Source organism: Delphinapterus leucas, chromosome 5 (assembly GCF_059928025.1).
Source record: "Delphinapterus leucas isolate spDelLeu-1000000601 "Yukka" chromosome 5, BTC_Dleu_Yukka2, whole genome shotgun sequence".
Classification (NCBI taxonomy): domain Eukaryota; kingdom Metazoa; phylum Chordata; class Mammalia; order Artiodactyla; family Monodontidae; genus Delphinapterus; species Delphinapterus leucas.
This window is the reverse complement of record NC_143133.1, coordinates 63,378,920-63,516,447: the sequence shown is the minus strand read 5'-3', so window position 1 is coordinate 63,516,447 and position 137,528 is coordinate 63,378,920. Positions and strand designations below refer to the sequence as shown.

General features: G+C 40.7%; 3 protein-coding genes across 14 annotated transcripts; 2 read left to right on the top strand and 1 right to left on the bottom strand.

Annotated features, from left to right (window-relative positions):
- Positions 1-21,873: 21,873 nt before the first annotated feature.
- Positions 21,874-89,703, bottom strand: FAM114A1 (family with sequence similarity 114 member A1). Of its 4 annotated transcripts, none has more exons than XM_022565978.3 (14): positions 89,657-89,703; positions 80,827-81,182; positions 70,756-70,843; positions 57,851-57,964; positions 57,626-57,732; positions 54,448-54,582; positions 49,530-49,682; positions 43,053-43,176; positions 37,498-37,589; positions 35,094-35,255; positions 34,121-34,260; positions 31,476-31,548; positions 27,235-27,288; positions 21,874-26,018 (listed from the first exon to the last, which is right to left on the bottom strand). In XM_022565978.3, exons 2-14 carry the CDS (start codon positions 81,172-81,174, stop codon positions 25,917-25,919), a joined length of 1,692 nt encoding a protein of 563 aa, XP_022421686.1. In that variant the 5' UTR covers positions 81,175-81,182; positions 89,657-89,703; the 3' UTR covers positions 21,874-25,916. The 4 variants fall into 4 exon arrangements, with proteins under 4 accessions (XP_022421686.1, XP_022421676.1, XP_022421651.1 ...); XM_022565968.2 differs by lacking the exon at positions 89,657-89,703 and adding an exon at positions 88,936-89,484; XM_022565943.2 differs by lacking the exon at positions 89,657-89,703 and adding an exon at positions 88,936-89,483 and having other exon boundaries at positions 57,626-57,729.
- Positions 89,704-89,955: 252 nt separating this feature from the next.
- TLR6 (toll like receptor 6) lies at positions 89,956-116,593 on the top strand. Of its 8 annotated transcripts, XM_022565993.3 has the most exons (4): positions 101,683-103,050; positions 107,944-108,017; positions 108,216-108,469; positions 113,636-116,593. In XM_022565993.3, exon 4 carries the CDS (start codon positions 113,705-113,707, stop codon positions 116,096-116,098), a length of 2,394 nt encoding a protein of 797 aa, XP_022421701.2. In that variant the 5' UTR covers positions 101,683-103,050; positions 107,944-108,017; positions 108,216-108,469; positions 113,636-113,704; the 3' UTR covers positions 116,099-116,593. The 8 variants fall into 8 exon arrangements, with proteins under 8 accessions (XP_022421760.2, XP_022421716.2, XP_022421727.2 ...); XM_022566019.2 differs by lacking the exons at positions 101,683-103,050; positions 107,944-108,017; positions 108,216-108,469 and adding exons at positions 99,716-99,733; positions 101,595-101,630; XM_089911778.1 differs by having other exon boundaries at positions 107,944-108,469.
- On the top strand, positions 99,659-133,557 carry TLR1 (toll like receptor 1). Of its 2 annotated transcripts, none has more exons than XM_089911780.1 (2): positions 99,659-99,733; positions 130,709-133,557. In XM_089911780.1, the coding sequence occupies exon 2, from the start codon at positions 130,776-130,778 to the stop codon at positions 133,164-133,166; it is 2,391 nt and encodes a 796-aa protein (XP_089767906.1). In that variant the 5' UTR covers positions 99,659-99,733; positions 130,709-130,775; the 3' UTR covers positions 133,167-133,557. The 2 variants fall into 2 exon arrangements, with proteins under 2 accessions (XP_089767906.1, XP_089767907.1); XM_089911781.1 differs by lacking the exon at positions 99,659-99,733 and adding an exon at positions 100,523-101,630.
- Positions 133,558-137,528: the final 3,971 nt, after the last annotated feature.

The window sequence follows — 137,528 nt, the reverse complement described above, 5'->3', positions numbered from 1 at the left end:
AGGGACCTTGTTCATATGTAGGTGACTTACTGTATTAGAGAAATGCAAATCAAAAGTACAATGAGATATCACCTCACACGGATCAGAATGGCCATCACTAAAAATTCTACAAATAATAAATGCTGGGGAGGGTGTAGAGGAAAAGGAACCCTCCTACACTGTTGGTGGGAAAGTAAGTTGGTGCAGCCACTATGGAAAACATTATGGAGGGTCCTCAAAAAACTAAAAATAGAACTACCATATGACCCAGCGATCCCACTCCTGGGCATATATCCGGGCAAAACCATAATTCAAAAAGATACATGCATGCCTGTGATAACCTAGAGGGGTGGGACAGGGGAGTGGGAGGGAGGCTCAAGGGGAAGGGCATATATGTATACATATAGCTAATTCACTTTGTTGTACAGCAGAAACCAACACAACATTGTAAAGCAACTATACTCTAATTAAAAAAAGAAAAAGAAAAAAAAAGATACATGTACCACTATGTTCATAGCAGCACTATTCACAATAGCCAAGACATGGAAACAACCTAAATGTCCATCAGCAGACAAATGGATAAAGAAGATGTGCTGTATATATATACAATGGAATACTACTCAGCCTTAAGAAAGAATGAAATAATGCCATTTACAGCAACATGGATAGACCTAGAGATTATCATATTAAGCGAAGTAAGTCAGACAGAGAGACAAATACCATATGATATCACTTCTATGTGGAATCCAAAATATGACACAAATGAATCTATCTACGAAATAGAAACAGACTCACAGACATAGAGAAAAGACTTGTGGTTGCCAAGGGGGAGTGGGTGGGGGAGGGATGGAGTGGGAACCTGGGGTTAGCAGATGTAAGCTATTATATATAGAATGGATAAACAACAAGGTCCTACTGGATAGCACAGGGAACTATATTCAACATCCTGAGATAACCCATAATGGAAAAGAATATCAAAAAGAATGTATAACTGAATCACTTTGCGGTACAGCAGAAATTAACACAACATTGTAAACCAACTATACTTCAATTTTAAAAAGGAAAAGAAAACACCTTCCGAGAGTTAAGGTGGAACTTAATCTCCTGATGTCATTATATGGTTAAAATTGCTTATCTGAGTAGATTTTCAGAATTTAACTGCAGGGTCAGATTTAACATTAAGCAACCTAACAGGAATGAATGTTTCAGCACACAGGTTTTTTTGGTACTCCAGTTTTTTCCGTTGTTGTTGTTAGATCACAAACTGAGATTCTAATTGTAAAATTTAGGGATTGAGGATTTGGCAAATGGAATTCTACTAGTCATACTTTTTCTTATTTGTATATCCCTGATTAATAGGTGAGTCAGGCTCAGGTCTGGGATACTTCAGCAGGAATTGAGGGATGTCACACTCTTTGAAGTATGGACCTTATATACAGTTTCTGAGAAGTCAAATTATTGTTTCCTTGCATATCACCTATTATGATCTGACAAATGACTTGGAAATCAATGGCAACTTGGCTTACAAAAGGCATGAACTAAGCTTCAAGTTCTGTTACATTGTGGCAGCTTTTAGAAGCTAATTTCACTTATTTATTAAAATACTAGACTTTAACAGAAACTGTGAAGCACTGAAAGAGGTAGTGTTATGGGCTGTCTGTCCACAGCAAGCTTACAATGTGGTGGAGGAGACAGGATATGAATGCCGCTAGTTATAATACTAGATGCAATGGTAAGGTAAGTGTCATTAGCAGGCTCCATGCTTCATGCTGAGAGTTCACAGGCCAAAAGAACCATTGCCAGTGGGGGTAATCTGGTGGGCTTCTTGGGAAGGCCACTTTTGAGCAGGGTCTGGAAGATGGCTTTTCCTGTTCTCTCAGTAGAAGTCAAATCTCCCAAGTATACATGTTCTCAGCCCTCATAGCCCTTTTCATATTGGTCATTTACAATTATTTCTGTGGTTGTTAATTAATGTCTGTCTCCTTCTCCAGACTGGTTCTGGTCACCATACTATCCCTGGCAGTTGGTAGAATGCTCAGCTCACAGTAGGCGCTTAATAAATATTTGTTGGATGGAGAACTATTTATTGAGCCTCCCTGTGCATCATGCATACATTCCGTGTATACTCATTTCCTCTCACAGCTGCTCTTAGGTGTCATTACCCCTGGGGAAGCTGAGGCCAAGGGAAGCTCACCAGTTTGCCTGCCATCTCTGGACTAGTATTTGGCTCCAGGCAAGGTCTGTAAAGCCGGTGCTACTCCCAGGACTCACACTGTGGGATGGAGATGGGGCAAAGGGTGCAGGATCCTTGGAGGGGGTGCCTGAGAAAAGGGCTCCCTCCGAGTTCTGGGAGTGCAAAGAGGCTGGGTGAACCTGCCTTCGGAGGAGGCCTCTGATGGAACTGCCTCGGCATTGCTGGTCCTGCATGTCTCCCTCAGCCCCGCAGTTCTGCTCGCCTCCCTGCCCGCCTGGCTCCAATAAAAACGACCCTGTGTTCCTGGGTGCCTGGTGTGATGCCTGGCTTCCAGTCTACACAGCTGAGCCTGACTTTTAGCCCATCCCGGTTTTCAACTGGTTCCACGTCTGACATTGACCCACCTCACACCCCTTCCCTATGACTTATATCTTTGTCGTCGTGTGTCTGTGGCTCTCACCGCAGGCTCCCCTTCCCAGCTGTGAGCCACACTCACCTCCTTGACCTCTGTGTCCTTCTCAGCAGCCGGGACCCCAGCACTCCATGCAGAGGGGTTCAGGTGTGGACTGGAGGGGGAGGGAACCCGGCACCAGGCAGGGAGGCTGCCAGCGTTGCTCAGTCACTGAGCAGACACCGTGGAATTAGAGTGGTAGAAAGAGGGAGAGAGAGAGAGAGAGAGGATGTGAGGGGAGAATTGGTGGCACTTGGCAATGATTTGATGCAGGTGTGGGAGTGAGGGTGGGGCGGGAGAAGGCGGAGAGAAGAGGCACGGAGGGCACCCCTCCGGATCTCTATGTGGGAAAAACAGCATCACCCGAATTTATAGCTGCTAGCTTGGGTTTCTAGAAGAATTTTCATTTCCCAAAGGATTCCCTTCAAACTTTACTTTCATCCTGGTTGTAATTTCTTCCCCCTGCCCCCTGCATCCTTAGTCATCCTGGATGGAGCAGTCATTTTTCAGACCACCTTGCTCCTTCTGCCTCCTTTCTGACTGTGACATCTGCCCTTTCCTTCCATCTGTAGAAATCCTCTCCACCCATCAAAGGCAGAAAGGCTACCTTGTCCATGGAGCAGCCCCTGCTGACCGCAGCTGGAATAATGTCTCTTTTCTGTGCTTTCCCAGCATTTAGTCCTCTTGCAAAGTACTTCTCCATCCTGCCTCACACCACAACCATTGTACTCATGTCTGTTTCCCCACCAGATGGTGAGGAGACTTGGAACCACATCTTCTCCAGCTTCTGAATCCCCAGGGACAGGTACTCACTTCTCCCTACCCGCTCCTCCCTTGCAATGCTCATCAATGGAGCTTGACAGATGTTGGCTGTAAATTCAGCACAGTGATTACCTCTAAGGCGATGGGGAAGGGGATGGGGCTGGGCAGCTACATGCCAGGGACTTCTAACACAACTGTCATGTTCTGTTATAAACTTGGTGGTGGGTATATGGGAGTCTTTGTGTCATGATTCTATGTAGCTTACATATATTTTAAAATATACTTTTGTACCTACACGAAATTTAATAAAACCAAATTTTAGAAAGGATAAATAGCGTATAAATTGCATCTTCCTTTCTCCCTGTCAGAAGATAGCTCTGTCTGTCTCTCTCCCAACTATATTTCTTTCCCTTCATGTAAAACATGGCAGACTAAAGACTTGGAATCAATTTTCTGACAGTTGATTCTCATGATCTGATTTTGCTTACTTCCTTCTCTATTTTTTATTTTACTTCTCTTTTCTGTCTGTATCTTTCTTAACCATGTCCAACTATTGGTGCTATTCTGATGCGTGGCAATCTTAGGATAATGAGTGGAAGGAAGTTCTTACATTTTTAAAATCCAAATAAGGTATGTTATTGATTAACTGAGAGATATGACAACAAAAGATGCATTTAAAAATCCTCTATGAACTGGGAATCATGTACTTTAGTAAAGATAGGGTAGTCTAGAAGCTTCTATAATTTGAAGGACAAGATGAAGTGTGCATGCAAGGGCATGGAGCAAAACAGGACATTGTGGCAAAAAATAATACTCACAAAATTCTTTGGATGAGTTATTTTCTCACCTGAGAGTTAAGGCTGTTTCCAGAGAGAAATATGGAGATAAATTTATTGCTTATTGAAAGAATATCATTTTGAGGGTTATAATTGAGGTAATTTCATCTGCAAATAATAGCAGGCCCAAATCAAAATGACAGAAATTATAAGATAAATTAAATTACTGTCTTACCTAATAGAAATTCTGAATAGGGTGCTTCCCAAGTTGGTGAATTCAAGAACTCACATCATCGAGCACGCAGGTTCTTTCCTCCTTTTCCTCTCTGCCATCTTCAACTTGTTGGCTTTTGCCTTCAGGCCTCCCCTCTTATGGTTTCAAGAAGAGACTGTATTAAATGGTGGTGCCACAGCATCAGCCATCAGCACATTCTTACACCACAGTATCCTTTTTAAGAGTAAAGAAACTTTATAAGAAGACCCCTCCTGGAAAGATTTCTCCTCATGTCAGAGCATCTAGAATTGGATCACAGGCCCACCCTTAAACCCACCAATGACAGGACAGGGGGTTGGGAACATTATGACTGGTTTAGAAGAACTCAGATTTGCTTTAGGGGAGAGGAATTGACCATCAGAATGAAAACAGGGCTCTGTAAACATGGAAGAAGAGGAAATGACTATTGGGTGGCTCTGGGAATGTTCCTCCTCAATTCCAAGGAGATGTGCAGAGAGAAACTGATTGAAGACAAAACACAGGCTTGTTTATGTTCCCCCCAGAACAATCTCTTGGGGGCACGCTAAGGCTGTTCGCCAAGCATGTGTCATTGCCCAACATTTCACGATGGGTGTCAACAGCGTTGTCGTGGGGCCATTATCTCCCTCCAAAGACATGTCTATTTTCAGAAGGACTGTGAAAATAACCCAACAATTTCCACATAGAAAAGTGATATCAGTGTGTGATATTACAAAGGCAGGCACAACATTTGTAGTGAAGAGCTGCATGGTCGTCATTACCTTTCTTTCGTGGCCTTATGTGACTTTCCTCTTAGGAATTTTCTCTCGTCCACTGAATGATGTCTTGGCAAGACTATAAATCATGGTTTCTTTCCCATTGGGCAAGGGGTGACATATGACCCGAGCTAGACCAATTTGACCCACTTCCTTAGGACTTTGATTTATAGCGACATGAAGGTGGAAAAAAAGATCTGAGCTTCTTCATTCCAGCTGCTGAGTCATTCCTGCTTTTAGACACCCCAATATCTCCCTACCCCCCCCAAACTGCCTTGGTCCTGAGCCTGATTCTCCAGTCTTACCTTTGATTCTGTGAGCTACGAGTAACATCCTTGCAAAAAGATTCTTTCCTGCTTCAGTTTCAGAGTTGGTTTCTGTTGCCTGCTATATACATCTAACATCTACTTTATTTCATAAAATCACAGGATGTCTGAGCTGTAAGAAATCTTATAGATCATTTGGTCAATGCCCTCATTTTACAGCTGAGGAAATTGAAGCTCCCAGAGGTTAAGGGTTTCACCCAAGGTTACATCACAGCTTGTCAGTGACAGAATTGGGAATAAGACAGGGTCTCCTTTGCCCAGGGTAGTGCAGTCAGTTTTTAATTTTAATTCCTTTTTAGTATAAACCACAGCCTGACTTTCTCCTCTCTCTCTCATGATTAACACAGAATAGTGACTTTAAAATCTTCATTTCCCCCTGCAAACTGACAATTTGCTTTGTGTAGTTAAAAAAACTTGTTTCAGAGATAGTCCTTTCAGGTATATGGCATCTGGTAAAGACAGACATCAGTTTATATCCTTACATGGAGCCTTAATTCCTTCCAGCTATCTATAAATGTTTATTCTTCTCTTGAAATTCATGTTTGGAAAGGAAGTGGTTTGCTCTAGGGAAACATATGGGCTAGGGCTCTGAAAGTGATTATCTACCATTTTTAACTCTAGCTTCTAGCTGTGTGCATTTGGGGAGAGCCTTCCTCAACTCACACTAAAAGATATATATCTGCTCTATTTTTTCAGGTGCTTTAGGGCAGTCGTACCTCATATAACTGCTGCCAAAATAGCCCAGTGTTAGGGTAGGAGTTGAGGAGGGGTTTGATGTAGTACTAATTATGTGCCTGTCTCTATTTTAAGCACCATACCAGAAGGTAAGTACCTCTATCAGTATCCCAACTTATAGGTGAAGAAATTAAGGCAAAGAGAGGTCAAGCAGTTGCTCAAGGACACACAGGTTTAAGTGGCAGAGTTGAGATTTGAACCCAGGTGGTCTGGGTTCAAAGTCCATGCCCTTAACCCTCTTCCCCGTTACATCTTAATTATGGAATCTCTCTATGGAGGTAAAAGTAGATCCATTTTCTTAGGAAGAGATTGTCCAATACCTTTTCATAAACACTTCTAGCAGGGGGTTCTATAGCATGAATCTCTCGTGTCCCAACAATGCTTGGACGGTATACTTAAGAAGCACTGCTCAACGGCAAGTACTCCTCCTCAACAAATGCTTTTCTTGTCTCTACCCATGCAACAAAGCACATCTAAAGAACTTAATTATTTGGTAGTTGTGAGAAAAACTGCACAGAAGGAAGCTTTTTGCTCTGGATGCTCATAAAATATGATCAAAGGGAAATCATTTAATAGATTTTTAAAAGAATTAAATTCTTTGAACTCATCTCAAGATCCCCTTTGGTGAGTGATATTGATTATAGTGCAAAAACAGCCAAATATTGATTAGAAAAAGCTGTGAACTAAGTACCTGGAAATTCCCTTTCTGCTTATGGGTTCAAAACATTCTTCTACTTGAAATTTGTTACAGAGAAACAGGAAATCATCTCTATTCCCCATCCTATTTTGGCAAACGGACAATGTTTTATTTTTAAGCAATTACCAAAACAAAGTTCCACTACATCAAAACAAATCAAGAGTGCTTAATGGGGGACACCTTCAAGATGGCAGAAGAGTAAGATGTGGAGTCACCTTCCTCCCCACAAATACATCAGAAATACATCTACATGTGGAACAGCTCCTACAGAACACCTACTGAATGCTGGCAGAAGACCTCAGACCTCCCAAAGGGCAAGAAACTCCCCACGTACCTGGGTAGGGCAAAAGAGAAAAGAATAAACAGAGACAAAAGAATACGGACAGGACATGCACCTCAGGGAAGGAGCTGTGAAGGAGAAAACATTTCCACACACTAGGAGCCCCTTCGCGGGCGGAGACTGCGGGTGGCAGAGGGAAGGTTCGGAGCCGCGGAGGAGAGCGCAGCAACAGGGGTGCGGAGGGCAAAGCGGAGAGATTCCCGCACAGAGGAACGGTGCCGACCAACACTCACCAGCCCGAGAGGCTTGTCTGCTCACCCGCCGGGACGGGCGGGGCTGGGAGCTGACACTCGGGCTTCGGTCGCATCCCAGGGAGAGGACTGGCGGCGTGAACACAGCCCAAAGGGGGTTAGTGCGCCACGGCTAGCCGGGAGGGAGTCCGGGGAAAAGTCTGGACCTGCTGAAGAGGCAAGAGACCATTGTTTCGGGGTGTGAGAGGAGAGGGGATTCACAGCACCGCCTAAACGAGCTCCACAGACGGGCGCGAGCCGCGGCTAACAGCGCGGACCCCAGAGACGGGCATGAGACGCTAAGGCTGCTGCTGCCGCCACCAAGAAGCCTGTCTGCGAGCACAGGGCACTATCCACACCTCCTCTTCCGGGAGCCTGTGCAGCCCACCACTGCCAGGGTCCCGTGATCCAGAGACAACTTCCCGGGAGAACGCGCAGGCGCGCCTCAGGCTGGTGCAACGTCACGCTGGCCTCAGCCGCCGCAGGCTCGCCCTGCACTCTGTGCCCCTCCCACCCCCTGGCCTGAGTGAGCCAGAGCCCCCGAATCAGCTGCTCCTTTAACCCCGTCCCGTCTGAGCGAAGAACAGACGCCCTTAGGCGACCTACACGCAGAGGCGGGGCCAAATCCAAAGCTGAACCCCGGGAGCTGTGCGAACAAAGAAGAGAAAGGGAAATCTCTTCCAGCAGCCTCAGGAGCAGCAGATTAAATCTCCTCAATCAACATGATGTACCCTGCATCTGTGGAATACATGAATAGACAACGAATCATCCCAAATTGAGGGGGTGGACTTTGGGAGCAATGATATATATATTTTTTTTAACCTTTTTCTCTTTTTGTGAGTGTGTATGTGTATGCTTCTGTGTGTGGTTTTGTCTGTATAGCTTTGCTTTCACCATTTGTCCTAGGGTTCTGTCTCTTTTATTTTTTAACTTTCTAAAATTTTTTTCTTAATAATTATTTTTTATTTTATCCTCTTTCTTTCTTTCTTCCTTCCTTCCTTCCTTCCTTTCTTTCTTTCTTTCTTTCTTTCTTTTTTCTCCCTTTTATTCTGAGCCGTGTGGATGAAAGGCTCTTGGTGTTCCAGCCAGGAGTCAGTGCTGTGCCTCTGAGGTGGGAGAGCCAACTTCAGAACACTGGTCCACAAGACACCTCCCAGCTCCACGTAATATCAAACGGTCAAAATCTCCCAGAGCTCTCCATCTCAACGCCAAGACCCAGCTTCGCTCAATGACCAGCAAGCTACAGTGCTGGGCACCCTATGCCAAACAACTAGCAAGACAGGAACACAGCCCCATCCATTAGCAGAGAGGCTGCCTAAAATCATAATAAGGCCACAGACACCCCAAAACACACCACCAGATGTGGACCTGCCCACCAGAGAGACAAGATCCAACCTCATCCACCAGAACACAGGCACTAGTCCCCTCCACCAGGAAGCCTACACAACCCACTGCTCCAACCTTAACCACTGGGAACAGACACCAAAAACAATGGGAACTACGAATTTGCAGCCTGCGAAAAGGAGACCCCAAACACAGTAAGTTAAGCAAAATTAGAAGACAGAGAAACACACAGCAGATGAAGGAGTGAGGTAAAAATCCTCCAGACTAAACAAATGAAGAGGAAATAGGTAGTCTACCTGAAAAAGAATTCAGAGTAATGATAGTAAAGATGATCCAAAATCTTGAAAACAGAATGGAGAAAATACAAGAAACATTTAACAAGGACCTAGAAGAGCTAAAGAGCAAACAAACAATGATGAACAACACAATACACGAAATTAAAAATTTTCTAGAAGGAGTCAATAGCAGAATAACTGAGGCAGAAGAACCGATAAGTGACCTGGAAGATAAAATAGTGGAAATAACTACTGCAGAGCAGAATAAAGAAAAAAGAATGTAAAGAATTGAGGACAGTCTCAGAGACCTCTGGGACAAGATTCAATGCACCAACATTCGAATTATAGGGGTCCCAGAAGAGGAAGAGAAAAAGAAAGGGACTGAGAAAATATTTTAAGAGATTATGGTTGAAAAATTCCCAAATATGGGAGAGGAAATAGTTAATCAAGTCCAGGAACACAGAGAGTCCCATACAGGATAAATCCAAGGAGAAACATGCCAAGACACATATTAATCAAACTATCAAAAATTAAATACAAAGAAAAAATATTAAAAGCAGCACGGGAAAAACAACAAATAACATACAAGGGAATCCCCATAAGGTTAACAGCTGATCTTTCAGCAGAAACTGCAAGCCAGAAGGGAGTGGCAGGACATATTTAAAGTGACAAAAGGGAAAAACGTACAGCCAAGATTACCCAGCAAAGATCTCATTCAGATTCAACGGAGAAATTAAAACTTTACAGACAAGCAAAAGCTAAGAGAATTCAGCGCCACCAAACCAGCTTTACAACAAATGCTAAAGGAACTTCTCTAGGCAGGAAACACAAGAGAAGGAAAAGACCTACAATAACAAACCCAAAACAATTCAGAAAATGGTAATAGGAATATACATATCAAGAATTACTTTAAACGTAAATGGATTAAATGCTCCAGCCAAAAGACATAGACTCGCTGAATGGATACAAAAACAAGACCCGTATATATGCTGTCTACAAGAGACCCACTTCAGACTTAGGGACACATACAGACTGAAAGTGAGGGAATGAAAAAAGATATTCCATACAAATGGAAATCAAAAAAAGCTAGAGTAGTAATTCTCATATAGGACAAAAAAGACTTTAAAATAAAGAGTATTACAAGAGACAAAGAAGGACACTACATAATGATCAAGGGATCAATCCAAGAAGAAGATATAACAATTGTAAGTATTTATGAAACCAACATAGGAGCATCTCAATACACAAGGCAAATGCTAACAGCCATAAAAGGGGAAATTGACAGTAACACAATCATAGTAGGGGACTTTAACACCCCACTTTCACTGATGGACAGATCATTCAAAATGAAAATAAACAAGGAAACACAAGTTTTAAATTAAACATTAAACAAGATGGACTTAATTGATATTTACAGGACATTCCATCCAAAAACAACTGAACACAATTTCTTCTCAAGTGCTGATGGAACACTCTCCAGGATAGATCATATCTTGGGTCACAAATCAAGTGTTGGTAAATTTAAGAAAACTGAAATCATATCAAGTATCTTTTCCGACCACAATGCTATGGGACTAGATATCAATTACAGGAAAAAATCTGTAAAAAATACAAACACATGGAGGCTAAACAAGACACTAATAACCAAGACATCACTGAGGAAATCAAAAAATACCTAGAAACAAGTGACAATGAAAACACGATGACCCAAAACCTATGGGATGCAGCAAAAGCAGTTCTAAGAAGGAAGTTTATAGCAATACAATCCTACCTCAATAAACAAGAAACATCTCAAATAAACAACCTAACATTACACCTAAAGCAATTAGAGAAAGAAGAACAAAAATAACCCCAAAGTTAGCAGAAGGAAAAAAATTATAAAGATCAGATCAGAAATAAATGAAAAAGAAATGAAGGAAACAGTAGCAAAGATCAATAAAACTAAAAGCTGGTTCTTTGAGAAGATAAACAAAATTGATAAACCATTAGGCAGACTCATCAAGAAAAAAAGGGAGAAGACTCAAATCAATAGAATTAGAAATGAAAAAGGAGAAGTAACAACTGACACTGCAGAAATACAAAGGATCATGACAGATTACCACAAGCAACTATATGCCAATAAAATGGACAACCTGGAAGAAATGGACAAATTCTTAGAAAAGCACAACCTTTTGAGACTGAACCAGGAAGAAATAGAAAATATAAACAGACCTATCACAAGCACTGAAATTGAGACTGTGATTAAAAATTTTCCAACGAACAAAAGCCTAGGACCAGATGGCTTCACAGGCAAATTCTATCAAACATTTAGAGAAGAGCTAACATCTATCCTTCTCAAACCTTCCAAAACATAGCAGAGGGACGAATACTCTGAAACTCATTCTACAAAGCCACCATCACCCTGATACCAAAACCAGACAAAGACGTCACAAAGAAAGAAAACTACAGGCCAATATCACTGATGAAAATAGATGCAAAAATCCTCCACAAAATACTAGCAAACAGAATCCAACAGCACATTAAAAGGATCATACACCATGATCAAGTGGGGTTTATCCCAGGAATGCAAGGATTCTTCAGTATACGCAAATCAATCAATGTGATACACCAGATTAACAAATTGAAGGAGAAAAATCATATGATCATCTCAATAGATGCAGAAAAAGCTTTTGACAAAATTCAACACCCATATATAACAACCTCCAGAAAGTAGGTATAGAGGGAACTTACCTCAACATAATAAAGGCCATATATGACAAATCCACAACCAACATCATTCTCAATGGTGAAAAACTGAAACCATTTCCACTAAGATCAGGAACAAGACAAGGTTGCCCACTGTCACCGCTATTATTCAACATAGTTCTGGAAGTTTTAGCCACAGCAATCAGAAAACAAAAATAAAAGGAATCCAAATTGGAAAAGAAGAAATAAAGGTGTCACTGTTTGCAGATGACATGATACTATACATAGAGAATCCTAAAGACGCTACCAGAAAACTACTAGAGCTAATCAATGAGTTTGGTAAAGTAGCAGGATACCAAATTAATGCACAGAAATCTCTTTCATTCCTATGCACTAATGATGAAAAATATGAAAGAGAAATTAAGGAAACACTCCCATTTACCATTGCAACAAAAAGAATAAAACACCTAGGAATAGACCAACCTAAGGAGATAAAAGACCTGTATGCAGAAAACTATAAGACACTGATGAAAGAAATTAAAAATGATACAAACAGATGGAGAGATATACCATGTTCTTGGAGTGGAAATCAACATTGTGAAAATGACTCCACTACCCAAAGCAAACTACAGATTCAGTGCAATCCCTATCAAACTATCACTGGCATTTTTCACAGAACTAGAACAAAAAATTTCACAATTTGTATGGAAACACAGAAGACCCCGAATAGCCAAAGCAATCTTGAGAAAGAAAAACGGAGCTGGAGGAATCAGGCTCCTGGACTTCAGACAATACTACAAAGCTACAGTAATCAAGACATATGGTACTGGCACAAAAACAGAAATATAGATCAATGGAACAGGATAGAAAGCCCAGAGATAAACCCATGCACATATCGTCACCTTATTTTTGATAAAGGAAGCCAGAATATACAATGGAGAAAAGACAGCCTCTTCAATAAGTGGTGCTGGGAAAACTGGACAGCTACATGTAAAAGAATGAAATTAGAACATTCCCTAACACCATACACAAAAATAAACTCAAAATGGATTTGAGACCTAAATATAAGGCCAGACACTATAAAACTCTTAGAGGAAAACATAGGCAGAACACTCTATGATATAAATCACAGCAAGATCCTTTTTGACCCACCTCCTAGAGAAATGGAAATAAAAACAAAAATAAACAAATGGGACCTCATCAAATTTAAAAGCTTTTGCACAGCAAAGGAAACCATAAACAAGACGAAAAGACAACCCTCAGAATGGGAGAAAATATTTGCAAATAAGCAACTGACAAAGGATTAATCTCCACAATTTACAAGCAGCTTATGCAGCTCAATATCAAAAAAACAAACAACCCAATCTAAAAATGGGCAGAAGACCTAAATAGACATTTCCCCAAAGAAGATATACAGATTGCCAAAAAACACACAAAAGAATGCTCAACATCACTAATCATTAGAGAAATGAAAATCAAAACTACAATGAGGTATCACCTCACACCAGTCAGAATGGACATCATCAAAAAACTACAAACAATAAATGCTGGAGAGGGTGTGAAGGAAAGGGAACCCTCTTGAACTCTTGGTGGGAATGTAAGTTGATACAGCCACTATGGACAACGGTATGGAGGTTCCTTAAAAAACTAAAAGTCGAACTACCATAGACCCAGCAATCTGACTACTGGGCACATACCCAGAGAAAACCATAATTCAAAAAGAGTCATGTACCACAATGTTCATTGCAGCTTATTTACAATAGCCAGGACATGGAAGCAACCTAACTGTCCATCGACAGATGAGTGGATAAAGAAGATGTGGCACATAGATACAATGGAATATTACTCAGCCATAAAAAGAAACAAAATTGAGTTATTTGTAGTGAGGTGGATGGACCTAGAGTGTGTCCTACAGAGTGAAGTAAGTCAGAAAGAGAAAAACAAATACCGTATGCTAACACATATATATGGAATCTAAAAAAAAAAAAAAAAAAGCTTATGAAGAACCTAGGGGCAGGACAGGAATAAAGATGCAGACATAGAGAATGGACTTTAGGACACGGGCAGGGGGAAGGGTAAGCTGGGATGAAGTGAGAGTGGCATGGACTTATATCTACTATGAAATGTGAAATAGATAGCTACTGGGAAGCACCCACATAGCACAGGGAGATCAGCTCGGTGCTTTGTGACCACCTAGAGGGGTGGGATAGGGAGGGTGGGTGGGAGGGAGACGTAAGAGGGAGGAGATATGTGTATATGTATAGCTGACTCACTTTGTTATAAAGCAGAAACTAACAAAACATTGTAAGGCAATTATACTCCAATAAAGATGTTAAAAAAAAAAGAGTGCTTAATGATTACATCATAGTGAGATTTCTTTTTCTTACATTATTCTTTATTCAGAGTGAAAAATTCAATAGAAAAAAAGGTACTTTAAAAATTGTCTATTTTATTCCAGCTATCTAAATAACAGACTAATACTAGACAAAATGTTTATTATTCAGTAGTAGTTGTTGCTTTTTTATCAGAATAATTAGATCAATGTGAGCAAAAATGATCTCTTTCAATGGCATGTTTTACTGACAGAAATGTCATCAGAGACAGCATTCACACAGGCTGTATTCCTGGGAAATTGCTGGTTTGCATGGGATGGGTAGGGGTGGAGGAGCAGTAGGGAGGAGAGAGGAAGAGGACGTAGGAGGCTTCCTGCCTCCCTTGGGAACTGGTTGTATGAGCCCTGGGCGTGTAGGCCTCCCCTCCCTGGGGACCCAGGTTGGCCTACCTGTGCCCCCAACAAGCTAGTGTCTGAGCGCCAGTAACGAATACTGGTATCTGATATAGAAATTACCCAATAAGTGTTTGTGGACTTAATGAATGGAGTGCTATGGGAGCCCAGACAAGAGGAACCTAAATCAAGGAGGAAGAAGTGAAGGAAAACTTCCTGGAGGAGGGGACACAATCTGAGATTGAAAGGAGAAGTTGGCCAGGGTGTAAAGAACACATATGAAGGCACTTGGGCAGTTGTGTACAGAAAAGGGGGGGCCTAAATTAAGATCTATGTGTCTAACACACACACACACACACACACACACACACACGTGTGAGCTCCTGTCATGCAGGAGACAGAAGCATGCTCTCTTTGAAATAGTAATAACCATGCTATTCTCTTTCAAGGACATTGCAGTAATTAATGCGGGAGAGGGATGGGCTTTGTTAAACTTGATAATGTCAGGGTTCTGCAGGGGAAAACTGACAATACTGTGATCTATTGTGATATCCTTCACACTCTATAATTTGAGCTTGTAACTGCTTAACCAATTAAAGATTAAGCAGGCAGGCCTTAAATGCTACTGCACAACTGAAAGAATGATTTATTACTTACAAGGTTATTGGAAGGGAGGGAAGCCAGATTGCATTCAGAGGAACACCACTGGAGGTGGCTGTTAATTGGGGCTCCAGATCTAGTCTTCCCTGTTCAACCTGGAGAGAAGCTGCACACTCTTCTCAGGAAAATTCTTGTTTTTCCTTCCCAATTATCCCTGAATACCAGTTTTTGAATCATTGCAGTAAGAGAAGATTGAGACACTGGAAGAAATTTCATCCCTCTTTTGGGGTTATATTATAGCCAGATTTTTAAAAATCCAGTCTAAGATAAATTCCATTAAAGCACAGTTTGTGCTAATGATGCTATGCTGATTTTAGGAATGCCTACTTGCTGTTTTTCAAGTGCCTACAACTCAAAGTAATCAACATACCAAAGCAGCATATGTGGGGATGGCATGTCCTGAACTCCTACAGTTATATACCGCAGTGACATATGCTACAACCCTTCAGTATCTATTACACCAGTTCACAGGAATGATGAGAAGAAAGGGAAACAAGACTGAGGCAATGGGATTGAGGAAGATCTACAAAGTAACTGAGAGCATTTGGAAACTGATTGGGTGTTGAGGGTGTAGAAAAGCAAGAGCCTAGGGTGACAACTAGGTTTCTGGTAGAGGTAACACTGTGCATCCAACTAAGACGGAGAATGTAGGAGGAGGGGGAAAGGTGATGAATTCAATTCAGACATGTTCAGATTAAATTTACTAGGACACCCAAATATTGATGTACAGGTGTCTGGTAGGAAGCTGACTCTATGGCTAGAATCCAGGAGTGATATCAGGGCTCCAGGTAGAAATTTGGGTGTCATTAACATATAGGTGGGTGGTTGTAGAAACCATGGATATACCTAGTGGATTTTTTTGCCCAAACAGATTTATATAATTTTGGATAAAAGAACTGCAAAGTCAGTTTCAGTTTGAATTTCAAATTGAACCCTATTTTAATTACTAGAGGGTACAACAGTTGCAATAAATGTTATGTACTGACTGGATGAATATATGGATGAATGGATAATTGAATGAATGAAGGGTCGAGCTTCATGAAAATCAATAGATTTTTCCTCTTTTACTTTATCTCATGATTTGTTTCAGTTTTAGCTCTGGAAAGAAGAAAAATATGACTATCTCAAAGAAGCAAGAAGGCCACAATGGATGGGTTGTTTGGATGCAATACATGGAAGACTGCATTCCTGCTCTTAAAAGCCAATGAGCCTTTCATTTTTATGCCAACTAATTTCAGACCATTGATGTATATTATTCCCATTAGGTATTGATGCCCTAGCAGTGACTGATCGACTGCTGCCTTTGCAGCAAATCCAGATGGAGATGACCAGTCAAGTGACAGACTTGTTACTGTTCAGTAAGCAAACATGTTATTTTGCACATGACTTTCTTGGAGTAAATGTGAGTCTTCACTCTATATTCCTTGCCAGAGATCAACTGGCTTTAAAAGAAAGAGATGTGGGATGCCAGGCATTGCATTGTGATACCCATATCTTATATAAATGGCCATACTATGGTCCCAGGGGGCTGAAGAATAGTCCAAGACTCCTTAATAATCAATCACACTGCCGTCAAGGCGATAGACAGGGCAGGTTGGAAACAAGTCTTCCATTACCACTGGTGGATGACTTTTACCTTTCCATGGAAAGGTAGTTCTGACTCTTCATGAATCATCGAGGAAATACTTAAAATGCATGGTCCTGGCTCCAAATGGTCAAAATGTTTTCACACCTCACTACAGGCACCAAATGGTTTGGGCAATGCCAAGAAAATCCATTTTATAGTTCAGGAAGGTCATTAGGACTCAAGTTCATTATCTGCTAAGACTTTTCTTTGTTTCCCATTCATTACTGTCCTTTGAGTGAAATGGAGCTATAGGAACAGAGCACAGACCTCAGTTCACTCATCCCTGACACATTATTCATGTCTACAATTTCGCCATAAATTTGGAGAGGGAGAGACAGGAATTGCAAATGCAGGGATTTAAATCCCCTTGTGCTACATCTGTCAAGATGAGCAGATTGTAAACTGCCTCTTGCAGATATGATATGCATTTGGGCATCAAACTAATAATTGTGAACAACAGACTCATTCATTTGTGTGGTGTTTCCCTCCAGAAGTTTCTGAAATTGCTTTTGTAGTCATTACATAGACGTAGAATTGTTCAGGTTTAGTAGGAAGATTAGAGAGACTGTCCAGCTAAAGAAGTTGGCCTTTTCCAATGAGATAGAAATGACAAATTTTTCTGTTTACATCATCACAGTCTTTACAAACTATGCATTTGGAATACTTCGTTTTGGGCTTTTTTGAGGAAAGGAAGGAGAGGTTTGTATAGTCCTCAAAATTGTCTTAGAACTTTATAGGAACATTGATGACAAAGAAATCCAAATCATTTAGATGCTCTCACCCACACTTCTGGCCCTTCTGTTGAAAAATAACCTGTGTATTTTACACTTAAAGGCTCTGGCAGGGCCCTATCCTCTTGTCTCCCTCATCAGAAGCTATGTTCTTTTGCTTCTTGTTTTGATTTAAACTTTTTCATTATTTAAGTCATCCATTAATATATTTTCATTATAAAAATATTTAAATGTTACGAACAACACTGGAGTTTCCTTTGATTACTATGTCAAATTCTGATGTTCTCCCCACCCTATTGCAACCTTTTCCACCCATGATCACAAGCATTGTTAACAGTTTTGTGTGTATCTTTCCAGATTTTCTTCTAGGAATGTGTGCGTGCGTGTGTGTGTGTGTGTGTGTGTGTAGTATATTTTTGTGTGTGCACATGTTATTTGAGATAAAATATACTAGAAGTACCATACTGTAGCTTTCTTTTTTCACTCAGTGATACATTTTGGAGCTCCATTAGTACAGAGATCTCTTCCACCTTGCTATGGACTGAATGTCTGTATCCTCCCCAAATTCATGTGTTGAAGCCTAATCCCCAATGTGATGGTATTTGGAGGCAGGGCTTTGAGGAAGTAATTAGGTCATAAGTGTGGAGCCCTCATGAATGAGATTAGTGCGCTTATAAGAAGAGACATAAGAGAGCTTGCTTCCTCTCTCTCTTCGCTCTCTGCTGTGTAAGAATGCAATGAGAAGACAGCCATCTGCAAACCAAGAAGTGGGCTCTTACCAGACACTGGATCTGCCAGCACCTAGATCTTAGACTTCCCAGCCTCCAGAACTGGAGAAATAAATGTTTATTGTTTAAGCCACCTAGTCTATGGTATATTTATTACAGCAGCTCAAACAGATCAGGACACATTCTTTCTATTCTTTTTAACTGTTGCATAATATTTCACAGTATTGGTATACCATAGTTACTTATTAAGGTGGTTCTAACTTCTCACTATAGTCTACCCTGGCCTGATGAAGAGTCTTGAAAAATCCCTTACAGAGTGAATTCTTCTAAGTAAAAAATGTAAATTCCATTCACTTTAATGGAAAAAATGTTTATGTACTTCTTTTTTTTTTTTTTTTTTTTGCGGTACGCGGGCCTCTCACTGCCGTGGCCTCTTCCGCCGCAGAGCACAGGCTCCGGACGCGCAGGCCCAGCGGCCACGGCCCACGAGCCCAGCCGCTCCGTGGCATGCGGTATCCTCCTGGACCGGGGCGCGAACCCATGGCCCCCGCATCCACAGGCGGACCCCCAACCACTGCGCCACCAGGGAAGCCCGTTTATGTACTTCTAAGCCCCCAAATCATGCCCATTTACGTTACAACACCAAATACCATTAAAATGGACACAAGGACTTCTATAGTTAACATTAACTCGATCAGATATTCTCCATCATTAATTACTCCATAATATGGCTGTTTCCATTCTCTTATTCAGTGTTTACAGATTGCACCCTTAAGACTTTGATGTATTTGTTCATTCAACAAATCATTACTGAGCCCCTACTATGAGCCAAACACTGGTATGCATGCAGGGAATATGTTAACAGACAAAAAAATCCCTGTCTTATGGAAATTACATCCCAGTGCAAGAGATAAATAATAGACAAGTAAGATGTAAAGGATGGTAGATAGTGATATATCCTAAGGAGAAAAAAACAAAGCAGGGAAAGGGAATATTGGGAGGGTTGCAATTTGACCCGGAGGTACCTCACCAAGAAGGTGTGCTTTTGAATAAAGACCTAAAAGAAGTGAGGGAGGGATGTGTGAAGCTGTCTGGAAGAAAATTATCCTAGGTATCCCTGACTAAGATGCCCTCTAGGACCAAATAATTCTTTCTGACAGAAATGACCAGTCTTTTTGCCCTGCAGTGCATCATTGGTTTCTCATCCTTTATCACATTTCCTAGCATTGGATTTTTTCCCAAAGATAGTAGACTAGAGCTTTCTTGCAGAAGCGTTAAGAGGCAATCACAGTTTTCAGTGAGAAATGGACCACTCAGCATGAGATTTATAACATGAGGGAGAATGGGACACACAGGCTACCCACTTTCTCTTGGGATCAGAGGCATGAGCAGGAGAAATGTGGTTAGCCTTCTGACAGGGAGATTTGTGGAGCAATTTTTCTCTGCCTGAGGCCACAGGGTAGAGAGAGGAGAGCCCAGGTATTAACTGGAAGAAAAGAACTCAACCTAAGGGAAAATGAGCAACTTTTCCTTTTTATGACCAGGTGTCTGCTTGTCTGTGGGCTCTGACTAGCATTTTATACACTGCCTGGATATAAATCCTATCTCTTCCGAGTATCAGCTGGATAACCTCAGGCAGATTATTTAATCTCTCTGTGTTTCGCTTTTCATCTGTGAAATGAGTATGATAATAGTTGCTATCTCATAAGGTTGACATTGGGAATTAAATTGAGATCATGGAGATAGTGTCTGGGACATAGTAAGTACTTAGTGAATAAGTTCATCATCTCCATCACCACCACCACCATAATTTCTTGGGCTTAACAGTGAACAGCACCAAGTTCAGGGACAAGCAGGTATTACTGAGTACCTCCTTAAAACACTTATCTGTATCTCACAGCACCTGGTACTGAAGATTCAGCAGAGAGGCTGCCTAAAGTCAGTAATCTTCTAGGCAAGGGAAGCATAAAACAACCCCAAGCTTCAGGCAAATAGTAGAGGGTTAAGGATTTTCAGGAAGGGTGGTGATATGAAAATGGGCTTCCTTGGCACCAGTGAAGGGGGAAGGGGAGGGGGAAATGGAGCCATTTTAGGACAAAGGCACCTGTGAGACAGGCTGCTGTGCTGAAGTTGACCAGGGAGCTGCTTGATGTAAATGTCTGTGAAGCGGTGAAGAGGCCTGCGGTGAGAACCATCCAGGGGCTCCATAACCTCACATGGCTTCATTCTGTGTCTCTTTGGCCCCAGTGTGTCCTCAGTTGTGTGGAAACAACCAAAGCTGATGACCAAATCTTTCAGCTACAAATCCACCTCACGGCATAAAGAGAACTAAACACATAAGTGTTCAGATGTCTCTAAAATAACATGTTACTTTTCTCTTTTGTTGGGAAGTTCTACATAATAGTTTACAATGCTAGCTGGTCAGGATGAACTGACATGGATTTGAATCCTGGCTCTGTTTTACTAGTTGTGTAAGATTGGATGAGTTACATAATTCCTTGGGTCTAAATGTTCTCATTTAGACAGTGGAAATTGTAATAATATCTACCCAATAGGGTACTTATGGAGATTAAATGGGATAATGCATATAAAACACTCAGCACAGTGCCCAGCAAACAGTAAATACATATGATGATCATTATAGAAATCTTTTGGCTGGATTGTTTTCTGGTGAGGTAAATGGGGAAAGGAGAGTATAAATGTAGAGAAAGAGAAAGGATAGAAGAGGAGACGTGGAAAAGAGAGGCAGGATGTGAAAAGCTGATCCTGGAAGAGAGGCACTTAATGACTGTCAAAAAAGTCCTGAGAGAGAAAAAGGATAAAGATGGCAGGGACTCGAGGCAGAGAATTAGCTTTGCTCTTTTGCCAAGGTTTCATCCATCTGGTCTTGGCTTCTATGCTTGCTTTTTCCTCCAAATGCAGCTCTAGAAACCTAGTGGTGAAACCCAGGGCAAGGAGACAGACCATTTCTGAATTACCCTAAACTTCTGTTCTCAGGGAAGGCATATATGAAATGTACATATTAGTCTTTTGCAGTACGTAATTTCTTTGAGACTAATAGAAGAGACAGGCCTGTCAAGTGAGTCAGCAGTGACCAAAGGCAGACATAATCCTTTTGCTTTTTGGCTGACAGCTCATGCAGAGAAAAATATTCTCTGGTTCAGACAAAGGTAAATGTAGCTTCAATTCCAACACAAAATTCTTTTTTTTTTGCGGTACGTGGGCCTCTCACTGCCGTGGCCTCTCCTGTTGCGGAGCACAGGCTCCGGACGCGCAGGCTCAGCGGCCATGGCTCACAGGCCCAGCCGCTCCGCGGCATGTGGGATCTTCCCGGACCGGGGCACGAACCCGTGTCCCCTGCATCGGCAGGCGGACTCTCAACCACTGCGCCACCAGGGAAGCCCCCAACACAAGATTCTTACCCTCCATAATCAGCTTCTATTCCCAGTCTATGATGACAGGAGACACTAGAAATATCAGAAACACCACTGATTTCTTACTGTTGGGTTGTAATAAGTTAATCATTGCTAAAGGTAAAATGCCCAAACGATAGAATAACTCAGATTATTTTCAGGATCTAAGCATGCACACACACACACAAAGAATTTAGATTTGTTTAATAGCAGATATTGTAGTGGAGCATCTATTTATAGGTAAATATACAGAAAATGAACACAAACCTGAATAAGTTATGAGATACCTAGAAAAATACAACAAATGGTTAACCCCATGATTTTTTTCTTTAATGTGAAGAATGGCTGGTCTGAATCCACTCCTAGATTAGATTTTTGAATTCTAATCAACTACAAAATCAAGGCAGAATTGCAGTTCTGAACTGAATTTTCATTATGATCTCTTCTGATGTGCCTTTACAAACACAATAATTTAAGAAGCCAAGTTGAAGCCTGGATCTGAATATCAGAACGTAGGGCACGCTTAAGAGGAAGACCAAAGGGTAATTTTTACATTACAAAATTTACCTTGACCTTGAAGAGTAACTGCTTTTATAAAATTAAATACGGATTGAAGTCATGTGTTATGATCCACCCCATCTGTTCAGCATACATACATATATTTTTTTTTTTTTAGGAAAAAAGAGAAATATGCTTATTTCACATTTTTGCTGAATTACTTCATAAGATGTTATATCCTGGACCTCTGAGATGGCTGTGACTGGAATCTGCCTGCTTTTGTTTCTAGCTTAAGTGCAGCCTGGCTGGCCTGTGCAGGAGGTAATTTCCCAGACATGCAAGCACCTTGGGGCAGCTGACTTCTACAAAGCACCGGAGACACTCTCATTTCTCGGTTGGGACTTCTACCATGTAATTCACACTTTCCTTTGCCTTCCCAAGGCTGGTGCTTCTTCGCCTTTGAGTTCTGCAGCTGAGGTCCATGGTTCCTTTGTGGGTGCAGCTGAAGCAGCTCATTCCTGGCACTGCCCCAGTGAGCCCACACTGCTCATTTAACCATGGGCTTGATGTACAGCCCAGTGTGAGACCCAGAGGAAAGAGAGGCTTCTGTCCTCGGTGGGATAGAATATTTAAGCTTAGGCCTTTGCTTTAAGATTTGGGATTTTGCCCTTCAGAGCTGTATGTATCAATACCCCAAAGCAATTTTTCTTGGATGCATTTTGCTTTGAATTTGAAATATGCTTTTTATTTAATAAGGCACAGGCACAGGACTACATTCATTATTTAGACTAGAACATCTTTTGCACCTGATGTAAGGAAAAAATAAAAAACTGGCATGCATGTTCAGGGTAATTGCATAGAGTGAAATGAACCCAATTTATGTAAAGGATTATTGAAGGAATACAAAACTTCCAAAGTAAGCCTGCTAAATCATTCATTCGGTAACGGATTGACATGTGCCCAGATCTGGATCCTGTGCTTTGCTAGCTTTTAAAGCAAAGCAAAGAAGCAGTTATTTAAAAGTGATGGTGGGGGCTTCCCTGGTGGCGCAGTGGTTAAGACTCCACCTGCCAATGCAGGGGACACAGGTTCGAGCCCTGGCCCGGGAGGATCCCACATGCCGCGGAGCCACTAAGCCCGTGCACCACAACTACTGAGCCTGTGCTCTAGAGCTCGTGGGCCACAGCTGCTGAGCCAGTGTGCCACAACTACTGAAGCCCACACACCTGGAGCCCGTGCTCCGCAGCAAAAGAGGCCGTTGCAATGAGAAGCCCACGCACCGCAACGAAGAGTGGCCCCCACTCACCGCAACCAGAGAAAGCCCACGCACAGCAACGAAGACTCAATGCAGCCAAAAATAAAAAATAAATAAAAATAAAAAAAATAAAAGTGATGGTGAAAAACAGTATTGAAAGAGAGCAATCCTGGAGAGTGGATACATTTTAAGTGATGATTCTCTCTTAAATAATGTAATTCACAGACCATGGAGCTAGGCCCCAGGAATCATCTCTCGGCCTACGTTTCCATTTGGCAACCCTCGACATTCTATCATTAAAAGATATATAAATGCAATGTAAATAATATCAACCACTTTTAAACAAATAATTATCTCTCTTGTTCTTTTGCAGATTTCTATTTCATTTTATGATTAAAAATTTTGCTGTGCACTAAATGCGTGCAGTTAGGCTTAAAGTCTAATTTTGGGAATCTAGTTCCTTTGAAACTATTGGTTTCTTTTACATTTCCAGTTAACGTCTATAAATCCATCTGATGCTAAAACATCTGATGGGAAGAAATTGTAAATCTAAACCCTCTCTTCTGCTCTATACACAAAAAGTCTAAAATTTATGATGAGGCAAATGGAACACTTTCATGAGTTAATTGTTCTCTAGACTGAATAGCAGAAACGTTTCAGGCAATCAAAAAGCAAGTAGGGGGACTTCCCTGGTGGCTCAGTGGTTAAGAATCCACCTGCCAATGCAGGGGACACAGATTCGATCCCTGGTCTGGGAAGATCCCACATGCCGCAGAGCAACTAAGCCCGTGTGCCACAACTACAGAAGCCCGCATACTCTAGGGCCCGCGAGCCCCAACTACCTAGCCCACGTGCCACAACTACTGAAGCCTGCGTGCCTAGAGCCCATGCTCCACAACAAGAGAAGCCACTGCAATGAGAAGCCTGTGAACCACAATGAAGAGCAGCCCCCACTCGCCACAACTAGAGAAAGCCCACGCACAGCAACAAAGACCCAAAGCAGCCAAAAAAAAAAAAAAAAAAAACAAGCAAGTAGGAAAACCCAGCTTTAATTGATTCCTCAGAGAATTTTTTTTCCAGATTATAAATTCTTATATTTTCCATTTCGTTGTTTCAGGAGATACACAAATGAAATGCAGGATATTGGAAAATAAAATGCTGAGGTAGGATGATATGAAAATATCCCTACTTTGCCTGTATGGAACTCTATCAGGGGAATAAAACCAAAAGTGAATGAGGGATTTTTTCACCCTGGCAAAAGTATAGGCTTCATTTGGCCTGGAGAGAGCCACTGTGCAAGGCACCTTGTGACAGTACCTGGAGGGATGTCAGTGGGGCTCCCAGATAGGAACATGTACAGACCCCTACCCAGAGTGACCATCTGGGGCTCGGGGGGAGAAATGCCCATTGACAAGGCCTCTCCTGGCCGCAGGGTCTTCTGTGCAGCCTCCTGGATTGTGACCATTTAGTCATCCACACATCAGCATTTTCTGTCTTTAGAAGCAATCATTACATTTGCCATTGGCGAGTGTGATCTGTGTATTCATGGAACAGCTTGACTCAACTGTAGTAGATTTTAAAATGCAGTCCTGGGGGTCTACTCTGTTGTAATTCCCTTAATTTTCTATCTGAATACTTACAAGCTTTATGATTGTGCTATTATGTACTTATGGTCATAAGAATTCAATTTTAAACAAAATATTCTTTAGTATCCCTTTTCATATGTATTTTCATCCCATATGTAAAGTTTGGGATAAAAAAGTACAACCAGTTGAAGGGTAGAACATTTAAAAAAACACTAATTTACCTTGTTCTTCAAATTTTTTAAGGTTTGGAAAAGTTATTAGTATTTTAAAGCATTTTAAGAATTATTATAAATCCTCTCTCAGAATATCTGTCTCTACTGGGGTGAGATCATGTTCCTCTATTGTGAGCACACAGTAGGAGCTCAATAAATGCTTGTTCTGAGAGTACATGACTATAAACAGATACTTACGTTCCTCTTTCACCATAATAGGTAATATCTATGAGTAGTGTTATCTCTGACAGTGGCATTAATATAACAAAACTAAGTTTAGGATAAGAATTGATTTTAAGTCATACTAGAAGAATGGGAAATTTAAAAGTGGAAATATAAAGTCTAGGGTCTGTCCATGAATTTCCAAATATAACATGCTTGACCAGGAAAATAGAAATGAATATTCTGAGTGAACTCCAGATAAAGGAAATTATCAATACAAAGCCATGTAAATTTAAATTAACATAAAGGAAACATAATTACTTGTAAAAACAACCGTATACATTAAGAGAAATGATACTGTCTTTGAACTTGCATTCTCAATCTGTCTGTGCAAAATTGCTTGTAGTGTCTCCCAACAGGCATCTGTGGTCAGATGCGTCGAAAACATTCCATGAAATGGTATATATCAGAGCAACAGGGCCTGCTGTTTCCTTTAACTAGATGGAGTCTGGCCAGGTCATGGCTGTGCTTTGGAACGACTGGTCTGGATGTGTGAAACCTGCAGGACAGGCAGCAGCAGCTGGAAGGCATCCTGTATGTATGTGGTGCTATTGCAGCCCTATGAAGGGAGAAAATTGTGGTTGGAGGGTTATTGTCAGAGTTCCAGCTTGACAATTCCTCCCATTTGATAATGTTCCTTCTCCTCATACCCCACACTATTTTAGAATATTTTTCTTTTAACGTTGGTGCTTAAAAAAGATGTAAACACATTTCTTTGGATGTTTCTATTCTGCCTCTGACTGCCTGGGTTTCCTCTTAGCTGTGTCCTCCAGAACCTGCCTCTATGGTTCCTTGTCTCTTCTTGTCAACTCCATCCCCCTCTGTGGCTTTGTCTTAAACAATAACATTTGTTGTCACCACATTGTTATTCTTGTACCTTGGTAGTTTCCCTTAACGATAAGACCCAATTCCTAAACGCATTGCTATAAATACATAGGTAGCCCTCCCTGACTTTTGTAATTTCCAAATTTTGCATTTGACAGGTACTTCAGACAGCAAGAAACTACTGTATATGCATTGCCCATGTTCAAACTCAACTTGTCAACACCTTGTGGCTTCAGTGGGGTGCCCTGGGGCTACAGATGTGCCAGTTCCTTAGAGTTGGTCCCTTAGAGAAGGTTTTCCCCACTAATCACAGGTGGAACACAGTGCCTCTAAGTCAAGAATGAGGCCTCCTGGGCTTCTTTTCTTCGATCTTACATCGTTACTTCTGGCAAAGCCACAGCTGTACGGGGCAGCTGCATGTCCATGTTACAATGTCCTGGTGGGTGGGCAGGCCACGGAGTGAGCGGTCACAGAGGCTCTTGCCTCTGGTCACTGAACGGGCAGATGATAAACATTCTACTTGTCATTTTTGCCAGTCTGGAGCTTAGACCTAGCTAAACTCAAGGTTATGTAAATGGAGGGAAGTGCCCATTTTTATGAAAATCACCACTGAGCAAGAATCCCTCATTGTAGCCAGTTATCACAGTGTTAAATCTGGTGTCAAACTTGGCAGCAGAAATGTGCTTCTGTCGGGGGAAACAGCAACAGAAATAACATGCGAGCTTAGCGTTTCTCTTTATAATCAGAATTCTTGAAAATGAGGTATTGCTGCTTCACCCGAGGGTTTACAGCTGGTTTAACTACACAAATGTACTCAAAAAAGACTGTAGACGATAAAATTTAGAATTGCAATAACACTTGCTGCCTGGGAGAAATACACACACACAAAAAAATGTAGCTCTAACGTTTGCTTCGATTCAGAAGCACTTTCTCTCCAGGAGGCCACTTACCTCTAACAATACACTATTGATCATGGGGTTAAGGACCTCAGCCTTCTTGTTGCTCTGTGGAATCAAAAGGATGAAATTGACAGATTAGGTGCTCATACTCCAAGGCTTGTCCCAGAAAATGCAGATGGTGGCTTTGTTGAGGAATCTCTTAGAGAAGAAGGGGAGAAGTGGAATGCTTACTACAGACAAGGCTTCATATTTGGTGCTTCCCCTACACGATCATTTAATTTCGACAGAAATCTTAGGAGGTAGGTAGGTACCATGATAACCCCGATTTAAAGATGAGAAAATAGGGGACGTCCCTGGCGGTCCAGTGGTTAAGACTTCGCCTGCCAGTGCAGGGGGTGCGTGTTCAATCCCTAGTTGGGGAGTTGGGGAGCTAAGATCCCACATGCCTTGCTGCCAAGGAACCAAAACATAAAACAGAAGCAATATTGTAACAAATTCAATAAAGACTTTAAAAATGGTCCACATCAAAAAAAATCTTAATAAAAAAATTTAAAAAAATAAAGATGAGAAAATAGGAATCAGGAAGGTTGAGTAACTTGCTTAAGGTCATGTAGCTAGAAATTTACACTCAGACCTTTTAAACTACTTAAAGCTCGAAGCAGGTCTGGGATTAGGGGGAGGTGAGTGAGGCTGAGTTGTACAGGGTCGGATTCAGTCTTTATTTAAAATTTTGATATTTTGTTCATCATGATTTTTTGGTGTTAATTTTGATTTTTAAAATACTGCATTAAAATATTTATTTAGATGACTGAGGTTGTTTCTTTGTCTCTTTTTGTGGGGGGGGGAGTCCCCTTAAATTTGGTAGACATGTTATGTACTTTTACTTGCCTACCCTAGTTCCAGACCTGGTCTGTAGTCTTTTTTCTTTTAAATGCAAACACGGGTACTTGGTTATAGGGTGTGTCTTCAAGGTTGGCAGTAAAGTTAAAACACTCTTAAATATAACTTGGAAACAGGTCAGCATATCCCAGTTTGCAAAACATGGAAAACGCAGAATACAGAACCTGATATTAAGTAGGTGTTCAAAAAGTGGGAATCAGTGTTCATGTCGCCGTTATTATTATGTCCAGTCTTCTCTATCTAAAATGTTCAATCCACTCTTAGACAATAAATAATTACGGGGACTAGAAAGAAGAGGGCAGTCTTAATAGGCTGCTTTCCCTCACTGTACTTGAAAGACTTTATGACAAACAAAAGTATATAAATGAACTATTTCTTCCCAGAGCAGCCCACTTTCACTGACATTACTCTACCGACGGCTAAGTAATGTCCTACTGGGGAAACCAGAAAGGAGTCTTGGGAAAAACTCTTTAAAAACTCAGTCATTTTAGTAAGTAACCAGAAAATCCATTATGGTTTGCTTTCATGTTTATTTGATTATCAATAAACCTCTAAAATATAATCAAAATGAGGGCAATAAAATGGCATTGGTTTTCAGAATCAATGAGATGTGCAAGCAATTTAAATAGAGTCTGGAGAGCAATATATACTCATTAACTTCAAGTTATGAATAATGGCTCTTTTAGAGAATACAAACAATGACGATGTGAATGATTCATCACAGCCAAGATGAGAGGTACTGTTGTCATGAGATGGTATTTCAGTAAACTCCATTTAGATTTGGCTTTTTCTTTCTCCAAACGATAATCTGTGTGTTCCTGATTGTGTTCATACAAACATTTGGACACAAGTGTGTGTGTGTGTGTGTATTTTTTTTCTTTTTTCTTTTTTTTGCGGTACGCGGGCCTCTCACTGCTGTGGCCTTTCCCGTTGCGGAGCACAGGTTCCGGACGCGCAGGCTCAGCGGCCATGGCTCACGGGCCCAGCTGCTCCGCGGCATGTGGGATCTTCCCGGACCGGAGCACGAACCCATGTCCCCTGCATCGGCTTAACCACTGTGCCACCAGGAAAGCCCTGTGTGTGTGTATTTTATGTGTGTGTATTTATTCAAGTACACACTTATCTGCTAGAGCTTTGCTACTCAAAATGTAGGATATGAATTAGGAGCACTGTTACCACTTGGGAGTTTGTTAGAAATGCAGAATCTCAGTCCTCATCCTAGACCCACTGAATCAAAATCTGCATTTAATAAGCTCTCTAGTTTATTTGCTTGCACATTAAGGTTTGAGAAGCACTGTGCTGGAATACAATACATTAAAGGAATACAATACATTAAAGGAAATAGAAAGCAATACCATGAATATCACCCACTAACATAAATTAATTAATGTTTAACATGAATCATATAAAACATATAACACACATAGACACAGACATATACATCCTCATCACTAGGCAACCGTAGAGAACCAAACAGTTAGCTATCTGTCTGCTGTGTCTGATGGGCAGCCAACTGGGAGTTGAGTCAACTGGGTGAATCGTTCACCCTTCTGAGACTCAGTTTCTCAGGTAGTAAACTGGAAAGAGCGAGAAGAGGGTACAGTAGAGCCTTGGGAAGCTGAGTCGCCAAGGTCATTCCATCCTGATTAAGAGCTCACACCTCTCTGTAAATCTAGCAGTTACACCAAAGTCCATGGGCATCGGTTAACTTAGATGATGCCAATCACATAAGTGTATTTTATCAAGCCTATCCTATCAATGAGCTTCTACCCTCCCCCTTCACTCTGCCTGTTTACAGTGAAGCTCTATTGCTGAAGGCCTGAAATTAGACAAATATAAAAGCTGGTCTTTTACAAAATAGGAGAAGCAAACCATATTCTTTGACAGCAGAATGAATAGTTGGTATGTAACTCATCCTTTATCAACTAAGGCACTTACAGAAGTCTGAGAGGCACACAACTCAGACAGCCCAGTCCACAATCATTTTTGCTTTTTTGAGAGCTGCTCTTTGCCTGGGGTGGGGGTGGGAAGAGGTGTACCCCAGCAGCAAAGTAGGTCTACATGATACGACCCTGTCCTCATCACTACTGGAGACACCAAGATGCATATCTGAGCCTTTCAAACCTTCTCACCCAGGATCCTGGAATTTGAATGAAGAGAACCAGGAACTGTTGTAGTTGAGTCACATTAATAACAACACTTTAGAGAGAAGGTACATGAGCTCTGGTGATGGGTCCCCCACGGCTGCTCATATACCTCCACTACCTTTAATAAGCTCCCCTTTCTGTCTAAATTATTTAGTGCTTGTTTCTGTAACTTTGTGCTAGGAAGAGATATGTTGAAGTCCTAACCTCCAGTATATCAGACTGTGACCTTATTTGGAGATAGGGTGTTGCAGATTCAATTAGATAAGATGAGGTTGTACTGGTCATACCTTAATCCAATATGACCACTGTCCTTATAAGAAGAGGGAAATGTGGGCACAGACACACACAGAGGGAGGATGATGTGAAGATAGAGAAAGAAATTGGGGTTACACTGCTGCAAGCTAAAGAATGCCTGGGAAGCTGGAAGAGGCAGAGAAGGGTCCTTCCCTAGTGGCTTCAGAAGAAGCATGGCCCTGCCAATACCCTACTTTCAGACTTCTAGCCTCCAGAATGGTGAGACAATACATTTCTGTTGTTGAAGTCACCCAGTGTGTGGTACTTGTCAAGGCAGCCCTAGGAAACTAATACATTTGTAACCCAAACACCCTAGCTAAAACAGGAAGTGAAACTTGCTGTTTCTCTTGTAAAGAATCATCTGCCTTTGCATCCAGGGCCTTAAAGGGAAAAGTAGAAAGGCTGAAAAGGAAAAACTGCCACTGTCTTCTTCAATCCCATTAGGTTGAGTTACATAACATGACTGATTTCTAAAGAAAAGAACCAGAAGCCACGGCTCCAAATGAATGCCGAACCTTTCAAAATTGTTGCCTCGAGAACAGAAACACTTCTACAGATCAGTAAAACTTTTTTCTTTTGGTCAAAGTTGAAGTGTAACAATGAAGCAGAATTATTTTACTAGAGATTGTGCAATTATATATCGCAGATGTTAAATAATAGAAGGAACCTTAGTGAACAAATAAAGGAAATGAGGCCCAGAGAGGTTTGAAAATCCACCCAATACCTTGTATGTCTGATATGGTCGCATCAGGGCTAGAACTCAGTCAGATGAGAGCCTTAAGCTGCCTATAGCTAGAGAAGATGCTCAGGCCTCATTTTAGCAAATGTCCCGGCAGAGCTTCTGCTTTGTGGAGCTATCAGAGAAGGTACTATGTCCTCCACTTCATATCACAGCCCCTTGTAGGCCTTCCCCTCAAAAAGGTGAAAAAAGAATCAGTATCAAAATCTTACCCCAACAGTGGTTAAAGAATTTGTAAACTTCTCTGATAAGGAGGCCACTTCCTTGCACATTGCAGTAGTTAATCTGAAAGAAGAAAAAAAAGAGATTTGGGTATTTTTAATAAAGAAAAATAATTGTATTGTTAATACAATTATTGATATTAATACAGTATTCCCTTTAAAAGAAGAGCACTCAAGTTTGAAGATGCTCTGTAGAAATGTTTTCCTCAGTATTCTTCCATGATTCACAATCACAGTTTAATCTAATTCTCATCCTACCTCTTTTTCGAAGCAAAAGCATATGCAGGAAAATACCAGGCTTGAGCTCCACAAGGGGTATAAAACTCTTGCCAAGGGACTTTTCTCCAGCATTGTTCATTTGAAAATAATAATGAACATTCACTGAGATACTATGTTAAATACTTTTATATGCATAATCACATTTAATCTGCATAATGACCTTATTAGGGTCCATTATTATTCCCATTTTATAGATGAAGAAATTCAAACTCAGATGTCTCTTCATATCTTGATTATGGTTTTTTTTTTTTTTTTTTTTCCGGTACGCGGGCCTCTCACTGTTGTGGCCGCTCCCATTGCGGAGCACAGGCTCTGGATGCGCAGGTCCAGCGACCATGGCTCACAGGCCCAGCCGCTCCGTGGCATGTGGGATCTTCCCGGACTGGGGCATGAACCCGCGTCCCCTGCATCAGCAGGCGGACTCTCAACCACTGCGCCACCAGGGAAGCCCTTGATTATGTTTTTATGAGATGCCTCAAAATAAAGATCCTGTAGAATATGTTTTTTAAGACTTACATCAGATACATCAAAACTTTACCCCAATGTTTATTCCAGCCATCACGCCTAGGACTTTACCCCAAGAAAATAATGCAAGATAGATACAAATATTTAACAAAGCAATGTTTGTCATAACATTATAGATGATGACAAAAGCTGAAAACAATCTACCTAACAATGGTGCATTTTGCCTGAGTTTTTTAAACAATAAGTATGTAAGACTTTTATGAAGTGATTAAAATGCTATTAGCAAAACAATAACTCCAAGTTAAGAATCTTACATGTTAAAAGATCTACTGATGTCAGTAGAGGCAAGTTTCGTTCTGATAAATAGGGGTTCTGTCTAAGCTATGTATTCAGGTTTGTTGAGCTATATCCATCTATCCCTCCTTCCACTCATCTATCCATCCAACTACTCATCCATCCACCCAACCATCCAAAACTTATCTGCAGGAAGGGTCAGGAGTAAGGCCAAGAGATAGCAAACAGCAGTTCTGCCTATGTTCTTGGGCAGGTGGGTGGAAAGGCACTTATTGTACAGACATATATGAGGCCTTATTACATTTTGCTTGGAGCAGTTTGATAAGGTTGGGACAATCAGGGGCTGAGAATCAGACAGGAGCTAAGGGTAAGGTTCTGCTTTCCATACTCAGAAACTTCTGACTTCAGCCCTCTTCTTTCCAATCAGCATGCAAATATAAAACAGTACTCAGATGTTTTCCTCAATACTTGAAACTTCTCCTATTTCGCCCTTTCCTCTTCCTTCTTTACGTCGAGACAAGTACATATTCTTTGCAGGCATTTTAAGGGCAGGATTGTGCAGTGCTTATAATATCTTGGATTTTCACATGTTTAGATAGGAAAATCTACACTAGATCACAAATCTGTACAAGTGAGGAAAAATGCCATCAGAGACACTAATAATGACTTTTTGGAAGGTCCTTCCACCAAAAATTTGCTCCCCAACCTACAATGCCAAATGTGGTAATAAGTGAAGACTAGTTAGCTAGCAAGTGAGTGAATGTGTTGAGATGTGTGTGTGTGTGTGTGTGTGTCTGTGTCTGTGTGTGTGTACCCATATATTTTTAGGAGGCTCTTATTTGGGCTCCTGTGTCTATATAATAATGAGAGGGCGTTTGGGCCTGTGCTGATTTTCTATACCATAGCTTACAGTCATATGTGTAAAAGTTAATGGCTTATTCTTCAGCTCCATAATCAACTATTTTAATGAACCCTCCATACCAGCTATTTTCATGTGTATAACATTATATATATATATATATATATATACACATTTTTATTTCACTAAACTAATAATAGTAGCTTGCTGAAGAATAAACATATGATAGCAAATATGCACGCAAAAGCAATCCACAGTGAACTAGCTTACGTTAGTGACCATCACTGCCAGAATTCAGAACATGCAGAGCTTGTGTAAGTCCCTCGGAACAGTGGGGGTGTGTTTGCATATTTCTGTGAAACTAGTTGAGAAGGTCCATTAAGGTGTCTTTTATCTGTGTGGCATGTTGAAAATGTAATTATATTCAAAGGTCTGTACTTTCAAGATTCTGATCTATTAAAAGAAACATTTAGCTCTGAATGATTTAGGGTGTCTTCCCTTAAATCTCTTCATAAATAATTCCTGGAATGTCTAGCTAATTATTACTGTTCTCGCTAACTTGGCTCATTTCTTAAGAGAGTCCTTAATTCTTAAGATGACCACAGAACAATGGAATTAGTTGACATGAAATCTGAATCTTTAGTAGCTGAGGGTGTATGCGTGTGTGTGCGTGTGTGTGTGCATTTGAATGGCACGTATACATAAAATTGGAAAAATAAGAATTAAAAGTAACATTTACTTTATCAGAACTTTTGCTTGGTCGTGAGCTGGTTTTTCCTCTTCTTGTCCATGAAGAATTAATTCTGCTACTTTATGAAGCTGCTCAATACAGCGAGCTGTTACTTCTGCCAGGCTTTCGATGGACTGCATGTATGCTTCCTGAAAGCAAAAAGTACAAGTCAGAAAATTATTCATTGAGAAGATGCTTTCTAGAAAACTCCTGTGACATTAAAACAATTACATAATTCCTGGAAAAAAATCCCCCAAAACAAATATGACCTGAAAAAATTTACCCAAAGATTAATGGGTGTACCTAAGACTTTTCTAAGTGGAAATACTACCATAAAACAGAAGTGTCACCAGGTCCCAGGGACATAACAAGCCTTCTTCACAGCTGGGTCCCCAGTTCTCAGAGCAGTGCTGGGCACACAACAGACATGAAAGCGTGTGGAAGGGTGGCTGAATTGAACAGACCTCAGTGGACATTTTTCTTTAGAGCGATCTAATTTGAAATTTTCTTTCTCTAAAATTAAAATTCAACGTAAAATGAAGTTATTACAAACTCATTTGTGAACATAGGCAGATTATAAATTATGCACATATAAATTTATTAAACTACAGAATAAAAACTGTGGCAATGAAATTCTTTTTTGGAAAAAGCTTCAATTACCTCATTAGTTATGGGGCATAAGGACATGTTATGGTTACAAATTTGATATGATGGAATTTTACCCTAAAGATAAATCAACTATGTTTTTTCCTTTAAATTATAACTGTAAAGCTATGGAGGAAAGCTACAATATCTATGCTAAATCATGAAATGTCCTGGTATAGAGAAATTTTAGTGTTTATTACATTAATACTCATATTTCTATAGTGTGGAATAGGGTATAAATGAAAATGAAATGGCTTTGCCTCACTTAAAATTAGGCTGCTAATAAAATGAACATAATATTACTGCTCTTTAGGCGGACGATCTGTAATGCGTTTACCTCAACTGTCTTAGTTTTCCTTTCTTCCTTCTTGTCTTCTTCGGGGTTTTCAGGTTTCTCTTCCTTTTCTTCCTTCTCTGTTTTGTCCTCTGACTCTTCGGCCACGTCTACTGGCACCACAGTTTGATCCTCTTCCACCCAGTCGTGAGCTTTTTTCATGGCCTGCAAAGGCCCCCAACCAAAGCAATACGTTTATTGTACAAATATGGAGACACAAAAGCCAATCCCACGACTTGGATCAAACCCTAAACCGCCAAGGGTGGTTCTCTGTACGTTTAAAGAGTGATGGGGCAATTCCTCAACTTCCTTAAAAACACCTTGTTGTTGCTTTCTGGTAAAAAATACAGTAAGAAAAAGGGACAGAGTAGAAAGAATGTATGGAGAGAAAACTGCAGGGCCTGAGGAATTTTTGGAAAGCATTCTAAAATGATACTCAGGGCTTCCCCGGTGGCGCAGTGGTTAAGAATCCACCTGCCAATGCAGGGAACACGGGTTTGAGCCCTGGTCCGGGAAGATCCCACATGCCGCAGAGCAACTAAGCCCGTGCGCCACAACTACTGAGCCTGCACTCTAGAGCCCGCGAGCCACAACTACTGAGCCCGTGTGCCACAACTACTGAAGCCTGTGTGCCTAGAGCCTGTGTTCTGCAACAAGAGAAGCCACCGCAATGAGAAGCCCTCGCACCGCAACAAAGAGTAGCCCCCGCTCACCACAACTAGAGAAACCCTGTGCACAGCAACAGAAGACCCAATGTGGCCAAAAAATAAATAAAATCTTAAAAAAAATAATAAAATGATACTCAGATAGGAATAAAAATGACCGTCACTTTGGAAAAGCCATAGTATATTTTTCACTTTTTGTGACCAACTGTAAAATTTCATACATATATATATATGAAATTTAGCCAGGGTCGTTGCTAAAGCAAATTTCCTCATCTGCTATGTCTCAGGAAGCCCTTACTATTTCATGAACCTAATAATGTATCGCACCAGAAGATGAAGGATGGCTCTGTTCCTCTCCAGCCATGCCAGAACCTCGCAGGGCGGGGTCGGGGGGTGGGAACAAGAGAAGGACTGTGATGAATTTCACTTCACGAGTGCAGTTTGAGCAACTTGTGGCCTTAAAAGTTTTTGAACAAGCAGACACCACCTTCCCCATCTGTTACTCCCTGAGTTTTGAAACGGCAGACTTACCAGCTTTTATATTATAGTTTAAGCTGTTTGCTTAAGTTGCATCTGAGCTTATGCAAAACTTACTTCTCATTTGAAAGCTTGCATGTCAAAGTTTAATGTGTCATGGTGTTGATGGCAAGTTAATGGGGAGAAGATTAGGCGAGACAAAACCTAACAAACCATGCTTGGTGTGTCCTCTTTTAGGGACAAAGGTTTACCTATGTAAATAAGCCAGTGAGACCTCGGAGGCACCACACACACTCTCTGAGCTGCTGCAGGTGCTGTGTGGAGATGAATGAGGCAATTTCCCTGCTGTGTTCAAGTCACTGACCTGCCAGAATCAGTGACCTCTATTAGAGATAAAGAAATTGCTCATCTCTCCACCTCACTGCCTCAGTCTGCCCTTTCCTCACCCACCTTGATGAGTGAGGACCTGTGTCAACCACCGATCGCTAAAGAGAAGAAAGAGAGCGGGTGGTGGTGGGATGAACTGGGAGACTGGGATTGACATGTATACACTGATGTGTATAAAATGGAGGACTAATAAGAACCTGCTGTATAAAAAAATAAATAAAATAAAATTCAAAAATTCAAAAAAAAAAAAAGAGAAGAAAGAGAGAATGGGAAAAATGACAGTTTTAAGTAATGATCAGTGACCTCATTAAGAAATGCCATCGCAAGACCTTGTAGGAACTTGCAAAACACCCAGTGTTACTCTCAGAGGAAGCCAGACAGTGAAAGCTCAGATGGTCTTAGACACGACAAAGCACCGGCTTTCCCGTGGGAGGGGTTGTGTGAGTGGCCTGGCTCTGGCAGATGTGCTTTCTCTGCCTAATGCTGGCATGTCACTTTCGAGGGGAGGGGAGATGGAATTTGAAAAAGCCCTTTGGTGATTCTGCACCTTCTTTCCTCCTCTAGGCTGAGGGTAACCACTGATCTGATCTAAGACCCTATTTTAAGGAGAAATGACTTGTTCAAGGTCACAAGGTAATTACCAGTGAAACTGCAACTAAAATGCAGGTCTCGCGACACAGCCTAGCAGGTTCTCCGCAGCCACATTTCATGATGTTGCCTCCTCGAATCTTAATTACTGACCTGGGACTCCCCTCCTGCTATGTGCCACTGGGACTTGGGGTTTTTCTATTTCAGGTGGATTTCTGGATTTTACAACCGAGACCTTTAAAAAAAAAAAAAAACCAACGAGCAAAAACTGAGGTTCATATGGTGCTGACCTTATTGAGTTTGTCAGGCGTGGCCGCAACATGCAATTCAAAGAGAAGCTCTGTAAGCATGCTAGCAAATTCTTCTCCCTTTTCTTCTATCCCTGGAAATAGAAAATGACAGAAGTAAGAAGCATGATTTATTTTTCATCCTTCAGAGTGTGGCAGCTCCCCCAACCTTACAGCCCGCAGTCAGAGTATAAGTGGGGGCAGCAGCAGCCCGCCCTCCAGCCGCTGGGCAAAGACGAGCTGTGCCCGTGTATGAGCACAGAGGCGAGGCAGCAGGCTGCAGCTGGGCGAGGGGCTGGTGGAGCCTTGCTGCTCGCAGCTCTAGCTGGGGCACCCCTGGGCTGGCCCGAAGGGCACGTGAGGGCAGGGCAGGACCACTGGTCTTGTTCACAGCTATAGGTGGTCAGTAGCTGTTTGCTGAATGACTGAATGAACAAATGAATGACCCTTCTCAGGCTTGAAAGCCCTGGGACAACACTGTGTTTATGACTTACAGTACTGTTATGCTTAGCATTGCAACCCTTAATGATACTCAGGGTACCCTTTTAGGTACACAGAGCCACAGTACTGAGCAAGCAGAATTAGTCTCCATGGATCATCTACTTATATCTTAATACTTGTAACAACATTATGTCTCTGAGGAAATTTCCCATGGTTTCCTAGGACACCTGCCTGGTCCTACAATATTACGTAATGATATGTCTTCCCTTCAGATTGGAAGCTACCTAAGGATACAGACAATATTTGTTTTTCTCATTCCTGAATCCAGAGCATCTAACACAGTGCCTGGAACATAACAGGTGCTAAAATGAATATTTATTGAATAAATAATTTACTAATATATTATACCATAGATACTAATATATTGATTATCTATAACATGTTATATATATATATCATGAAATAAAAATAACTTAATATTATTGGTGGGCAATAAAGAGGAGAGATCTTTAAAAGTTACAATCTTATATCTCTCATTTGTATCTACGAGTTGAGGCCATTTTCAAAGTTTCTTATAAGTGCTAAAGAATTGATATCACAATGGATTGTATCACCAGTTTGGGACGGTGGTGGAAGGATAAAAGCATCATTCATCTGGCCTTATTACATGATCTCAGAAACCCTCTGAGAAGAAAATACCGTGGCCTATGTTAGTGGGTGAAGGCAGTAGCTTCAGAGAGGACTAAGCTATGTGAGAAATACTGTATCTAACACTTGTCTGCTTGTGTATTTCTGTTTTAGAGACAAAATGGTTAATCAGCAGCTTGTGAAGATAGCCAGGATAACTTGTAGGTCTTTTTTTTTTTTTTTTTTTGCGGTACGCAAGCCTCTCACTGTTGTGGCCTCGCCCGCTGCGGAGCACAGGCTCCAGACGCGCAGGCTCAGCGGCCACGGCTCACGGGCCCAGCCGCTCCGCGGCATGTGGGATCTTCCTGGACCGGGGCACGAACCCGTGTCCCCTGCACCGGCAGGTGGACTCCCAACCACTGCGCCACCAGGGAAGCCCACTTGTAGGTCTTTGTTCAAAGAATTTGGCCTAATCAGTTTATCATCACCTAGAATTTATATATTCTCATTAGGGAGCAGGTCAAACTAGAGAAGTAAAACATATATGTCAGGTGAGAAGTTTTATGGAGAAGTATAAATCAAGGGAGAGGAATAGGGACAGCTGGGGGTTAGGAATTTCAAATGGAGAGGAGCTGAGAAAATGGCCTTTGAGTAATAACCCAGAGGAGGAGAGGGATGAGCCACACAGATCAGGGGAAGAGCCTTCCAGGCAGAGGCACCGCCAGGGTCAAGTCCAGGAGGGAGTGTGCTGGCTTGCTCAGGGACAGCAAGGAGGACAGGGTGACCGCCACAGGGGGAGGGAGGCATGTGCCTTGCGGTAGAGGGAGAGATGGCTGTCTTTGTTCACAGTGAAGCTGATACAAGCAAATCATAAAACCCATAAAGCAAGTGCTCAGATGGAGCAGTCTTCTGCAACACTTGATCCAATTCTCAGGGGTATTAAGAAACCTTCCTCGGGGAGGTGATGCCTGAACAGAGCCTTCAAAAATGAGAAGGCTTTAGTCACATGTACAAAGGGAGAGCTGGAGGGCTACCGAGTCAGAGAGAGAATGAGAGAGAGAGAGAGAGAGAGAGAGAGAGAGTGAGCTAGAGAGGCCATCAAAAGCTGAGATTCTGTCTCTGCTGGGCAGAGATCTTGGTCTCATCCTCTCTAGGTAGGCAAAGTAAGAGGGGCAACTCCCACGGGGTCTCGTTTCCAAACTGCCTGGTCCTTCTCATCTCCGTGAGGCAGTGCTGCAGGGCAGAAAGAGCCCTGGCCTGAGGTTGAGGATGTGGAGATTCTTCCCCAGCTCCTGCACCTGTGGCTCTGTGACCTGGGGCCAGTCACAGGGCTTCTTAGCTTCCATTTCCTCCTCTGTAAATATAGGATAATAAAACCCAGCCATCTGCTCTTTAGTGTTATTGTAAGGAGCAAATAATACAACAAATGTGTAAGTAATTTGTAAACACTAGAGTTTTATATAAACTATATCGTTAAGTGTTACAAAGATATAAACATAGGGAGATTAAAAATATTTGAGAGTAATCAACACTAAATTAGGATATACGTACTCTGTAGTTCCAGCTTTTAAATGTGCATTCATTCTATAGGACAGAGAAATACACCAATAACTTGTAGCAAATGTTTTAGGAAAATCATCACAGAGAAAAATGGATGTAAATAAAAAACAGATGTTAAAGAATGTTGCAACAAAGAATACCTATTACTACAATTCTTGGTCTGTATGTGTGGCCGAGAAGATCTTCACCAAGTCAATAAAAAGAGAAAATATCTTTTAAAAATCTTTTCACAACAGTGGTAAACCAAATTAGAGACCCACGGCGGTGTGATAAAATTACACTCTGCTGGTAGGACAAACATGCAAATCATTAGCTAATGTTATTAAATGCAGAGGAGCCCAATATTAAATTTATCTAAAAATGACAGTTCATTACATTTTCTAAGACTACCAAATAAATTATTTAGGTGTTAGGGGGCTTTTAGGAATGCAAGTGCTTACAAGAAAAAATATGATGAGAATGCTGTGGTTTCTCCCAGAATTTTGCTCCTGGATTGTCTGCTCTCCCTCACTAATGAGATTGCTCTCAACAGCTTTTAGTTAATCCCTCACCTTTCTGGAGTTGTAACACTCCATCATATTGGATTGATTTAATGACAACCCTGCTATTCTTCTCTCCCATTCTTCTTTAGGTGTCTAAATGACATTTATTTATTAAATTAAGTTAATTAAAAGTAATTGTGTTTTGATAATCTGGAGCTGCCCTTTAGGAAAATGGACATATTATGGGAGGTAACAGGGTTCCATCACTTAAAGAGAGATTAATCTACCATTTCTTTTTTTTTTTTTTTTTTTTTTTTTTTTGTGGTACGCGGGCCTCTCACTGTTGTGGTCTCTCCCGTTGCGGAGCACAGGCTCCGGACGCGCAGGCTCAGCGGCCATGGCTCACGGGCCCAGCTGCTCCGCGGCATGTGGGATCTTCCCGGGGCACGAACCCGTGTCCCCTGCATTGGCAGGCAGACTCTCAACCACTGTGCCACCAGGGAAGCCCAATCTACCATTTCTTAAGCATGCTGTTCAGGACTTCAATTTTTTTTTTTTGGTCATATTAAAAAATCTCCATTTACTGAAGCTCTATATTAACACTGGAACATAACACATGTAGTAACATTTTCTATTTAACAGTATTGAATCAAGTTTTCTCTCCAAGAAGTTGCACTAGTTGGGGATGCCATACTGCATTCACTTACACTGGAAACAATATTTCTTTGATGTTAGGGAGAATTTGGGATCCTGTTTTTATCCGTTCTGAATGACACACCCAGTAAGGCAAAGGTCTACCTCAGGCATCATAAACTGAAGAAAAATAGCCTGCATCTTTTTGGTGATTGTTACTCTGGAAAAGAGGCATCTACATTAGTTCATCTTGGGTTCAGAATACTAGCTGCATGACCTTTGACAGCTAGTATCTTAGTTTCTTCATTATTAAAGCAAAGACAAGATTGTCATCCTTTGTGACTTTGTAGAAACACACAAATGCTCAAAACAATTGTTCTCCAACTGTCTCTTTGATATTGACCTTTTCCTATGCTTCAGTATAATTGATTCTTCTATTTTGATGCAGTGAGCATATCTCATTAAACTGAAGGCACATGAGGTCAGCATGCGGGGCTAAAGCGGGAGATAGTATTTAAAAGACAGTTTGCAAATGCTTAGAATAATTTTGCCCCGAGCATCTAGGCTGAAGCATTTGAGCTCTTGTGTTTGAGCTTTGATTAAAGATATGTAACACGTCTGGGCACAAAATGCTTCCAGAGAGTGATGTACATGATATGTATGTACATTATCACAAGTACAATTGTAAATAAAAGTTGTAACTTATTGCATCTTTACTATTCTCCTGGAATTGTGTTAGCACTTTTAATAATAATAACAGCTAACACTTCGAGCAGTTCTGTATGCCAGGCTCTGTAATATGTTTTTGCATATATTATCTAATTTGATCCTTACAATAGCCCTCAGGAATAGGTATCACTGTCTCCATTTTACAGGTAAGATACTGAATTTCAGAAAGGTTATATAACTTGTTCAAGGACAAATAGCAAGTAAGTAGTGAAAATGTTGCAAATAAGACCCTTCAGATGATCCCAGGAGAAGCCAGCCTTGTGTGTCCAAGGTTGCTTAAGTTTTCAGTGTAACCTACGTGAAACAACTGTCTAGTGCTTGGTGATGACATCAACCACTCTCCATGTACACAACAAATGCTTCACTATATTCTGCTCCCAAATGGACAACTTAATCATTAAGCACGTCCAACTTTGGGAACCTCTTTTCCTCTCTCAAGGAAGCCTTGCTTCTCACAAAATAGGTTCTAGTCTCCTTGGGGTCATGTCATCGTCTGGCTGGAAGAGCGTGTACCTGGCTCACTTTAGTGATTGACTAACTCAATCAAACCTGACAAATCACGCCTTGATGCACCCTGTGCCTTTGTATTTTTTGGGTGACGTGTAGGCCACTTACAAATACACCCTAACTCCTACACACAGAAATTAAAAGGAAGAAGAAAAATATGAACAGAAATCCATTGAAAGACCTGCCCACCATCAAGATCAACCACATTCAACAACTTCCACGTGCAGGTAAAAAATCAGACACTGGAGCATAAACTCTAGTCATCAGGGCCCTGTTGAGTGCACTGTGCTCTTTGTTCACTTGACCAGATGCATTTGCTGTGTGCCTGTGACATGCCAGGGACACCAGAGAAATAAAGGTGCCTCACTCAGCAGTTCCCACCCAAAGGACAGGAGGACTATAGGTCAATGTGACCAGCTCCTGTAAAAAGACCAGATGCACAGAGAATTTGGAAGTGAGCAGGAGAAGCACCTGAATTAAGTAATTCTCTCCTGTTCAAAGGGCTATGCTTATTAACAGCAGTTTCTAAGGACGGCACCAATCGTTTGTCTTGCTATTTAACTGGTTACTTTCCTTTACCTTGCACTTCTTGATTCTCTTCATTCTCTAATTCTTTGGCTGCAAAGATGTCTTTAATGGAAATTAGGTCATTTTTAAAGACTTCCAGCTTCTCTCCATCAAGTGATGCTAAAAATGACTGAACCTGAAAAAAAGAAATAGGTCAGCATAACTGTCATCTTTTCTTCTCACTAATGATGTTTACGTAGAGCTGTGCCCAGTTCTCCCAGGTGATTCATGGTGTGGGAGGTAACACTGGGTTGAATGTTGGATTTAACTGCCTAGTAACTGTGCAACTTTGGGTAAGTTACATAAGCTCCTTGGGCCTCAGTTTTCTCATGTTTTTAATTGAATATATTTGACAGATAACATTGTGTAAATTTAAGGTGTATAACATGTTAATTTGATACATGTGTATATTGTAATATGATTGCCACTGTAGCAATATTTAGCACCTCTATCACATTACATAATTATACTTTCTTTTTAGTGGTTGAGACAATTAAAATTGTAGTCTCTTAGCAAGCTTGATGATTATAGTACAATACTGTTGTCCGTATGCCTCATACTACACATTAGATCTCTATGGCTTATTTACTACTTTTGCAAGTTTGTACCCCTAAGTAACATCTATCTTATCCTCCCCCCAATCCCCTGCTAACCACCATTTTACTGATTTTTATGAGTTTGACTGTTTTGAGATTCCACATAGAAGTGATATCATGCTTATCTCACTTAGCATAAGGTGCTCAAGGTCCAACCATGTTGTCGCAAATGGCAGAATGTCCTCCTTTCTCATGGCTGAATAATACTCTATTGTGTATATATCTCACACCTTTTTTAATCCATTCATCTGTTGATGGGCATTTAGGATGTTTCCATATTTTGGCTATTGTGACTAACACAATAAACATGGGAGTGCATATATCCCTTCAAGATCCTGTTTTTGGCTTCCTCAAAAAATTAAAAATAGATCTACCATGTGATCCAGCAATTCCACTTCTGGGTATACACCCAAAGGAAATTTTATGTTTTAAACGGAGAGCCACACTTCATTGTGATCCTTTGTGGGATAAATGAAACAACGAATGTGAAAAACATTGCACAAGTGCAAACAGCAGATACTAAGTAAATGTTGCTGGTAGCTCTTCTGTCATAGTGGTTGAAAACATACCTTGGTGTCAACCCTGGATTCAAATATCAGCTCTTCGCTTATTAATTATGTGACTTTGGGTAATTTACTTAACCTTTCTGTGACTCAGTTCTCTTATCTCTAAAATGAGAACTTATAGCAACTACCTTATAAGACTGTTTTGAAGGTTAAATGAAATGATGTACTCAGGAGTATTTATCGTGATGGTCAATAAATTATATATATAATGTAAACAAACATATATGTAAGACAGAAAACAAACTTATGGTTACCAAAGGGGAGAGGGAGGGAGGAGTATGGGATTAACAGATACAAACTACTACATATAAAATAGATGAGCAACAAAGATTTACTGTACAGCACAGGGAATTATACTTACTATCTTATAATAACTTATAATGGAATATAATCTGAAAAAAATAACTGAGTCACTTTGCTGTACACCTGAAACTAACAAACAAACTTTAACAATACTGTAAAGCAACCATACTTCAATAAAAAAGTGTATGTAAACAAATATATAAATAAATAGTTGTATGTATATTACAGACATACATACAAATACACTTGCTAGATGTTTTATTGTACTGGGGTTACAAAAGCGTACAAGATACATTTTTCTTCTCAGAGATCTTACAGTCTCAAGGAGGGAGGCCCATGTGAACAGATAACAGCCACACCAGGTGTGAGTGTAGTGACAGTAGGGGGTTCCCAGCAAGGGGGCTGCAAGGCTCCTTGGGGAGGCGAGAGGGTGGGCAGGGATACAGCACAGAGGATGATGCTTAAACTGGTGTGCTCCCTGTTCACTGTCTTCAGAACCCCTCTTTTGAAACTGTCCTTCATAAGCACTTAAAAATTATTTGTACAGATGGTCAGTCAACCTCTGTGAACCTGAAGACCATTTGAATTTCCAAAATGGTCACAGTGCATGGAGAACCATATAAAAAGTGAAGTCTGACTATAAAGTAGTAAAGTTTTAAATTTTCATTCTGCAGGTCAAACACTTGCTCTGGAGGGAGAGCCAGCAGAGAAGCTGCCATACTCTTTGGATTGTGTTTTCATATTGATTATGGCAGTAGACTTGCAGTCCAGACAAGTGAGAGAGTTAAAGAGGGCATCACCGAGGCCTGACACCATTTCCCTAAAAGTTGCCAATGCACATCATCAGGACGTAATGCAACTGGCACCAAGGCTCTGAGAGGAAGTTCAGGGGGAAGTCTTCAACACAAAACCCATTAGGCGCCGAGTTCAGCAGGTGGAAGTAACGCTCCCTGCATGCTGGCCGCCCCTACTCCCTTCTGCCCTGACCTCTTCAGAGTCTTCATTTCAGTTCATACACTCATGTTTAGGGCTCACGGTCCTAGATATGCCCACATCATATCTTTATGCTTCAGATATATTTTCTAAACAGCACTTTTCTCAGAGTAAAGAAAAATGGGTAATTGAATAAATGTTAAAGTACAACGCTTAGTGAAAAAGTATACACACATGTAGGGCCTCTTGGTTTCTCTGTGTCTTCTGAGGGTAGCTATCCTCCAGGAGTGAATGCATTGGGGTTTTAAGATTTGGGCATCTCCCAGGAAGGGTTCTTTTTAGTGAAGTACTCTTTGGTCAGCATCTTTCTATTACAGCATCTCTTTTGCTTCCTCTAGTTCATTCCATTATGCTAGCACGATGTGCATTAAATCTTTACTTCAGTCCGATAATAAATAATAAATAATCATGCACTCCTCAATATTCATGGAATGCTGACTATATGCTTGGCACTGTGCTTAAGTGTTGTCAGGGACACAGGGTAAACAGTCTGCCTTGTAAATCTTTTCCCTGAAAGGGGGTGTGGGGTGTCATTTTGAGGGTTCTTGTTTACTGTTTTGGTTAAGTATTGAGTATAATGACAATAAAAATATCAGGTTTTCCTTAAGATTTATAGTACAGCACGTTGCCATGCCTGTTGACATCCTAGAATCAATCTAGTAGGTAGTAATGATTCCTTATAATTCTGTACACCCTGTCTAAGTTTCAGCCAATGGAATGTTAGCAGATGAGATGTGTACAATTTCTGTGTTAAAGTTTTTAACAAATGGGAACGTCCCCTCTATATTCTCTCTCCTTATGCTGGCGGGATGAAGAAGACAACAAGGCCCTAGAGGAGAGTGAAATCCAATACATTAGACTTGGTCGTAGGGCAGTCCACAGGGCCAAAGGGATGTGCCCACCGAGAACCCACACTCCCACTTCTAGATAACTCTCCAGGTGACTGAAGTTTCCCCTTCATGATCTGTATGGACCTCTTCCCCAGGCTGTATTCCCTATGGCGGGACCATCCACTGGAGCGTGCACTCCTAGGCCCAAGGGATGGACAAAGGTGGTCGTTTGCAGGGGATGTGGATGGTGCTTGAACTGGGGCATCCTCACTCGTGCCAATGAGGGTCCTTGAAGCAACAGACAGCTGGAGATAAAGGGAAGAGAGCAGGCAGGAGGGTGATATGAAAATTTGAGGAGTCTGAGAATTCTAAATGGGAACCTGGCCTTCCAGGCCATTATGAAAGTACATTTGTCAAGGAAGAATGACAGAATATATTTTCTTTAACAGTTTGTTTCCAAAAGCTCTTTAACTTTTAAATATTTGGTATGTGCAGTGTTGCCAGATAAAATATAGGATGTCTGACTGAATTTGAATTCCAGATAAACGATGAATGTTTTCTTGGTATAAGTGTGTATCTCAAATATTGCATAGGACATATTTATACTAAGAAAGTATTCATTGTTTATCTAAAGTTAAAATTTTATTAGTCATCCTGTATTTTTATTTGCTAAATCTGACAACCCCAGTAGGGTCTCCATTTGTATTCTTGCCAGGAGCCTGTGAATATTAGGATGGGACTAGTGGAGCCATAAGATGGACAGAGCCTGGCTTCTGGATCCCTAAATGCTGGAAAGCTGCCTGCTGACCAGACACTCATCTCTTGGGCTATCACAGGAGTGAGGAGAACTCTTACTGGTTTTGACCCATATATTTTTAGGACTATTTATTATAACACCCAGTAACTATTATTACTAAGCCAAGAAAAAGTTCTGCATTTCTCACTATGAAAACTACGAAAATCTCCAGGCTGGGGAAAGAAAGCAGAGCTTGTGGGAGCAGTATGCCAACAGAGGGAAATGCCCCCCTCCAGGGACCAAACTGCCTTCCTGGCAACATCAGTCCTTTGGGGCTCTTTTCTAGAGGCCTGGGGCTGTTTTACAGCTAGACCTGCATTGGAACCAGCCAGAGTGGAATGTCTCTCTACCACCGTGATAGATTCAAGGGGCCATGCTCCCCTGTAATGTTTTCAACAATAATAACATGTATATATAAGAATGCAGATAAAAATAAAATGTCATCAACATTATATATGCGTATACACGTGTATGTAAAAATGGCAGCTAACGTTTATTGACTACTTATTATGTATTAGGCATGCTGCAACTAGCTTCACATGGATTATCTCATTTAATTTTTAATAATTTTACGAAGTTGATTATCATTCCCATTTCATCGATAAGGAGATTGAGGTAAGACAGGTCCAAAACCATACAGCTACTGAGTGGCATTTGATCACATAATGTCTGACCCCAAACCCTGCTTTTGTAGGGAAAAGTTTGTTTTTTAGTGGAAAACTACATTTTCCAGTTCACACTTTACCAGATTATTGGATTCTGATTCCATGGGAGTAATTTTATAACTCCGTAAAATGTAGATAGCTGATAGCAGTGCAAAACAATAACGAATTTTGCCCAGTGGAGGGACAACCTCTCCTTCTATGGAAAAACCAGGTTTGTGTCCATTTGTACATTCATTTCAAAATTGCTTTATTTCATATGAATTTGTGCTTCTTTGGCTTTTCCTTCGAACCGGTTATAACATCTGTCTGGTTCTTTCATTTAATTAATGAGGTAAGTAAATTCTTTGATTTGTGTTCACTTGGTATCTGCATGAGACATGATTTTGCTTTAAAAAAATGATCTGTTAACAGTTTAACCACAAGACTGTCAGTGATGGCTGATGGATAACGAAAAAGGAAATAAACACAGAGTAACTTGTAATTCTGTAATCTTGTATGTGTGTGTGTGTGTCCATCCTGTTTGGTTCTTGGTTACCTGTTATATGGCAGAGGTCATCTTTCCCTGACTAGGTGGGCTTCAAGAATGTCTCAACCCCCCAAAGTCCAAATGTAAGAAGACAAGGCCAACAGAGAGTCAAAAATCACTGTTCGCTTCTAAGGCTTACTTTCAAGTTCAGCCTCCTGTCTGAGAACCTGCCTCTCCCCCAAGTAAATGTCACTGGGATGGCCCATGGCCCCTCCCAGGAAGTCCAGAGGGTACTGCCCTGTGGCCTTCACTGCAAAAACACCCCAGACTACAGTAAGTCTGACTCACAAAAAGAGCAGTATATACAATTAAATGAGTTAATAGTTTTAAAGTGCTTAGATTAGTGATTATATAAATGACATATAAGTGTTTGTTAAATAAAAACACACACATTTGGGGAGGGACACACACACACACACACACACACACACACACACACACATCCTTTTAAAAAAAAAGAAATCACCAACAACCCTGCTGACTTCCACTATTCCTGTTTGTTTTCTTGGGATCAGACAGTGTGCATGTGCAGGGCTGTTAGGTAATTTCCCAGAGCTCTGTTCAGGAGCATCACTAAATAGAGCTTTAACGCCCAGTAAGATAATCCTGCCCTTTGTGGCCCAGGCATTCTAACAAATGGGTGAATAAATAACTATATCACCCATGAAACTAAATATATTAGAACCCTGCAGTCTGGGAGAAATACCAGCTGCTTTGTCTCCACTGGGTAGGAATGAAGACATGGCCTGGCAGGGCACCTCTGATCTGGGTACTACATCATCAAATGGAGGCACAGGCCAGGTGCTGACAGCCAGGGTTTGCAAGGCCTTTTGGGCCGTGAGTTGGGGGTGGTGATGACTCCTATCATGCTGGCTCTCCTGGGGCTGGTGAGGGGGAACAGCTAGGCACAGGATAGAGAGAAAATAATATGGAGCCTGAGGGGGGTCATCAGGCTGGACAGTATCTGTGACCTCAGCACAGTAATGAGGCTCTAGAAAGGAGGCTTTCTTTCGTGTTTAAGAAGACGTATTCACTCCAGGTGCTTCTAATGTAGTAGACAGTCCTCAGACCCCAAATGTGGGAGATGAGTACAGGGACCCTGTTTGTGTGTGTGCGTGTGTGTGTGTTAATAATTTTTTTTTTAACATTTAAAAAAAAAAAAAAAGAAGACGTATTCATGAGCGTGCTACTTCAAATGACCAGGACAGACATACCTTGCTTTCGCTTTCATTGGACAGAATTTCCAGGGCTTCCAGGTGTGACAAACCCTGATACTCATCGAACAGCATCCCGTAGTGTGCGGTCCTCTCGGCCGTGAGCTGCTGTGCCAGCCTCTGCTTCTCCTTCTCCTTGGCTTCCCGCAACATCTGCACAAATACACAGTGTTTGTACACTAGGGGTACGCTTAAAAGCCGCATTTCCTGCGGAAGATGTTGGGGGAGATGAGCACTGACTTGGTACTTGTGAAGAGTAGGTTTTAGTCACTGTGGAATTTCTAAAAAAATGACTTTTTGCATTGATCTTACTCACAAGTTTTTACATAATATTCCACTTTGAACTTTTCATGTTCATATGTACACAGCAAAACAAAGCAAAAATTCCACACCCAGGAAGGGGATTGAAAAGAAGCAAAACAAAAGCTGAACAGTGGTTTCTACTGAAGTGTTTTCCATGTGTGTGATTAATCTTATTTTTAAAATGTCCAGATTTTCTATAATGAGTAAATTTTATTTACACTGGGAAAGTTGAATCTATTGTGACAGGATTAATTGCAACTTGTGCACCTAGGCAGACTTCAAAGCAAAAATAAGCTGGTCTGATTTTATTTGAGTTATTTAAAAATTTTGTGTGTGTGGTTATTAAACATCTTTGATGAAAATGATTAATAAAATATAAACTCATAGTGTATTCCTCACCAGATACTTAATATTAATATAAATAAGAATGTTAGCTTATCAGTTCTTTGATAAGATTGGTTTCTAGAAATACTGTGAACCGAGTTCCTCTCCAGGTTGATCATTTTTCTCCAGTTATTTTTCTGCTGATTAAATAATAAGAGAGTAAAATAAACGCAAGTCCACCAGTTACTCTTAATTTCCTGCCTTTGTTTTCTTCGATTCTAAGCATCTTTTATTTGATTCCTCATCAAGGTGACTGTGGCATTTAGTTTATAGGGTTCTTTAATACCTGTGAAGAGCACCATAAATGCACTGGCCACCACCAGGTCACAAGGGGAAGATCATGAAAGAATAGATTTTGGTTTTTATTATGTGTCAATAAACAATCAGCTTCATTCTCCTTTTTGGTTCTTGAGGTTGTTAACCCCAAACCCACCAGGCTGCAGACAGCATTCTCCCTCCTGCCTGTCTTTAAGACTAAATAAGTATAAGATCTGAAAGTTTTCAAAACAGCCCGATCAAATCATCCCTGGGAATTGTTAACATTTACAATAAAACCCAGCTACTCCCACGGATCTCACTGGCTTGGTGGTGGTGAAATAAAGTAACAAAGTGACACTGAAATTGCTTTCTTTCCTACACCAACTTCCATCTCTAAATTCTGATTCAGGTTAGAGGGAAAAAGGGATGCAATAAAAGGTAAAGGGAAATTGTCACTTTGGAACGATGTGATTCACCCAAGAAATGGAGAGTGAAATTAAAGTGGCCTAAAGAAGAATTAACTGGCTTTCGGGGTGCTGCTGCTACACTCCTTCTGGAGAAGAAAAGGAGATTGGTTTAAATAGCAGTGAGCGATTCTGGCGTGGAAGACTTTGGGACAGAAGGGCAGCTTTGGAAACTTACACCAGTGGGATCTGAGAATCACCCTGTCCCCACGTTATTCAAAGAGTAAGATAGAATGCATGAGAAACTTAGGGAGGGCATGCATGAACATTTCTGATGTCTAGAGTTATTTAGTGTGGATTAGGAGAAACATAACAGATGTCCCTCTCTCAGTTGATGGCAGCTCCATCCTTGTAGCTGCTCAGGCAAAAACCCTGGAATCATCCGTGCCTCTTCCTTTTATGTCATACTCCATACTCAGTCCACCAGGAACTCTGGATCGACCTTCAAACTACACCCAGAACCAGCCTTCATCACCACCTTCATGGCTTCACACTGCTCTGAGCCACCATTATCCTTTGTTTAGATACCTGCAAACGCCTCCTGAGGAGGCTGTGAGAGGGGAGCATAAATGACCAAGAGCCCCGAGGGTGCGCTTTGAAACCCACTCTTCATTTTCACTGAGGTCATGCCTCTTACCACCTCCCCCTGCCAATCACTGGTGCAGCAGGGATGTTAGGGCAGACCTTCTCCTGAGAGACGGAAACTCCTCTGTCAGTGGACTTTGGCTGAAGGACTCTCCCATGGCTTTGCCAAACCTTCCTTAGACTGCACAGCAGTCTAGGATGATTGCACCCAGTCTCCTTTCTTGTTCCCCTCCACTGGGATCAGACTTGCATTGTGGTCTTATGGCTCTCCCCCAACTCCCACAATTTTCTCTCACATTGTCATTTCTACCAGTAAAATCCTTGCACGTTTAAACTTACCTTGGCATCTGCTTCTGGGAGGATGTAGGCTGATACACACTCTAACTGGTCTCCCTGCCCTTCACCCTCCCCCCAACCTAGTCTGTTTTCAACACCATAACTAGAGTGATACTTTTAAAATCAGATCTTGTCACTCCAAAACGTCGCAATGGTCTCCCCTTTTCACTAATAGTGAAGTCAAAGGTTCTTACAAACACCCTCCACAATCTTCCGTCACCTGCTCCCCATGACCACACCGGCCTCATCTTCAGCAGCTCTCATCCTGGCTCACTCCTCTCCCACCACACAGCATCCTTACTCTTCCTCGTTCATACCAGACACTCCTGCCTCAGGGCCTTTGCACAAGCTGCTCTTTCTGCTTGAAATGCGCCTCACCCAGATTCTGCATAGTCAAGCCCTTCATCTCCTTCAAGTATTTGCTCAAACGTCATTCATCTACCTTCATGAAGTTCTCCCTCACAATCTGACTTCATACTTAACCTGCCCCTCACTCCCATATTCCTGATTACCCTCTTTCTGCTCTACTTTTTCTATTTTTTTTGACAGCACTCATCATCTTCTAAAATATGAGATACTGTTTATTGTTTGTTTGTCCCTCCTCACTAGAACAGATCTCCGTAATGCAGGGATATTTACTCATTTTGACCACTGATGTATCTCAAGTGCTTAGCCTAGCACATAGTGGACATTCACAATGCATTGTGGAGTGAATGGCCGAATGAAAAATTACTGTTCGGAAGGACGTTGAAGTGGGTAATGGCCCCCCACATGTTTTTCTCCCCTTTCTATGAGGCTGGAAGTAAAGGATTTTAAGATGGTAGAGCCACAAGACGTGGGCTGCCCACGAACGCTAACACTATAGGAATGAAAGATAAAACTTCTTCATTTTAAGCCACACTGATGCTTGGGTTATTATTATTATTATTGGTTTTGTTTTGTATTTGTACAACATCTAGTGTTAATGTCCTGATTAATACAAAATCTATTTTCTTCTTTAAGGATCAGGAGGGTGATGGTCTGGCTGATCCTGCCAAGTCCCTACCTGGGCTGTAATATCACAGTGGTTATATGTGGGTTATTCTGGAAGAGCCAAGAAGAAATAACCTAAAAATCAAACTTTTCAGGAGCTGCCACTCACCTGTTGCCAGTGATAGCTCCTTCGTGGCTTCCCAGCACTGAACCATGGGAAGATGTGTTTGTCCTGCCTGTGAAATTTGTAAGATCCTGCATCTGCTGCTTCTGATTTTGATAAGACATAGAGAGACCTGGTGTATCAGACTCTTAAGGGGGAAGGGGAAAAGGGGCATGATTGACACTATGGGGTCTGAGCTGGTCATGTGTCAACTGAAAGAGCAAGCTCAGTATTAGAGTTTTGTATTTGGAAAATAAGATAAACATTATTTTTAATTTTACTGACTACTGTAAGTAAGCAAAACATAGATTAAATTCTTCACACCATATTTCTCAAGGAGGAGCACTTTAGAGCTGGAAGTATGAGAGGAGAAGTCTAACCTTGCACATAGCAAGAGAAATATAAATTAAAATTCCAATGAGATACCATTTCTACCTATCATCTTGATACCTAAAAAAGACAGTGACAACAACTAACATTATTGGGTGCTAACTATGAGTCAGGTTGTATTCTAACTCATTTCATCCTCACAACAAAGCTATCAGTAGGTATTGATGTTCCCAGTGTACAGATGAGTACTCTGAGGCACAGAAGGGTTAAGTTGTCTGCTCAAGGTCATGTAGCTAGAACGTGGTAGAGCTGGAATATAATCGTAATATAGACTGAATGTTTGTGTTTCCCCAGAATTCTTATGTTGACACATAACCCCCAGTGTGATGATATTTGGAGGCGGGGTCTTTGGGAGGTGATTCGGTCATGAGGGTGGAACCCTTACGAACAGGATTCATGTCCTTATAAAAGAGACCCAGAGAGCTCCTTTGCCGCCTTCTACCATGCGAAGAAACTGTGTGAAAACGTCTGTCTATGAATCAGAAAGCAGGCCCTTACCAGACACTGAATCTGCTGCTATTCTGATCTTGAACTTCCCAGACTCCAGAACTTTGAGAAATAACTGTTTGTTGTTTATAAGCCCCCCAGTCTGCAGTATTCTGTTATAGCAGCCCAAATGCACTAAGACAAATGACATCAATGGAATCATCCTCAAGAAATTATTAAGTATAATTTATACTTAATAAAGCAAGGTACAAAGGAGCATGGTTAGTATGCTAACATTTGGTTGAAAAAGTTTGTATGTATATATGTGCACATGTATATATATGTATATGTTTAGCTACATCTATCTATATAGTCATATCTATATCCATATCTATATCTATATCTAAATCTGTCTGTATAATGTCTCTGATAGAATCCGTAAGAAGTCGTTAACAATGGTTGTCTCCCATGATGTGTGGCTGGGGAAAGGGGTGTATTAGAAACTCAATTTTCACTCCCTGATATTTTGTGTCATTTGAATTTGACATGTGCTTTAAAATATCTATTAAAAAAGGTAAATAAAAATGTATTCACTTCATTGACCAAAAGAACAAATCACAAAAGTACATAATCCCACCTGAGATAAGGAAACGGTTCTCTCCATGAGTGTCTTGGTCCGCTTAAAACCTGGGTCACTTTCTGCAAGGACATTCATAGTTTTCTTGCCAATGAATTCCAGAGCATCAAGACCACCTGTTAAGACGCTTTTACCCTGCCAATGAGATAATTGCACAAGATTAGGTTTTCATGTTTTGCTGTTCCGAGGCAGTCAGCACCTCCTAGACTGCACTATATTCAAATATGAAAAGCAATATAAAGTCACAGTTTTTTTCTCATCAGGAGATTTATCATCCATTTAATCCTATTTTCTTTTCTGTGGAAGAGCGTATGTCATATAACTTTGTAGGACATGCAATGTTATTAAATAAGGATGCTTAAGAAAACCAAAGCACATTAGGGATTAATTTTATTGGCTGTGTGTATGAATAGATATGTTCCTAAGACAAAAAATTAATAGGTGACCCAATTGCTGTTTTTGTTTGAAAAAATTTTAACCCAAGTAACAGAATCATTTGGAGCAGTCTATAAAAATGTCAAATACTCTTGCCAGTTTAGGGAATTCTTTAATATAGGGCCCTAGAGTGTAGGACCCTCAGGCTGTTTCAGTGGCTCTTGCATACTTTCAGAAAGTAGCAATAACCGCCTATAATTAGTATTTTCATGAAATAAGACAGGTTGATTCCATGTGCTTCTGGCTTTAGAAATTGTTCTATTATGTAGTTAACCACTGCAAATTCCTTTGCCAGTCACTGTTTCTCTTTCTAAAAAAGAGTAAAACAATCAAGATTTACTCATATAAACTGTACATACAAACAGAACTGCTTACATTTCTTTGCAACATCTTCTTTGCCTATACCCCAACTATACAACTACAATTACAATATGCGTATTTCTGTGTTTTTTCTCACCTTACATGAGTTTGCATAGGTTATATTTTATTATTACATTATTCTTTTTTTTTTTTTTTTTTTTTGCGGTACGCCGGCCTCTCACTGTTGTGGTCTCTCCCGTTGCAGAGCACAGGCTCCGGACGCGCAGGCTCAGCGGCCATGGCTCACGGGCCCAGCCACTCCGCGGCACGTGGGATCCTCCCGGACCGGGGCACGAACCCGTGTCCCCTGCATCAGCAGGCGGACTCTCAACCACTGCGCCACCAGGGAAGCCCTACATTATTCTTTGTATGCATTATCCATTTTCATAATTATCACTTCAACAGCAATATTTGATTTCACTGATTAATATGCTTTATTAGTCATCACCATCTTGGACATTTAGACTGTTTTCTGATTTGGGAGCCAATCAATAATCACACTACAAAACAGATTTTATTTTTTTTTTGGCGGTACGTGGGCCTCTCACTGTTGTGGCCTCTCCCGTTGCGGAGCACAGGCTCCAGACGCGCAGGCTCAGCGGCCATGGCTCACGGGCCCAGCCGCTCCGCGGCATGTGGGATCTTCCCGGACCAGGGCACGAACCCGCGTCCCCCGCATCGGCAGGCGGACTCTCAACCACTGCGCCACCAGGGAAGCCCCAAAATAGATTTTTAAATGCACATATTTTGGGAGGACTAGGGGATATCAGCAAATCACACTTTTGCATAATTTGATTTACTTTCTCCTAACATCCTGTGAGGGATTACTTCAGTAGAGAATAAGATGGGAGAAGGAAGGATGAAGGGACTTTGAGTAAGGGCAGACTTGGTGGGGGGGTGTCTGGAGCTTGGGAAAAGGGAGAACCGGAAGGTTTGAGAGCACACAGAAAGGAATGTGAGGATGCTGAGAACAAACTCAGAGGGCCCTGCCTCGTAGCTCAGGGAGACCATGGATTTACTTCCTTTTTTTTTTTTTCTTTTCTTTTCTTTCTTTTTTTTTTTTTTTGCCCGTGCCTTTGTAGCATGAGGCATGTGGGATCTTAGTTCCCTGACCAGGGATCAAACTCTCTTCCCTTGCGTTGGGAGCGTGCAGTCTTAGCCACTAGACCACCAGGGAAGTCCCCATGAATTCACTTCTTACGCCAGAGGTAATGAAAGTGCTCTGTCCCATCCCCAGCCCTACAACCCTCCCCGCACACCTGCCATGGGCATACTGGACTTGTACTGCTATCCGACTCCTAAAACATACTTGCTGACCCCCCTTCTCCCTGCTTAGTCTAGAGGACCTCAAGTATCAAGGAAAGGAACAGTCATTTCCTATTTCTGGCATACCCTGACCTGAAGTCTGGCTAAGACACCCCCATATGTGTGTCCACAGCCCCCTCTTCTTCCCATACAGCATTGCATTTGACAACTGTTAAGTTGCCTCCACCTTCCAGGATGTTATGCCCTCTTTCAGCTTATGCCCAGCATCTAGCATAGCTCTTGGGATATAATGAAAGCTAATTACCTTTTTTTTTTTAATGAATGAATGAATAAATTGTATGTGAGCCAGATTTCTTAAAAAACTAGTTATTTGGTTTCACATAGCAGAAAGTAAACCTTTTCCTTCTGATCCTGAAGACCAGCTAACTGCCTTATCTCAGTTGGGGTGCATCCCCCTTTTTTCATTATTCATTAGTGTTTTGTTGTCAATAACAAGCTTCTTAAGCTTCTTTAAAAGGAAGGGGCCTGGGAAGGAGGGATGTGTATTAGGGCTATTCAAGGAAAGAGGAGAGTGGGAATTGGGAGGTAGGGATGGAGGAAGAATGTTGGTCTTAGTTATCTGGAAACACTTTAGTAACATGTTGGGGAATGTTCCTGATTCTTTACTGGTATGTATATATATATCTGTATATATGTATATATATATATATATATATATATATATATATATATACCTGAATCACTTTATAATTTTTCAAATTGAAGGTTAAGAAACATAGAGCATCTCAGAAAAACAGCTCTAAGAAAGAGCCCTCTCTCCCCATAAGCAGAGGCTGTCCTTGCAGCCATTGGAAAGGACACTGTTATATCAGACTGAAAAATGTTCCTTCTAAGCAGCTCCCTTCTTTTAAACATAAGATATATTTCATTTTGTTCTTATCATTTTGGTTCCAAGGTCACGCCTACTCCGTGGGAGAAAGCATAACAAAATCATAATCCAAAGTTATGAGCAAGACCATCTTTTCTCTGATGTATCTAGGTCACTGGTAAATAGAAATATCAAAAAAAAGGCACTGGCAGACCTCAGGGAAAACAGAGGAATCAGCTAAGGACTCACTGTGTTCTGAACCGCATTGGTGATGGCTGACAGCATGCCCCGAGACCCCGATGAAGGAGAAGTGGGTGGGCTTTCTGCAGGCCTCTGATCTGCAGCTGCAACTGCTACTAAAGAGAAAAACACCCTTTCAGAGTTCGTTTTGCTGATATGAACTTGGAACTCTATTTGTGCACGTGGTGTAATCAACCCAAGTCCAAGAAATCCCCAAATAAATGCGCCACTCACTTTGAGGGATTTCATTTGCAGTATCAGGTTGGGCCCCTTCCGAAGAGGCAGAATTCACACTATGAATCCGGAGGGTGGCCCCTGCTTTTTCCTTGACCGCTGTCAACCCATGACCTGTCAGGAAATAAAATATGGCTCATAGATGCAATTGAAGCCCACGGTCTGCAGGTTCCATAGCTCATCTCCCAGAGCTCTTCTTGTAAGCTGTAGGTGTATATCCCGACTGTGAGAGAACGTGGTGATTAACAGCACAGACTTTGAGAGCTCTCAGATGTGGGTTCCAGTCCGAGCTCAGTTTCACCATCACCCAGATGGGTGACTTCTGAGAAGTTACCACCTCTCTGTGACTCAATTTCTCCACTGTGTTGTTGTGAGGAGCAAATAAGCATGTACAGGGCTCCCAGATGCTTTATTAGTCCCTCTTACTTCTCACACTATCTAACTAGCAACCTGGGGTTTCCAACCCAAGATATTATCTGTGAATGGCATCCCTGTCTTAATCTCTTTCCTCTTTTCTAAGCTTCTCAAGGCAGGTATGTGTCATTCATTTTTTGATTCCTTGTAGGCCTATCCTATTGTAGGTACTCAATTACTACCTGTTGAATAGAAATCAGCTGAGCCCTAACAAAGTGTCAGTCATTCCTTTAGTACGGTCTGTATGTGTGAGAGCAGGGTCTGGAGATGACATGTCAGGATCCAAAGGTAAGCCAGTGGGAAAACCAGACAGGGCACTCAACAGCTCTGATAGTTATCTTAAGCAGTAACAGTCCAAACACAAGATGTAAGAATAGTCGGCCAGGATGAGGGGCACTGATTTTACTCTATCTGAGCCGGGACAATCCCTATAATTCCCTGGAGCCCAGCACAGTGTGCATTCAATATCAATAACTGTTTAGTGAATACAGAGCTGACCTTCTCATCCAGTACCCCCGCCCCGCCACTGACACATACACACAAACAAACTTTAGCTTGACAGAGAAATAGCTTTGTCTACATTTTATTTTGGAGCCATTTTTTTCTCCTTAGAAAACTAATAGTCTAGTGATGTCCTAAGTGGCTGTTTGAATTCTTGGAGAAGCAGCCTGGGCTGCCATCGTCACAGCACTCACCTCTCCCTTAGTGCTCGGGGAGAAAATGAAAGATTGCCTCAGGACCCTAGGCAACCTCAGGTTGTTAAAACCCAAGGCAGCAGCAATATTAATAGCTGGGGGCAAAAGGCCCAAGTCACAGCAGGGTTTGAGAGCCAAAGAGAACCATCTAGTTGTAGAGGGCACCACTCAAATGACTGACCGTCCATCTCCTGAATAAGAGAAAGACATGGATGAACCCCAAACCCAAAGAGTCATATTTCATCAATCGTAAGCTTGCTTATCAGAGGGGTCTTAACTTAATCACCACACCGAAATTTGCCAAACTGATAGAGGACTAATTATATCCAGTGGAAATCACCTGTTATTATACACTATCTAGAAAACACTGAAACTTAGGAAACAATATTTACAATGTTTACAACATTAATTACATACAGAAACATATGACTATATTCATGTGTAGATCATTAGACACAGTCCAAATTCATTATTGAGTTACTTTTTGTTTGTTTGTTTTGTTTTGTTTTTTTGCGGTACGCGGGCCTCTCACTGTTGTGGCCTCTCCCGTTGCAGAGCACAGGCTCTGGACGCGCAGGCTCAGCAGCCATGGCTCACGGGCCTAGCCGCTCCATGGCATGTGGGATCTTCCTGGACTGGGGCACGAACCCGTGTCCCCTGCATCGGCAGGCAGGCTCTCAACCACTGCACCACCAGGGAAGCCTTATTGAGTTACTTTTAAAATAGATGCACTATAACTGCTAAAAGTAAGACTTGATTCTCTCTAGCTTCCAATTAATTCAAAGCATTTCAATTGAAACTCACTGGAGTTTCAGTAACACATGTAAATTATGGGATATAATTATCTAACTTTATTATATACTGAGCTCATATTCCTCGACATCCTTTAAAAGCACAAATATTTTCAAAAAGGAAATAATGTACATCCAAATCTCCATCCATGATTCTCATTTAGATTTCTGAGAGCTAAAATCAAGGGATAAATGAGTTTCAGAAGGCTGGTAGGCATCTGCTATATCTTCTTTGTGTAAACTGTACAAGAGAGATGATTCCATATCCTTCCCTGAGACCATTCAGGGTTTAATGAACTTCACTGTCATTACCTCCTCTTTCACCTTCTCCATCCCTTTGCAGGTTACAGCCATGTCTGAATCTTTTCCCGGGGAAGAACAGCTTCTCACCATCTCAGCTTCTCACAAACGACTATGGATATGTATGCATTACCTGCCTCTAGAAAAATTGCTTTGTTTCTGGAAGGAAATACCATTTTATGTGTATAATAAGTAGAATGTGTCTTTTTAACAGACATGACAATAGGCTGCTACTCCACCTACACACACACACACACACACACACACACACACATACACACACATATACACACAAACATACACACACTATTGAGGTATAATGGATGTACAAGGATTTGCACATATTTAAGATTCCTCCAATTATATTTTCTAATTAACAGTTCTTTTTTTCTGAGTTCTTTTGTTAGTGAAAGTACATCTTTAACTACATTCTACTAGAAATATAAAGCTATGGTTTTTCATAGCTAAGGTTTAGACTCTATGCCACACCCTACTTTGAAGAATAACTTCTAAAATTTTACTTAGTGTGACATCTAGCGCCCAGACAAGGAAGTAATAATATGGAGCCACTGCTACCTTTTTGACTGAGAGCAATTCATTCTCAGAGATAACTGATTTTGTTCTACCAATAACAGAGAAAAACAACCAATATGAATAGTACTACAGGGTATAGTTCATGGATTCATTTCTTCACATGTCATCATGAACCCTAAGTATCCCCAAGAAATGAACCCATCCAAATTCTATTTATTGTTCTAAAGACGGAATATCCTCTACTCTTTGACTTACTGCAGTAAAAAGGTGAGTACTGCAAAGAAAGTAAGATAATACATGCCATGATACTGTATCATTTAAAAACAAATGTTAAATGATTGGCTGGTGTTTAATTTATCATCCATACTCTAGTGGAAAATACCCTAAACTTAGGAGTCAGGAGTCTTGTGGAGGAATTTTGGTTCCATCAGTTATTAGCCATGTGGTCTTGGTGACCTTTCTGAGTCTCTGCTGCTGTGTCTTCTCTGAAAGGAGGTTTATAACATCTACCTCCCAGGGTTTTATAAGGTCACTGAGAAGAAATATGTGAAACCCTTGGTACTGGTCAACATTATTGAGCACTTACTATGTCCCAGGCACTGGACTAAATATTTTCAGTGTAGTAAATTATCTTATTTAATTTTTTCATTATGAAGTAAGAGATACTATTATGCCCATTTCACGATTGAGAAAACTGAGACCTGGTGATGTGAAATTACTTGCTGAAGGTCCCCAAACCAATAAGTGGCAGAGGCAGGATTTGAACTCCATATTTCTGACTCTAAAACTCACTTGCTCAATCACTATGTTATGTTAAGAAAGTCTTACATGCTGTTTGTAGTTGATTAAACGTCATTTTAGTCCCATTTCTATAACTCCTTGGAGATCAGATACTTAATCAGGAGCTTCTTCATCTTTAAAATATTGGTTTATGTTAAAATTAGCTTGAGTTACCTTACCTTGACCAAACAGCCAGGTGAAGGTCACCCCTGCAGTGAAACCTTCCTCTAACCCTGGCCCTCCCAGCTGTGCCTTGGGTTGGTACAGCTTAATGTTTTTAGGATCATCCCTGTGCTGTGCAGGCATGGATCCCAAGACACTGTGTGGTGCTGTCTTCTACCTCCAGTTTAATTTTTTCTCAAATTTTTTTTGCCAACCTCGCTTCTTGTTGAGAAGATCAAAACCCCATTGAAGGGAGGTCTCCCCTCTCTCGGGAGGATGAAAATAATCTGTTGTTGGTGGGAGGGTCTCTCTGACCAAGTGGTAACTTAGGGGAGCAACAGTAGTTCTACACAGCACCCTGGATGACTGGGTAGCCTTATGGGTAATTTCTGCTCATCCCTTATGATAAAGGACCCCCCAGGAGGGCAGCAGCTAACTTGTTCAGAGGGTTCTCCCCTTTTAGGTTGCTTTAATCTTTAATATAACATTTCCTTCCTTTCTTTTTCTTTTTAAAAGGTGGATATAGAGAAAAGAAACTTTAAAAAAATCCCATAATCTCATTTCTCTGATATATCTGGTTGATTTCTAAAAATAAACATTTATTAGGTTAATCTATATCAAGGTACTGTGAGAGTTCATTATAACATTTTTGCAACTCTTCTGTAAGTCTGAATATTTTTCAAAATAAAACTTTTAATTAAAGTGATAAAAAATGTAAAATTAAATAAATAAGTAAAAATAAACATTTATAATATTAGCAAAATCAGAGTATAGGAACATAGACAACAGAAGGTGGGCCAGCCTCTTTCTCCCTAAACAGCACCTATTGACCTAACAGTCAATACAGTCTATGAGCTTACAGGGGCCTATGGAATGATTTAAGACCTGAAAAGAAGTATTGGTTCTAAAAGACAAAAAAAGAAAATTTGCAAATTAGAAATTAAATAATATTTACTTAAATGTATTCAAAAATGTAATACTTGGTCAACTATAGTTCAAGTAAATTCAACTCTTCCACAGTTATATATAAATTATATATTTAATGAGGGATGTGGGTGCATTTTATTATATTTGTTGTGATATGAGAGGGACTTCCAAAAGGAGGGGGCTCTTAAAAGACTTAAAGGGGCCCTGCCTTCCTTCCAACCCCACCCCCTACCCCCCATTTCCTTCTAAGGATAACAAGTCTGATTTGTTTCTTGTTGATTCCTTTCAGGGAAAAGTTCTGAAAAGCACATCCCTACATATAAGTGTCTTGGACCCGGCTTCACCATATACAGTGGAGGTCTCAGCACGTGTAGATGGTGGTGGAGGCTGTGTGTGCTGCCTGGGATCCCAATGCTCCTTCACCCCTGCTGACAGCTAGCTCTAAGCTAAATGCCTCCCTTTGAAATGCCCTTCACCAAAGGGAATTGGCTCCTTCAAGACTGTACTGTAATGACTGGTCAGTGGGGAAGTTGGTGATACAAAAGCCTGGTCCTGTGCCTTATGCCCTGGGACAGCTCTGAAGGGTCATCCCAACCCCCAAGCTCCCTATGGGATGGGCTGTGGCCTCTGACGCAACTGCATTGCAGCCCAGTTCTTGCAAGGCTTGCTCCTGAGGGTCCTTCCTAATAAAACTCCAGGACACTCATACCTGCCTCAGTTTCTCCCCGGGCATCCGACCTAGGACACTGATCTACCTCATTCTTTTTAATGGTTGCATAGAATCAGAATTCCACTGAATGGCTCTGTCATGTTTAACATTCTCTGTGGATGGATACTTGGGTTGTTTCCAGTTTCTCATATATGCCTGGTGAACTCCCTCAGCTCTTTCAGGTCTCTGCTCAAATACCATTTCATTAAGATCTACCCCACACCACCCTTTTTAAAAGCTTAACCTGTACTCCTGACACTACCTTATATTTTTCATAGACTTAACACTTTATAACCCTCTCTATAATCTTCCTACTCATTATGTGTATTGTTTATTTTTTAATTTTTAAAAATTTTAATTTTTTTGGAGTATAGTTGATTTACAATGTTGTGTTAGTTTCAGGTGTACAGCAAAGTGATTCAGTTATAAATATGCACATAATCATTCTTTTTTAGATTCTTTTCTCCTATAGGTTATCCCAGAATACTGAATAGAGTTCCCTGTGCTATACAGTAGGTCCTTGTTGGTTATCTATCTTATATATAGTAGTGTGTGTATGTTCATCCCAAGCTCCTGATTTATCCCTCCCCGCAACATTTCCCCTTTGGTAACCACAAGTTGTTTTTGATATCTGTAAGTCTGTTTCTGTTTTGCAAACAAGTTCATTTGTTTCAGCCTTTTTAAAAATTAGATTCCACATATGAGTGCTATCATAAGATATTTGTCTTTGTCTGACTTACTTCACTTAGTATGATAATCTCTAGGTCCATCCATGTTGCTGCAAATGACATTATTCCATTCTCTTTCATGGCTGAGTAATATTCCATTATATAAATATATACCACATCTTCTTTATCCATTCCTCTGTCAATAGACATTTAGGTTCCTTCCATGTCTTGGCTATTGTAAATAGTGCTGCAATGAACATTGGGGTGCATGTATCCTTTCGAATTATGGTTTTTTTCTGGGTATATGCCCAGGAGTGGGATTGCTGGATGTGTATTGTTTATTGTCTGCACCCTTCCACGAGTCTGTAAACTCTACTACAAGGTCTTCATCTTGTTTACTCACTGCTTTACCTCAGGTGCCTAGAATAGGGCCTGGTAAGATATGTATTTGCTGAGTGAATTCCATATTGAACATCTTTGGACATATACATTAATGAACTTTTGCAAAGAATCAACAGTGGAACTGTTAGACAGAGGACACATGCATTTAAAATTTTATAGATAGTGTTAATTGCTCTTCTGAAGGTTGTGCCAATTTCTACTCTTCTTTGGGTGAATTTTTGAGAAATAGAACAATTTAAAAATATTGGCTGTAAAACCGATAGCTAGTGGGAAGTAGCTGCATAGCACAGGGAGATCAGCTCCGTGCTTTGTGACCACCTAGGGGGGTGGGATAGGGAGGGTGGGAGGGAGGGAGACACAAGAAAGAGGAGATATGGGGATATATGTATATGTATAGCTGATTCACTTTGTTATACAGCAGAAACTAACACACCATTGTAAAGCAATTATACTCCAATAAAGATGTTAAAATAAATAAATAAATAAAAATAAAAATATTGGCTGCATCTCAGTCTCTACTATCAATGAATTCAAGATATTATAGTTGTGAGCAGTAGTTATCTAGAAAAACACATAGATGGTGTTGCTGTGCTCAACTAAAGCCAACTTCAGGGCAGCAGAACCTGCAGCCAATCAACCTTCCTTTTGGAAAAGTCTTCTCTCTCCGTAATGATGGTTGATGCCCACTCTGTAATCAGATACTCACTTTTCTTTAGGTTCAAAATAGACAAGAAGAGTTTCTGAACTCATAGTGTTTGCCTTGCCATCACATAGGAATTCATTAACTTATTCATGGATTGTAAAGGATTGTGAACAAACTCCAAGCATTAATCCTATTATCTTTTGTATCAATGATCCTTGAGAATTTTCACATCATCAGCAATGCCACCTTCAAAAATAAACCCATGTGATATTGATACTGAAATACCTAGTTAAGAGTTCTTACTGTAGTATCATTCTGACAAGTTTGCCGTTCTCTGTGATAAAAAGACATTGTCATTATTTCTGACAGTGCTGGTAGAAGACTTTCATTAAAATGTGCTGAAGGAAAAAATTGTGTAACTCAGGAGAGAATGGGGAAGGAGAACAATGGTAACTCTGAAAAGGTAAATATGCAGATCAGATCTCCCTCCCCCTCCTCAGGTACTCTTATACAAGGTGTTGAGACTCATAAAACTGTCAAAACTAGAATTTTAAATAAACATATAGGTCATTTGTAGTATCTGGAAATAAGTTGATCTATTCTACTATAGAATTTTTACCTTGGTATATTTGTATATATCTCAGCATTGTTGACTTTCATTTTGATTACTGGTCCATCACTTAACTTAGCAATATATTCTATGATTAAGTCAGGTCTCTAAGGTGCTTGTGGGAAATCACATCTGGTTCTCACAACAGTACTTTGAAATTATCATCAAAATTGCTTTTTCTTTTTTTTTACATTTTCCTTTCCCACTCAAGTTTCTTCCTGGATCTTAAATAACAACCGTTTTCATTGTATCTTACGAACTTGTCCAAAGGCATGAATGGCAGCTGATCAAGTCTTCTTAGAATGTGATAATAGCATGGCTGTCAACGAAACTAATGCAGAAGATATGGCCTCTCCAAAAACAATTGTTGGCTGAGAAATGTTGGATTTTATATAAGCATTGGAAAGGTTGCTTTTTCTCATTTTCCCTTAACCTTGGGGGTCAAAGTAGTGAGGCAAAAGATAAAATATAAAAATACAGTGCAGCAAAAAGTCAATCAATTTTCTATATTTTTCTACTTAGCACAGTGGTTACAAATATCTTTCTCCTGCTATATGCAGCCACAAACTATGGAATCATCATATTCTGGAAGTTGGAGGGAATCTTAGAATTTCTCAAGTTCTTCCACCCATACTTTCCCAAGTAAGAAGCTGAATCTGGAGAGGTTCAGTGCATAGTGTAGCTAGGTAGTGACAATTCTTTGTGATCACAAGCTAGTAGCAGTTGGGACCGGGTCTCAGGTCTTATGACTTCTGATACAGTGTTCTTTCCAGGACAGAATCATCTTCTAAATCTTTCCATTCTCCAGTTACTCTCCTGCCAACTCTAAACAGTTCTAATGATTGTGACTGCAGTTTTTCAACAACTGTAAGAAGTATTGGTTTCTGTTTCTAGTGCTCAATTGACAGCTCTGAGTTTTGTTATAGATGCTGTCTTGCATAGAATTCCATCTGCAACTGGAATTACCCCGGGGGTAACATGAGGTTTCTGAGTAGGAATTAATTGCAATAGAATATATGGTTATTTTCTTTCTTTACTTTCCACAGGCAATTTATAAACCTTCAAGAGCTTGTCTGCTGCTGTGAGTGCTCTGCTTTCCAATAAGTTTTTTCACCCTGTGATAATAAACTGTTAATGCTGCAAAGCCCTGGATGGATATTATTTGCCTGTACATAATGGAAGGTCTGCCTTGCTTGCCTCTCTCAATCCAAAGATAGTAGCTCAAGATAGACCACAACCCAGGACGGTGCCCATAACTTTTTCAAGCTTCTGTAAACAGGTGGTTGAACCCTATTCTAACCGTCTATTTCAGGCTGTGAGCCTGGCTGTGACACTTCACCATTTGTGGGACACTTGTGATCCCTGTTATGTTTTGGGAGTCAAATTCCCAATCACCACCACTGCCTGTTTCCAGCCTTGGAACCTAAGCCCCCCCTTAAGCTTCAAGTTTTAGTTCTCTATCAGGTCCACCAAAATACTTATCTCGTTTTCAAGTATATACTGCTATTAGTTTAGCTACTATTACTTTGTAAAGTTAAAGCCCATCCTGACCAAAAATCTCCAAAATGTACCTGGAGAACAACTTACGGATGGCATTCAGCTATCTTGTTATTGCATTTATTGGGGTTGTGATGACCAGCGGTGATGAACATATTTTTAGTCTCTACATCTCTAAAGATAGCTCCAATTTTTCCAAAGGTATTCTTAGAATGAGTATCAATATTTCAAACTTTCTTTGCTCTCCCTCATGTGCCCTTTGGTCATTGTGGGTGCAAATAAGAGAAAAATGCCAAGATTAAAATGCTTTTCAAACTTCCAACATATATCAGGGAGATAGTGCTTTGGGAAGGATCCCTGGTGTTCTCCTTACTTACTGCAAGTAATAATAAATCCTTCCTTCTCCTGAAAAAAAAATTCCAAAATGTAGCCAGAGCCCTTAAAAAATACTAAGTTTCTGGCATTGGTGGTATAACTGATGAGGTTTTCAAACGGAAAAGGGAGGTCTGTTAGGGAGAATTGAAAGATCACCCCAAGATTCTCAACCCTGGCATATACAACATGCAATCCCCCCACTTTTTTTTTTTTTTGCGGTACACGGGCCTCTCACTGTTGTGGCCTCTCCCGTTGCGGAGCACAGGCTCCGGACGCGCAGGCTCAGCGGCCATGGCTCACGGGCCCAGCTGCTCCGCGGCATGTGGGATCCTCCCGGACCGGGGCACGAACCTGTGTCCCCTGCATCGGCAGGCGGACTCTCAACCACTGCGCCACCAGGGAAGCCCAATCCCCCCACTTTGAGTGTGGACAGGATTGTGAATATGATGGGATTCATTCCCATGATTAGGTTACATTATACAGTAAAGGTGAAGGGACTTTTCAGAAGTAATTAAGGTCATTAATCAGTTGAATTTGAGTTAATCAAAAGAGAGATCCTGGATGAGCCTGAACTAATCAGGTGGGCTTTAAAAGGGACTTGGGCCCTTCCTAAAGGGAGAGATTTGAAGCATGGGAGAAATTATCCTGCTGGCTTTGAAAAAGGACCAGAGGGCAGCCTCTAGGAGTTGAGTGACCCTGGCCAATAACCAGCAAGAAAACAGGGGTGTCAGCCCTACAACCGCAAGGAACTAATTCTGCCAACAACTTGAATAACCTTGAAACTGACCCTGAATGTCAGATGACAATGCAGCTAGCTGACACCTTGATTTCAGCCTGGCAAGTCACTAAGCAGAGAACCCATGGCAGGTCCCAGCCCATACTGGTAGGCACTCGTCTTTTAATTTGACCTCAAGTCAGTGTCTTAATCTTTAGCCTGTGCTTGGGTTTGGGGTTACTCTTGAGGTTTCCCTAAGGCACCTCGAATAAATGTTGTGTCTTGTTAATGTTGCAACCACTTAAAACTTGTGGTGCTTCTCACCTGGCTCTGTGCAGTAACTGATCCAGAAGAACCTGGGGAGATAACTGCCTGTGGACCAGCAGGATCATTGTGCCATCACTACTGCCATTTCCCTTTTATGGTTGGTGGAGACAGGGTTCCTCTGAGATGAGCTGACAGTCACACATTGCCCCATCAAATATCAGAATGAAGTTCAAGTAGACCCTCTTGTATTCACTTCTATTGCTGTGTAACAAATTACCACATATGTGGAGGCTTAAAACAACATACAGTGATTATCTCACAGTTTCTATGGATCAGGAATTCATGGAGTCACAGCCTGATTTTTAAGCAGTAAAGCCAGCATCATCTACTGGTTATACCTGGATCAGGTAACAAAACCTAGAGGTCTTGGAACACAGTCCACCGGATGAAGGCTGCACTAGGCTGTATATGTGCAAAGGTCAGATTACAACAGGACACTGAAAAAGAGAATGGACAGTAAATTCAACAGGCAAGCCGCCAGTTGATGGATGGAAAACTTTATAAAGGTCCAGCAAAGCCCAAGGTCAAATGGTGAGGTGTAGTCGCTGACTGATAAGAAACAATAGCAAAGAGTCAGACCTACGAGGAGCAAAGCAGTCATAGGTGAGTGCACCTGTAAGTGTACCAAAAACACCTGCACATGACACCCACAGGGCAGCTGATAGCTGTCTTTACCGTGGAAGGAGCTTATATTTAAATTTTTAACGAGAAAGTAAATCCTTTGTCTATAATAGAACCTTCTGAAGCACCAAGTTCATTATAAGCCAGGGCAGTTCTGGACACCATTATAACTGGAAGCACCCAAAACACTGTACTGTGTTATGACATAAACCATGAGGAGAGCCGTATAATTTGGTGACCATATAATTTATTGTTCCATGACTTATCACAACTTCAAAAACTTTTAGAATGCACATTTTTAATTTTGGTTCAGAAAGCTGGCAATCCTGAGTGTTGCCAGTGGCAAGATCCATTTGAGAGCCACTAAAAGCTCAAACATTTTTCCTAGGAAGTAGGATGCCTTCAGGTTCCTGTCCTCACTCTTATGAAAAGACTCTGTCGTGTTCAAAAAACAAAACAGGCTCTTCTACTTTAATCTGATTAATTTTTCCATCTGCATATGTAATATTCATGGCATACCTGGCCTTTCAATTAGCAATAGAAAAAAATTGCTTTCCAGGCTCTCATGCAGAGGGCAACATTTATTTGACCACCATCTACTTCTTGCCAGAGCTCTCCTGATACTTGACAGACATGGAATTAGGAGAATGCAATCTGCCCATTCTTCCAGGGAGTCTAAGTTCTATCAGATTAGGTATCTGGCCCTTCAACTATTTGTAACCATGGTCCATCAGAGTGGGGTCAAAGACCTCAGCCCTGCTGGTTTTAGGAGTAACAGTGAATTGGACCAATTCATGGCCCATCACAAGATCCTCATGCCACAGAGATACCTTGAGAACACCTGAGTTAGATGATCTGCAAGCTGTGTTACCTGTGACTTCCCCTGTCCTGCTCTTCACTCTCTACCCTCAAGATGAAATGCTACGGCTACATTATCATAGACACGTTTATGTTGTACCTTCAGTTTTCATGAAGAGTGGATGTAAGAAATGGTCACATGAAGAATATTTTGACAAACCTTCACTGATGAAGACACTGTCCATTATATTTTCTCTTTGTATACGAGCCAATACGGGACATTTCTTCAAAAGTTTAATACAAGGAAAATAAATTTATCTAAATAAACTAAGTCTTGTTTTATCACTCAGTGAGATAATCTACTGGTAGCCAAGAATCTCAGAGTTAATGTCAATGTTCAATTATATTATCCTTGATATATATCTCCTCCCTACCTGCATATTTCTTTCTGTATTTGTATTTTAATACCCTGTGATGAATGCCTTTTATTGAGATACCTCAAATCCTTTTAGGGAGTAGGCTATTTATATATTTTAAAATGTTCAAGCGGGATGATAAACACAAAGCATTAAGGATATATTATAAAAGCCTAAATCTTATATTCTAAGATGCAGTACAATATAATGGTTAAAAGCCATACTGTGTGGTTCAAAGCCCAATTCAGCCACTCCTGACTTTGGATAATGTTTAACCTCTCTGTGATTCAGCTTCCTTACGTCTAAAATGGAGAACATAAGAGTGCCTCCTCACAGGGTTACTTTGAAGAATAAATATATTAATACACAGGAAGCACTTAGAACAGCAAACACGGAAAACAATTTGCTCTTACTATGTCATGAGCTAATGTTAAACTCTATCAGTACATGGTATGATCAAAGTGTCATATCCTATTTGGCTCCTGAACTTTATCCATTCAAACGCAATGTGTAATGCTTACCTACTGTGGCAGATGCTGATGAGAGCAGAGATTTGCCCCAGGAGCCCCAGCCTGCCCAGCCCCCTCCACGTGGAGAGGAATCCACGGCCTGCAAAAAACCAGATTACCCACAAGGTCAGCGATTCCATTTATCCCTGAGTGGAAAAACACCCATTCATTTGAAACAAAGAGAAGGTTAAAAAAAAAATCACCAACAACCATATCTCATTGGCTTATAGTTTACAAGGGCCATAAAATATACCAGTCTACATTGCAATGTGTACTTTGGAACCAAATTGGTTTGTAGTGGTGTCGGCTTCTGAGGGCTTAGCTTGAAGTGAGAAGGGAATTTGATGTCAACTAAGACCCAAATCTCCCACTATCTGGAAGACAGGGATAGAGCTGTGGAGGGGAGGGGGAGATTTAATATTTTAGGGTACACAGTGATTTGTTAAAACTCCAAAACAACCTTGACTCATGCAATTTTTACAGAACTAAAATAATGTGCTCTTCAAGGGAGAGTTAACTTTCAAAAATCTGGGGTGGTAGGAGGGAGCATTGACATGGATGGTAGTAGGCAAAGTGTCTAGAAAAGCGTCAATAAGCTTGGAGATGGCGAACAGCAACAGGAAGCCTTTTGACGTAGACGACTTTCAAGGTGTCCACTCCACTCACAACGACCCCTGTAACTATATCTCTCACTGTCCCTGGGCTCACTTGATTCAAATTCTTTTTCCTAGGTATTTTGATTGGGACTGAGAGATTCTGGGTCAGCTTGAATAGAAGATAAAAACTCAGACAATGTGGGGTGACCATATTCTACCTACCATGCAGACTAAGAATTAAGAGAAAGCATAGTGAGCAGAATCTTCTCTGAGATATGCTCAGAGAAGCTGTTTGGATTCCAGAGAGCTTCTCAGCCTCTGCTTCCTGTCCCTCTTCAAGGCCCTACTGCATTCCTACTTTTGGGTTTTATGAGATTCCAGCACAGTGTTTCTCTCTCTTTTAATGTTTTGTTCACTGTTATGTCCACAGAGCATAGAATTCATGGCGTATAATGAGTGCTTAATAAATTTAGTTGTTAAATAAATGACTGAAATTCATCCATTTTCTTAGGTGTGCTTAGTTTCTGTTACTTGCAACCAATGCATCCTGACTCGGTGGAACCACAGCTTTCCCTTAATATCCAGGAATGCATTATAGAAAATGAGGCAAGAACACATTAGGAGATGAAGAATAACAGCTCTTTCACTCCAAGAAAAGAAAGGAAGAAGTTAAGAAGGAAATGAAAAATTCCTACAGAGTTTGTAGATTCTATAACTTTTGACTCAAGGCTGGTCCATCATCATCCCCAACTTCCTTAGGCATGCAGTCTTCCACTCTTATCTTCCGCTCTTGCAGATAAGGTGGGCATGTGAAACAGTTTTGACAAATGAGATATAAATGGGAAAGGTTTTGCTTTCATGATAAATTACACGGTTTTGTCTGGTGCTGACTCTCACCTCTCCTTTTTTCCTGCCCTGAGTGTGGACCTTTTGCTTGAAACTGAAGCAGCCATTTTTGCTGCCATGAGGGAAAGGCCAGGGAATCACAGAGTCACTGGTCCTGGTACTGCTAAGCTACTAAACAAATGTGAGTTGTTGCATATCTCCATTCTTTCTGTTAAGTGAGAAAAAATTAATTGCTATTTTGTAAGCTAATATATGTTGGGTTTTAGTTACTTGCACCCAAATGCATTCCTAAGTGATTCACCTGGTAAATATCAAACATCATCCATCAGCATAGACTACTGGTCAAGAGTAAAGGTTACGGAATTAAATTGCTTGGGTTTGACTCCAGGCTCTGCCACTTGGACATGTTAGTTACTCAAGTCTTTTAGCTATCACTAACTCATTACAAAAATGCAACCATAAGTATAAGAACCAATAACCTCACAGGGTTATTGTAAAAGTTAAAAGAAATAATTCGCATAAAGCTGTAAGCATAGTGCCTAGCACATAATAAATACTCCAGAAATGTTAACTAGTAATAATAATAATAAGTAACTACATTTTTAACACTAAGAAGCAAAAAGTTTTGAAAGTTGGCTGACATTATTTTTCTGTTTGGAAACAATGAGAAGCTTGTTAACATGAATGGAAATACTCAAGATTCATGACAGTCTGCTTTCATTTTTGGTGTCCACATTGATTTACTTCACTTCAGCAATGAAGCCAGTGGCAATTTTATACCATCATGAAGACATATGTAAGTTGGTGATTAATATAGTTCTTTCATGGGACCAATCTATACCTATGTGATTAGGGAGAGTTAATACACTTAGGGGTGACAGCTTCTGACTCAAATTTACAATACGTAATATGCCGTGACAGCTGGTAATTGACTAGCAGTGGAAATTAATGTTAAATGGGTCTAGAACTTTTTGCAGTGTGACTACTTCAACTGCTTTATTAATAAAGCTCCTTTGACATTGAGCTGTGACTTCCTGATCAGCTAAAAAGAATATTTGTTATCAATGGCAAATACTCAAATAACTAAATGTGCACATTTAATATAAAACCACAAAAACTAAATGTTTGACATGAATTATAAATATATCTCATCTTGAGTATTGTTTCCACTTTAAATAGCTTTAATGTCACATGCTTATGAGACTATAAATTAGGCAGCATGGATCTGCTCAGATCTCCCATTTTCATATATGGATATTTTAAAGCTTTTTTCTCACCCTCACCCATGTAACCCCCACCTCCTTTACCAGAGAACTTCACATCCTAATTTACAGAGAAAACAGAAGCCATCAGATAAGAACTCTCTCAACTTCCTGTCCCTTCCTCATAAACTCACAGAAGAGTGACCGCATATTGTAACAGCAAATCAGACTTGGTTTGATCAAGAGGGATCTCCAAAACTCAACTGGAGATCATTTAAACATCTATAACTGTTGTGTGGTCCTAAGAACACGAAAGAGTGCAAGATTCTATCAAGTTCGAAGTTCTTTAAATATAAAAGACATTTATTTATTTTTAGGCTATCAAGTTCAAAGGTATCATTAGATAGAAAAATATGTACAAATCTTAGAATTCCATCAAATTCAAAGGCCTTTAGCATTTAGATAGAAGATATATGTACCTCTCTTAAAGGATAAAGACCAACCTGGTTGTCCTATTTCCTTGAGTAGATCAAGAATCAGATACTGTGTATAACTTTGGTCTTGGGATGTGGACAGTAGGAGTTATGAGACCAAAGCCTTTTTAAGTTTTGTAATTTGTGACACAGCTGTTCTAAAAAGGGCTCAGTGTGACATTTGGGAGGATGTAAATTACTCTGGAGGCCTGCAGCTCTGTCGAAATATTTGCTTGAAAATGGCCTCAGTTATTCCCAGGTGATCTTGTTCCTTGGTGAGTATGCATCACTCAACTCTAGGAAGATTTAACATCAAATATGGAAAGGTTTAAGGCATGAAATATGCTATTAATCATTTTGTGCATATCTGGTCTTTTCTATACTACTGATGTTTAAGGAATTTGACTGATTAGAGTGACAATTTTTTGAAAATCAATTTAAAATGAATAATTGAATTATTAGACTTCTGATTTTTAAGTTGAAATCTTCCTAAGTTTATGCATAATGTTATGCCACCTAAGGGGTTGCTTAGTCTACTCTATAAATTTAAGATTTACAACAATTTTTAAGTACTCAGCAAGATTTTGTTTAAGTAGATAAATGAGGTACTTAAAAAGTATATTAAGTTTATAGATGTAGTTTAAAAATATTTGACAGTGTTTAAGTTGGCAAAAAGGACCAAGCATTAATCAAAAGCCCCTTGAAAGTGACTGTTCAATTATGTTAGGCTTCTAAATAGAGTAAGATTTGTGAGATGAATGTAAATACTAGGGAGAATTGACATTGTGAATCTGTAACCTTAATATATTGAACACTAATTGTTTAAACCAAATTAAAAGTCTGAGTAGCTTTTTCTTATGGACAAAACACACACTGGCCTACATCAAAAACCTATCTCAATACAAATCTAACTTTACTGCACCCCCAGTCACAATTACTTCCTCCCCTTCTATCATAACGGAAATGATATCTTCCTCTTAGTTATAATTATCACCTCCATCTGAACTCCTCTGGGCCTGGGAAGTTTGGTTCTCCCTTTTTTCCTGGTTTTTCAACCTTTCTCCCTGGCTGCTTCCCACATTTAATGATGTGCACAATTCCTCCATCTTAAAACCAGCAAATGAAAATCACGATGACAAAATGTTTCTTTCGAACTTCTCTGGCTTCTCTCTTCTTCAACTCTTAAAAAAGATGCCTGCCTTCTGTATCCACCCCCTCCACTCCTCTACCCACCATGGTGACTCTCCCATGGTCACTATTTCATGAAACCATTCTCACCAAGATCACAATGGCTTCCTCATTGTCAAAGCCATGGACTCATTTTTGTCATTTTATTTCTTGACCTCTCAGTAGCATCAGAAGCTTAAGCACTTTTCAATTCTTAGAAGACTCTATTCTCATGGCTTTCATGACCTATCTTTTGACTCTTGCTTTTTTTGTCCATCCCTTATTATGATGATTTCAGTTTACTTTAGAAAGTTTCCACATGCATATTGTGATATTATGGAAGCTCCTTAGATTAAGATACAACCCAACTGCTTCCAGCATTCCAATAAAATACACACAGTCCAGGTGGTCAGCTGGCATCCTAATCAGGAAAGCCATACCCCAAAGGCAGCTATAATGAACACTTCTATTATTGGCATCTGTATTAACGTATGATGCTTTGCTAATTAGCATACTGAATTACAGAAATGGGCTTTAACTGGTAAACATGGTGGACTGTTGACTAGCATTTTAAATATCTGAAAGGGGTTCTCGATGGTGAAATTAAAGGTATTAAACACTTGTAGATGGTTAAATATATTTTAGAGCCTCTTCCTACCTTTACATGAATAGGGTGCAAGAAAGGGTTTTTCCCTGTACTAAATGATCTTCTATCCATCTCTGAACTCTGGAGAATTCTGGTTTCTTGATGCCAGGTATAACGGAAGAAACCCCTGCCCCTAGAATTCTAGACATTTGTGTTGAATGCACCTTTCACGCAGGGTAGTGGTCAAAGCACCTAAAAGTCCAAAACAATGGCACATTCTCAAGCCTACATGAGTTCTCACAAGCTATCTTTAACTTTCTTGTTAATTAATGTTAAATTTTAAAATGTCAGTGTAGTATAATGTGATTTGAGATTTGATTTCATTTATCGAATGAACTTTGCTGGCAATCACAACTTATCAAAGAGCGGTCCATGACCAAAGTGGCTTAGAGACAGGAGACTTCAGGGCCAGGTCCTTGGCCTCTGTTCTTTATTTATATATAACACCTGGGCAATCTTACCCACTCCCATTACTTAAATAACATCCAGTTGCTGCTGGCCTCCAAATCTCTCTCTATCCCCTGGGCTCCAGACCACTATAACCAACTGCCCACAAAATATCTTCACTTGGATGTCTCCTCTCATGTTCAATATGGAACTCACCATCTTCTCAATTTTACACGATTCCCGTATTAGTGGTTCCCAAACACGGGTCCACAGACTGACTGCAAGAGTATTATCTGGGGGAACTTATTAAAAATACAGAGTCTTGGCTTCTACTGTGATCTTTTGAATAAGAATCTCTCGGGCTTCCCTGGTGGCGCAGTGGTTGAGAGTCCGCCTGCCGATGCAGGGGACACGGGTTCGTGCCCCGGTCCGGGAGGATCCCGCATGTCGCGGAGCGGCTGGGCCCATGGGCCGTGGCCGCTGAGCCTGTGTGGCCAGAGCCTGTGCTCCGCAATGGGAGAGGCCACAACGGTGAGAGGCCCGTGTACCGCAAAAACAAAAAACAAAACAAAACAAAATTCTCTCAGCAGGCTTCCCTGGTGGCACAGTGGTTAAGAATCCGCCTGCCAATGCAGGGGACACGGGTTCCTGCCCTGGTCCGGGAAGATCCCACATGCCGTGGAGCAACTAAACCCGTGCACCACAGCTACTAAGCCTGTGCTCTAGAGCCCGTGCTCTGCAACAAGAGAAGCCACTGCAATGAGAAGCCCACACACCGCAATGAAGAGTAGCCCCCGCTCACCGCAACTAGAGAAAGCCCGTGCACAGCAACGAAGACACAACACTGCCAAAAATAAATAAATAAAGTAAATAAATTTTTAAAAAAGAATCTCTCAGGGTTTCTACCCTGAGAATCTGAATGTCTAACAAGCTTCCCAGGTAATTCTAATATACCACCAGATTTAGGACGCACTGCCCAATATAGCCATAAGGCAACAGCATCCACCTGATTGCCCAAGTCAAAAATCAGGTGCCATGATGGAGAGAGGCTTAAAAGGAGAAATACTCCAACAGAATTGGAGCAAACTCTACTCACTCATTTAAGAAGCAAAAATCTATCATCAGCATGTCTTGGCCTATGTTCTCTCATCTTTGTCTCTGTTGATAGCAATTTTATTGCTCTTAAACACCCTGCTTTTCCTTTTCCAGGGACAGAACTATTGAGTGGTAGTCTATGTTTTCCTTTGAGAGTACTTTTAGTTGTAACATTGCGTTCTTTACCCTCTTCATAATTGGTCTTATGCACTGGTGTAGGACAGTAGGGATGAAATTTTTTTTACTCTGGGAAATATTTCTTGGTGTTAAGAATTTAGAGAAATTTTATCTAGATTAGATCTTTTAGGGGCTGATAGACTAGTATATAATAAGGTCCCACAAGATCTCTGGGAATAAATGTCGCTCCAGGCTAGCACTCAAGACAAACATGTCTGAATGGAGGCTGAGGACTTCACTGACTCCTTAAGCTTGATTTGAGTGCTCTATCTAAGGCTACCTTGTGCCTGTCCTATCTAGTACTATAAGACATGCTATAGTTGCTTTTATGCAACACTGCCTTACCCATCTAGATGGTAGGCGTCCTGAAGATAGTTGTACTGCTCAGATTCTGGGGCATAACTCATGTATCCTGAGGCTGGTTGAGGCCTTAAAGGATCTAGTACAACCTTCAAAGTTCAAGAGAGGCTGGGGACCATCTCTTATGGACGTTGTAGAGTGGAGTCCTGAAGGAAGCCTTAACTCAATGGCTTCTGAGTCTGTACATCAGAATGGATGAGAAAGGGGCCCTGAAGACAGAAATAGCTTCTCTGAGGGCATCAACTGTGAACGGTGTGATCCTTCAAGGTAGAGGTGCCAGCTGAGTAGCTGGCAGAACCGCTGGCCCCAGGCCCCCTCCTTGTCACACCGCCCTACCTGCCAAGTTATGGGCCCCATGCTGGCTCAGGCAAAGGTGAAGCTAATAATGTGGATTTTAAGGGAACTCAGACCACTTATAGAAAAATATATACATTTAAACCCATTATCACAAAATCTAGTGTGTCCCAGATTATATAAGTTTACTTCTTCAAAGACTATTCTGCCAGGTTTTTTTTAAGCAGGCATTTTCCCTTAGAAACGTTTTTTAAAGGTGATAAGATTCTTTTAGGCTCAGATACACCTGGAATCAGATAGGTTTTGGAGCTTGACTAAGCCTATAGGACTTGACATCCCTCAGGGGAGCTGTGTTCAAGGTCCAAACAGCCAACTTGTAAATGAACTTTTCACTGAAGATTTTTTGTAGAATTCATTATCTGCTGGATCAACAGAAAAATGGTTGTTTTCATCACTGCAAAAGGACTTCTTATAAGTGTCCAACAAACAGCAAATAAAACAGCAAATGAACAATGCTCGAAGACGAAGCGCAAAACTGAATTCTTCTATATTAACCTAAGATACAAGGATAGGCTGCCACGAGAGATAGCAGAACCCCCTTTTCTGGTAATTATTTAAAGGAGACTATATTTGTACCTATTTAGAAGGGTTTAAATGGAACCTGGGTGAAAGAGGTATATCCCTTCCCTTCAAGGCCCTTCCAGCCACCCATATCAGCTTTCTGCCTTCTTAGAACCAATATACTCACAAGAATTCCTCCTACACCCCATTTCTATCTGAGCTCCTGATGCAATGCCACACACATACATGCAGAGCCATGGCCCCAACTCTGTGGCCAATATTTGTATTTCCATCCAGGTACTTTTGTGATGCTTCATTATGAGGAAATGCTCACCTTTTCAAAGTCCTTGAAAGCTATCAGTGGTGCTGGGAGAGGAGGGGAGTATCTGTCTGCCAGTTGGCTCTCTCCCTGTAGCACTAAGGAGGTTTATAAAGTGCTTGCAAGAGCAGGATTCATTCGATTTGCTCAAAATTTAGGAAGATGGATGTGTAGGAGCATACTGACTTTTTTTATGCTATCTTTATTAGCAATCTTGTTATAACTTTTAGAAGTCTGAAATTGGAATGTATAATCTAGCTTTCATGAGCTCACGTATTTTGAATCAGTGGAGCTTTTGTAGTTTCTTTAAGTCGTCTTTGGTCAGAATGGTGTGGCTAAGACACAGTTTCTTAATATGTATCAATAGTAGCACTTACAATAACAATTGGGAACCAATGGCCCCCCAATAGAAAGACAGCATGGAGGGAACCCAGGTTCCAGAGTCAGGCATATAGGTAAATACAAGAATAGGGTACATCCTATTGGCTCTGTTTCTCTGGAGAATTCAGGCTAATATACATCCTGGCATCATTATTTCTTAAAGCTCTCTCAGTGGTTGAAATGTTCAGCTAGGGTCGAGACCCTCTGGTCTAGGAGTTCCCTCAGGGGGGGTCCATGGATGGCTTTAAAGGGTCTGTGATATCATGGAACTTGTAAACAAAATTTTACACGTATGTTTACATATCTGATCCAAACTCCCATCTGGTCCTCAAATGCCTTCCATGGCGTTCCTGCAGAATGATTGTTTGCTTTTGTTTAAACATCTCCAGTGATGGGAACCCCGCCTTTTCCCTAAGGAAGCTCATCTCATCTTAGAATAATTCTAAGAGTCGCTTTGAGGAAACTGTGGCTAAGAAGCTTGATTCTGAATAAAAGAATCACAAAACATTAGTTGGAAGGATACCTCGTGGTCTTCGTGTGCAAAGTCCTCATTTTACAGAGGAAAAACTGAAGCACAGAGAAATTAGGTGTCTTGCTCAAACTAACAAAGTTAACGATAGATGGAGGATGAAAACCCAGGCCCCCCGACCCCCTGCTTCGTTCCCGTCCCTCACTGCTTGCAGCAGAGTCACCTCAAGGCGGTGATCTGTGTGGTACACTCCAGGAGAGCAGGGCTGGGCCTGGCAGAGGGAAGACTCTCATTTCCCCTATACCATAGCATCCTTCTAGAAGGGAGGATTGGAGGACAGGGCCTCCCCACCCTTTCCAGTCCCCACATGGATGGAGGGGAAGGTGTCAGGAAAACCCAGCTTGATGGTCATACTGATGTGGAACCAGGTACCAACTGAGAGACACTGGCCTGTCTTATCTCCCAGAGACACAGGTGCAGGCACTGAAGGGAAGCATGAATGTGTTCTGCCTCTGGTCCCCTGGACGGCGGTATGTGATAATAAGTGAGTGATCTGAATGTTTAAGATCTTCACAGTAGATTTGTAAATATGTATTAAAATTTGAGTGATGTTAAAGAAGCATTGACTTGTTTAGGGTGGAATCAGGTTCATTAATAATTTGGACGACTCATTACGTTCAATATTACAATATCTTCCATTTACTACTGAGTAGCTTAATCTTACTGGGTTGCTCAATATCTCTGAGGCTGGTTGCCTCGTCTATAACTTGAGGTCAATAATATCCAGCTTAGAACCTCAAAGAACTGTTGTATAGAGTGAATTACATAACATATAGAGTAGCTAGCAGAGTGCCTGGCACACAGGATGTGCCCAATAATTGGTGATTGTTATTATTAATAATAAAACAATTATCAAAATGCAAATATTATAATGACCAATTACTCTCATATATGCCTTTTCTCACCACACAACACATCTTTGACGACAGAGGTAATGTCACAGTATATACTGAACTCTTAATCCCTACCCACAGAGCCTGGCACAAATCCATGGCCATGGTAGTATCAGTAAGAACTTAGGTTGAACTGAGTCAAGTGAACCACTCCTACCGGATTACTCTGCTCTTTCAGGGGTATTTCGGATCCAGGTTCTGCCTCGAGGCTGACGGAGTCAATGCATTCAACAAGGGTATCCTCAGTCACTTCTCCATTGCGGGGGTGCTCCACGGGACCGGGGTCTTTGGGCTGCTCAGTGAGTCCAGTGTCGGCAGTCTCTGCACCCTGAACAGCCGCATTTTCATGTACATCTCCTCTGGGGTCAGCTGGCGTTAGCTCATTTGAAATCGTAGCTGAATCACAGTGCGCTTCTGCATCTTTGGGTAAGGTATCACTATTGGGCATGTTGGTGATTTCTGCTTTGTCTCCAGTGGCTAAGGTATCGTTGCCATCATCAGACATTTTAATATCTGTCAACATGATTACAAACAAACACCTTATGCTTTAATCCGAATTGTTAAACGTTAATTCAAAGCCCTGAATAATTAAGTTAAATCTGGTGGGGGTAACCTTTCTTCTACCAAGAAGAAAGTTTATGTAACCTTGGGGTAGGCTGAATAATGGCCCCCCAAAATATCCATGTCATAATCCTTGGGAGCTGTGAATGTTACCTTATATGGCCAAAAGGACTTTGAAGATATGATTAAATGAAGAAGCTTGGATTATCTGGGTGAGCCCTAAATGGTATCACAAGTGTCCTTATCAGAGAGAGGCAGAGGGAGATTTGACTACAAAGAGGAAAAGGTGATGTGATGATAGAAGCAGAGATTGGAGTGATGCATTCTGAAGATGAAGGAAGGGGCCACAAGCCAAGGTACATTGGTGGCCACTAGAAGCTGAAAAAGTCAAGGAAACCATTCTCCCCACAGAGACTCCAGAACTATAAGAGAATACATGTGTATTATAAACCACTATGATGGTTGTACTTTGTTACAACAGCAATAAAAAACTAATACAAGTCAACCGTGCTCTCTTTAAACTTTCACGGATCTCTTACTTGGCATGAAGAAATAAATATGCATATGGGAACTAAGAGTATTATCTGTATCTGTGAAAGTACTTATTTAATATGACCTTATTAATTATATTTTTAGCCATAATGAGAATAAGCATGGAAAATACCTGAGAGCTTATAAAAAATATTTGACATTTGGCTTTGCAATGTGGTCTGAAATTCAAATTGAGAGAGACATACATACACACAAGTGTGCCTTGTTGGGTACCAGCCCATGAAGGCCTGGGCTATATTTGGACAATAGTTTAGATGGAAAAACACAAGGATGAAACAGAAAAAAAAGAAGCCAATATTAAGCCAAATAAGGAATGTAGCCATTACAAAATAACCTACGAAGCAGAAAACTCTTTATGAAGTTTGCAAGTTATTGCTATCATATTGAACAGTGCAGTTCAACAGAACTTTCAGTGATGATGAAAATGTTCTGTATCTGCACTGGCCAATATGGTAGCTAACAGTCAACTGTGGCTATTGAGCACTTAAAATGTGGCTAGTGCAACTGAGGAACTAAGTTTTAATTTTAGGGAATTCCCTGGTGGTCCAGTGGTTAGGACTTGGCGCTTTCAGGGCTGTGGGCCTGGGTTCGATCCCTGGTTGGGGAACTAAGATCCCACAAGCTATGCGGTGCAGCCAAAAAAAAAAATTAATCTTAAATAATGTAAACTTAAATTTACACAGGTATGTGTGGCTAGTGGCTATCTTACTGACTAACACATATCTAGAAGGCTTATTCAAGATGATAATTTTCTTAGTCTAAAATAAAGACACAGTTTTCTCACTATACAGGAAGCCAAGTCTCAGGAAAATCACTGGGTATTTTTGTTGACCTCAGTGTTTACCAGTTGGTCAAATCTCTGGTCACTGTTAAAACCACAGTATATGGGAAGCCATTTAACATATTGGCCACATGATGGCACAGACTTAGAACTCACATGCCTATGCCAACCCTCTTGTCCCCTCAAATAGCCATTCCCTAAAGTTGTCTAGCTATTTTCTTTTCTCTTGCTACATTCTCTCCCTTGGTGAATCACATTCCTTTCTCACAGTTTTACACACTTCTATGTTGTGACTCTCAAATATCTACCTCCATTCTATAGAGACAGAAAGTAAATTAGTGGCTTCTAGGGGCTGAAGGGAGGGGAAATGAGTAATGGCTGCTAATGGGTATAGATTTCTTTTGTGGGTGATGAAAATGTCCTAAAACTAGATAGTGGTAATGGCTGTACAATTCTGTGAACATGTTAAAAACCACTGAACTGCACATTTAAAAAGAGTGAATTTTTAGTATGTGAACTTTGTCATGTATGAATTATATCTCAATACACTGCCATAGAAAAAATTCTACCATTGGATAAGCAGTTCTAATCGTCTGCTGAACATCTCTTTCTATCCCAAAGGAAACCTGTTGTCTTGCCATTCATTCTAGATCTTCACTTTGACCTTTGTGTTTCTTTTAATGGCACCTAGATTTCTCCAATAACCCAGGCTTAAAATCTCAGAGCTGTCATTGACCAAACCTTCACTTTCTCAAGAATATATAATATCAGTAGCTATCACTTACTGAGTGCCTGTTAAATCCAAGCTCTTTAAATGTGCTATCTCCTGTGAGTTAGACACGACGAGCTTCATTTTACAGATGAGGCAACTGATGCTCAGAGGTCACACTTTAAGGAACAGTGGCAGATTTGAGATCTGAACCCACGTCTGACTTTGAGATTGAGCCACGTCGGAGCCCTATCTGCAATGCCACTTGCCTCTTCTCTTACATTCAACCAGTGCTCAAATCCTAGAGGCTCTTTATTCAGAATCCATATCCTTTCTTTTACTTCTATTTTCCCTGCCATCACCTTCAATCAGGTCCTCAATTTGATTCATGTTGATGATTTCAATATTGGGTTCACCTCTCCACTGTTCTCCCTTTCACTTCCCCATCCTTCCCCACCCTTTACCTCACAGCTTTAATTACATCACCTCCTGCTCAGACATCCTCAGGGGCTTCCCACTTCCTATTGAGATGAAGCTACATCCTTCAGCTGCCATCCAAGGACCTCTGTGCTCTGATCCCACTAGGTTTACCTCCCACGATGCCCTTCCAAATCCTTAAGTGAGACAACATAAGTATGTGAAAAATGCCTGACATTCACAAAAGAACCTCAGGTGGTTGTTGGTTCAGTATGTTGTTTTAACATATTTAAGGCCCATTTAAAATAACCGCCTCCTCTATTTTTGTTCTTCCCAACTGGATATAATTTTTCTTCCTCTGAACTTGCCAGAGTGCTTTGCATCTGTCTCACTTTGGAGGGTTACAATCGTCTTTGATCAGTCGTTTGAGTGTTTTCCTACTATACTGTAAATTCTATGAAGACAAGGATCTTCCTTGTTTTGTCTTCATATTTTATATAGCACTTAACATGGTTTCTTGAACATAGTGGGAAGCTCAACAAATATGTGTGTTGAGTTATATTAATATTTTTGTGGAGGTTTAAAATTAAAGTGTAATTTGGAATGAAAGCAAGCAGAAAATGTCTTTACCCCATTCACTACTCAGGAGTTATCTTACAGCAAGTGGTTCCAAATGACCCATATTGTCTTTCCTTTGTTCCTTCACCTCCCAGATAACTGAGTTAGAATGTCTCTTTTTAAACAAAAATACTTGAATTCTCTGATAACACACCTGTAAACAAGTCTACAGATGGGAAAGGCAAATAATGCATCTTTCCTTTTAGGTGGGATATTAAATTTCAGATATTCAAGGTTGGATATGGTCTGTCAATGAGTATGGTCAATGCCTAGATGAAATAGTAAAGAGTGAAAAAGGCCACTGTACAGAAAAGGAGTAGTTACTGTGGTTCATGGGAGGGGGATGAGATTGAGGGAGGGTACTTGAAAAGCTATCATCACATGGAAACTTATAAAATCTTTATGAAAACCTTGAGTCAGGACTGGCCTAGGAGAGGGGCTGCCAAACTACAGCCTGCTGGCTAAATTTGCCTTCCCTCTGTTTTGGTAAATAAAATTTTATTGGAACACAGACATGCTCATTTGTTTATGTACTGTCTATGGCTTCTCTAGTACACCAGCGGAGTTGAATAGCTGCAACAGAGACCATATGGCCCACAAAATTGCAAAGCCTAAAATATTTATTAGCTGGCCGTTTATAGAAAATGTTTGCTAACCCATGGTCTAGGACATTGCTTGATGGCCATGGCCTAGAGTTCTCTGTCCTAATTTGCCCTATCCCCGCCTGGCTCATAGGGGCACAACCATAAGGAGAATGGGTCCATATTGGACATCACTTATATTCCCCCATTTTTTTGTTCATCAACAGCTGGTCATAGGCACTGTCTGATATCTTAATTTCTTTGTAAGATAATTTGAAAATCCTTATTAATCTGGATTATTAAGAAGTTCCAAGCTACTTCACTTCTCTATAAGCAGGAACATGAGAATAAACCTGGTTATGATAAACATTCATGGGTGAATAAAAAGCATTATAAACACTTTGTTGTATCTGCTTCACCCTCAATTGTTGTGATACTGTTCCCAGTGCTAAAATATTTCAGCACATACCATGTGACATCTATGTGAGTTAGCTGTATTTTATGCCCTGAGGGTGGCTGGTTAACATTTGAAGTGCCCTATTCAGGAATATACTCTCCAGGGTCCTTACTTACTTAGCATTTCAGATTCTGTAATGAAGTGTTCACCTTTTGAGAGGGTTCAATTATCCCTCTCTCTGATCGCTATTTATCAGGGGGTCCTACTTATCCTAAGGGGTATTAAAAGCATTTTTCACTGGTAAAATGGAAATAGTGCTTAAAGTGGATTGGCAAGAAATTATGCACAAGTGCTTTCAGCTCTTCCATTTCCAGGGCAAAAGATTATATTCAGTCCAGCAGCTACTGAACTTTGCAGTAGAGTTTTTCTAGTTCTTCTGCTAATTGCAGGAGAACATCAAAGCCTGATTAGAAGGTTAGCTGAGTCCTGCCACCAGAGCAGTCCTAAAAGCAAAGAGAGCTAGGACTTCATCAACCTACAAGAACAAGCTACATAACTGAGCCTGGTCGCTAATATACATGTGAGTGTGAGGCAGAACTCCATCTGAGAGGTGGATTCATAGTACAATCAGTCTTGGTAGGGATGTTGCACAGAGGAGCCCTACAGTCCTCATCCATCTCTGATGGCCAAACTGCCCTAAGTCAGTTCACCTCAATTGTGGAAAAATTATCAAACAAAACCTCTCTTCCCTGCAGCTGCTCTGTATTCAAGCATCAACATGAAGCCATTCCTTCAGAAACACGCCCAAAGTTCATCTATCAGGTGCTGAACCAATACTGTTAGGAAATATTTATGGACAACTTATAAATTTCAGAAAGACTATATTTTTACATCTGTTCAGATAATGAAAATGGTCACCATAATATTCAGCCCTACTTTAACTTCTAATTGTACATGAACTTCTGCCTGTTACAGGTCCACATTTTCCCTAAACCAAAACCAAAAAAGAATCCCCCCGCAAACCTTTTTTGTCCCGGTAGACCTTTGTCTACTCTGGATGTTATTATGACAGGAGACATGTAATCATTTTTAAGACGGTGCCCTTTTGTCTGAAGCCATTAGAAATTGTGTGTTCTAAAGACACAGCTGTTTCTATGCAGTGACTGTTGGTGTCCAGAAGGACCACAGCTGTGATACATGCTCTTTCCTGGGACAGCCCCCATCTCTGCCGGGATGCCCCAGAAGCAGTCAGACTTAAAATCTCTCCTGATTTATGGTTTAGAATGTTGATCGCTGCAGCCATGTCCTGTGGCTTTGATGCTAGGGAGCCTCAACCCACAGAAACAAGGAGGCTTCTTCAGTAAATTCCAAGGAGAGGAAGAGTGGCATATAAAGAAGCCTTTATGGGCTGGAATAAGTTAGTTTTTCATGAGTAAATTCATTCATCACCTAAAATGCTCCCAGAACTATGCTAGGTATTGGAGCAGCAACATCATAGCTCCAAAAATAAGTTTAAAACGGAAGACATGGTTACTATCCTTCAGAAAACAAATAATCTGTTTTCATTTTATTCCTGGTCAGTGAAGGCCCAGGAAACTATTGCATCTAACATGAAATGGTTAAGTGATGATGCAAAACAGCACATCAAAGCAGGGAAAGATGTGCCTGAACAAGACTGATCTCATACATGGGAGAACCTTGATAGCGGCTTTGATAGTTATTCAGGCATGATGGGATAAGAGTATGTGCAAATGCCCAAGAATGAATCTAGATATTCAGAACAGACGCTGTGTGGCTGGACCAAGAGCGATATGGAGGAATAGCGAGGGATGGGAGGGATGGATGCTGAGGCGCAAAGAGCCATGCTCTGGTCCCACCATCCCTCTGTGGGCGTACAACTCATTCTTGTTGTTCCTCACTCCCTCCTATGTAGAGTAAGGCTGGACAAAATGATCTGGATACTTTGTTCCCCAACACCAGACTGCAGGACTGGAACCAGTCCATGATGACAGAGAAAAATGAGGACAAGATAGCGAGTTTTTCATCAATCTAAATTTATTAAATGTAAAGCACTGCCTTCATCTTGCAAGTTTAGCCTTCGTGCTTTTCCTGGTATTAAAATGTCTTTCATTTTACGAAATAGTGGTGTAGTGCATGGATTTTTTTTTAATGATTTCACTTGGCAAAATAAGAATTTGGTAATACCATACCCTGTGTGAAATCACTGCTCCCAATTTCAAAAAGTGCCAGTAAGTGAAAGACCAGAAACAAAAACTGTGGATGACAGGCTCTTAACCAGGTTGCAAGAGTTTCTACTGTGCTTGACAAGTACACGTGCCCAGAGCCCAGTCTCTTTTTCCTCCCGTCCGGCCTCCATGTGTCTGCCAGGTAATTTTATGAAACACGGAGAGGACCTACCTGCTCCCCTGTTTAAAAACCATTAGGTTTAAACACCTTTGCATGGCATCCGTGGCCCCGCACAATCCAGCTCCAATCTCTCTATCCGCTTCTGTAACTCTCAACACACCCGACACTCTTCCCTCACCAGATGCTCCATCACTGCCGGCACAGCTCATAAACATCCCCACCTCTGCTTATGCTGGTTTCTCTGCCCAGGATGCCCTGTCTCCAACTGCCTGGCAAGTTCCTATTTGTTTCTCAATGTGTAATGTCACTGTTTACTTTGAAATTTTCCTGAATTTGTCCCACTCCTTCCAAAGAATGATTTACTCTCTCTTCCATGTTTTTCGTGATACCTTGCATGGACTTCTATGGCATTTATAAGGAATATTTATTTCTCTGTCATTCTCTCCTCCAGAACTGTGACCAACAAGCACATAGCTTGGCTTTGGACCCTCTAATATTTACTGAACTGAAATATATTGTTTGATATTGATTAAAAAGAAACAACGTTCCATATAAGCCTGGTCTTATTATTATTTTTTTCAAACTGAATCCTGCTTTAATTGAAGCTTGTGGAGTATAAAGTCCTACAGAAACATTACAGAGAATCTTCTGGAAAACAGGAGTGACGACAACCCCTGTGAAGAGGCAGATGAGAGTAATTCATAGCTCACCAAGGCCTCCCTGTATCGAGATCCCAGAGTACCCAGAAGATCTCTTCACCATCTCAGTCCTGTAAGCCTGGTCTTATAGATAAATGGCTGCTTATATGGTCTGAATCCCTGAGATTCAGCAAGGTCCCTTCCTACCCTCAAATTCCTTCTGCACTGGCTCCGTGGAGCCTCAAATTCCACCCTGAAAGTTTCCTTCTTTTGCTTAAAGCTTATGATGTAAGGAGTTTATCAGTCTTTCCTGAGCTCAGGTTTTGATGGAGAAAGGAAGGAGAGAGCAGGGAATGGATATGGGTGAGGTAGGAAAGGAGCACTAGGCGGAAAAGAAGGCAGAGAGAGGCCTCTGAGGAGTAAGCCTGCCTCATTCTCAGTTTCCTCAGGTTGGCTGAGGTCTTCTGGAGTTCAAGAGACATTGATTTTAAAAAGCTACCTGCCTGACTCTCTCCGTGTTTAGGATGGGAATTGATAGGATCGGTAGGACAGAGATCACTCTTAAGATGATACAGAGAGGTCTCCTACTCTAGGAAAGGGCAGTGAAGTTTAGGCGCCTGATCTGAGATGGCTGGAAATACTCACCAGATTCCAGGGAAGAAGATGAGCCAACTGGGTGGGCAGGTGGGGGGGCTGGGGAGCTGGCGTAGGGAGTAGGACTCAACCTGGGAGCTGTGAATGGAGGTGCTGCTGGCTTAGGGTGTTGGCTGGGGTGGAAGAGCCAGCACGGCCGGCGTCTGCAGGGGGAGAGATGATGAGCTTGGGTGGGAGGTCAAGGCCTGAGCTCAGTTTTCCGAGGCCAAGGGCAGCGAACCCCGGGATGGGACTTGCTTCCTCTGTGTCCCCCGCTGCGGAGACCCCGCAGCCTACCTCTCAGTCGAACCTAGGACCTTGGGGAAACTTTTTCCGACTTGCATGGTGCTGGACCGGATACTTCGGGAGCACAAGACAGGCTCCGCAGAGGTTCTCGCCGGCCGAGGGGGCAGAGCCGGAGTGCGGGCGTGTGGGTGTGTGCATGAGCGTGGACCCGGAGCGACACACACTCACACACACACACTCACACGCCCGCACCCACGCAGGGCCCTCGGCCGCAACGCTCGCGCCGCCCGGGACCCTCACCCAAGGCCGGTCCTCCGGGTCCTGCGCCCTGTGCCAAGCCCCTGCCGACTCCGGGAACAGGACGAGCAGCGACAGCAGGGTCTCCCCACCACCCCGCGGCGGCTGTCCCCGCATCCGCCCCCCCCCCACCCCGCCATCTGCCCGCCCGGGGAAGGGGATGACGGCGAGAGGTACCCAGGGCTCTTACCGCTCAGGCAGCCGAGCGCGCGCGGGAGCGCCCGCCGGGTCCCGCCCCGCCACGTCGGCAAGGCCGGCGGGGACGCGGCCTGAGGGCGGGCCAGGAGGGGGGACGGGTGCTGACGAGCCGAGCTGCCCCGCCCCGCGGCCCCGACAGGGCCCCGCCCCCCGTGACCCCGCCCCAGCCCAGAGCGCGGCGGAAGCCCTGGGCACCTCCTTCCTCAGGCTGCGGGGGTCGCGGGCGCGCTTCCGACCAAGCTTGGGGAGCTTGGCTTTTCTGGCTTTGTGCCTCCGGGTGAACTGGAGGGGCGCCCACCCCCACCCAGGGCGGGACTCGGGGTTCTCCGGATCCCTTTCCTTCCTTTAAAAGCGCCCAGGAAACACCGCAGACAGTTTCACCGAGAAGGGGCCGCTCAAGTTCAGTAAGAGTTTGCGATCCCCTGGTGGTGCTTTAAACAGCTTTGTCTTACCCCGTTTGTGGGAGTGTAGTTTGATTTAAAACCAATCAACCGAATAAAAATACTTTCTAGAAGGCCAGTTTAGAAATGCGGATCAAAATTCAAATGTATTAGCTTTGGCCCAGGAATTCCACATCTGCGAATTGTACTAAGTAAACAGTCAAATGTACAAATATGTATGTCCAAGGATGTTTATTGTGGTTGTTTATGCCGGGGAAAATAACGCGGAAATAATCTGTCCCCCAGTAAAAAGATTGGTGAAGTAAACTATGGTAACTTCAAACAATCGGATATGCTGTAGTCATTAATTATAACAGTACGTCCAATTTGTTGATATGGAAGGAAGGCGGGCCATAGCCGAATATTAAGTTGAGAGCAAGGGAAGCTTACAAAAGTGTGTATATAGTATAAACCTATTCTTGTGAATATGTATGTGTATTGTAATTTTTTGTATAAAGTTTAGGGAAAATTTAATTTTAAAAACAGTGATTCTTTCTGAGTTCTGCCATTGTGAGTGTTAGCAAATTGTATTCCAGGTGTGACAGGTGTGTTTTGGTGTACCACAGACACAAACACCATTGCCTGTGACTTCTGTGCCTGCCTAGGGCATAGCAAATACCTTTGCCACACCTGCCCCTCCTTGCCCTGCTGAAAGGCAACAGCCCAATCAGGCATTCCTCCCTTTGTGTTTTTTTTTTTTTTTTTTTGCTGTACGCGAGCCTCTCACTGTTGTGGCCTCTCCCATTGCGGAGCACAGGCTCCAGATGGGCAGGCTCAGCGGCCATGGCTCACGGGCCCAGCCGCTCTGCGGCATGTGGGATCTTCCCGGACCGGGGCATGAACCCGTGTCCCCTGCATCGGCAGGTGGACTCTCAACCACTGTGCCACCAGGGAAACCCCCTCCCCTTGTTTTTAAATTTAATTGAAATTTAAATTTTATATTGGAGTACAGTTGATTGACAATGTTGTGTTAGTTTCAGTTGTACATATACATGTATCTATTCTTTTTCAAATTCTTTTCCCATTTAGGTTATTACAGAATATTGAGCAGAGTTCCCTGTGCTATGCAGTAGGTCCTTGCTGGTTATCTATTTTAAATATAGCAGTGTGTACATGTCAATCCCAAACTCCTAATGTATCTCCCACCACTCTTCCCCCCTGGTAACCATAAGTTCGTTCTCTAAGTCTGTGAGTCTGTTTCTGTTTTGTAAATAACTTCACTTGTATCATTTTTTTTAAGATTCCATATATAAGCAATATCATATTTGTCTTTCTCTTACTTCACTTAGTATGATAATCTCCAGGTCCATCCATGTTGCTGCAAATGGCATTATTTCATTCTTTTTAATGGCTGAGTAATATTCCATTGTATATATGTACCACATCTTCTTTATCCATTCATCTGTTGATGGACATTTGGGTTGTTTCCATGTCTTGGCTCTTGTAAATAATGTTGCTATGAACATTGGGGTGCATGTATTTTTTTTGAATTAGAGTTTTCTATGAATATATGCAAAAGAATGGGATTGCTGGATCATATGGTAACTCTATTTTTAGTTTTTTAAGGAACCTCCATACTGTTTTCCATAGTGGCTGCACCAATTTACATTCCTACTAACAGTGTAGAAGGGTTCCATTTTATCCACACCCTCTCCAGCATTTATTATCTTTAGATTTTTAACACCATTCTGACTGGTGTGAGGTGATATCTCATTGTAGTTTTGATTTGCATTTCTCTAATAATTAGTGATGTTGAGCATCTTTTCATGTGCCTCTTGGTCATCTGTATGTCTTCTTTGGAGAAATGTCTATTTAGGTCTTCTGCTAAGTTTTTGACTGGGTTGTTTGTTTTTTTGATATTGAGGCACATGAGCTGTTTGTAAATTTTGGAGACCAGTCCCTTGTTGGTTGTATCATTTGCACATATTTTCTCCCATTCTGTGGGTTGTCTTTTCATTTTGTTTATGGTTTCCTTTGCTGTGCAAAAGCTTTTGAGTTTAACTAGTTCCCATTTGTTTATTTTTGTTTTTATTTCCATTACTCTAGGAGATGGCTTGAAAAAGATATTGCTGCAATTTATGTCAAAGTGTTCTGCCTATGTTTTCCTCTAAGAGTTTTATAGTATCTGGCCTTACATTTAGGTTTTTAATCCATTTTGAGCTTATTTTTGTGTATGGTGTTAAAGAATATTCTAATTTCTTTTTTTATTTTACATGTAGCTGTTCAGTTTTCCCAGCACCGTTTATTGAAGAGACTGTCTTTCCTCCATTGTATAGTCTTACCTCCTTTGTTGTAGATTAATTGGCCATAGGTGAGTGGGTTTATTACTGGGCTTTCTATCCTGTTCCATTGATATATATTTCTGTTTTTGTGCCAGTACCATACTGTTTTGATGACTATAGCTTTGTAGTATAGTCTGAAGTCAGGGAGCCTAATTCCTCCAGCTCCGTTTTTCTTTCTCAAAATTGCTTTGGCTATTCAGGGCCTTCTGTGTCTCCATACAGATTTAAAAAATTTTTTTGTTCTAGATCTGTGAAAAATGCCATTGGTAATTTTATAGGGATAATATTGAATCTGTAGATTGCCTTGGATAGTATAGTCATTTTGACAATATTGATTCTTCCAATCAATGGTATATACAACATGGTATATCTTTCTATCTGTTTGTGTCATCTTCGATTTCTTTCATCAGTTTTATAGTTTTAGGAGTACAGGTCTTTTGTCTCCTTAGGTAGGTTTATCCAGTTTTCTTTCTCCTTTGACCCAAACTGTATCTTTACAATAAGAGACTATCAATCAAGCAACAGGTTTTGTTGCCAACTGCTAATTATGCCCTTTTACTCAAATGTTGCTGCTTCAAGCGCACCTGGTTTATTTCAAAACTTTAATTTTTGGCAATGTAAGCAATTTTTATTTAAAAAACTCAGGAGTAGTTAAAATCTATAGAAAACTAGAGAATAATATTGAGACAGGCTGGGACCTGGGACCTGGGACCCTTTCCTGCACTGCTTGCACCTGGACACATGTCTCCTCAAGCAACAGAATGCAAAGAAACTATGAGGGACTAAAGATAGCTGCATGCATGTGCAGTTGGGGCAAAATATGAACAATAAGATACAAAAAAGCCAAAACCCAACTGCCACTTTTGAAGTGCCAGGAGCAAAAGCAGGGTCCTGAGCATGATCCCTGCATGCAGCACCACCAAGGGGGTGGGCAAATGACCTAAGCCACCCTCCAGCCCAACCCACCAATCTGCCCTCACCCTCACCCCATTTAAGGGACCAGCTCACCCACCTTGGGGATCGAGCAAGGGCACCTGTTACTTGTTTTCAATCCCTCATGCTGCAGCACGAGTCCCCATAAAGCCTTGCCTGAATTCCTCGTCTGGCCTCTTAGCAATTTCCATTGATTAAAGAGTCCAAGAACCCAGGTTGGGAACAATATGACAAATACTTATGTGTGTGAAGAAAAGTAGAGAATGGTATGACAATATGTAGATTTAACAAATTTTATTTTTTGCCACATTTATTTTAGAACCTTCTTTTAAAAAGAAAAAAGTTACAGATGTGTTTGAAACCCTGTTCCTCCTAGTCTCCACCTTCTCCGGAGGTAACGGTAACGAGTATCCTGAGGTTGTTGTGCATCCTTCCCACCCATAGTTCTATTACATTTGACTGCACATATCCTCATTCATCAACACTATATAAAATTGTTTTTCAGTGTTTTAAAATGTTATAAATAACATCCTGTACACTTATTTACTCAACATTATATTTTTGAGAATCATTCATATTCATACATGTAGCTCCAGTACATGCATTTTTAAGTCTTCATGGGATTCCATTGTATGAATGTGCCACAATATATCCATTCCCCACACAATGGACATTTAGTGTGTTTCATGTTTCACTATTACATGTTGTTACATGTGCTGAATGCCAATATAGTGCTATCTACTATATTGCATATAGAGCTGCAATGGTCAACTTTGTATATGTTTTCTTGTATCCCAGGCTAGAAATGGAATAGCCAGTTGACCATCACTAGATATTATGAAATAGTTCTACACTGTGGTCCCAACCATTCATTAAACAAAAATTTTTTTTTTTCTTTGCTGTACACGGGCCTCTCACTGTTGTGGCCTCTCCCGTTGCGGAGCACAGGCTCCGGATGCTCAGGCTCAGCGGCCATGGCTCACGGGCCCAGCCGCTCTGCAGCATGTGGGATCTTCCCGGACTGGGGCACGAACCCGTGTCCCCTGCGTCGGCAGGCGGACTCTCAACCACTGCGCCACCAGGGAAGCCCGTAAACAAAATTTTTTTGAGAGTGCGCTACGTACCTAAAACTGATCTAGGTACTAGGGATGAAATAAGGAGCAGAGCAAAGTCCTGCCCTCCAAGAATTTATATTCTGTCGCAAGGCAGATAGACCCTAACTAGATAATGTGCAAGGTGGTGGAATAAAGCAGAATATAGTCTATAGGGTCTAGGGAATGATGGGCAGAAGCAGCTGTGGTCAGGGAAGGCCCTGCAGATAAAGCGGCACTTCAGTGTAGACTTTAAGGAAGTGAGGGAGTGAACAACGGTGATATGTGGGGAGAGTTTCAGGCAAGGGGAATGGCAGGAGCAGTGTGGGAGCATGCTTGATGTGCTCACAGCATGGTAAGATGGCCAGTGTGGCTGGAGCAGAGGGAGGATGGGGCAGAGTGGAAGGAAATGAGGCCACAGAGGCACTGAAGACTGAGAGATGGGGCAGACCAGGCAGTGCCTTGCAAACCATGGTAGGGATTTGGCTTATGCTTTGAGTGGCAAGGGAATCCTTACAGCTTTTGAGTAGGAGTGTGCCATGATTTTAATTGGGTTGGGATGGGGTTGGGGGGGATGGAGGGAAAGGTAGAGCCAGATAGACCAATTAGGGGTCCACTGCAGTTACCCACGTGAGGGAATTGATGGTTTGGCCACGTGGGAGTGGTAGAGGGCATGAGAGCGGTTTTGCTTGTGGATATATTTTACAGAAAAACTAAACAAAATTTGCTCATGGATTGGGTGTGGAGTTGGAGCAAAAAGAAAGAAGTCTCAAATTACTGCAAGGAATTTAGCCTGCAAGAATAGAAGTATCATTTACTGAGATGAGGAAGGATGCAAAAGGGACAGGTTTGGGGTTTGAGGTAGATGGTGGATGGACCTAGAGATTATCATACTAAGTGAAGTAAGTTAGAAAGAGAAGGACAGATACCATATGATATCACTTATATGTGGCATCTAAAATATGATACAAATGAACTTATTTATGAAATAGAAACAGACTCACAGACATAGAAAACAAATTTATGTTACCAAAGGGGAAAGGGGGTGGGGGAGGGATAAATTAGGAGTTATATAAAATAGGTAAACAACAAGTCCTACTGTATAGCACAGGGAACTGTATTCATTATCCTGTAATAAACCATAATGGAAAAGAATGTGAAAAAGAATGTATGTATATATATATATATATAGAGAGAGAGAGAGGGGATTTGAGAAGATGGGAGGAGAATAATTGCAGTTAGTGAGTAAAACAACTTTTTCAAGGATTTTTAGTGTAAAAAGGAGCAGAGAGGAAGAGGTTGTGGGTTCAGAGGAGGGTTTTGTTTTTTACTATGAGAGAAATTGTAGCATTATATGCTAATTGGAATCATACATTAGAGCAAAAAAAAAATGATGATGCAATGTAGAGAGGATAATTGTAAAGGGATTTCCTTGAGTAGATAAGCAGGAGTGAGGTTCAGTGCTTAATGGGGAGGAATTGGCTCGACACAGAGAGTTCATTCAGGAGAACAGAGGAAAGCACAGATAGAACAGGGACAAGTAGGCACTAGTAGAATTTTGGAGGGAAGATGTGGAAATGCTCTTCTGGCTGCATTTATTTTCTTCCTGAAAAATGAAGCGTCAGCAGCTGAAAGTGAGGAAGGAAAGGAGGTGCTGGAAGCATAAGAGGAGGGCGTGTAGGACAGTGAGAGTGAATGGGCTAAGGAAGGGGAGCAAAAAGGATAGTAGAATGGCTTCTCCCTCTTGAGGTTGGGACCCAGTCATGAATTTCAAGTGAGACAGTCAGCATGGGTGTGTATTTTCTCCAACTGTGTTCAGCTGGTCAGGCTCAATATAGTCCAGTGGCGAGTTGGATTTAACCTGGGTTGAGGAGAGAGGAGTAAGGTAGCTGAGGGTGAATTCAGAGAGATGATTAAAAGGGTGGACCATGATCTTTCAGTCCAGTGCAGTGGGACTGGGGAATTGATGGCATCTGAGAGAAAGAGTTAGAGGCGCTAGTTGAAAAGCGGGTTGCCGGCAAGAGAGGTTATGGAGAGAGCACAGCCATTGGTAATAATAATATGTAGGGTACAATAAGGGAATGCATGGCTGAGGTAGGTTTCAGGACAAGCTCATTAGAAGAGAGAATATCAAAGAACTAAGAAGCCAGGGGAATGAAAGAATCTCTACATAGCTACTGAAATCACTAGAATTGTGACAGTGGTGGTGTTAAACTCAGACAGTGAATGGTGCAAAAATACTCAGTGAATGAGGGAGTGATGGGCCTGTGGATGACTGCAACCAGGAGGGGTAGGTTTCAAGGGTTGGAGGGAAGAACAGTGATCTGGAAGTAGCAGTGAGAGTCAGGGAAACCTACATCACCTCCAGGCCCTGAGGTGTGAGGAAAAGAGGGACCACTGGAGACCACTAGGGACCACTAGAGGGCGCGGTGTTCAGGATGGCGTTTAGGTCTCAGGGCGCCCTGATCCTCACTGGGTTGGAGTGGAATCACCTGAAGAGCTTTCAAAATAATACTGATGTCTGGCCCCATCCTGGACTATTTAAGTCAGAATCTCTGGACATGTATAAGAGGTCCTGTTTCCTCACATTGTGACCAACACTTGGTATCATTAGATGTTTTAATTTTTGTCCATCCCAGGGGTGTACAATGGTGTCTCCTGGTTGTCTTAATGTTATCCTGTTATCCATTTGATTATATCCTTTGCTAATTCCTACCCCCACCCCCATTGGGTTTGTTAGCCATTTTATTAGTGATTTGTAGGAATTCTTTATATATTTCAGATATTAATCCTTTTTTGGTTATATGTGTTACAAGTATCTTCTGGAATGTGTTTTGTTTTTTCTTTTTAATTCAGCAGAAGATTTTGGTTTTAATATTAATATTTAATATCTAAGTTATCAATTTCATTTCTAGTGGTTTGTATATTTTATGATGCTGATCATTTTTATATAACTTGTTTCAAACCTGTTGGTAGGCAATTGATGTTTTAATTGATTTTCCAGGGAAAGAGAAGTTTTTTTAAAGAACAAAAATCATTAAAGTAATGTCTTGCTTCTGTTTGTATGGGGACAGTATATTTGCTGGCTTTAGGCTATTTTACTTATCCCACTATAATGCTATTTTATTTTTTAAAAATAAAAATAATGCATGTACATAGTAAAAAAAAAAAAATCAAACAGGACAAAAGAGCATAAAATGATGAGTAAAAATATCTCCCTCCCTTGGTTCTTTGGCTCAAAGGTAACAGTTTCTTAAGTATCCCCTAAGAAAAAAAGATTTTTATGCAGATGTCAGCATAAGTATGTAGACCCTTGTGTTAGATGCCTGTGGCTGCCATAACAAATTCCCACAAATCAGGTGGCTTAGAACAAGAGAAATTTATTCTCTTTCACTTTTGGAGGCTGGAAGTCCAAAATCAAGGTGCTGGCAGGGCTGCCAGCTACTGGTGATTCCGGGCATTCCTTGGCTTGTGGCTGCAGAATTCCAATCTCTGCCTCTGTTTTCACCTGGCCTGTTCCTTTCTCTGTGTGTGTGTGTCTCTCCTCTGTGTGTGCCTTACTCCCGGCAAGAAGATAACCTGTGCAGATGTCTGAGGGACCGGATTTTATGCAAATGCTGAAACACTCTCCATGCTCTTCTGCCCTTTGCTTTTCTTCATTTCATAGTCTTTCCACCTCAGCATAAAAAATGTGAGGCTTGCATAGAATTCTAAAACTCCTTACTATAATGACTTGTCTTCTATGGAAATCACTATTCCAGACACTTTTTATTTATTATCTTCCCAAAAAAGTCACAAGCACTCCCATTTTGTGGATGAATAAATGGAGTCTTTGAGGTTAAGCCACTTGCCCAAGGCTGTACAGCTAGGACATGGCATTTGGAGGACTTCTGCCCTGTCTGTTTGTTTCACTGCCATGCCATCTTGCATATTACCTGATTTTTGTGGGTTTTCTCATCTCCTTAAAGACATTTCTCAGAATTCTAACAGCCTCAACAAGAATAGCCTCTTTCTTCCCGAAAACCAGCATTATTATGCAATACCCTAATGAGCGTTTGTGACCAAATGCTCATAAACATTTTGTCACTGTGTGATGTGACCAAATCTGCAGCCATGTATGTGTGCTTATTTCTTAAAGACTTTGGCTCAGTGTTGTTTGAAATTCCCTCAAACCCATAGCTGGTTCCTTTCTCTTCTGCCTGTTTCACAAAGCTGGTTTCCCAGGGTCACAGGCACCCACTCCACTCTAGCCGTCTTCTCTGCTCATTCAGCAGAGATCCAGCCACTGCTTGTTGACCCTCGCCAGGACTGTGAAGGCTTCCCGTTATGTTTGATGAGTAAGAATGTATAGTAAGAAGTTGGCCTTTCCTTCCCCCTGAAAGCAGAAGTGATTCTAACCCTGATGTCCAACTTTGTCGTGGGTCAGACTGTACAGTCTTAACTTGTTTTTTTAACGATGAAATAATGCCAAACAGTGGGATTAATTATAGAATGATTATTTAACTCACATGTTCAGTTCTTTACAGAACCTCAGTTAAGGGAAGGTCTTGGGAACAGGGTATCCTGGCTGCCTGAAGTATCTGGTTAATCAGAGATCCTCTTTTTGTATCATCAAGCTTTGTTGATGTTGTTCTAAAATTATTCTAAATGGCCTTTAGAAAATTGATTTTTAATTAGTCTTGCAGGATCTCAGTGGCATTTATTATTTTAGAATTAAAAATGAAAACATCTAACAATACCAAATGTTGGTCAGAACATGGAGAAACAGGATGTAATTTCCCCCGGATGTGGTAACTACTAAACTTTCCTTAAAAGTTGATTTTTTAAAAACCAATTCTTGAACCTAAGTTCATTTTATTTTAAAGTATCCCATCCAGCTAAAATAATGCTTCAAAACTGATTGATCATGGTAGTTGCAATTATATTGGAAATATTAAAAATGTTGATAAAACAGGCAAAGTTCAATAACTTTCCATTGTGGTGACAATTTAACATTCAGGCTGCAAACTTTTTCAGATAAATATCACCTTAGAAAAACATTTTTCTTCGTACTGAAATTGTCATAAGCTGCGTGATCCTATGAATTAAGAAATTTGATTACTGTTTTAATCTGTAGCCCAGAAAAGCCTACTGACCACATGCTTTGCTCAGGACCTTTGAAGGGGAAATTCATGTGCAGGGGTAATTCCAGTAATGTCCGACAGGTGGCGCAAACCGTTTTTATGGTATTGCTTTACTTGAACTAAGGACTTGCATTTTGTCAAGCACTTATTTTTCCGTGCATTTAGAAGTTATTTTCCCTTCTTCTGAGAAAGAAATCTTGGTAAGTAAGAAGCCTTTGTGGCTTTTTTCAAATTATGGAATAATTACTTCAAATAAGCAAGAAAATGCTAACGATTGTATAGGAAATAGGTAAAGTTTCTTTTAAGTTTTTGCAAAATGATTTTAAGGTTTTTTTTTTAATGTTGCAAGCGTTCTTTTTATTAGACAAGAAAGATAAAGATATGGCTATCTTGAAAGATATGAAAATAGCTAGCACTTGTCATAGTTAAGTAAAAAACTAACTGATGTTATTTCTTTCTTCTGTTTTTGTCTACTACATTTTTTCTTTTCACCTTTCCCTAGTTCCTTGTTTTCAGTAAAGTTTACAGTAGTTTCTGCCGCTGATATGGCGCCTATCACATGTTTACGTATTTTTACCACAGACGTGAGTGTTTGATCCTTCCTGTCACATGGTTCTATAATTGTTTATTTGTGTCTGTCACTAATTTATAAGCTTTTGAAAGCAGGGATTATGCCTTTGCTATTCGTATTTATATCCCCAGCACTGGACGTCTGGGGCAGTTCTGGCACATCGTACACTCTGAATAAACATTTATTAAATGGAGGAAGTGGCGGGGACTGGCCCAGAACTTGCCTTTTTCAACATTCTCACCTAAGCTTTGACAAATAAAACAGTATTTCTCTTATATATTTGTTGATTTGATTATGGAATTGCACGTTTTTCCGGTCTTTCCTTTTTCGTAGTTTTTATTTTCATAGATCCTATCCATCATTTTCTTACTTTTTTTTTTTTTTTTTTTTTTTTTTTTGCGGTACGCAGGCCTCACTGTTGTGGCCTCTCCCGCCGCGGAGCACAGGCTCCGTACGCGCAGGCTCAGCAGCCATGGCTCACGGGCTCAGCCGCTCCGCGGCATGTGGGATTTTCCCAGACTGGGGCACGAACCCATGTCCCCTGCATGGGCAGGCGGACTCTCAACCACTGCTCATCAGGGAAGCCCCTTTTTTTCATTTTCTTTCTTAATATAGAGCTTCTTCCATCTGTCTCCCCCACCCACACCTTTCATTTGATGCATTAAAGAAGAAAAACAAAACACCTTCTACCTTTTATCTCTTACACTTCCTTCAAAAAAAAAAGTTGTGACCTCTGTAATCTTCCGCTCTCTCGTCTCCCTTTTTCCCCCCTCCATATTTTTTTTTTTTTCTTAAATAGAGAAGCTCCTGGCTTAAATGTAAACACTAGGAAACGCTTGAGGACATAAATGATCGGGTAGGAATATTTGTGTTTTGGAGGCAGGGTGATATACAGGAAGCTGATCAACTTTCCTACGTAGTGGCTAAGTTTCAGTCCCCTGAACACAGACACCATCCAGAGACCTCTGAGTGGGTTCTCACTCACGGATGTCAATTTATCACGTGGAAGAAGCTCTCCTCTCTCTCTCTCCACACAAATGCAAGTGTATTATATTTCTTTAAATATAGAATACTTTTATATTAGCTATATTTCCAGACAAGCCTTTCAACTTATAAAAGATGTTCAAAATTAGAAATTTTGGAAATATAAATTCATCTATGAGTTGGAGATCTAGAGATAACCACTGTTAGCATTTTGTATATTTCTTTCCATTCTTTTTTTCCCCTAGGCTTTTTGTATGTCAGGTTTTAATCATATTTAACAAAACTAGATTCCTACTGCACACACGATTTTGTATTCTTTTGTCCGCTTAACATTATGTCATAGAAATTTTTTTTCCGAAGTGCAGTATTTGAGGCTGCATGCTATTCCATGGTATGGGTGTACCATAACTGATTAAACAATTTTCTCTACTAGTCATTATGATTTTTTTCAATTTTTCATCTTCATGAGCAACCTCATAGTAATATTTTTATTTGTATTCCTTTAGAAGAAAATTCTGAGAAGTGGAATTGCTAAAATAAGGGTAAGCATATTTTTAAGGAATTTATACATGGGACCAAATTGCCTTTCACAAATGTACTAATTTTTCATTCCTGCCAGCAGTAAGTGAGAGTTCTTATTTTAGTCCCACCTGCCAACACTGGGTACTATATTTTTGAATTTTCCCAATTTGGTAGGTGAAAATAATCATGCCTTTAAAAAAATATTTAAGAAAAAAATTCCCATTTGATTCACTTTATCTTTTTATACTTAAATATCTTAAATTATAGGCATGCTAATAATTCACCTCTAAATGCTTCATTCTGTATTTCTAAAAAAAGTACATTTTCCTAACATAGCCAAATAACATTATCAAAAATTAACATTTATTTCTTAATAGAATCTAGTACCTGGTCCCTCTTAAAATCCTTTCTCCCCTTGATACTCAAGTAACGTTTACAGCAGGTCTGTCTAAGTTGAGATTCAGTCCAATATCACAAGTTTCATTTAGATGTTATACACTATTTTGATTTAATATGATTTTTGTGTGACTGGATGTTATTCATATTATTGACTATTGATTTTGGGGGGATAAATTTTCTGAGCAAATCACGTGATCTACTTAATTTTAAATGTCCAAAATTTGAAAAATATAGGTAACAACTAAAAGGAAAATAACCCCTCCCCTTAAAATTTTACCAGGTAGAGATCATCACTGTTAATATCTTAGTATGTATCTTATTAATTTTTCCATATGCATGTGTACATATTAACTGCTGCACATTTTATAAATAAGCTACTTTTTGTCACATATATATAGTGAGCAATTTTCCATGGAATTAGATTTTCATTATTTTTAAAGGCCACACAGTAATATTTAATTATATGGAGATACCATAATTTATTTGAACAATCTGCTATTTTTGGACAGATTTCTTTTTAAAAAAATATTTTTGTACTGGCCCCTTTATTGTACTCTTTTACTGGTTCTAACAGTTTTTTAATTACTTCTCTTGGATTTTCCACATTGACAATCACATAATCTAAAAATAATGATAATTTTATTTACTCCATTCCAATATTTCTGTCTCTCATTTTCACCCCTTACTTACAATGACTAGAACTTCTAGAACAGTGTTAAATAATAGTGGGCATCCTTGATATTGACTTTCATGGAAATGCTTTGGGGGTGGGATATTGGTTTAAGTCAGATACTTGATATATTCTTTATCAAGTTTTTTTTTTTTTTTTTTTTTGCGGTACGCGGGCCTCTCACTGTTGTGGCCTCTCCCGTTGTGGAGCACAGGCTCCGGATGCGCAAGCTCAGCGGCCATGGCTCACGGGCCCAGCCGCTCCACAGCATGTGGGATCTTACCGGACCGGGGTACAAACCCGCGTCCCCTGCATCGGCAGGCGGACTCTCAACCACTGTGCCACCAGGGAAGCGCTATCAAGTTTTAAAAGTATCTTTTAAATGTATACTTTAATTAACATGTTTTTAGTCAAAGAAGAATGCTGAATTTTATCAAGTGAATTTTTAATATCTATGGAGATGCTCTTCTGTTTTTTTTCCTTTTATCCACTGCTGTATTATTGTCATAGATTTGCTGATAATAAGTGATGCTTACAATCCCAGAAACATCCAAATTAATCACTATGTATTATCCCTTCAGCATAGAGCAAGATTGATTAGGGTTTCTTCAATCTGATCTTCTCCCTACTACCAAATAATTGGAATTTATCTCTTTTATTTATATTTTAATAATATACATATACATACTCTTAATTTTATAATACACATACTTAAGCTTATATTTTTCTAACAGAATCTTGAGTTAATTGGTATCTATAACTTCTTCTCAGTCAGGCAAGGATCTTTACATGCTTTCAGTCCACTCTCTCTCTCTCCCTCCACTATCCACTAACTCCCTTGTTATCATTGGCAATTTAAATTCCAGATTGTTATTAAAATTTTTGTCATCAATCCTTATTGGGACTTAGCAATAAATTTTCTACTTTTTTTGCAAAGTATTCCTTCTTGATTCCCAATTTTTTTTGTGAGTCAGTTTCTCTTTCAGAGGATAGAGTCTATCCTTTAGTAATTCATATAGTGGATCTGTCTTCCACATCTTTTAGCATTTCTTTCATATATTTAATCTCTTTGGCCTCTTGGACTGTATTTTGGGAAAATTCCTCTTCTTGGTCTTCTATCTCACTCATTCTCACATCAGCAGTGCCACTCTGCAGTTCAACTCATCCAACAAGTTTTCCATTTCAGTTATTAAGTTTTTAATTTTCATGATTCCTACTCCATTCTTTTTTAGAATCTTACCTCTCTGAGGATGTCTATCTATTAAAATGCCTATTCTCTTTTATCTCTGTCTCTTGGGTGTTAATGTCTGTTGTATCTTGAGTCTGGTTCCTTTCTATCACAGGGTTTGCTTTGTAAAAGTGTCATGCTTCTTGTTTGTGCAACCCAAATTGTGCTTGAGGCTCCATGTAAAACTGCTTGTTGATCTGTTTTCACAGCCTGCTTGTTGGACGGTTAGACCAAACTAGTCTGTATTAATTCTATATTGCTGCTGTAACAAATTACCACAAACTTAGCGGCTTGAAAAACACACTTTATCATCTTACAGTTCTGTAGGCTAGTAGTCCAACATAGGTCTTATTGGGTTTAAGGTGTTGGCAAGGCTGCATTGCTTCTGGAGGCTCTACAGGAAAATCCACTTACTTGCCTTTCTGAGCTTTTAGAGGCTGCTTGCATACCCTGGCTCATGGCCCTCTTCCTCAAGAAAGGTCACGTCCTTCTCATATCACATCACTCTGACCTCTTCTGCCTCCCTTTTCCACTTTTAAGGATACTTTGATTACATTGGGCCCACCTGAGTAAATTTTAAGGTCAGCTGATTAGCAATCTTAATACTACCTGCAACTTTTAATCCCTTTTTCCATGTAACAGCATATTTACAAGTTCTGAGATTAGGAAGTGAACATCTCTGGGAGGCTACTATTCTGTCTATCGTAGTCCAATCTGCTTGTGGATTTCAGAGACTTCTCTTGGTTTCAGTTCCCCTAAAGACTTCCCTTTCTGCTTTTAAGTGTGTGTGTGTGTGTGTGTGTGTATGTGTGTGTGTGTGTATTTCATCATTTTGGGGATTTAGGGCAAGAGGCAGTGGCTAGCGCATGTGCATATCACCCTGTTGACTCTCATCATTTTTAATGTTTATAATTGAAAATGTGATTTTCTTGATCCAGAACATATTTAGAACATTTTAAAAAGTGATCTTAAAAGTTTATTTTGTAGTCAGAAATACGACTTTACGAATTTCTGCTTTGGGGTATTTGTTTTGAAATTTATTTGACCTAAGAAACAATTTTAGCAAATGTTCCATGAACCCTGGCCCTTAGATATAAAATATTCTCTTTTTGTAGGGTCAAAGTTTATAAGTCTCTATTAAATCCTTTATTAATTATTTTATTCAAACCCTCCATATATGTTTATTTTTTGCTACTTGATCTAACTATGACCCAGAGAAATATATTACTTTCATTATCAATGTCTCCTTATGTTTTCAGCATTGTTACTTTGTAAATTTTGATGCAATGTTATTCCTTGCATAGGTGTTCTTATCTGTTGTATTTTCATTGTGAGCTATTTGTTTTAACCAGTATTAAACAGTAGCTTCTCTTATTCTCATTGCCCAATTCTCTGATACTTTGACCTAATGGAGTATTATACACACAAACTGCAATTTCTGATGAATACACTTGCTAAAGTTCTTATTTCTGCCCCACTTACAAGTATTGTTGTATGTCTTACACCATTCAGAATGAAATGTACTCCCTCAAATCCCTCCTTACCTCTTGCCCAGTTCTTTTTATTTTCCAGTGTTATTGAGATATAATTGGCATACAACACTGTGTAAGTCTAAGGTCTACAATGTGACAATTTGATACATGTATATTGCAAAATGATTACCACAATAAAGTTAGTTATCCACATCCATCACACACACCTTTGTGTGTGTGTGTGTGGTAATAACATGTATGATCTACTCTCTTAGCAATTTTCAAGTATATTATACAGTCTTGTTAACTGTAGTCCTCAGGCTGCATATTGGATCCCTAGAACCCATTCATCTTACATCTGGAAGCTTGTAGCCTTTGACTAACATCTCCCCATTTCCTCTGTTTCCCGGCCACTACCTTTCTATTCTCTGTTCTATGAGTTTGGCTTTTTTAGATCCCACATATAAGTGAGATTATACAGTATTTGTCTTTCTCTGTCTGACTTACTTTCACTTAGCATAATGACCTCAAGGTCCATTCATGTTGTCACAAATGGCAGTATTTCCTTCTTTTTATGGCTGCATAATATTCCACTGTGTGTCTGCACCACATTTTCTTTACCCATTCACCCGCTGATAGACACTTAGGTTGTTTCCATGTCTTGGCTATTGGGAATAATGTTGGAATGAACATGGGGGTGCACTATCTTTGAGATAGTTATTTCATTTCCTTCAGATACATACCAATAAGTAGGATTGCTAGATCACATGGTAGTTCTATTTTTGATATTTTGAGGGACCTCCATACTGTTTTCCATAGTGGCTGCACCAATTTACATTCCCACCAACAGTGCACAAGGGTTCCCTTTTCTCCACATCCTTGCCAACATTTGTTATCTCTTGTCTTTTTGAGAATAGCCATTCTAATAGGTGTGAGGTGATATCTCATTGTGATTTTGATTTGCATTTCCCTGATGATTAGTGATGTTGAGCATTTCTTCATGTACCTGTTGGCCATCTGTATATCTTCTTTGGAAAAAATGTCTATTTAGGTCTTCTGCCCATTTTAAAATAAAATTATTTAAGTTTTTGTTTTGTTTTCACTATAGAGTTATATGAGTTCCTTACATATTTTGGATATTAACCCCTTACCAGATAAAATGGTTTATATTTTCTCCTATTCTGTTGGTTGATTTTTCATTTTGTTGATTGTTTCTGTTGCTGTGCATGAGGATTTTTAGTTTGATGTAGCCCCATTTGTTTATTTTTGCATTTGTTGCTTATGTTTTTGGTGTCAGATCCAAAAAAAATCATTTCCAAGACCAAAGTCAGGGAGCTTTTCTCCTACTTGTTTTTCTAGGAGTTTTATGGTTTCAGATCTTAGAGTTAAGTCTTTAATCCATTTGGAGTAAATTTTTGTGAGTGGGGTAAGAAACGGGTTCAATTGCATTCTTTAGCATATGCTTATCCACTTTTCCAAACACCATTTATTGGAGAGACAACCCTTTCCGCATTGAGTCTTCTTGACTCTCTTGCCAAATATTAGTTGACCATATATGTGTGAGCTTAGTTCTCAGCTCTTGATTTTGCTCCATTGGTCTGTGTGTCTGTTTTTATGCTAAATTTATACTGTTTTGATTACTATAGCTTTGTAATATGTTTTGAAACCAGGAAGTGTGATGCCTCCAGCTTTGCTCTGTCTCAGGCTTGTTTGGCTATTCAGGGTCTTTTGTGGCTCCATATGAATTTTAGGATTTTTTTTTTCACTTATGTGGAAAATGCCTTTGGAATTTGTTAGGGATTGAACTGAATCTATAGATGGCTTTGGGTGGTGTGGACACTTTAACAATATTAAGTCTTCTAATCCATGAACATGGCATATCTTTCCATTTATTTGTGTCTTCTTCAATTTCTTTCATCAATTCCTTATAGTTTTCAGTGTACAGGTCTTTCACCTCCTTGGTTAAATTTATTATTTTTCTTGCATTTGTAAATGGGATTGTTTTCTTTATTTCTTTTTCATAGTTTGTTGTTAGCATATAGAAACACAACTAATTTTGTATGTTGGTTTTGTATCCTGTGACTTACTGAATTTGTTTATTCTAACAGCTTTTTGGTGGAATCTTTAGGATTCTCTACATATAAAATCATATCATTTGCAAACAGAGATAATTTTACTTCTTATTTTCCAATTTGGACACCTTTATTTCTTTTTCTTGCCTAATTGCTCTGGCTAGGACTTTCAGTACTGTGTTGAATAGGAGTGGTGATAGTGCTTCTTGCTCGGTTCTTACCTGATAATGTCCATCACTGACTAGGTGTAGAAATCTTGGAGAGCTGGGGGCGGGTGGTCTGTAGAAGGAAAACTCAGTATTCTGACCCACTAACATCAGTAGCATTGGGGTAAAAGAAATGCTACTTAATTGCCTGGTTGTTACTTACCCTTGGTGTTTGAATCAGAGACAAACAGGTAGAGGGACAAAATTCTTTCCTACCTTTCAGAAGGGAGTCTGTTTTCCTGAAACAAAGCTTGAGTATGCCAGGTTTTCCTTAATACAGCTCCAGATATTTCTTCATGAGTGTAAATGCTTTTGGATCCGGCCATTAATTTTCCATCCTTCTTTGGTTTTGGTGACAAGGTGGGTTTTTGAGAGTTTCTGTGTTTTCTGGGTGTTTTGATGGGCAGGTGGGAAATGCTGTATTGGAGGAGCTGGGAGGGACTTTTAACCACTATATGCCATTTTGCAATGAAATTTCCCCAACCCAGAAGAGTTTTTACTCTTCCCAAGTATGACTAGTTGAAACTATTCATCTCTTAACTATTTTTCTATTTCCAGTATGCCCTCAAGTGATGAACAGTGGATCCTTTTGTTAATAAAACTGAACAACAACAAGTAGTCAAAATCTGTTCTCAATTACTCCTGCTACACAGGACCCTGTTGCCTGCTCTTGTCCCCGGGGCCTCCTAGATGCTTTTTTGTGGAGATCAGATCCTAAATGGGGTTGAGCAAGCCTCGAAGTTCTAGCCCTTTGTCTTGGTAGCAGATATTGAGTCCGTGGGTGCCTACACCTGCCTCCTCCCCTCGGCCAGGTAATCTTTTCTCATTCACTCAGCATCATTGTCATGAGAGGCAATGTCTTGTAATCCATTGTAGTACAGTGAGACTTTCTGGGCTCTGGGAAGACTTTTGTCTTACATACAGCAGCTTTATCCTGACGTGCCTTCTGATTTCTTCAGTGCACTTTTTAATATTTCTCCATCTTCTCCTGTTTTATCTGTGTGTCAACTGTAGGAACTTGATGATTTCAGATTATCAAGTGCCGAATCCTGCCTCTCTGAATTTGTTGCTTCTGGTCTAATGTGAATGGGAAAAACGTATTTCCATGTTTATGGGAATTGTGTCCAAAAACGAGATCCTGCAACTAAAAAAAAAATCCTGTGACTGGAAAGAGCAGAGTATATGTGTTATCTCAACGGACCCTCGCCAGTCTGTGAAGCACTTCTAACCTCTGCCTATAGGTGGTTCCAGGCAGATATGGTGTGGACACTCCAATGTAGGTGCAGGAGGCTGCCCTGTGGCCATCACAGCTGCCACTGCTGCTTTCAGGATGCTGCTGAGGGAATTAGGTGGCTGTGGAGCCTGGTGTGTCCTGGCCAGCTTTTGTTCCCTCCTGGGGCTCATAGATGTTTTCCTGTGCAGATCAGAGCTGGAGTGGCATAGACTCACGAATGTGTGTCTGAATTTCTGGGACTGGCTTCTTCCTTGACCTTCTGCACAGTTTTAGTTCCACCCCTTTGTCTCAGTCACAAGCATGATGTCTGTGGGCTGGTGAATCTGCTTCCACCTCGCAATGGTCATCAATGCCCGGCTTGGCCTGTATTAATCATATCTTCTCAAATGGCTCCATGAACGGTAGTATCCTCTCTGCCAGCCCAGCTACAGCTGGTTTTGTTGAGGTCCAATTCATGGAGGTAAAGAGTATAAGTAGTTCTTCCTTGTAACACAAACTTGGCCTCATTCCTATCCTCATCTACTCTCACAAGAGGATTTATCCCCTGTCTTATGCCATAGAGATTTAGCCATCAAGCTACAGGGAGATGGGCCTTCCAAGCAGGCCTCAGGGACTTGTCAACCACCTTCCTCCCCATCCTTTTCATCTCATGTTGTTTTGGCCAAATTGAGCTGAGGATCTGAAGGTCTAGCCTACTGCTGGCATGGCTCTGCAGTGCCCACCAGGAGGACCTCTCAGGCTCATCTGAACATTCAGACGCACAAGTGCTAATAGGCCACACTTGGTCCCAGTTTACTCAGGAAGATACAGGAGAGGAAATAGAACTCAGGTTTCTTACTTGGTATTTATAGTTCATACGCAGTCCTTTCAGCCTGGATGCTATTTACCGTTCAATGGTCATTTTTTTAAAAATAAATTTATTTGTTTTTATTTTTGGCTGTGTTGGGTCTTTGTTGCTGTGCACGGGCTTTCTCTAGTTGTGGTGAGCTGGGTTACTCTTTGTTGTGGTGCGTGGGCTTCTCGTTGCATTGGCTTCTCTTATTGTGGAGCACGGGCTCTAGGCACGTGGGCTTCAGTAGTTGTGGTTCGTGGGCTCTAGAGCACAGGCTCAGTAGTTGTGGCGCATGGGCTTAGATGCTCCACGGCATGTGGGCTCTTCCCAGACAAGGGATCGAACCCATGTTCCCTGCATTTGCAGGCGGATTCTTAACCACTGCGCCACCAGGGAAGCCTCTCAATGGTCACTTTTATCATAAGTGATTCTTCCTGATAACACAGCTGACATTCTCCCTGTATCAGGTTTCCAGAAAAGAGTTAGATCAGATTAGTCCATGGAGAAGGAGAGAAATGAGTTTGTTAACCCTTCACCCATGAGGGGTCACTGGTTGCAGCAGATGGCTGAGCATAGCACCAAATTGAATACTGGTGTAGACTCGTGAGAATGTCTTGTAGTTTTTGGCAATAGCTCCTTGCATACCATTTTGTACAATTTTAGATGATCAAACTGACTGACTGGTAAAACATTTTGAGGGGATAAGAGGACTGTCCTTTGAAAGAGCAATAAAGTATTCTGAGTCCAATGAAAAGAGACCGTAGTCACGTAGTTAACTTTTAAGACAGTTGATTTAAAGTCTCTGTCTAGCAAATCGATGTCTGTGCTTCCTCGGGGACCATTTCTATTGACTTTTCTTCTCCTTTTTTTTTAATAGACTTTATTTATTTATTTATTTTTAATTTGTTTTGTTTTGTTTGCGGTACGCGGGCCTCTCACCGCTGTGGCCTCTCCCGTCGCGGAGCACAGGCTCCGGACGCGCAGTCCCAGCGGCCATGGCTCACGGGCCCAGCCGCTCCGCGGCATGTGGGATCCTCCCGGACCGGGGCGTGAACCCGCGTCATGCATCAGCAGGTGGAATCTCAACCACTGCGCCACCAGGGAAGCCCTAATAGACTTTATTTTTTAGAGCAGTTTTCGGTTTACAGAAAATTTAAGTAAATGGGCCGGAGAGTTCCCATATACTCCCTTTCCACTGCACACAATTTTCCTTATTATAACATTTTGCATTAGTGTGGTATATGTGTTATAATTGATGAACCAATAATGATATATTATTAACTAAAGTCTATACTTTACATTAGGATTCAGTCTTTGTGTTGCATAGTTCTATAGGTTTGACAAATGCATAAGGTCATATATCCACCATTACAAAATCACATGGAATAGTTTCATTGCCCTAAAAGTCCTCTATAATCTGCCTATTCATCCTCCACCCCCCAGCCTCTGTCAACCACTGATCTTTAATGTCTCTTTAGTTTTGCCTTTTCCAGAACGTCAGAGAGTTGGAATCATACAGTTGGTAGCCTTTTCTGATTGGCTTCCTCACTTAGCAATCGCATTTTGGTTCCTCCATGGCTTGACAGCTCACTCCTTTTTATTGCTGAATAATAATCCATTGGATGGATGTACCACAGCTGGTTTATCTTTTTACCTATTGAAAGACATCTTGTTGCTTTCAGTTTGGGGCAGTTATGAATAAAGCTTCTATCAACATCCACGTGCAGGGTTTTTATTTGTTGTTTTTTTTTTTTTTGCGATACGCAGGCCTCTCACTGTTGTGGCCTCTCCCGTTGCGGAGCACAGGCTCTGGACGCGCAGGCTCAGCGGCCATGGCTCACGGGCCTAGCCGCTCCATGGCATGTGGGATCTTCCCGGACTGGGGCACGAACCCGTGTCCCCTGCATCGGCAGGTGGATTCTCAACCATTGCGCCACCAGGGAAACCCTCATGTGCAGGTTTTTGTGTGGACATAGATTTTCAGTTCATTTGGGTAAATATCTAGGAGTGTGATTGCTGGCTTATATGGTAAAACTATGTTTAGCTTTGTAAGAAACTGTCAGATTGTCTTCCAAAGTATCTGTACCATTTTGAATTTCAATAATGAATGAAAGTTCCAGTTGCTCCATATCCTCACCAACATTTGATGTTGTTTCAGGATTGTTTGGCCAATCTAACAGATATGTAGTAGTTCCTCATTGTTTTAACTTGCAATTCCCTAATGACATATGGTATTGAGTATCTTTTCATGTCCTTATTTGCCATTTGTATAACTTCTTTGGTGAAATATCTGTTCAGATCTTTTGCCCATTTTTAAATTGTGTTGTTTATTTTCCTGTTGAGCTTGAGTTCTTCATTTATTTTGGATACAAGTTCTTTAACAGATATGTGCTTTGCAAATATTTTCTCCCAGTCTGTGGCTTGTCTTTTCATTTTCTTAATTGCAAAGCAGAAAATTTTAATTTTAATGAAGTCCAACTTAACATTTTTTTCTTTCATGGATTGTACTTTTGATGTTGTGTCTAAAAGTCATTGCCAAATTCAAGGTTACCTAGATTTTCTCCTATACTAACCTCTAGAAGTTTTATAGTTTTGTATTTTACATTTAGGTCTGTGGTCCATTTTGAGCTAGACCTTTTTTTTTTTGCATGTGGAATGTCTAGTTCTTCCAGCACTATTTGTTAAAAAGACTATCCTGTCTACACTGAATTGTCTTTGCTCCTTTGTAAAAGATCAGTTGACTGTATTTGGATGGGTTTATTTTTGAGCTTGCTATGCTGGACAGTTGATCTATCTGTCCATTCTTTCACCAATACCACACTGTCTTGATTGCTATAGCTTTACATAAGACTTGAAGTTGGGTAGTGTCAGTTCTCTAACTTTGTTCTTTTAATTTTTTTTTCCTATGAATGAACAATACTTTTTTATTTCTCTGCATGCCTCATAGTTCTTTTACTTCAGTCAGACATTTTGAATATTATAACATGGTAACTGGAAATATTAGGATATGGTAACTCAGATTCTCCTCTTTCCCAGGGTTTGTTGTTGCTGCTTGCTGTGGGGTGTGGTTGTTTATCTGTTTAATGATGTTTCTAAACTATTTTTGTAAAGACTGTATTCCTTCTTGTGTGTGGCCATTGAATTCTCTGTTCCATTGGCTTAGTGGTCAGCTAGTGATTTGACAGAGATTTTCTTAAACATCTGGAGAAAACAAAACAAAACAAAACAAAACAAAAAATACCTGATCTTTGCAGATTGGCTGTGTTGAAGCACTTCTTGAGTGCTTATCCAGGCTGTTTACAACTCTGCCTTAGCTTTTACTTTCTGCTTGCACGGAGCCTAAAAGCCAATCAGAGGTGAATGTTTAGGATTTTCTCAGGTCTTCTCTGAGCATGCATCCAGCCCTGGGCATGTGTATGGCCTCTAGATTACCTGGGATACATGGAGATTTCTAGAGCCTTTTTTCTCCCATGTATCTCCTTTCCCAGCTTCCTCCTTCTCTGGCTTTCTGGTGTGTCTGCTGCCTGCCCCATATGTTATCCCTTGCTCCAGGTGGCTGTGGCTAGTGTTTGTGCCTTTAAAGGTTTTCGAAACACTGTCCAGGAGGCTGCTGCAGCCCTGGGAAAGTTCTGAGTTGGATGGGGTGAAACAAAGGCACACTCCTGAGTGGACCCCTCAGAAAGCCACCAGACAGGTTATAACACACAACCACAATTCTTTGCTAACAAGGTCTGTATTGCCTTTCCTGGCACAAGCAACTTGTATAACTGGAAAAAATAACACATTAAATTATGGGGACAGAAATGATTCTGATAATGAATGAAGAACTCATTGAGATTTTGTGTTGAGTAAGCTGAGGTTTGAGAGCAATTATCCAATCTTTATACATCTTAATGTATATTATATTTCTAGAATTTGGATTCATAGCAAGATGTTCTGAAGAACAGCAACAATCCTCTAGGGGATAGCCACTTCAACATCATGACCAAAGGCAAAGAATCTGCTGTCAGAAACCTTCATTTTGTTTACATCCTGACCTTAGTATTTGGAACCATAATCCATTTCTCTGATGAAAGTGAATTTGTGGTGGACATGTCAAAAATAGGCCTTATTCGTGTTCGCAAAGACCTGTCACCAAAAACCAAAGTCTTAGATATGTCTCAAAACTACATATCTGAGCTTCACCTCTCTGACATCGGCTTTCTCTCAGGGCTGAAAGTTTTGAGACTTTCCCATAATAGAATCCAGTACCTTGATATTAGTATTTTCAAGTTCAACCAGGATTTGGAATATTTGGATTTATCTCACAATTGGTTGCAGAAGATATCCTGTCATCCGATCACTACAAGTCTCAAGCATTTAGACCTCTCATTCAATGACTTTGATGCCCTGCCCATCTGTAAGGAATTTGGCAACTTGACTCAACTGAATTTCTTAGGATTAAGTGCGACAAAGTTACAGCAATTAGATCTACTACCAATTTCTCACTTGCACCTAAGTTGCATCCTTCTGGATTTGGAAGGTTATTTTGTGAAAGAAAATGAGAAAGAAAGTCTTCAAATTCTGAATACAAAGGAACTTCACCTTGTTTTTCACCCAAATAGCTTCTTCTCTGTCCAAGTGAACATATCAGTGAATAGTTTAGGGTGGTTACAACTGACTAATATTAAATTGAATGATGACAACTGTCAAGTTTTAATTAAATTTTTGTCAGAACTCACTAGAGGGCCAACCTTACTGAATTTTACCCTAAACCATATGGAAACAACTTGGAAATGTTTGGTTGGAGTTTTTCAATTCCTTTGGCCCAAACCTGTAGAATATCTCAATATTTACAATTTAACAATAGTTGAAAGCATCAGTGAAGAAGTTTTTACTTATCATGAAACAACATTGAAAGCACTGAATATAGAACATATTATAAACAGAGTTTTTATTTTTTCACAGACAGCATTATACACAGTGTTTTCTGAGATGACTGTTACGATGTTAACCATATCAGACACACCTTTTGTACACATGCTTTGTCCTCAGAAACCAAGCACATTTACATTTTTGAACTTCACCCAGAATATTTTCACAGATAGTGTTTTTCAAAATTGCCACACTTTAGTTAGATTGGAGACACTTATTCTACGAAAGAATGAATTAAAAGACCTTTTCAAAGTAGGTCTCATGACTAAGGATATGCTCTCTTTGGAAATACTGGATGTTAGCTGGAATTCTTTGGAATATGATAGACGTGATGGAAATTGCACTTGGGTTGGGAGTATAGTGTTGTTAAATTTATCTTCAAATATACTTACTGACTCTGTTTTCAGATGTTTACCTCCCAGGGTCAAGGTTCTTGATCTCCACAATAACAGAATAAGGAGCATCCCTAAAGATGTCACCAGTCTAGAAACTTTGCAAGAACTCAATGTTGCTTCCAATTCTTTAGCCCACCTTCCTGGATGTGGTACCTTTAGCAGCCTTTCCATACTGATCATTGACTATAATTCAGTCTCCAACCCATCAGCTGATTTCTTCCAGAGCTGCCAGAAGATTAGGTCCCTAAAAGCAGGGAACAATCCATTCCAATGTACATGTGAGTTAAGAGACTTTATCCAAAGTGTAGGCCAAGTATCAAGTGAAGTGGTAGAGGGTTGGCCTGATTCTTATAAGTGTGATTATCCAGAAAGCTATAAGGGAACCCCACTAAAGGACTTCCATGTATCTCAATTATCCTGCAACACAGCTCTGCTGATTGTCACCATTGGGGTCCCTGGGCTGGTATTGGTTGTTACCGTGACTGTCCTCTGTATCTACTTGGATCTACCCTGGTATCTCAGGATGGTGTGTCAGTGGACCCAGACCCGGCGCAGGGCTAGGAATGTACCCTTAGGAGAACTCCAAAGAGCTCTCCAGTTCCATGCTTTTATTTCATACAGTGAACATGATTCTGCCTGGGTGAAGAATGAGTTAATACCAAACCTAGAAAAAGAAGATATAAGAATTTGTCTCCATGAGAGAAACTTTGTTCCTGGCAAGAGCATCGTGGAAAATATCATAAACTGCATTGAGAAAAGTTACAAGTGCATCTTTGTTTTGTCTCCCAACTTTGTCCAGAGTGAGTGGTGCCATTATGAACTCTACTTTGCCCATCACAATCTCTTCCATGAAGGATCTAATAACTTAATCCTGATCTTGCTGGAACCCATTCCACAGAACAGCATCCCTGGCAAGTATCACAAGCTGAGGGCTCTCATGGCCCAGAGAACTTACTTGGAATGGCCCAAGGAGAAGAGCAAACATGGACTTTTTTGGGCTAATATTAGAGCTGCTTTTAATATTAAATTAATACTAGTCACTGAAAGTGATGATGTGAAAGCTTAAAAAAAGATCAGACGTCCAACTTAAGAAACCATCACTAGCTTGAATTCTGATGGACACTGTGCTTTCAAGTTATTGTGTTTGCTGCCTCCATTATCTCCATGCATTCAGGAAACACTTAATGAAAACTGTGTTTCAGTTGAACTGGGAACCAGACTGGGGGCTGTGGTGGTGCTCAAACGTGCTGATGACAGGTAGCTCAGTCTCTTCTGGTTGAACCATTCCGTTTCAAATTGAAACAAGCTCTTTTGAGTAAATGCTCAGTCGTTCAAGGACCTTTCCCCTCTCTTCTCCTTTCCCCAGAGGATTTTGTGTGAGCAGGAGTTTATGAGACTTCATGGCAGGAAAGAGTCAACCTCAGAACTGTATGCAGTGGTACTTGGGGTGTCCTGTGGATCCTCATCGGCCTCTGGTCAGCTCTGTTATCCTGCTGTACTTTGGGGCTGGGGGAGAAATTAGACCAGATATGGAAAATAAAGATACTTTCTTTTTTCTTCACATCTGAGTAATAGTTCATAAAATGTTTGACTTTGCTACACAAATATGCAATTAATCAGTAGCGACTCATGGCATTGGTAGTCTATGTATATAAAGGGAAATAGAGTCTTAGTCATAGGCTGTTGAGGCCAAAGACATGATTTACTGGCTTGCCAAGGAAACTCAGAGCCAGATTTATTTGTAACCGATTGAATAGGAGTTATCTGGTTGTGTTAGAATTTTGGCGAATGCCTCAAAGCTGACAAAAGGCCGTAAATATCACCACATTTTAAACAGATATTAGACACAGCCAGGCTGGAATTATAAAAAAATAGCAGAAAGAGGTCAGTAACTATCAACTCATATTACCCATTTTCAGAAGACTGGCTTCAAAAGGGTGATTAGAGAATCATTAAGTAGAGGCTCTAGACTTATGGGGAAATTGCTTTGGATTTCGTCCAAAGGCAAATGAGATGGGCTGTAAGCTTAGAAGAGCAGTAACCTCACATCCTACTCCCAGCCTGAAAGCTTGCAGAGTAACAGGAATGCACAGGCCCAGTGAGGCAGACAGAGTATGGAGTGAGAGCTCTTGGAAGAGCTGGATGAGTGTCACCTATTGGCAAACAATGCTTTGCAAATATAGGTGCTTGATAAATATTTGTTGAATGAATGCATGAGTGCTTCTCACCTGGAGAATTCAGGAGGTAAGAGGGTGGCTTGGGCAGCCCGAAATAGCAGGATGAGGAAAGAAAGGAAGCAGTGATTGCAACGTACCCTTCCATTATTTGGCATGGCAGAAGTGTTGTGGATTTCCTGTGGGCCATAATGACCATGGGAAGGGTATCTGGGCTTGAGGTGTCATGATATGACCTTAGCTAATAGGGCAGCCTGTTGTGCAAAGGGACAATACTGCTAAGAGGCAAGGGGTTAGGGAGAAGAGGCGTATGACTTGGGGAGTCAGGGGGGTGCTGCAAGAGGTCAGCCAGAGAATGTGCCACTTGCATCAAAGAGCTGTGCAATGTGGGATCCCCCCAAGGCCTCTGAATGACCCACAGATGCATCCTGTGAAAGAGCCAACATTTGGACTCCGCCATAATCAGAGGCAGAGGTATGATGGCCTGCCTGCCTTATCCAGTCGTTAATTGCAGGGAGACTTGCTCCTTTTTCTCTAATACTCTCTTCACTTGCAGAGGCCTGGGAACATCCAGAATATAGAGAAGGCAGAGAAGATGGAGGAAGAGTGATGATATTGACCACACTCCTTCCCTGCTTCACTGCAAGAAAGGCCCGAGCCAGGGCCAAGCAGAATTTTGAATTAGGTGTGAGACTGATGTTAAACTGGACTGGCCTGGACATTTCAATGCCTGAAATAGAGGTGCAATTACTAAAATGAGACTTGTCACTAAAATCTGTGGGATTTAGGATTCAGGATAGATCCTGAATAGATCCTTATAGAGGGAGAGATTCAACAAAACTTGCTTGTAAAGCTATAGTTAGAGAGAAAAATAAAGCCCTTTCCTTCTGGACTTAGCTCATTCAATAAACTGGTTTCATAATTAATAGTTATAAAGAAACTAGCCTTAATGAAATTGTATTAGAGTCATCTTCTGTCTGCATTAGCCCTTCCTTCTCTTCAGGAGAGCACTTACTTTCTTCCACAGGCCCTTTCCCAAATGGTAAATTTTCTCTAGCCCCTGTTGAACTTGTTCCCTAAACTAAAAAATCCTCAAGCCAACAAACAAAACCAAAACAGCAAACAACAACTGGGACTTCCCTGGTGGCGCAGCGGTTAAGAATCCGCCTGCAAATGCAGGGAACACAGGTTTGATTGCTGGTCTGGGAAAATCTCACATTCTGTGGAGCAACTAAGCCCGTGCACCATAACTACTGAGCTTGCGCTCTAGAGCCCGCGAGCCACAACTACTGAGCCTGCATGCCACAGCTACTGAAGCCTGCACATCTAGAGCCCATGCTCCGCAACAGGAGAAGCCACCGCAGTGAGAAGCCCGCTCACCACAAGGAAGAGTAGCCCCCGCTCGCCGCGACTGGAGAAAGCGCAGCAACAAAGACCCAACACAGCCAAAAATAAAAAAATAAATAAATTCATAAAAAAAGCAAACAACAAACTATGTCACACATTCTAAATGATCAAATATTTTTAAATGGTTCCAATATGTTTCCCACAAAATACTGTTGACAGTATTTAGAAAATATAGAATATATTTTATATGAAAATATAGAATTTTGGCATTTTCAAATAGAATTAAACAAAACCTGTATTTTTGCCACATATGAAACCATACACATTTCAGACATATGAAAGCTCTATCATAAGAGATCAGTTTGTTTTTTACATAAAGATGTTCTATCTCCAGGAATCCTCTGTTTCCTCTTTTGAATTCTTCCAGTTGCAAGTAGCAGATACCAACTTGGGAAAGGGCGTGTTTATTTCAAGGATACAGAAGTGTCTCCCTCCCTTTTTTTCTACTGCCACCCCCAGCTGAGTCTGCAGGCCATCAGGGACAGAGTGTGCATGTTCCACTCTGTAACCTGGAGCAGAGCATCCGCTGTCCCGACTAAGCCACCAATATCTCTTACCTGTATGACTGCAGTAAACTCACCGGCCTCCCTGCTTTTACTGTTGCCTCATACATTCTCCAAACAGCAATCAGAGTAATTATTTTTAAAGTATAAATTATTTTAAGCCACTCCCCTGCTTAAAACGTTCTAATGACCTCCCCTTGCAGTAAGAACAAAAGTCAAGCTCCTTGTCATGACCTGCTGTCATGGTGGTGAGTGAGGACGGGGATTGAGGAGTGGGGAGCAGGGTTACCTGCCTCGTGACCATTATCGAGAAGAGTGGTGTAGGGGTCTGCTAAGGCTGCCCTGACAATATACCACAGGCTGGGTGGCTTAAACCACAGAAATGTATTTCTCACAGTTCTGAAGTCCAAAAAAGGGAGAGATTGGCAGAGAAGAGGGGATGGAAGGGTGTGAAAGCATGGCTAAGAGACAGTGACTGGATGACTGGGATATAAATGGAGGATAGAGTTAGTCTTAATGAGAACACAGAACACAGCACTGGGAAAGGAGGAAGTCACTTTCTGTCTAGATTTCTGGAGATTGGTTTGATTGGAAGAGAATGAGAATAAATTACAGGCAGATAAAGAGACTTAAAGGGATTTCTAAAGCCACAGGGACTTTCTGTTTTTTGTTTGTTTGGCGGCATGGCATGTGGGATCCTAGTTCCCAGACCAGGGATCGAACCCACGCCTCCTGCATTGGAAGCACGGAGTAAGGAATCTCAACAGAGTCAAGTCTAAATATGAAGTAATTTTTGTGAGCAGATTTCAGACATCTTCAGCCCTTTTGAGGTATTAACAGTGCACTCTAGCTTAACATTTTCAATCTCCAATTCCATCTAAAGGTCTTCTCCTTTCCCCATATCATAGGGTGTAGCCTTACATCATAAACACTGGTATCTCAATGCTGCTGACTCTCTCACTGCTGCCCCTTTATGTATATGTACCTGGGAAATGTGAGGATGGGGTGATGGTGGGGATTGCACTGTCTGGTTCAACTGCTTTAGGAAGTGCTTGGCCCAAATTGTTGGGAGCTCTCCTTAGAATATGGGGTAAGTAACACTTCCTAGTCCTTGGTTTTGGACCCAAGTCATAGGAAAAGTTCCAGTCAACACCCTATACCATAATCAGTAGAACCAACAGAAGGGAAACCAAAACTGTCAGTGGGCTATTGAATTATATGGCAGATGAACAACCTAAAAATCTATTCTAAATTTGGATTAAATAATCATTTTAAAAAGACATATAAAAAATCAAAAAGGCATATTCATAGCAATAGGCAGAGAAAAATGGTATGGATTTGTGTCAGTTGGTTCAGAGAGTTCACTTCATGGAATGTATCCCAAGGAAATAATTGCTCATACACATCCTAAGAAAATGGATGAACATGATGCTTATTGCAGAGTTGTTTATGATAATAATGTGAAGTTTGGAGACAACTTAAAAAGATTGCTTGAATACATTGTTAATTAAAATATTTTAAAAATACATTGTAAATAAAATGGAATATTATTCAGCCAATAATAACAAAGCTGTAGGTGGATATTTACTGATATAAACAGACATTTATGATGCATTATGGATTAAGAAAAGCAGATTAGGGCTTCCCTGGTGGCGCAGTGGTTGAGAATCTGCCTGCCAATGCAGGGGACACGGGTTCGAGCCCTGGTCTGGGAGGATCCCACATGCCGCGGAGCAACTAGGCCTGTGAGCCACAACTACTGAGCCTGCGTGTCTGGAGCTTATGCTCCGCAACAAGAGAGGCCGCGACAGTGAGAGGTCCGCGCACCGCGGTAAAGAGTGGCCCCCGCTCGCCGCAGCTAGAGAAAGCCCTCGCACAGAAACGAAGACCCAACACAGCCAAAAATAATAAATAAATTAATTAATTTAAAAAAAGAAAAGCAGATTACAAAACAATACTTGGTCCAGTGCCATCTGAGGGGGCGGGTGTGTGTGTGTGTGTGTGTGTGTGTGTGTGTGTGTATGTATGTATGTAAACTGTACAAACTTACTGAATAGCAATTTGGCAACAGGTATCAAGAGCCTAAAGCATGTTTATATATATATTAAAAAGTCTGGGGCTTCCCTGGTGGCACAGTGGTTGAGAGTCCACCTGCCGATTCAGGGGACGTGGGTTCGTGCCCGGGGACGTGGGTTCGTGCCCCGGTCCGGGAAGATCCCACGTGCCGCAGAGCGGCTGGGCCTGTGAGCCATGGCCGCTGAGCCTGCGCGTCCGGAGCCTGTGCTCCGCAACGGGAGAGTCCACAGTAGTGAGAGGCCCGCGTACCGCAAAAAAAATAAAAAATAAAAAAGTCTGCATGGTTGCTCCAAAAATGATATTGGTGTATCTCTATATGGTAAGTTATTATTGATTTGAAATTTTGTTTTTATTTATTCATATTTCCTGTTTTCTTCAGTAAACATTTATTACTTGGATAATAAAAAAATCAAATTAACTGAAAAATTATGTTTGAGGAGAACATATACACATATATCTATCTGACCTTGTTATGAAGAAGAACTCTCTAAACCTAAAAGCAACATATAGCAGTAGTCTGCTGGAGCTGGTTTGTACACACTTGTGAGAACCAGTGGTTAAATATTCAGAAATTTTGCAGGCAGGTCAGTTGGTAGCTAGAAATCAGCTATACTGGAAATACTTACATCATAGATATTGGCAAGTGCTAAAAAATCAGGCTTTTTATTTTTGTTTTGTAACCTGGTTCACCAGCACACAACTAACTGATGGTAGTAGCAAAGAGAAAGTCAACTTACCCGTTTATATAAAAAGTTATGTACTTATTGGTTCAAAAGATCATGGGATAAAAAGATAAACAATGAGGGAAGATGTTTGCAGAAAGTTTGATGGAGGGTTAGTGTCAGTAACATAAAAGAGAATGTATAATTAAATAGTAAAATCATAACCCTGATATAGGCAATGACATGAACAAGTAATTCGCAAAAGTGATAGAAATTATCAATAAACATGAAAACCCATCCAAGACATTTATTTACTCCTTCCAGGAATTTATCCTAAGCCAACAGTAAAAAACTTGGACCAAGATTGTGTACAAAGTTGCTGGTTAACATTTTGTGAAGCTAAAAGAGGAGCCCTCCCCTCGGGTCAGTAGCTGGAGACAGGTTGGCCTTAGCCTAAGATTTACTCAGGTGGCAACTTAAAAAAAAATTGCTGGAAAATTTTAAGTAGTTAAGGGAGAATTAATTAAATGCTAAATGTCCTAGTGATGTCATTTTTCATTCCGAGCCAGCTTCATGGGGCACAGTTTGAACTCTAGGGTCAGGTTGGAGAGAGGAATTGTGCTTTCTGTCAGGAAAATAGGGAGGGAAGGAAGGAATGGAACACAGCTGTGAGTACAGCTGACCCTTGAACAAGATGAGTTTGAACTGCACTGGTCCACTTACACACAGATATTTTTTCAATAAATATGTACTACTGTACTACACTATTTGCGGTTGGTTGAATCCAAGGATGCGGAACCACAGCTACAAAGGGCCAACTGTAAAGTTATAATCATATTAGGCACCCTTAACACCTGTTTTGTTCAAGGGTCAACTGTACTAACTCCACTGGGAGAGGCATCTCCCAAACTAGGACACTGTGGTCAGAGCATTTGTTTTCTTCCTTGTTGATTAAGAAACAATACTTCTGCCTCTTCTGGAAAAAAAACACTCACAAACAAGAAACGGATGGGAACTTCCACAACCTGATAAAAAGCATAGATGGAAAACTCACAGCTAACATCATACTTAATGGTTCTCAAAGCTCTTCCCTAACATTTGGAGCCAGGTGAAGATGTCTGCTCACACCACTTCCGTTCCACATTGTACTGGGAGTGCTAGCCAGGGCAGTTAGGCAAGAACATGTTATAAAAGGTATCCATCTTGGAAAGGAAGAAGATGACATTTTGCAGATGACATGATTTTAATTGCAGAAAATACTTAGGAATCCACTAAAAATCCATTAGAACTAATACACAAGTTCAGCAAATTTGCAAAGAAGATATATAAATGGCTAATCTACACATGAAAAGATGCTCAACATCATTAGGTGTCAAGGAAATGCAAACTAAAACCATAATGAGATACTGCTTCATTCCCAGTAAGAAGGCTATAATAAAAGTCAGATGATAACAAGTGTTAGCAAGGATATGGAGAAATTGGAGCATTTATACACTGTTGGTGGAAAGGTAAAATGGTGCAGCTAGCCTGGAACTGCTCAAAAGGCTAAACACAGTTACCATACGATGCAGCAAGTCCATGCCTAAGTATCTACCCAAGAGAGAGTATGTCTACCAAAAACTTGTACATGAATGTTTATATATTCATAAGAGCCATAAGTGTAAACAACCCGAATATCCATCAGCTGATGAATGGATAAATAAAATGTGGTATATCCATACAATGGAAAGTTATTTAGCAACAAAGAAATGAAATCCTGACACATGGTTCAACATGGATGGATCTTGAAAACACTAGTCTAAGTGAAAGAAAAAAAACCACACAAAGAACCACTTATAATATGATTCCATGTATATGAAATATCCAGAATAGGCAAATCTATAGAGATTAGTACAATCTGTAGTGATTGTCTAGGTCTGAGGCAAATGGGGCATTGGAGGGTGACAGCTAAGGGGTGTGGTTCTTTTCAGGGTGATGAAAATGTTCTGAATTGCTTGTGAATTGATCTGAAGTCACTGAATTGTACACTTTAAATGGGTGACATTTTTTATGGTATATGAATTACATCTCAATAAAACTTTTGTTTTAAAAAAACAAACAACACGTACAGGTCCCATCTAATTGGCAGAATATTTACATTGCCCTGGATCCAAAAAGAAACACCTGGGTATGGAATCAAGCGTGGGCAGAAACTGCTATTGAGAGAAGTAAAGAGGTGCCTAGAGTCTAAGATATGGAACCTCTGTTTTGAGTTAGCTCTTTGAGCTGCTACTGAGTGGACTTAGGCTTGTACTTATTTGCATGGCTGTGATAACTCCATCTAGGCTCAGGCCATCCAATATGGTAGAGCCACTAGCCACGTGTGCCCATGGAACACCTGAAATGTGGGGAGCCCAGATGAGATGGGCTGTGAATGTAGAACACACACTGGATTTTGAAGACTTAGAATGAAGAATATTATATATGATATCTTATTAATAATGTTTTATATTGATGGCATGTTAAAATGATATTTTGGATATACTGGCTTAAGTAAAATATTTTAAAAAGTTAAAAGAAAGCATGTTCTTTGAGAATTAATGTTTTTCCTTAGGAGAGGTGGATATATCAATGCCTGGGTGTACATAATTACAAGTATGTTTGGCCCCTGGTTACCCGGGCTGTGGACCGCTACCGGTCCGCAGCCTCTTAGGGACCAGGCCGCATAGCAGGAGGTGAGTGGCGGGCAAGTGAGTGAAGCTTCACCTGCCGCTCCCCACCAGTCCCCATCGCTGGCATTACTGCCTGAACCATTCCCCCACCCACCCATTTCTGTGGAAAAATTGTCTTCCACGAAACCAGTCCCTGGTGCCTAAAAGGCTGGGGACTGCTGACCTATTGGATAATAGGGAGACAAAAAAAGAGGCGGGTGGGCAACTCAGAGTGGGGATGAGCTTGAAGGGAAACACAGGACTTTTTGAGTGCTAAAGTGCTTTCTTTCTGCCCTGCTGACTTCCCTGTCCTGGGCATTAGTTTCTAGATTTGGTTCACAAAATCAAATGCCTTTTGGGAGCCAGGAACTGAATTGTTAATCAAAGAGCCCCCTTATCTCCATTTATGGACCTGGGGGAAGTAATGGTAAGTGAGAGTGGAAGAGGGGAGGACGTTCATTCTTTCAGTCACAAAAATATATTTATAGACATGCCTCCCCCTTAAACAAATTGTGAGGGGATAGGAGGAAACAGAGAGAGACAGAATAGTACAAGTCAAAAAGAATCTCAGGGTTCTTAGGGAAGTTGACTTTGCTTGCTGTGGGAGAAAAGCTGATTCCAGCAAGAATTGCATCCAGCTTGTATAGGACATCATGCAGCACCAGGCTGAGCACAAGTTCAGAGGAAGACAGCTAGCTAGCATTTCTTAGCTTTATTTGCCCATTTGTTATTTTGTTACTGTTGTTTTAAAAGACCAGAGTGGAGTTATGAGGTTGGATTCCTTGAGCATGCCGACAACAGCAACGAACCCACAGGAAATGTCTTAGACCTTATCGGAGAAAAGAGATTGTTAGCTAGCGTGTTTTTCACATGGAGATTTCAAAAATCACTTTTTGAAGAAAGTTTGAAATATCCATGGAAAAAACTTTGAGCACCAGATTTTCTCTGAAATCCAGTTTGTCGGAAAAGACATGATTAGCATCCATTTGGTAAAAGCCCATGAGTGATCTTCTCTATGAATGAGTTTTAGCAAAACTTTGATCTTGACCCCTCCCTCTTCCCACTTTCAGCCACCTTTAATAGTGGCCTGATCAAAAGCCAATTAGGTGGACTTCCCTGGTGGCACAGTGGTTAAGAATCTGCCTGCCAATGCAGGGGACATGGGTTCGAGCCCAGGTCCGGGAAGACTCCACATGCCACAGAGCAACTAAGCCCGTGCACCACAACTACTGAGCCTGCACTCTAGAGCCCACAAGCCACAACTCCTGAGCCCGCATGCCACAACTACTGAAGCCTGTGCACCTAGAGCCCATGCTCCACAACAAGAGAAGCCACCGCAATGAGAAGCCCACACACCGCAAGGAAGAGTAGCCTCCGCTCGCCGCAACTAGAAAAAGCCCGTGTGCAGCAACGAAGACCCAATGCAGCCATAAATAAATAAATAAATAAATGTATGTATGGGGAAAAAAGCTTAAAAAAAAAAACCTAGTTACAACAGAAGTATTATACTTAACATTGATGACTCTTACATGTCTATATTAATCAAACCAACAAGCTTAAGCCACCTTCAATACCAGATATCAGTTTAGTAGTGAATATTATCCAGATAACATGAACCTGAAATTCATTCTGGCTAGATTATTTTCTATTTCTGAGTATTTATATAAGCACTTAATTTTTTTTAAGCCTATTAAGTAGAGCTCTTTTACAAATTCATTTTTTGCAATATCATACACCTACAACACACATAGCTACATATGAACACACAAACAAACACAGAGGCCTTATAGTACCCATTTCAAAATTTCAGCCCTCAGTCAGGTATAACATAAAAGCCATCAGTTACAAGGGGCTGGATTCAAACTGGGTTTCTAGCAGATGAACAAACCCATTTTACTAGTGTTTACAGAAAAGGCACTTAAGATTTCTATTTATCCTTGACAAGTCAAGTTCTAAATTACTTTACCCTCTTTTTTAAAATTTCCATTTATAAAAGATGTCAGAGATTAGGGTTCCTGAAAAGACCAGATAGGACATTTGCATCTCAAAGGTACAGGCAAGTTCTTCCTAGGATGATTTTGTTTCCCCTTTGTTTAATACTTTCAAGCCTCTTAAGATAAATAGGGAAGGCTTTGGGAGTGGCAAAAGGATTGGTGAGTTTTGGATTATCTTTGGAACCACACCTCTGGTCCTGTAAAGACTACATTTATAAAACAAGGGCAGTTTTGTTTTCCTTTTCAAAGAATTGGGTGGTTACCTCAATGATATTGAAGGACTGACATACCCATTCACCTATGTTGGAAAGTTTTACTTTTCCTCATTTAGCTTAGGGGAGAAGGCCTCTTCCAAAATTCCTATCAGGGTCTGAATATCAGCTATGGTCAGTTTAGTCAGACCAGTGGCCTCCTATTTTGTTAATCTACTTTCAAACATTTTTGAAGATCTTCCTTAGGTTTAAGAAATTTGTACCTTATATTTAGACACTGTATAACCCTTTTTACTTAATCACTGGCTGGATATCTTTGGCCAAGCCCGGAACCTCGATATTGCACATTCCAGGGTCTACTAAGGCTTCTATTTTAGCTTCAGATTTTATCTGTTCCTTTTTGCTTTTTGTTAGAACCATTTGGTGATGAGGGTGGTTCCCTTGCCCCTCGAGAAAGAGTGGCCCCTAATTTAGTTAACAAATCTCTTCCCGTTAAAGGGATGGGACAGTCAGGCATAAACAGAAAGGAATGTAAAAAGAGCTGGCCATTCATCTCAGGTGTAATATGATGGTTTCATAAATTGAGTGCTTCAGATAATGACTATAAATGAAAGGGCAAAATGGAGGTTGAGCAAATAGAAGATATGTGAGTCAACTAATTAAGCTAGATAGAAAACTGAAGCCATGCTTTCATTAAATGCTTGAAGACAGGCAGTTTTGATACTGACCAGGGTTCTTGGCCTTCCCCAATAAATAGAAATTGACTAGAGGCCAGACAGGAAACTCAGGCAAGGCTTTATTGGGGCCCCTGCCACAGCAGAGGGGAGCAAGAACAAGTAACAGTTTCCCTTGCTTGCTGGCCCGAGGTGGAGGGGGTGGGGGGCGAGCTGGTTCCTTATATGGGGTGGGGTTAGGGGTGTGTCCGGGGGGGGTCGCTGGAGGCGTGGCTTGGTGGTTTGCCCGCCCCTTTGTGGTGCTGTGTGCAGTGAGCATGCGCAGTACCCTGCTTTTGCTCCCAACACCCTGTTTTTGCTCCAGGCTCTTTAGAAGCGGCAGCTGGGCTTTTTTGGTCTTTTTGTGTCTTTTGTCCAGAATTTGCCCCAACTGCACATGCACGCAGTTATTTTTAGTCCCTTATAGTTGTTTTGGGTTTTTTTTTGTTGCTTGAGGAGTCATTTGTCCAGATACAAGCACTGCAGCACTGCCACAAAGGGTCCCAGGTCCCAGCTTGTCTCAGTTTTATAAATTTAAATTTGCTGTGATGGTTGCCGTTGTTAAGCAAACAAAGACAGCTTTCATCTTGCTTGTGATGGGTTCGCTGTGTGCTAAGCACTCACGTCTGTGGGTGGGATCCTGTCTCTGCCCTTTGTCTCTCCAGTCACACGCCGAGCACCATACCTGATGGTGCTGACCACTACTTCCTTGAACTCTGGAGTTTGGCCAGAAAGTTAAAAGATCCCCAGATTTGGATTCAGGTTTAGGAATAAGTAGGGAAACCCACTCGAGCCATAAGCCCAAACCACTTTTACTTCAATATAGCTTATACAGGATGGTTCTGTTCTGAGATATTAGGCACTGGCCCAGGCAGTAATTGAGTATTATTTTTATTCTCTTTGAAATGTTTCTCCTTGTATGAGTAGCTCTTTTAGGAAGCTAGAGAGAAAGACTTGGGACATGTCTGGGTCTTTCAGCCAAATACAAACAATGACATAAAAATACCACCCTTACTTTTTTTTTTTAATTAATTTAATTTTATTTATTTTTGGCTGCGTTGGGTCTTCGTTGCTGCGCATGGGCTTTCTCTAGTTGCGGCAAGCGGGGGCTACTCTTTGTTGCGGTGCGCGGGCTTTTCATTGCGGTGGCCTGTCTTGATGCGGAGCACGGGCTCTATGTGCGCGGGCTTCAGTAGTTGTGGCACGAGGGCTCAGTAGTTGTGGTGCACAGGCTTAGTTGCTTCTTGGCATGTGGAATCTTCCCAGACAAGGGCTCGTACCTGTGTCCCCTACATTGGCAGGAGAATTCTTTTATTTATGGAACTTCTGAATTTTATTTTATTTTTTATGCAGCAGGTTCTTATTAGTTATCTATTTTATACATATTAGTGTATATATGTCAGTCCCAATCTCCCAATTCATCCCACCACCACCACCCCTCCCCCCGCCACTTTTGGTTGCAATAGTGAATGGGATTGTTTCCTTAATTTCTTTTTGATCTTTCATTGTTAGTATATAGGAATGCAAGATATTTCTGTGCATTAATTTTGTGTTCTGCAACTTCTACCAAATTCATTGATTAGCTCTAATAGTTTTCTGGTGGCATCTTTAGGATTCTCTATGTATAGTATCTTGTCATCTGCAAACAGTGACAGTTTTACTTCTTCTTTTCCAGTTTGTATTCCTTTTATTTATTTTTCTTCTCTGATTGCCATGGCTAGGACTTCCAAAACTATGTTGAATAAGAGTGGTGAGAGTGGACATCCTTGTCTTTTGAATAAGACCAAAGTTAGGCACCAAACTGTGTGTAGGTAACAAAAGGTAATGCAAAAAGAATCCTAATTCAACCACACAGGGATGGAACTCTCAAAAAAGCCATGGGGAGGTACGTATCAAACATAGAAAGTACACCAGCTGTGAATCCTAGCGTGAGCTCTAAAGGATCTTGGGGAGGTTGGGGTCAGAGGATTCGCCTTGAATGTGTAAACCCATCTGTATTAGTTTCCTGTGGCTGTTGTAACCAGTTACCATAAACTTGGTGGCTTAAAACAATGGAGGCTTGTTCTCTCATAGATGTGGAGGCCAGAAGTCTAAAATCAAGGCATCAGCAGGCCTGCACTCTCTCCAGAGCCTCTCCGGCTTCTGGTGGCTCTCTGGCTATTGGTGTTCCTTGCCTTGTGGGTGTATCATTCCACTCTCTGCCTTCATATGGCCATCTTCATATCTTCATATGGGCTTCTTCTCCATGTCTTTGTTGTCTCTGTCAAATATTCCTCTGCCTTTCTCTTGTTTATAATTTTTTATGCTTAAAAAATTCTAATTATTATTTTTAACTGAAATGTAGTTGATGTACTGCCTAATGATTTGACATTTGAATACATTATGGAATGATCACCACGATATGTCTAGTAACCATCTGTCCCCATACAGAGTTATTGCAATATTATTGACCATATTCCTTATGCTGTATATTACATCCCCGTAACTTATTTATTATATAATTGGTGGTTTGTACCTCTTAATCCCCTTCACCTATTGTTCCCACCCTCCATCCCCCTCCCCACTGGCACACATTTATTCTCTGTATCTATGAATCTGTTTTCATTTTGTTCGTTTTGTTTTTTAGATTCCACATATAAGTGAGATCATGTGGTTTTTGTCTTTCTCTGTCTGACTTATTCCACTTAGCATAATACCTTCTAGATCTATCCATGTTGTTGCAAATGGCAAGGTTTCATTTTTTTTTTTTTAGCAGCTGGGTAATATTCCATTGTATACGTATACCACATCTTTATCTTTTGTCTATTGATGAACGCTTAGGTTACTTCCGTATCTTGGCTATTGTAAATAATGCTCCCTCTTTCTCTTATGAGGATAAGTGTCACTGGATTTAGAGACCACCTAGATAATCCAGGATGATCTTCTCAAGATTCTTAACTTAATTATCTCTACAAATACCCTTTTTCTAAATTAGATAATATTCAGTTAGGAGACTAGGACATGGTTAGGAGGCAGACATATCTTTTTTGGGGGGAGGGTCACCATTCAACCCATTACATATCCATATTAAAAGTTATTTGATTAGAGATAATATAATTGTTTATAAATATGTACATTTTCCTGGTTTCAGGTTGTGTGACTCCAAATAATGTAGCCTTCATTTAATGAGTCTCTAGTAAAAAATGTTTAATGCCAGCCATGCCTAATTTAATACAGTCAGTTAATGTTGATTTTTTTCCCCCTAGGATCTGTATCTGTATCAAGATGCTCTGAAGAATAGCAACTACTCTTAGGATTGTCTACTGTTACAAAATGACTAAAACGAATTCTAGCATCTTCCATTTTGCCATCATCTTCATAGTAATACTTGAGATCAGAACCCAGTTATCTGATGAAAGTGAATTTTTAGTTGACAGATCAAAAACAGGTCTTACCCATGTTCCCAAAGACCTATCCCTGAACACAACAATCTTAGATATATCACAAAACTACATTTCTGAACTTTGGACTTCTGACATCATATCACTATCAAAGCTGAAGATTTTGATAATTTCTCATAATAGAATCCAGTATCTTGACATGAGTGTTTTCAGATTTAACCAGGAACTGGAATACTTGGATTTGTCCCACAACAAGCTGGAGAAGATTTCTTGCCACCCTACTCTGAACCTCAAGCACTTAGACCTCTCATTTAATGCATTTGATGCTCTGCCCATATGCCAAGAGCTTGGCAACATGTCTCAACTAGAATTTCTGGGGTTGAGTGCCACACAGTTACAAAAATCCAGCATGCTGCCGATTGCTTATTTGCACATCAGTAAGGTTTTACTGGTCTTAGGAGACACATATGGGGAAAAAGAAGACCCTGAGAGCCTTCGAGACCTTAACACCCAGAGTCTGCACATTGTTTTCCCCACAAGAAATGAATTCCATTTTATTTTGGATGTGTCAGTCAGCACCGCCGTAAGTCTGGAACTGTCTAATATCAAATGTGTGCTAGATGATAATGGGTGTTCTTCTTTCCAAAATGTTCTGTCAAAACTTCAAAAGAATTCAAGGTTATCAAATCTTACTTTAAACAACATTGAAACAACTTGGAATTCCTTCTTTATGATCCTCCAGTTGGTTTGGCATACAAACATCAACTATTTCTCAATTTCAAATGTGAAACTACAAGGTCGCGTTGGCTTCAGAGAGTTTGATTATTCTGGTACTTCACTGAAGGCCTTGTCTATACACCAAGTTGTCAATGAAGCGTTCAGTCTTCCACAAGATTATATCTATAAAACCCTTTCAAATATGAACATCCAGCATCTCACAGTGTCTGCTGCACACATGGTCCACATGGTCTGCCCATCCCAAATTAGCCCACTTCTGTATTTGAATTTTTCCAACAATCTCTTAACAGACATGGTTTTTAAAAACTGTGCAAACTTAGCTAATTTGAAGACACTCAGTTTACAAATGAATCAGTTAAAAGAACTTGCAAATATAGTTCATATGACCAAGGAGATGAAGTCTCTACAACAATTGGATGTTAGCCAGAATTCCCTAAAGTATGATGAAAGTGAAGGAAATTGCCCTTGGACCAGAAGTTTATTAAGTTTAAATATGTCGTCAAATATACTTACTGACTCTGTTTTCAGATGTTTACCTCCCAGGGTCAAGGTTCTTGATCTCCACAGTAACAGAATAAGGAGCATCCCTAAAGATGTCACCAGTCTAGAAACTTTGCAAGAACTCAATGTTGCTTCCAATTCTTTAGCCCACCTTCCTGGATGTGGTACCTTTAGCAGCCTTTCCATACTGATCATTGACTATAATTCAGTCTCCAACCCATCAGCTGATTTCTTCCAGAGCTGCCAGAAGATTAGGTCCCTAAAAGCAGGGAACAATCCATTCCAATGTACATGTGAGTTAAGAGACTTTATCCAAAGTGTAGGCCAAGTATCAAGTGAAGTGGTAGAGGGTTGGCCTGATTCTTATAAGTGTGATTATCCAGAAAGCTATAAGGGAACCCCACTAAAGGACTTCCATGTATCTCAATTATCCTGCAACACAGCTCTGCTGATTGTCACCATTGGGGTCCCTGGGCTGGTATTGGTTGTTTCCGTGACTATCCTCTGTATCTACTTGGATCTGCCCTGGTATCTCAGGATGGTGTGTCAGTGGACCCAGACCCGGCGCAGGGCTAGGAATGTACCCTTAGAAGAACTCCAAAGAACTGTCCAGTTCCATGCGTTTATTTCATATAGTGGGCATGATTCTGCCTGGGTGAAGAATGAGTTAATACCAAACCTAGAAAAAGAAGATATAAGAATTTGTCTCCATGAGAGAAATTTTGTTCCTGGCAAGAGCATCGTGGAAAATATCATAAACTGCATTGAGAAAAGTTACAAGTGCATCTTTGTTTTGTCTCCCAACTTTGTCCAGAGTGAGTGGTGCCATTATGAACTCTACTTTGCCCATCACAATCTCTTCAGTGAAGGATCTAATAACTTAATCCTGATCTTGCTGGAGCCCATTCCACAGTATTCTGTTCCTAGCAGCTATCACAAGCTCAAAGCTCTCATGGCCCAGAGAACTTATTTGGAATGGCCCAAGGAGAAGAGCAAACATAGACTTTTTTGGGCTAATCTAAGAGCATCCATTAATATTAAACTGATGGACAAAGCAAAAGAAATAAGTCACACACAAATATAAAAATATTCCTCTGATGCATTCGGAAAAAATGTTGCTGCTTTTGGAAGCTCCATCAATGACTTTATTTTGCATCAATATGGATATAAACATGATTCTGAATTTAGGATGTAGATAAAAATGGGTATGTCCTTTCAGGCCCCAGTTCCCCATGTATATGTGGTAATAAAGTTGATGAAATGTTATAATTTCTATTTAAACAGTTAATTTCTACCACATGAGTGATTCACCTAATTCTTTTTTTTTGTATTTTTGAATTTAATTAATTTTTTTATACAGCAGGTTCTTATTAGTTACCTATTTTTTTAAAATATCTTTATTGGAGTATAATTGCTTTACAATGGTATGTTAGTTTCTGCTTTATAACAAAGAGAATCAGCTATATATATACATATATTCCCATATCCCCTCCCTCTTTCGTCTCCCTCCCACCCTCCCTATCTCACCCCTCTAGGTGGTCACAAAGCACCAAGCTGATCTCCCTGTGCTACGCAGCTGCTTCCCACTAGCTATCTATTTTACATTTGGTAGTATATGTAAGTCCATGCCACTCTCTCACTTTATCCCAGCTTACCCTTCCCCCTCCCCGTGTCCTCAAGTCCATTCTCTACATCTGCCTCTTTATTTCTGTCCTACCCCTAGGTTCTTCAGAACCTTTTCTTTTTCTTTTTTAGATTTTGTATATGTGTGTTAGCATACAATATTTGTTCTTCTCTTTCTCACTTACTTCACTCTGTATGACAGTGTCTAGGTCCATCTACCTCACTACAAATAACTCATTTTCATTTCGTTTTATGGCTGAGTAATATTCCATTGTATATATGTGCCACATCTTCTTTATCCATTCATCTGTCGATGGACACTTAAGTTGCTTCCATTTCCTGGCTATTGTAAATAGAGCTGCAATGAACATTGTGGTACATGACTCCTTTTGAATTATGGTTTTCTCAGGGTATATGCCCACTAGTGGGATTGTTGGGTCATATAGTAATTCTATTTTCAGTTTTTTAAAGAACCTCCATACTGTTCTCCATAGTGGCTGTATCAATTTACATTCCCACCAAGAGTGTAAGAGGGTTCCCTTTTCTCCACACCCTCTCCAGCATTTGTTGTTTGTAGATTTTCTGATGATGCCCATTCTAACTGGTGTGAGGTGATCCCTTATGGTAGTTTTGATTTGCATTTCTCTAATGATTAGTGATGTTGAGCAGCTTTTCATGTGCTTCCTGGCCATCTGTATGTCTTCTTTGGAGAAATGTCTATTTAGGTCTTCTGCCCATTTTTGGATTGGGTTGTTTGTTTTTTTAATAGTGAGCTGCTTATATATTTTGGAGATTAATCCTTTGTCCTTTGATTCGTTTGCAAATATTTTCTCCCATTCTGAGGGTTGTCTTTTCGTCCTGTTTGTAGTTTCCTTTGCTTTGCAAAAGCTTTTAAGTTTCATTAGGTCTTATTTCCATTACTCTAGGAGGTGAATCAAAAAAGATTTTGCTGTGATTTATATCAAAGAGTGTTCTTCCTATGTTTTTCTCTAAGAGTTTTATAGTGCCCAGTCTTACATTTAGGTCTCTAATCCATTTTGAGTTTATTTTTGTGTATGGCATTAGGGAGTGTTCTAATGTCATTCTTTTACATGTAGCTGTCCAGTTTTCCCAGCACCACTTATTGAAGAGACTGTCTTTTCTCCATTGTATATCCTTGCCTCCTTTGTCATAGATTAGTTGACCATAGGCGTGTGGGTTTATCTCTGGGCTTTCTATCCTGTTCCATTGATCTATATTTCTGTTTTTGTGCCAGTACCATATTGTCTTGATTACTGTAGCTTTGTAGTATAGTCTGAAGTCAGTGAGTCTGATTCCTCCAACTCCGTTTTTTTCCCTCAAGACTGCTTTGGCTATTCGGGGTCTTTTGTGTCTCCATACAAATTTTAAGATTTTTTTGTTCTAGTTCTGTAAAAAATGCCATTGGTAATTTGATAGGGATTTCACTGCATCTGTAGATTGCTTTGGGTAGTATAGTTATTTTCACAATGTTGATTCTTCCAATCAAGAGCATGGTATATCTCTCCATCTGTTTGTATCGTCTTTAATTTCTTTCATCAGTGTCTAATAGTTTTCTGAGTACAGGTGTTTTACCTCCCTAGGTAGGTTTATTCCTAGGTATTTATTCTTTTTGTTGCAATGGTAAATGGGAGTCTTTCCTTAATTTCTGTTTCAGATTTTTCATCATTAGTTTATAGGAATATAAGAGATTTCTGTGGATTACTTTTGTATTCTGCAACTTTACCAAATTCATTGATTAGCTCTAGTAGTTTTCTGGTGGCATCTTTAGGATTCTCTATGTATAGTATCATGTCATCTGCAAACAGTGACAGTTTTACTTCTTCTTTTCCAATTTTTATTCCTTTATTTCTTTTTCTTCTCTGATTGTCATGGCTAGCACTTCCAAATCTATGTTGAATAATAGCAGTGAGAGTGGATATTCTTGTCTTGTTCTTCTGATCTTGGAGGAAAAGCTTTCAGTTTTTCACCATTGAGAATGATGTTTGCTGTGGGTTTGTCGTATATGGTCTTTATTATGTTGAGGTAAGTCCCCTCTATGCCTACTTTCTGGAGAGTTTTTATCATAAATGGGTGTTGAATTTTGTCAGAAGCTTTTTCTTCATCTATTGAGATGATCATATGGTTTTTTTTCTTCAATTTGTTAATATGGTTTTCACATTGATTGATTTGTGTATATTGAAGAATCCTTGCATCCCTGTGATAAATCCCACATGATCATGGTGTATGATCCTTTTAATGTGTTGTTGGATTCTGTTTGCTAGTATTTTGTTGTGGATTTTTGCATCTATATTCATCAGGATTCACCTATTTCTTTGGTAGGACTGAATTCATTGAATTTATCATGTAATCAAGAGAAGCACCTATTCAAACAACTTCAGTTGATAAATGTCCCCTTGTGCCAGGGTCAGTGTTAGAAAACTCCATGCATTTTTTACTTGTAGCTGGGTTTCTAAAGCAGATTTCTAAAGCTATTGGTGTCCTCCTCATTTTCAGTCAGCATTTGCCTCTGCATGTTGAAGGCTGTTTATTGCTAATACTGGACACTCTTTGCCTGAAGGAGTTTCTTCTTGGCCATGAGAAGCCATTTAGTCCACACAAAGGGAAATTCAGAAGTGCTGGAAGTTGTCCTTGGAAGCAGCCATCAACCAATGCCAGAAAGGAATTGACAGATAAATACCACAACTTTCTCACCCATTTTGGGGGAGATAAACCTGGGATCTACTTTACATTCTCCCTGAATCCCCCAGTAGGATGGAATTCTGATTCTCTACGGTAGAAATGACTTTATTGGCTTCTTTTCTATTTTTATTTCATATCCTCATTCCTCCAAGGATGTTTCCTGGGAACACCTCTGAAATAAACTACTTGCAGTAGAATACTTGTCTCAGGGTCACAAACCAAGAGTGTGTTGCACTTCAGGCCAAATGGAAAATGAGTCTGGTTTTCTGTGGCTGGATATCTTGCTAAGATTCTAGTTGTCTGAACTAGCATGCAGGAGAGCCTTTGCTCTTTTGATCAGAGGGAGGAATATAGTTGATGTGTACTGCTTCTATACACAGCATCCCTGTCTTTGGGGAAACTATTAAAATAGGGCATGAGCAGATTGGAGCAGTGCAAGGAATGGGCTTTATCAGACTTTATTCCCCAGCTTTATGATATCAGCTATTTTCCATACTCATCAGTCAGTCTCTAGAGACTCTTACTGTGGCAGCCAGTGCTAGGCAGGTGTAGGCCGGCAGCACCTTGTCATAGCTGCACCATCTACTTCTCACTTTATGCCCCATGATGTCACTAATACCACTCTACAGGATGTTTGTAGAGGCCTGTTCAGCTATTCTGGTCTATGCACAAACCTGGAAGTACAAGAGATACCCTGGGAAGAGATCCTTGACTTCTAAAGGGATGGAAGTCATTAGATAAATATTCCTTTTTCTTTTATTCTTGGGTAAAAAAAATAAGGCATAGTCTAGACCATTCCTCAGAATCCCCCATGGGATTGAAACTTACTTGCCCACAGGAGTAACCAGCTCAATAACTCACTCTTGGCTTGGCTTTCCATTCTTCCTTGTTTCATTCTTCTCAGTCTCCTCACCCTTGAGCCCTGAGATTACGTCTTCAGAACAAATGACCCACACGCAATGCTCTTGTCTGAGTCTTCACTTTTGGGAGGAGAAACCCACGTAACACTTAACCTGTGCTAGTTGTTTCTTGCCCTAAAAAACTTACAGTCAATCAGAGGACATTACATGTATGCAGATAACTAAAATAAAAATAATGAAACAAAAACATAAATGGAAGTTCA

What these genes read in the sequence shown, in the direction of transcription:
- TLR6 (XM_022566052.2), top strand. Translation starts at nt 113,705, where the DNA reads ATGACCAAAGGCAAAGAATCTGCTGTCAGAAACCTTCATTTTGTTTAC.
- FAM114A1 (XM_022565978.3), bottom strand. Translation starts at nt 81,174, where the DNA reads ATGTCTGATGATGGCAACGATACCTTAGCCACTGGAGACAAAGCAGAA. An exon ending in CCAATGAAAGCGAAAGCAAG is followed by an intron (nt 43,177 to 49,529) that starts GTATGTCTGTCC and finishes TCTTTTTTTCAG; the next exon opens with GTTCAGTCATTTTTAGCATC. An exon ending in ATTCTTTAACCACTGTTGGG is followed by an intron (nt 27,289 to 31,475) that starts GTAAGATTTTGA and finishes TTGATTCCACAG; the next exon opens with AGCAACAAGAAGGCTGAGGT.
- TLR1 (XM_089911780.1), top strand. Translation starts at nt 130,776, where the DNA reads ATGACTAAAACGAATTCTAGCATCTTCCATTTTGCCATCATCTTCATA.